Source organism: Syngnathus floridae, chromosome 13 (genome assembly GCF_059516105.1).
Source record: "Syngnathus floridae isolate MCC-2025c chromosome 13, RoL_Sflo_1.0, whole genome shotgun sequence".
Classification (NCBI taxonomy): Eukaryota; Metazoa; Chordata; class Actinopteri; order Syngnathiformes; family Syngnathidae; genus Syngnathus; species Syngnathus floridae.
Window position 1 is genome coordinate 6468533 of NC_142425.1, and position 123388 is coordinate 6591920.

At 39.8% G+C, this 123388-nt stretch overlaps 9 protein-coding genes across 12 annotated transcripts; 4 read left to right on the plus strand and 5 right to left on the minus strand.

Moving 5' to 3' along the window:
* Positions 1-29033: 29033 nt before the first annotated feature.
* On the minus strand, positions 29034-32236 carry hykk.2 (hydroxylysine kinase, tandem duplicate 2). Its single transcript, XM_088394683.1, has 5 exons — positions 31903-32236; positions 31115-31422; positions 30646-30788; positions 30069-30249; positions 29034-29957 (listed from the first exon to the last, which is right to left on the minus strand). The coding sequence occupies exons 2-5, from the start codon at positions 31416-31418 to the stop codon at positions 29515-29517; spliced, it is 1071 nt and encodes a 356-aa protein (XP_088250809.1). The 5' UTR covers positions 31419-31422; positions 31903-32236; the 3' UTR covers positions 29034-29514.
* A 559-nt stretch (positions 32237-32795) lies between these two features.
* Positions 32796-45716, minus strand: dynlt2b (dynein light chain Tctex-type 2B). 3 transcript variants are annotated; one of them, XM_088394688.1, is made up of 6 exons: positions 45549-45716; positions 45113-45246; positions 44879-44948; positions 44749-44812; positions 44597-44654; positions 32796-34891 (listed from the first exon to the last, which is right to left on the minus strand). In XM_088394688.1, the coding sequence occupies exons 1-5, from the start codon at positions 45593-45595 to the stop codon at positions 44607-44609; spliced, it is 363 nt and encodes a 120-aa protein (XP_088250814.1). In that variant the 5' UTR covers positions 45596-45716; the 3' UTR covers positions 32796-34891; positions 44597-44606. The 3 variants fall into 3 exon arrangements, with proteins under 3 accessions (XP_088250814.1, XP_088250812.1, XP_088250811.1); XM_088394686.1 differs by lacking the exon at positions 32796-34891 and adding an exon at positions 36472-43630; XM_088394685.1 differs by lacking the exon at positions 32796-34891 and having other exon boundaries at positions 44046-44654.
* nmur1a (neuromedin U receptor 1a) lies at positions 38301-41116 on the plus strand. The gene is made up of 2 exons (XM_088394682.1): positions 38301-39351; positions 40192-41116. The coding sequence occupies exons 1-2, from the start codon at positions 38514-38516 to the stop codon at positions 40584-40586; spliced, it is 1233 nt and encodes a 410-aa protein (XP_088250808.1). The 5' UTR covers positions 38301-38513; the 3' UTR covers positions 40587-41116.
* Positions 45717-47246: 1530 nt separating the features above from the next.
* On the plus strand, positions 47247-54281 carry LOC148388330 (uncharacterized). The gene is made up of 19 exons (XM_088394827.1): positions 47247-47396; positions 47471-47541; positions 47704-47867; positions 47972-48016; positions 48101-48207; positions 48357-48526; positions 48748-48914; positions 48987-49197; positions 49864-50043; positions 50168-50352; positions 51225-51288; positions 51715-51878; positions 51972-52016; positions 52503-52609; positions 52738-52907; positions 53073-53236; positions 53406-53616; positions 53721-53927; positions 54001-54281. The coding sequence occupies exons 1-19, from the start codon at positions 47347-47349 to the stop codon at positions 54279-54281; spliced, it is 2763 nt and encodes a 920-aa protein (XP_088250953.1). The 5' UTR covers positions 47247-47346.
* Positions 54282-56710: 2429 nt separating this feature from the next.
* LOC148388331 (5-hydroxytryptamine receptor 3C-like) lies at positions 56711-57411 on the plus strand. The gene is made up of 3 exons (XM_088394828.1): positions 56711-56888; positions 56950-57110; positions 57196-57411. The coding sequence occupies exons 1-3, from the start codon at positions 56711-56713 to the stop codon at positions 57409-57411; spliced, it is 555 nt and encodes a 184-aa protein (XP_088250954.1).
* Positions 57412-58254: 843 nt separating this feature from the next.
* rubcn (rubicon autophagy regulator) lies at positions 58255-72789 on the minus strand. Of its 2 annotated transcripts, XM_088394473.1 has the most exons (21): positions 72353-72779; positions 70776-70929; positions 69597-69680; positions 69285-69444; positions 69083-69189; positions 68767-68977; positions 68076-68510; positions 66949-67044; positions 66520-66635; positions 66217-66415; positions 66010-66117; positions 65619-65693; positions 64602-64662; positions 64136-64268; positions 63913-64058; positions 63742-63806; positions 63411-63649; positions 63072-63133; positions 62821-62974; positions 62464-62557; positions 58255-59907 (listed from the first exon to the last, which is right to left on the minus strand). In XM_088394473.1, exons 1-21 carry the CDS (start codon positions 72388-72390, stop codon positions 59771-59773), a joined length of 2874 nt encoding a protein of 957 aa, XP_088250599.1. In that variant the 5' UTR covers positions 72391-72779; the 3' UTR covers positions 58255-59770. The 2 variants fall into 2 exon arrangements, with proteins under 2 accessions (XP_088250599.1, XP_088250598.1); XM_088394472.1 differs by lacking the exon at positions 58255-59907 and having other exon boundaries at positions 60214-62557; positions 72353-72789.
* Positions 72790-76813: 4024 nt separating this feature from the next.
* LOC148388333 (TSC22 domain family protein 2-like) lies at positions 76814-93689 on the minus strand. Its single transcript, XM_088394294.1, has 3 exons — positions 91570-93689; positions 79006-79057; positions 76814-78796 (listed from the first exon to the last, which is right to left on the minus strand). Exons 1-3 carry the CDS (start codon positions 93012-93014, stop codon positions 78515-78517), a joined length of 1779 nt encoding a protein of 592 aa, XP_088250420.1. The 5' UTR covers positions 93015-93689; the 3' UTR covers positions 76814-78514.
* Positions 93690-105769: 12080 nt separating this feature from the next.
* LOC148388334 (profilin-1-like) lies at positions 105770-111658 on the plus strand. The gene is made up of 3 exons (XM_088393821.1): positions 105770-106098; positions 108522-108714; positions 110270-111658. The coding sequence occupies exons 1-3, from the start codon at positions 105781-105783 to the stop codon at positions 110365-110367; spliced, it is 609 nt and encodes a 202-aa protein (XP_088249947.1). The 5' UTR covers positions 105770-105780; the 3' UTR covers positions 110368-111658.
* Positions 111659-112168: 510 nt separating this feature from the next.
* Positions 112169-120566, minus strand: LOC148388335 (E3 ubiquitin-protein ligase RNF13-like). Its single transcript, XM_088393820.1, has 7 exons — positions 120530-120566; positions 117853-117940; positions 116977-117067; positions 116795-116900; positions 116596-116689; positions 113081-113161; positions 112169-112789 (listed from the first exon to the last, which is right to left on the minus strand). Exons 2-7 carry the CDS (start codon positions 117866-117868, stop codon positions 112437-112439), a joined length of 741 nt encoding a protein of 246 aa, XP_088249946.1. The 5' UTR covers positions 117869-117940; positions 120530-120566; the 3' UTR covers positions 112169-112436.
* Between the last annotated feature and the right edge of the window lie 2822 nt (positions 120567-123388).

The window sequence follows — 123388 nt, forward strand, 5'->3', positions numbered from 1 at the left end:
TGGGTGGGTCTTGCCTCTGCTTTGATCAAAACAGAAGTATGTCTCGATGCAAGTAAACTGCTCTCAATGGGAAACAGGTGACCTGCAAAGTGGAAAGGTGCTTTCAAAAGGAGTCTACCACTTCTCACTTTACTTAAGCAGGACGTCTCAAGAAGGGCCACAGCATCTACGGGGTGCCTTATTTTGTTTGCACAACAAATAGCCCTATTTAGGGTGAGAGGTCAAAGCGATAATCACATATATAAACACAACTTTCTCTTAAGCAGCACTTTGAAAGGCCTGCTGCTTGACCTATCGCTGTCTGGCATGTAAATGTTAGCAATGCATACACAAAGACTACATCAACATTAAGATATTCTGTAATACATAAAAGTGCTTTTTTTTGGTTTGTAAACACCAAAATTGGAGTACATCATGCAACCAAATCTGTTGTTTTGGGTTTTACATCATCGGCTCTCTGTATAAACATCAATATGTATACACACACGCACACACACACAGTATACACAATATAAAACGCAGTATAAAAGTCAGACTACTTCTAGACAACTGCTATTTATCACAACTTCTCTGTTCAACAAAGAAATGCTGACATGCCACAATGCACTCTCACATGTGCAAGCATGAACACTTTTGTACAGAGAATTAAACACATACTCTCTAATTAAGAACTCCTCTGTCTTTTGAGTGTGCGAGGCAAATACACCATAATCCCTTGACACTTGGCTCAATGTAATCAGCGTGCAGAAAAGTCTGCCTTTGAAACATTAATTAGCATCAATGATTTTTTTTTCCCTCCCTCAGATTCTGACAGCAAATAGCCTCAAAACAAAGTTTCTTTTTCAATAGACCCTGACAATCATTATACAATATTTATTAGTAGATTTGTTCATGCATGAGTTGATGATTTGGATTTTATAAAACGCCTGTATTTAATTAAGTATGACAATGCTGCAGCATGCACAAAGAAATTAGCATATGGTGTTGATTTGTAATCATCAAACGTACTGTCACAAACCATATAAAATAGACTTAATTAAAAAGGCATTCAAATACATTTGCGTGTCAGCCATTAAAGCGCAACACAAAGCGCAACACAAAGTATCGCAAAGTAAAACGGACTGAAACGACTATGTTGACACAATTTAAGCACAAATTGAGTTATCACAAATTAAGTTATCCCTCTGGTGAGACAATTCAACAATTTTATCAATATTATATATAATATTAATATTATCTTATGTCATATTAATATTAGTTAATATATTATATTTCAATATTAAGCCGTTTTAATTAATTAAAACCTCAGCCTTTAAATAATTACGTCAGTTACCCCTTCTAAATTCTTAGGTATTTATTCATCTGTATATTAGCCCAGCATACTTAAATCATACACTCAAGTTCCACATTTTCGTGCAGTTGTCCAATTTTGAAATTGCACAATTTCAGAGATGTTCAACTTTGAGTTCCTAGTATACAGTACATCCAAACTATTCCACAGCAGGCTATTGTTGCCGCTAGCTTGAAATACGGTTCGCATTGGGCTAATTGCGTGTTTATTATGGTGCCCATGTCCTCATCATCTTTCTCTCTCACTTAGGAAGAGTGGGTTAAGAAACCATCATGGCTCGACTGAACCAAATCCTGCTACTGGCAAAGCGGCAAAGGGACGGAAGAACAAGGAATTAGGAAGATTTTCTGCCTTCCAAGTATACACTCCCCAAGCCAAATTATTCCTCTTTTTTCATTTTATGTTCCTCTGTTTTGCTTTCTTCCCCTTTACTCTGGCGCTTATAATTTTTCTCTCCTTTTCCCTCACAGAGCGTGATTGCATCCATATGGTCTCCCGGGATAGATGGGGTCAACACCCTACTTACTCACGCCACAGTGAGGCACTGACACTTGTGAGAAAGCCCGTACACAGTCACACACAAACACACACACATGGCCAGACAGACACATAACGCATTACCACTGTGATTGCCTCCATGCGGCAGGCCCTCACTGTGCAACCTCAGAGGATGGGCAATAGGATTATCATACCAATGGTTAAATAAATGCATCATGAACGCGTGCAGTATGTTCCTCTCCAGTAATCCACCTCCTTCATTTACTGTTGGCCCCTGAGAAGATCTGGCATCAATTAAGTAGCGCTCACAAGAACGGGTCTTGATGGGGGCCCTATGGAGCCTTCTGCCTTCAATCCACTCTTTTGTTCAGCGAGGCCCGGCGAGGTCATAAATTTGAACCTGAAGACAGCGCGCAAATTGCAGTCACACTTGTGAGTGAAGGGAATCAAGGCCAGGAGACAGCAGAGGAATTAGACTGCCCTCCACCATTGGTCCACATCCTTCACATTTTCCATCTTGCACGCAACACATAACACACGTACACAATAGTATATGCAACCACACAGTTGTGGCTGTTTGCCCTGCGCATGGAGCAAAAGACGAAATAAATGAGCCAACAACTGAACACGCAGAGGCACACAATCGAGCGCGGATGTTTTTTAACTACCAAGGAAACATCCTAACAGCCGCAGCAAACACAAACCAGCCTGGCCCTTCACAGTTCGCATATCACAGTCTTCATCTTTGTTCCTCTCGGCCAGCTCACCCACAGCCTGCGCTGTCACCAGAAACACACACACATTCACACAATATATATAATTGAAGGACATCGATAAAGTCTATACTATAATGAACTCCTCCCCAGGACCTTGCGAGTGACCTCTGGGCATCTGATTTCCACCGCCACATCTCTTATCACATCTCAACTGTCACTCATAAATTATAGCAATATAACAATAGGCAATGCATCTGCACAGACCTCTACTGCTTGTATGCTGCCTCCCAGTTATGTACTGTATATAGATGGCACATAACTCAACTAGCACACTGGCCCCCTCATGGAGGTCTTACCTTTAGCTCTGCTTGGCTAAGAGAAAGAGCACAGACATCAAAAGGCAACATGCTGATGCACTAACTATCCACATTAGGAACATTATACAAACAGATCAAGATATGTTCCAAGACGGGTGTCACAAAAGATATATTGTATTTCAAATTCAAACTACAAACTACTATTTTTTTCCCTTTTAATGTGGACCAGGCGAGGGCAGTGAGAAGAGTAGAACTGTAGCATGGCTGTATCACCACGCCTTGAGCATCTGACAGTTCCTCGCTAAGAAGTCATTGCCATGCTACAGGGTGGTTTTTTTTTTTAGGCTTAAGGGGGTCAGAGAAGGCTCGGATAACCCCCCTCCTCCTTTAACCTGTGAGCAAAAACAATTGGTGATCTGTTTAAGAGTCTTTAACATACATGTTTGCAAGCTGGACTACCTTCAGTAAACCAATCATTGCTAGGTATATTGATCTGCTAAGCGTCAATATGTCTTGCAATGAGCCTTAGGATAATGTATGTGAGGCTTTAGACTGGTACCACTGATTAATGAAGACTCAGCTACACTGTCCACAAGTAGGGAAAAACAGGAGTGGTTTGCACAAGGGGCCAGGAGGTTAAACTTCTTTTAACCAGCAGCAATTCCAGATCTCGCTACCTCAACTCTCCAACTATGGTCACAAGATCACAGGATGAGAGGTGGGGGGGCGTTACCACGCCATCTCTTTTGACCAATTATGCGGGACGTGTGAGAGAAAAAGCCCTTGACCTCGCTAAAATCCGTAGACTTAGCGGTAAACTTTGATTCGTCAACGATGACCACAAGAAAAGCAACCACAGGAGCTGCTGCCATCATCTTTCACGTGCCATGTGAGTCCTGTGACACTCGGATCACAGGGACTCCAGATTTTAACATTAACCACACAATTAGGCGTGACTACAGAGTTCAGATTCAGAAGCCTTAAAGAAAGGTTAGAAATGATAGAAGGCATGCTTAGCAAAATGTTTATCTTTTATCATTAATTGTAATAAAGTATGCTAATGACGTAGGTTTCCAAAGTGATTCTTATCAACAACATTCTTCAGATGTTCTGTTGTTAATCACTCAACACTAGATTAAAAGTAAGTGGTGAAATTAAATTATACATAATTTGGTCCGTGGCCTTCAGGACATATCGTTAAATCTCTCCTTCTGAACTGCTTTTAATAACATCAACACTATTAGGACACAAATTAGTTGTTTTTCGGAAATATTTGCCAACCTGCAGACATCTTTTTGGTTGACTTCTTTAAATGGCCAAAACTGGAATTATAAAAGCTGTTCTTAGTTGTAGACAAAAAAATAGATACTATTTTGTTCAGATGTTGGCCAAAAAACAATAGACACAAGTTTCTACAGCAACCACTTGCCAGGAGAATATAGATAACACATTTTGAAACATGTTAACATGCTTTACCAGCATAATTCTAATATTAAAGTACTGATAACTTTAACAATTAAGGAAGAGTTACGGAAAGTAAATGGTAAGGAAAGTCTTACGGTGCGAAATAAAATAGGGAAAGATTGGCATTTTATTGCATATTTATTTCCTTGTGGTGGGTAATACATGCTGCTTTTTGGTGTTTGGTACTTGGTTTGTCATAATGTGACATATTGAGGTGACAAACCGAACATGTTATGGAACATTTGCTGTTTCATCCAACAAATCAAATTATACTAAATCCCCTCATATACGGTAAGTAAGACCTTGTGTTTTAAATACAGATGTGGAAAAAGTTTGGCTGACTCCCTAAGAGGGATATACAGTTTTGAGGTTTGGCCAAAACATGAAACTGGAAGTACTGTCACTTTAAAAGCTACATGATAAATGGTGAAACTGTAATTTTCCCATATGCGAATTCCACACCATTTTATTTTGCAGTACGATGAGAGCGAAGGCTAAAGTGCCGGTCTGTTTATTGTTTCATCACAGTCTCGTGTTCTATTAGCAGTGACTTCAGCCTCCACTGTGTGACACTAAAAGTGGGGGATAGTTCAGATCCTAATCTTACTTTTTTCTCCACATCAAAAGCATCAAATAAAGGGAAGAGGATGGGTTAAATCTAACAAAACCCAGAGTCAAATTCTAAAAGAACGAAAGTGATATAGGTCAGTGGTTAGTACAGGGTAATAGAAAAAGGATGAAGTCATGTATTAAGTGTTATGAATATACAATGCGGCTGTGTTTATATGGGGTATTTGACTTACAACATTGCCTTCTCAAATTATACATCCAGCGGCCATCCACCCAGGTGCTAAACCACTTGTCCCGCACAGGGATGTGGGCGGGGCTGACACTTGACAAAAGGTGGGGTCCCTCCTAATAGATCACCAGTCAATCACAGGCCTGAGGCTTTAAAAGTAATGGGCTTTCCTTGTACAGTATACACTTTTACTCTTTAGAGGCATACGTACACACACACACACAGACACACACTCATGCCAGCAAGTGAATCTGATGAAAACCAAACCATGCCGTTGACGTTCTCAAGGGGAATGAGGAACGTCACACACCAATGCGAATCTGGTTACCCGGTAACCTAATCCACAAAATGTGGGGAGGCAGAGAGACTCCCACAGAGTGAGAGAGACAATATGTGCAATGACACACCATCATGCAGAACCGCATCGACCACTTTGTCTCCAAATAAGTGTCAATATTTATGTCAAACAGCAGATGCTACCAGATGGACACGATCGTTCTTGACCACTCTGCCGATGTCACATAATATCAGCTAAAATGAAGTTCAAGGAAATGCATTTAAATATGCATCAATTCATCATTATTATTGACATGTGCAGGCTCAAGAGGTAACTTGAGTAATGCTACTGATCAAAACTAATTAAATCAAGACTTGACATGTTGCAGTGAAATTAGTAGGATATAATAAATAGGCCACAATTGAACCTTCAGTCGACTAAATACTGGTGGTCTTTGGTTCACGGCAGTTTCTACGACAGCGACTTATTATTTATAATTTGCACCATGTTATAAATAAGTATGAATCCAAAATGTGGCTCTATATTTATTCTAATGCGGACATATGTAATTGAAATTCAAAACTGAAGTTTGCTCATACTTAAATGAAAACCTAAGGACAAGAAAAACATGACTTGACATGCTGTGAGATTGAAAAAAAATTTTTTTACAGGTTTCAAGAGGCACTCATCATCAGGGGAGCTATTTGCTAAAACAAGCCGGGAGCTGAATTAGAGCTTTACGGCACATCTTCCTTAAATGAGGCTAGTCTGAGAATGAGAGCCAGGAAGATAAAAAGAGAGATGTTAAGGATGTAGCAGATAAAATCTCCTTGAAAAAGTCATCATATTCATCTAGTCCCAAAGCAAGAAAAATCATCTTAATTTTTCTTTTTTATTGGTTATGTGGTTATATCATTTCACTGTGTTTGAAAAAAGGTGAATAAGACGGTTGGAGAAGACACACCGGAGATTGACTCGCTGCGTAATGATGATTGCCTGAGCCTGAGGACAAACAACACCATAAAATGGGAGCTCTCTACCCGTGAACCCGGCCCTTTGTTATCTTTCTCATGAAGTGACCTCATTTAACCTTCTCATAATATTTGATAAGGTGAGAAGAGGTCAAATACTATGCGGCAATTGAAACACACAGCGAAGGAATAAAATGTGTGCATTCTCACTTTGATAAATAGAAGTCTGTTTCACGCACTGAAGCAAGCAAAATATAATTAACATATACCAGTAAAAAGTCATAGAGCACTTGCCTGTTGATATAAAAACTATAATTGAGATCAAGTTCTCATGAAACAACAAATGCCTCAAGCACATGTGAAGTGGCCAAAGGAAGGTGTGAGTTGTTTCTGTAAGATCACAAACATTTAAACAACACCGCAGCCCAACAAAGCAAAACTAATCCCAGACACGCCATCTCCAACTCTGCAGCAGACTCCTGAGTTCTCCTGTGATGATGCTGCGCTCCTGTTTCTCCTCGCCTCTGAACGGGCTTCATCGATATGACATGCCTGTCACGGGTGCCAACACCGTGAAGGAAGCTGAGCAAATGCAGGACCAATGAGTCTCGAGGCATCCTTCAGGGAGCTCACTTGGGGTCTGGGATATTTTTTAACTCCCTGGACTCGGCTTTTGGAGCCTGAAAATGTTAACGAACAAAAGTATGCGGTTAATCCCTGACGGCATTCACAGACCTGGAAGGTGAGCACGAAAAAGTATTAAATGAATAATAATATATAAAGTTAGACGGTAAATGAACAGTGTAGATGCCTTCCTTACTTATTTTCAAATCTGAATAACCGCACAAATTTCAGTATTTCTTGGCAAAAACTCACCAACATTGTGAAATGTACCAAGCAAGCCTGATTTTAATATTATTATAATCAAGCCTGTATTCAAATGCACTGAACGCATGGCTTCACCTTTCTTTTGCAAAAATGCCAGAAGCAGACAAGCTTTGGCAAAGGACTTTTTTTTTCTTCTTCTCCCTTCTCCAACTTTCCACCTACTTCAGCAGTTCGTCTGCCCGATGTCTTCACTTTTTAAATGAAGAGGCAAATCAAAATGCAAATAGCGTAGGCAAAAATAAGAGTTTTAAATTGTTGTCGGTGGTCGCTAGGAGATAGTTACCCCCTGAGTTTAGTGGCCGTTAATGTAATCCTCCTAATTTTTGTGGGCGAGCAACATCCGTGTAATTACAATAATCTTGTGCTTCCCAAGGTTGGATGGAGATGTTGCGTCATGCCATTGGTCATGGAGAACAGCAGCAGGGAGGGGACTTATGGAGATAGTGCAGACAGAAAACACATGTTCTCCAAGTTGGAGTGAAATGTTTGTTGTTGTTTTTGTGAGCGAATGTTGGAAATTTATTTCGGTTAGAGTTTGTGATTGCAATCAGATCGGGATTGTTGCATCCATGTGTGCATCATTAAAGTTTTACGCGACCACACAAGCTCCCAAGAATTTACACCATGGCACAGACAAGCACAATACAAGACCTCATTGAGCATATGGCTAATGGCTGCAAGGATCTTACAGACTGAGAGAATACGTAGTATATATTCATAATAATCACTATGGTATATGTATGGCAAGTCACCACCATATAACAGAACTGTAATGGCATTTTAAAGTAGTGTAGTGTGGAATGTTTGAGTCTGAACACAATCCATTCTGGGCCACTGGTCTACCTCCAATTTGTTCGGATTTTCAATGCATCGTTTCCCGTGGAAAATAATAATATAAAAAACAGTCTCATCTTTAATTATTTGGGCAAAATCACTGCAACATTCTTAACTGTAAGTGACAGAGTAGTATCACGCATGCTTTTCTACAATTTAAAACAGCTGCCAGGTGTCTTTGGTATGGCTTTTATGAAAATACCCAAAGATTTTTTAATTTGATGTAACATTTCTTGCCAAAGTTATTTTAGTGGTGGATCTGCCTCATGCAGTGAGCCAGCTCTCATCCCCTATAAACTACTGTTGAGCCAATGGTAAGCTTGGTTTGTGGGCTGAATCTTGCCATTGCATTATGCCTGACGAATGGCCATGTCCCCTTCCGCCTCGCCAAGAGTGTTTTCACTGGCCAGTTGCTTGGGGAAGCAAAGGTCAAAGCCTGTGAAACAAGCTAACACCAAAGACATTGAAAGAAATGTGCATTGTCACATAGCCAAACAAACAAACACACCACACTGAGCAATCAAGTAAGTGCCATTTAACTAATTTGTAAAGCCCAGAAACTCCGTGCATCTCTGAAGCAACCACCGGCTAATTTAATTGTATACACAACACACACACTCTCTCTCAACGTGAGCAGGGAAGCAACATTTAGTCAGCAAGGACGAAAATACACTTTTCAATTACTGTAGTGGCATTACAAAGTAAAAGACAAATAAATGCACTGTGTGAAATTTGTCCTTTGTACAGAATGTGCTCTAGAAATGGCTAGCAACTGGTTCAAGTTGTAAAAAGCCTCACCCAAAGTCAGCTGCAACTCACCTACAAGTGGTACAACAAATGGATGGATTACCGTAATTTTCGGACTATAAATCGCGGTTTTTTTCATAGTTTGGGTGGGGGGGCGACTTATAATAAGGAGAGGCCTGTGGAATATTTTGAAATGCAAGCGCCGTCAGCGGCGTGCACCCATTATTGACAAAGGACGATCGATGGATTTAATGAATTGGTGTCACACAGATGGTTTTATAAACGTGTTATTTATGTAATATTTTTTTTTAATAACTCTGAATGTTACGTCAGGCCCGTTCTCAGCTAGCATACCTATCGTTTAGCCTGTTGTTGCTCGTTCATGTCTGTTCTCGGTGTTGGATTTTGTCAAATAGATTTCCCCCCAAAATGCGACTTATGCTCCGGAGCGACTTATATATGCTTTTTTTCACGTTGTTGTGCATTTTATGGCTAATGCAACCTATATTCCAGAGCAACTTTTAGTCCAAAAAATACGGTATTTATCACCACAGTGAGGGACACCAATTGCACAATGTCAACACAGAGTAATAAGTAAGCATTTTGCATTTGAAGATGTCATGATTACCGTATTTTCCGCACTATAAAGCGGACCTGAAAACCTCCAATTTTCTCAAAAGCCGACAGTGCACCTTATAATCCGGTGCGCTTTATATATGGACCAATATGGATTCGTGGATGAGGACTAATTTATTAAAGTAAGCTTTACGTGTTTATTTTGTGTGTTGTGTGATATTAACGTTCAAGCAACGTTGAGTTATTGATATATTGTTATTGTTTTCACTATTTCAAGTGTTACTATATTGTGATTGCATTAACGTTTGAGCAACGTTGAGTTATTTATTCTGTGCGCCTTATATATGGACAAAGTTTTAAAATGGGCCATTCATTGAAGGCTTGATTTATAATCCGGTGCGCCTTATAGTGCGAAAAATACGGTAATACAATATATAGTGAGACAATGATGTCATAGCTTGTTGGTGAATGACCCACAGATATTGACTGGGTCTGACACCTAATTACGCTCCTCGATATAAAGAAGGCTACTTGGGACATGTATCACTCATTTACTGGGGGGGGGACCTTCTTGGCTCACAATGGCACTCAAGAACCAAATGCAATTAATTGATAAACGCCAAGACGTGATGTCCTGTCAGATAATATGGAAAGGCTGCATAGGAGTGCAGTGGGGCGTGAATCAAAGTCAGAAATATGAATTAAGAGAAAGTTGGTGAAATACCATTAACCTAGAAAAGCCCTCAGCTGATAGAAGGCAATACAGAGCGTTTTAGCCCTTGAGCTTAGGGCAAACTCTGCAAGTCTTCCGTGACAATTTAAAAAAGCAATTACGATCGCTTCTGACGGTGACTCTTGACATTCCAACTGTTAGATGTTGAATTTGAAAACTATCATTAGGGGTGCGGTACATGTGTTTTGACTGCATGATTACTGTATATACATGTCATGATTTATCCTCATGATGAAATTTTGGAGCCACTTTATCATACTTTTCTTGGGTTGGTCATATTGTAAATAATGTGTACATGCCAGCATGACACTATGTTTTTCCATAATGTTCAAATGTATTCATCCACGGGGCGCCATCAATGACCTGGCAAAGGCAAAGATCTCTCTATAAAAAGCAATGGGAGCATACAGTTTAGATAAAACCATTCACATCAACCCCCCCATGCACACACACTAAACCACTCACAAAGGGACACACACATCCAATGCCTCCTCCATCTTGCTGTACAGATTCCCCTGGTTTAGATTAATCTCCGCCGTCAAGGGGGGAAGTTCCTGTGTTTGGGTCCCGACAGGCAGGTTGCCCATTCCACATCTGGAAGCGTTAGCCCTGTCGGCCATCTCCAGACAAACACACACACACAAAAGCACACACACTCAAGCGCTCGCAGTCTCACAAGCACACACGCAAACTCTTACACACACCATATTATTTATCTTCAGCAGTTTTGCGACAACTTTGTTCTTAATTCTCGAAGCTTCTTCTCCAGGTTTTAATTGTACAATGCTAATCTGACTTTCTTTTACAATTACCTTTTTTGACTTCTTATACTAGTCGGCATCTACTATTTCGATATCCCTGTGACATAAAATCTGTCTACAATAAATGTGTTTTAACTAGACTTTGCTTAAGAAACTTTGTGAGGCTGTCACCAAAAAACTAAATTATACTAGGAAATGTCTCGTTTAACAGAGGAAAGAAATAAAATGGAAGCACAAGGTAATAGATCATTCACATAAGCCTTTTTTCCCACAAGAATTGAGCAGGAAGTAGCACAAAACTACAAGCACTGAATTATGCTCAAACTGGACGATTTCCCAACAAAATGAGTATCACAGGAAAATAATATAATTTGCCAACTATTTGAGACCTGTAGGTCACCGCTTATTACTGTACAGGATTACCAAAGCAGTCATTCGACAATAGCTTTAAGTAACCTACAGTAGTACCAGAAATAGTAGTAGTTGCAGTCGTGGTAGTAGTAGTAGTAATGGTATTGTTAGCGCTATGATACCCTTGGCACACTTATTAGTTAATTTCAGCCACACAGTCACCTGCGGGCTAGACCTCTGTGGGTGGGTGGCCAAGAGTATAGGAGTAGAAATCCTGAAGGAGGGGGTAAGACCTTCCGCAATCTCGCCGAAATGGCTTCACAGCTGTGTCTCGAGCTTTCTGACATCCATGAAATAATTCAACTGAGAATATACGGTCTTCTGATAGTTACTTCTTCTGGTAGTTAGTATTAGCACAGCGAACATTAAAGATAACCATGTAAAAGCTTTCAAAATTAAAATAAAATAAATATATAAATAAATGCCAGACATGTATACCTGATGTAGGAAATGGAGTTGCGCAAAGAAAATACTACTACAAAGTTTTTTTTTAAGAAACTGAATTGAATCAAACCTTTTTAGTCACGATAGAATCCAGGAAGGAAAGAAAAATGTGTGAATTTCGAAGAAACACCCCAATATTTTAATAAAGCCAAGATGAGTGCTGTTTGCTGCAAGTGTTATTTACAAACTCATTCCATAACTGAATCTATAAGTCATTGTATGCAGATCTCAGACAATAACTTCCACCAATGCAATGTCATCAATACAATAAATCGACTGCAGCTGAACTCCAACACAATACTGTATTTACAGGCAATCCCTTTAAGGAGTCTGACTGGACTCAATGTATACATAATGTGGGTCATGGAACATGCCCACTAAGGCAACTAACATACAGAATCATATAATGTACGCGCGTGTGTGTGTGTGTGTGTGTGTGTCTGTGTGTGTGTGTGTGCACTGCATTCTTTCCTTTCCTGCCCTGTAGATCATTCAGAGGAGCTGTGTAACTGCACTTAACACGCACATGTGGTTGTTTATATGACCAGAGGCGACCTGTGCCTCAACTTCAGCAATGAAGTAACACTGCCACTTAGTGGACAGACAACAGCTTGTACCCCTCACAAGGGCAAATTTAATTTACATTCTGCTTTATACTAAATATTGTATTGCGCAACGCACAAATTTTAACATACAATCAATTCATACGCATGCAGACACTTCAACCGTATCCAGGAAGCAAACTAGCATCTCTCTATCGGTATTCTGAATCTGAATTCAACAGCAGCCTTTTATACATTTTATCCATAACAGCAATAAGATGGCTGGATGGACAGATGGATGGATGGACGGATGACAATCACTGATGTAGTCACTTAGTAGTTAAGACGCCTCATTTCTGGGCAGCCAATGTGACTTCAGTTCCCGCTGAGTAACAATAAGAATGTTTTGTGGTTGTTTTTGTTTTTTCTGTATCTGCACGTGTCATTTTATTGACTGATGACCAGTTCAGGGTGTCGTTTGGGTTTTGTTCCGAGTTAGCTGGCATAGACTATAGCAACAGTGAATATGATAAGGTAGAAAACGGATGGATTACTTACATGGGTAGACTCAAATCAACACCATTAATAATAAAGCATCTGGTAGTAAAAGATGAAGAAAATGTCGCTGAATCTCAACACCCAAATTATCACTCTCACAAGTGCTGCTGTAATAATTTGAAATGAAAACATTGCAACACAGTCAGATGGTGGGCGTCTTAATTTAAACTGCCACTGAGAAGCGAACTTTGCTTTGAACTTGGAACACACATTTTATTGTGAAGTCACCCCAGATTGGTCTGGTCCTTGGGCCCTTTGGCTGGAAAAGGATTTAAAAGAGCGGACGGATTGTTGAACAATTGAAGGTGATGACACAGACAAGCGGAGGAAGTGGGAGAGACACAGTGGGGGAACAATGCAGTAAAAGCAGAGGACGATGTCGATAAAGTGAAATTGGAGATCAAGGAGGCAGCAGATGGAGGAGCAAAAGAATGTGACCTGCCAAGTTGCTTGTGGCACCACCCGCCTGGGTAAGACGGCTGTGTACAGTCAGGAGATAAAAAGAGCATGGCTGGCTGTGACAGATGTATCGTGGGGAAGAGCTAGCGAGATGAGAAAAAGAGAGGAAGTGAGACCAGAGGAAAATAGGAAATAAGTCGGCAATGAAGAAAAAAATTCAGTGGAATGAAAATTTTGAAGGAGTGACAGTGAGACCGTGTACGATTTAAGAGAGGAAGAGAGCGAGCACAAATCTAAAAAAAAAAAAAAAAAAAAAAGGGAAGCAGGGGAGCAAGGGAGAGGCCCCAGCTTGCCTTCCTTCGATTCAGCTGTGGAACAATCGTTGCCTATCAGTCTGTCAGCACCTACAGGCACAGAGGGAGTGCGAGGCCAGGAGTGACAGGGCACTGGCATCAATAAGCTATTGTCTGTGCATGCGTGTGCGCCATCTCATTAAAAAGTTCTTCTATGAGCAATAGCTGCTACCCGAGGAACCATTAAGTCTGTGCAAAAGGAATGCTCGTATGCATTGAATCTTTTGTCACTGTGATTGCAGCATGTCAAGGGTGCAGGCAACACACACGCTGAACACAAAAAACGTAAAAGTGCATGTACACTATACACAAATATATCATCTTCCTGCTCCACTCCAGTCCAATTTTCAATTAGCAAAGAATTGGAGGATTCGTATGAGAGACAAAATGTTGGGAGCACTTCTCTGAGGCAGGTCAGGCCTATACCGACACAAATAACAACTGCAATCATGAAAATACTGTCAAATGAATAAGAACTGACAATGTGGATAAAAATTGAGTATTGCCCTATTTCCTAAATCAGTGGGATGTACTCCAACAAATTTTGTGCCTCAATTAAATGTCCGTATTTACCTTTAAGATGACAGAGACATCCGTGTATTGCGCTAGATGTTACCGCAACACACGGAAAAGATCAAATTTAACTCGTGAGGTTCCATTTTATGATAGTATCTTTGAAAATGAAGAACTTTGGAAAGAGCTTTACATTTGGATCTCTTCACATTCTTCACATGTTTCTAATGATGTGTCTAGCTCTTGAAATGCTTACTGTGGCAAAAACATGATTCCACAAACTATGTTTTTGGTTGAAGAGTGTGTCTTCAAACACACACTGCACAAATATCCATACTAACAGTGAACTGGAAAATGTGGGCCGGTTGGTCCAAATAAGGATGGTGGTGTATCGGAAGTGTTGTGGAGGGCAACAACACAATAAATCCCAAAAGGATAACAAATGGTACAATGACTTAACAAAAACGTGACCTGCCAGTCTATGAAATCTGTCAACATGACTTTTAAAATCATAATCTTGTGCTTTAATAATGACATACTGTCAAATACCAACATTCTTTCATAGTTGCTTACTTTTTAGCAGTGTTGCGGGAAACGTGTTACAAAGTGAGCAGAATTGTCAGGTCTGCTAAAAGTAGCTAATAAACGAACATAAATTATCTAAGCTTAACTGTGTGAGCATTGGTTTGTAGCACTGCTAAGTGGTTCATTTGTTCTGGTGCTCACTATGCTCATGCTGACAGTCTCTTAGAACTTATGCAATCTAGTGTTGACTTTACTTCCCAATATGGGTGGATAGCTCTGTGGAGATCTGTGTTTGCACTCAAGAAGCATTCTGGCTGTACAAATGTGGTTGGGGTCACAGTCAAGGACATCCTAATCTGTCTTTGTAAACAGAAGGACCATTTGTCTTATTTGCATATAGAACTACAAAGGTAAAAAAGTAATGGGTATGAAAAGTATGCAATTCCATAGTTGCATTGGTGCAGATGACGCTGGAGATAGGGGGGAGACTTTATGCGCAGTTTCATTAGGACCATGATCCGAAAAAATCCCATCAAACAGGTTAGGGTTTTAAAGTATGGTTTCAAATTAGATTCATAAATGAGTACAATATGCACAAAATTAGGGTAGAACCCTCAAAATGGAAACTTCCATATCTTAATCAATAGATGAATTAACACACCTCAAGTAATTTTGACAGGTAAACTCAAAGCTTAATGGGCACTGTGGATTTATTCGACTTAAGACAACTGCATGAAAACATGGCTTTTCTATGACCTGTTAATACAGTACAGCTATTTGTCTGGCTTCACGGAGCCGCTCGGTTCATTTCTACACGGAGATCTCTCCCAATGCCGCCGTGTTCAAAGGCAAGGTCAATGTGGTTCTGGTTAGGGAGGGGGAACATCCACACAAAGAGGTAAGAGGAAGGGGAGCAGCCATGTAAATGTTCTCTTACATCAACATGTGAAAGCACACTTTCCCTGATGATGATTTAGACACAGAACTATAAACACTGTAAAATAAATACTTGCAAATGATAAAGAAGCACTTTGGGGCTTTATAAGCCCTGTACTTGGTATGTTAATGTGTACTTGTATTTGAAAAGAATGTATGCCTATGTCTGGAAGGGTGCAAGGGAAGTAATGTGTCATAATATATATATATATATAATATTTTTTTTTTTAAGAATTACATCCTTAAATATGCATAAAAGCCAACCATCTTATGCCCGTCCACTCTACCGGCACATTTTCCTCTTCAATGCCAGTAACCGCCTGCAATTTCATAGATGTTAAGTCCATGCAATCATTTTCTTTACTGCCCATCCCGTTCAGGGTCACTTGAGGCGCTTCCATCTGATTTTGGGGTAAAAGGCATATGACATACTGGACTAGTAGCCAGTCAATCACAAGGCACATATAAAAGCAGACAACCACTGAGTGGAAACTCGGCTCGTCGAAAGTCAGACGGACAAACTACTAAACCATCCGTGAATTATGTGTGAAGTCTCACAGGTAAATTGAAACTATGACGGGCACTCAAGGCAGTAGACTCACCATGATTCTTTGAATTGCCTGCCTTCCCTGAAGGAAAATATACGTTGCATTATCTTATTTGGTTTCATAGCGGTCATCGAAGCCACTGTTTATTCAAACAAGAAACCCTCAAATTAATTACTCAGCCATTTAAAGCCAGTTAAGTAGTCAGGTGAATCCTTGCACTATTGTCCATAGATTAATTGAATTGGAAGCAAAATAATTCAATATAAATAGATTGATAGATGATATCTCTGATTTCATGCTGTTTCGATAACAAATAATACAAAGATATAATTTAAGTCATGCAGAGCTATATAAGGACAATTCCTTTTTGGGTAGCTTTGTAAAAAATAAAAAAAATAAAAAAAATTAAATTGCACAGTAATTCCACATAGGTCAGTCATCTACACTGCGCTTGCCTTTTTGCCCTTTCCAGATCCATATTCTTCACCACTATCTGACCAAGAAGGGCGAAATGTGCATTCAAGAGCAACAGTGGTTTTCACGGCCACAAACCGCAGCACAGGAACCTGGTGGGAAGAGGACAAAGTTGAGTCTCCCGAAACAGGATCACCCAAGAAATGATGTGTTCCACAGACAATCCACTGTGACCACCCGCAGGTTTAAATCAAACTCCTCCTATTTTGCAACAGAGTATTGTTATAGAAAGAACTTGAACTGTAAAAGTCATAGGGGTCAAACCCAGTATGCCATAGTTTTCATTGAAGCATTCCTCTAATTTGGGGATACATGGCGAGGAGACAAGGACTACTGCTGGGATTACTTCCTAGGGAAAGCTTCTCCAGAGGAATATGGTTTCAAACCACATAAGTGTCGCCCTTCCATCTTGTGGACAGCCCTAGTCTGGTTAGTGTTGGTCATAATTACAGCTAGCAGCAATCACACTTAGCCAGGAACCTGAGGAAGATAACCTGGCATAGTTACAGCAATCGGAGAATCGGAGTTTTCATTCTGGAAATGTCAAGTGTATATCGGATTTCTGTTTGTCGAGATGTCTTGTAAACTAAACAGCACATATAGAAAACAGTGCAATCATTCAATGTGATTTATGGCTACTTTAAAGATGTGCTACATTTCTCTGCAGAATATGAGGTAAAATGAAATGTTTGAATTATCAGAGGTGCTAGAAGAGACCAATGGATATAAAACTGCATGCACCTTTTGTTAAATGTCACAAAAATCTGGCATTTGAATCGGGGTGTGTAGACTTTTTGTATCCACTGTAATTTCTCTACGTACCAGCGTAGCCACACACACGCACACACAAACATACGTACACGGTTAACTATAGTCTAGCGGGACTAATCCAAACAGCAGGACCTCTCACTTGGCTTTCTCAAGCGTTGCTGGTGTTAGTGGCCCGCTGCCCCAAGGGCGCCAACCAATCATTCTGCCTCTGGGGCCTAACTAGACCTCCGCCCTGAGGGCAGATGTTCCTCTTCACCATTCCCAGGCTTCAGCTACTCTCAGCTGCATTATTTATGAGCTGTTCTCGCCAGCACAGCTCTCTAACAGGCTACTGGTACATTCTCCTCTAACTGCAGCTGGGAGGAGTTGGATTGGCCCTGAAGATTTATAGCAATGGAGACTAAGTGCTGTATGTACATAAGGTGGCATGAGCGTATAGTATGTGCAAAAGTGGCAGTCGGAATAAAAATGCATGAGTGGCTTTTTGGCCACAGTGGGATTCCCAATGTGTAGTATGAAAAGCACACATAAGTAAAATATGCTGATATGTAATATGTTGGAAAAACTCAGACTTGAAGAAAACCCCAGCTCGGAGTGAAGCAGAAGGAATGCTACTGAGGGACATTTCAAATAAACAATGTTTTCTTCAATGGTCTCTCAGACGCGGAGGAAAGAGACGCATAATCTTCAAGGTACTGGTCTGGGAAAGGGAATGTCAAAATATTACAAGTAATGATCTTGTCTGAGAGACAACGACCTCCAAGGTAAAGAGACGACAACCTCCAAAACCTTCCCTGGCACGCATTCTATAAACCTTCTTCTCTAAAAATCATAAATCACGGGGCGTCAAGTCTACCTTTCAAATAAATTCTAACCTCAGGAGTTAGTGAGGAGATGATGGGAGTACAGGTTTGTATTCTGAGCATTCAAATAATGGAAAAGGTTTTTAATTTAGTAGTGTCCTGAGTTTGAGGTTGAAAATTCACCGAGCTGTCTGTTGTGTAAGTTCAACCCAACATGCAGTGAGATCCTTTTACTGAAGTTATTTTTAAAGTGCAGGGCAATAAAAAAAATGTTTAGCCTGCTGTTTTGTCAAATGACTACTTACAGCTGTTTAAATGATCATGTGAGTCGATGAGTGCTCTACTAGAAAAAAAATGACATTATGATCGAGGATAATCACACAATGGCCATCTTTTATTCATTTTTTCTTTGTTTAGTATCACATGTCATTCATTCATACCGTTCTCATCAAGGAAGCTTCCAGCTGCAAGAAAAGATAATGCAGGACTTAGCTTCTCCATGTGGTGACCAGACAGTTCTGCCTCTTCAGCGTGCAAGCCAATAAACTGACTTAACGCTTTCCAATTGTGCGCCGCGCATCTGCCAAAGTCAAATGTTGCATGCATGCAGTACATGCCGCAATGAGCGCAGAAAATGAGTAAAACAGATTTTTGTCTTTGTGTATTCACAACCTCCAAGTGGGGGCAAAAGGGTGTGGAGGTTGACGTTCCAAACCGACACCAGATTCCCATTTGCAATCATAGCATTTACATTAGCAAATGTGGGTTATGTTTCTTTCCAAACAATAATTACTGTTTTCAGAGTGAAAAGTGGAATATTTTAAACCAAGCAACAATCAAGTGGGTTTTTATTGCCAAACTTAGACCTGGGTCATAAGGTGTAATGTTGACACGTCCTAAAATATTGGAAGTTCTTGGTCCTTTGAGAATCAAGCATAGCATTTATTTTTTCCTTTTTTTTTCTAAGGTAAATATCAAAGAGGATCAGGCCAATAATGTTAAGGGATGTTGCATTGTTTTTGTTTTTTACATTTTAATTTGAAAACTGCAAAAGCAAAATTTTTAAGCATATTTTTTTAATGGCCAAGCCAGTAAAGACCGAATTGAAAGAAGATTCACAAACAAGCAGAAACTGACATAGCCTGCAGTGAAGGTCTCGCAAAGCATCTCCCGAGATAAACTTCAGACTGTTTACGCCAGGCAATTCTTGAATAAAACCCTGATGAAAGCAGTGTCACGGAGGGAGTGTTAATTTTTTGAAGTGATGAAATATCTGATGTAGATTGCATCCAATGCATTATGGGGATTGTTGCAAAAATACGCCTCATAACATTTCACCAGCAAAAATGACACTGAGACCTCCGAAACTGGGGAAAAACTCAACCAAGTGTAAAAAAAAAAAAAATACACTTTTGGCTAAGACTGGGGGGGCAAACACATTATTATACCATTATGCAAATTAGTGTTTTAGGGCATTTTAGCAGCTCTGTAGCTCCAGATATGTGAAAAAACAAAAAGAATTTTGGCGAATAAATGTTCCTTCAAGTTTCAAAAATGCTATACAATTATGTCAGTTGTCCAAATATTATTGAGCCACTGGTAATCAATATAAGCCACTGCGCCCATTACAGCATACATTTGTGAAACCACATGAGTAACATCTTGATTGCTTTCTTTCAAATCCATGTTGGTTAAAAAGCAAAATCAAAGTAATCATCTATTCAACTTTCACTGTCCAACTACAAATACTTTTGGACTTCACTGTATGTCATCCGTGGGAGAGAGATTGCATTTGGAGAGCCAGGATACATTTACATACTTCACTTAGCTCCAGGCAAGCTTGTCCAATGCTTCCTGCCTTTCAGGTTCCCGATTCTGCTTGTGGGAGTCTGGAAACTGGAACTATCAGTGCCGGCCCTGAGACATTACAGGGTCACTCCCATTCTCTTGCCCACCCACCATTTCACAAACCAAACCATGTCAAACTATCACACACGCACACAAGCTGTCTCATCCTACTCCAACATCTTGAAAAAAAAAAAGAAAATCTTTTGACAAATGCTTTTGATTGTAATGTCACAGGAAACTCCCCCATCCCACAAGAAATGCTAACAAACCTTGACACTGATTAGTCAAGTGGAGAATGATGTTCGAAGTTGTTTCCTATTAAGTGAGCAACAATGTTGGCAGTCATAGTGGTGAGATTTATGAAGGGAAAAGAGAAGCAAGATGGATATAAGGGCTTTCAGAGGATGGCTTGAGTTTCAAGTTTTTTATCCATGGGGTATTCCTTGCCTGGTTATCACTGAAGCGATCAGTTTTAGAGGGGTTATGGCGCTCGTAACGGTTTCATCGCCTTTTCCCCTAGATGTTTAAAATACAAATAAATCTTCTCACTTGTTACTTAGAGGTCCCTTTTCTGGTCAAGATTGGCTGCGAGACAAAGACTATGTGAACAAATTGTTTAAACCACAAAAAAGGTAGATCCGGATTTTACTGATTAATATCAATGTCTGTAAGAACATTTGTGGAGAGCTTCCACTCTCGTTGCTCAAATTTATTAATCAGGAAAACGTTTGCAGAAATTTTTTTAAAGCCATGGAAAAGAGTGGATGTGATTGGTTACTTGTGAACACAGGACAATCCTCAATTCTAAGAGGGCAGTGGTAGTTGGGAAAGTTAATTATCTACACAAACTAGGTCAAAGTTCAGTTCGCAAATTTTAAAATGAACTTGTTCAGTTCATAATTGAAATTTCATGAACTAAGTTCATCATTCCAAAAATGAAAAGTTCATAGTTCTTTCATAGGCTTTTTGTTTTGTGTTAAAAAAAAAAAAAGAAACTTTAAATAGGGTGTGCAAACTTATTCAACCACCTTTTCTCTTTTTGTTTTATTTGGTTATAGTTGCCTGTTATTTACATTTTATATTTACATTTAATGATCTTAAACTTTAAAAGAATTTGATGAAGGGGGGCGACAACTACGCCACTGTAGCACTGTAATCAATTTAACGTCCATACAACAGTTCACGCATAATTGGAACATAAGCGAGAAAAAGCTATTTCATGCTTATTTGGATTTTAAAATGATTCAACTGGAATGCCAACGAGGGGCGTTTTAAGTGAATGACAAGCAAGCAAGTTTGACCCATTAATCACTCTCACACATGCACACAAACACTATATGTATGGCGGTTTATAATCCCAAAAAGTTAATAACAAGCTCATGCTACTTTGTCACCCTCCAAGTGCTGGCGGCAAGAGGATTGATAGAATTAAACAATTAGCTTTCAACAATTAGCTGAATGAATTGCTGTGCGCTGAGGAGGAACATGAAATTGAATCTATTCCCCCCCCAGACGTGCCTCAAAAACTAGCAAATGGAGATTTTACGTACTTTAATCCAAAACAACAAATCACTTAGCATATAGCAGCCCACACGGGCAACACAGTAAAAATTATTTTTGAAGAAAATATAAACTCGGAACATGGAGGTACAAAAGATGATCTTGTACTTCTCTTAAACGACTCAACTTCACATATATATTTACAAATGATTCGCAGTGGTTGACTTTGTGATGTTTTGTGTGACCACATCCTCAGTTATGTATGGCAAATGAATACTTGAGAGATGCAGAGTGGTTTGGAAAGAACCAGATCATTAATGCACAAGAATCATCTTGGGTTTTTTTGCACAATTGAGGGTACTATTTCAAAAAGTGTGTCTAACAAATCGTGTTGGAAGAATCCTCTTAAAATATTTTCCTTACGCTGCTGCTTGGTTGGAAGTCATTGGTACAAGTTATCAAGTAACAACTACTACATTTTCCTAATTTTAACACGGACGAGGTCAACAAAACTGTTGTACTAAGGTCACATCTTTGGCCACGCTCTTCTAGGGCGTGACTGCGGTCATGGTGACATTCCTACAGTTTAATTATTTTCAGCATAATTGAATGCACATGGTAAAGGAGCTGCAAGATCAATCGTGTGGCCCAGGTCATGCCCATAGTGCGTTTAAGTGAGTCTAGTTAGTGTAGAATAACAATAACACACTCTTGACCAATCAAAGTGGAGCATTGGTATCATTGGATGTGATTCTTTGTTTTGTTTTGGTCACAAGAAGCGTAAAGTATAAAGCAAAACAAACTTGACCTTAAAACTGGAGCAAAAACGTCTTTTCACCTGCATTCTTTGGATTTACTTGTCAAGGGCAAGCACTGTCTGGAAAATAAATAAAAAAATAATCTCCTTTTCGCAATGAATCAATGCTTTGTCAGGCTCCTTTAAACTTCAATAGAGTATAAAAGACAGTAAAGGTCATTGATTCTGGTCCCAGCTCAAGTAAAATAAATGACCGCCAGGAAAGTGCTAATAGCAGAACACATTGAACGAATCGGTGAGGACTGAGGAGACACTAACAAACAACAGCAATAAAAGAAGGTAGACCGTTGGCACCTGCAAAGAGATGAAAAAACTTTGGACCAAAAGGAACCACAAAGAGAAACCAGAAACATTTCTCACATTTTTAATTTCTTTTCCCAAAAACATCTTGGCCTCGGCTATATGGCATTACGTCATTATGTTTGTTGTTTGTCCAGCCAAACACTACTGGGCCAAATCTACTTATAAATCTCAGCAAAGCTCTTCTTGTAGTATCTTAAACAGATTTGCATAATTTCGTTCGAGTCAGAAATCCAAATCCACATTCCTTGAACCAACCAGATGTGGTCATACAAACAGAGCCATAAAACATACACACGTCGCCAGACACGCACAACAAAAACATGGGCTCATTACACATGTAAAAGACAAACCAAGCTGAGATTTAAATTTTCCCAGAGGGAAGATTTAGCACACTTACGTAAATGTACAAACATCTTTAAACATACTCGTAATTTGAGTTTTTGGCCCTTTCTGATCCCACAGGCCGACCGACGCCTGTGTGTCTTTTTCTCAACTTAGATCCCCAGCGTCTGATTCATGAGCTCAGCATGTTGTAGCCCAAAAAAAACTTTGACTTCCTTCCCCACAATTTTCTCCTCTTCTGCCCAGCTATGTGAAAAATATTTTGTAGTGCCCCTCATGTTTTAACAGGAGGGGTAGATTGTTTTACCCCCACGTGGAACCTAACATTTCCGAAGATGTATGCATGTGTATGTTTGCTGCACAATTAAAAGACAAAACAAATAGCAATTTCCTGAAATATGGAACATTACTGCCACCTAGTGGAGATGATGGACGCACATTACAGTATTATTGGTTGCTATTGAGGAATGTCACTGAGGTGTGGCGCTTCTGTTTGTTACAATTTATAATTACAGGAGAAAGCTACTCACCTCTAGAAATGTTTCTTTCCAAAAATCTTGTCAAAATTGGTTGTGCGTATAGTAAACTATTTGAAAGTCAAAATTATTCTCTACCATGACACTGGTTGACCTTCCATTATCAAAAAAAAAAGATCCCCATTGGAAAAGGTGCAAATGTCAACATCATAACATGTCCGTTTTTTATTCCAACTTGGAATTTGACAGACGAAGTTAAGCATTCTCACAGAGATCCACTACATCTTTTTCTACCTACAAAGTCATCAAATTCCCAATTTTCCAGCTAAACTGTGGTTTTTTGAATTATGCTATAAGGTTGTACATGACAGCTTTCAAGACTTCTGACTTCCCATGAAGTTATATGGCAAATTACATGACCACAGAGCTTTAATAGTTTTTCTTTCACTCTTGTCTAAACCATGACGAAAATGTTCATGACTGAGCTTCCTTCACATGTTTTAAGTTTTTTCAAAACCTTAAAATACCCAAACAATGGTAAATCTTTGTACAGAAAGTAGAGACAAGGTTGCTTGACCTGGATACAGTTTGCGGGAGAGCTTTGTGAGCATGCAATATTTTGTGGCGTTGGCTAAAAAAAAAAAAAGAAAGTGAATGAGGCCAATAATGGGCCTATGGGGTTAGCTGTTGTAAAACGTGGGAGCGTCACGCCAACACCCTCAATCCCTTCCAACGATTCACAAAGGACACATCAGCATCGCCCACCCACTCACCTCATCTTTTCTTCATTTGTGATAGGCTCTTTTCCTCTTCAGTGACATTGGCTTGCAGTCTATTAACCTCATACGTGTGCACAATTACACATATATAAACACTTTAGCACTCTTATCAGAAACACATGTCCTCTAGTTCCTTAGATCTCAAAGAATGATGCAAATATTGACTGCTGTGGAGGAAGAGGAAGAAGAGTAACAAACAACAATGGCCAGAATTAGAAGCATCATAATTCTTTTTTTTTTTTTTTTTTTAATCCTGCTAATAGTGAGCAAATAAACGCCAACCCCAAGTCACCCCAATGTGTCCCTTCTGAGAGAAAGATGATTGGGCAGAATTACAGCAAATGACATACTGGCGTGTGTTTTATCTAATGACAGAGGGTCTGAAAGACACAAGATTACTTGGCAAAAAGCGTTTTGTTGACTTAACTTCTGCTGCCACCCCGCACAATGTTATATGACTTCTTGTTTTAGGAAAAAAAACTTCAGAGTTCTTGTTAATTTCTTGACTTTCTTTTCAAAGAATACAATTTGCTAAAATGGAGATTACAAACAGGGATTTAATCCTCCTTTGTCCTTCCCAGAGAGCAACATTTAGGGTTTTTCTATAGTGGAGATTTGTAAAGTAAAACAAAGTATAACAAATTATAAAACATGTTTTATAATGGCATGTGTCAAATAAAATAGCAATGCATTCAATGTTTTTTTTTTTTTTGCATAAGACAATGGCTGGGCAAATACACCTTAGATGTATGTTTGTTATGATAAATGTAGTATCTAATAAGAGCCTTTCTTGCTACTCAATAATTGTTCTATCTCTAGGCATCATCGTAAATGTCCTTTCTTGCGGTACATTTATTTAATACTACATGTCTATTGTTTTACAATGGACAATATGGGATTCAGTTTAGTTGGTAAAATAATTATATACCATTAGCCTAATTGTATAGTTGCTTAAGTCACATGTAATCATTTTGGGAAACCAAGAAAAACTAACATTTTTCCCCCAGCAAGTACATTGATAGTTTTATTTGATTTGGTAACAAAGTAAAAAATTAGTTTGGCAATTATGTTGTTAGGTTCACGATAGGAGACATTTTATTATGAATAAATAATATGCAATGATGAAACACTTTCATTATCTGGCATGTAGATCAAATGCCAAAGAAATAACTAGGGGCATGTTGTTATAAATACGCTTGGTTCTTTTCAGCTCTTTTCCTTAATTGAGATTAAGTGTTGGTGGTTTTTATTATGTACACAAGACCCTGACACCCGTGACACAGGCCAGATGCAGACCACTGTGTTTAATAATACAAAAAAAATTGCAAACGCGGTAAGGGGAAAATAAAATGTGCTATTCGAGGTGAAGGCTAGCAGCTGTTACAACAGTGCTCATAATATAAACTTTGCCAAGCTAAATTAATTTATCCAAGTAAAAACAAAAGTCCTCCATCCTCTTGTTACATGTAGTGTGTTATTAACATGAAGCACATTGTCAAACACTTAAAAGTTCTGTGCCATAACCTTGAGGAATGTATTCACTCATCAAATATAGTGGCAATCAACTGGATCTAATTTGTCTTATGAAAGGCCAACAGAATGGCTGTAAGTAAGTTGACCTCTTTGGAATCAACCAGACGTTTTCATTCTCTGTCTTGTGTCTTCACTGGTATCGCGCTTTGGATCATTGTTTGGACAAATTAGTTATGCTTGGAAAATGCTGCAGCCAAGCTTTTACAGGATACATTTGTCTGCACGTAATGCTGGTTATCATCTTCCAAAATTTAAGAAATGACCTTGACTAGGCTCTTTGTAATGAATATAATACATTGTAAATGTTAATACATGTAATTTTAACCATATTTAAATGGAAATTATTCTGGAAAATTGACTGCTTTGGGTCTCTGGAATGCCCGTACATCCATCAAGAGAGAAATAACATCACCAAGTAAATCTTTTACCACATGCTAATTTCCAAAAGTGTGTCGAATTGCTTCCCGCACAAGGTCAGGGGCAGCCCTGACAAGAGCCATTATTTTCAAACTAGACTACATAGAAACATGACTGTGTGAAAGGCAAAAAGTAAGAAGAATTGCGGTGCTATTATGTACTGATGGGTAAATGAAGCTTCAAATTCGCTTCATAATCACCTTGTATTTTTTTACTTCACTTGATGACACACATTGGACTAAAAGTAACTTGCCATTTCTTAAACCCTTTTGGTTAAACCAACAGTGCACACAGGAGTCAAAAATACAACTGGTTCATGAAGCAAATACGAAGCTTCATTTTCCTATCAACTTTCAAAAGGTATAAAGTTAACTACAAATAAGTTACACATCAACTACTTATGCATGTGGGATGTGTGAGTGGGCGTGTAACAGTTTGCGCTCTTGTGACTTAAGAAGTTTGGTCCCTTTATTTACTATGGCCAAAGAAATCAAAACACATATACATACACTATTTTATTTTATTTTCAAACAGTGGACTGTTGACTACAAATAAAAGTAACAAGGAAATCGATGCATGGACTGTATCCATGACTTTGGCTGCCGGGTATGAGGGGGTGTGAGAGAACATACTGTCAAGTGTCAGATATGAATTGTTTCTAAACTATGAGTTTATATACTTCATTTTTTTGTGGGTGTGGGTGGACTGAGATCATAACTGTCCTGTCAAAAAATAAAGTGGCGACTCTGCGTAACTCAGAAGATGTAAACTCAGGAGAAGTACATAAAAACTACAGTCTACAATACAAGATGCAATTAGCTGTCTTTTTTTGAATTCCTGTAAACAGCAGACATATTTTCAGTGGATTGTGAAAAATATAGAATAAAAAAAAATCTTTCATGCATACAGCATTCACTTTTAACCTGGGGAAAAAATGACCCAACTCGCGTTCACATTTTTTTGTCAATAAAATGTTTTATTGCCCAGTTCATATGGCTACCTCTGACGAATCAATTATCATACCTCTCTATACTATGCACATCCCTTCTGTAATAGATTAATGCATCTGTTGTATTTTCCATCTGCTAAGTGGTTGGTCCACTAGCAAAAGCTCAGACACCCACTGGAAAAGCAACACTTGACTATGTGTGACTCGTACTTAATTTATCATATATACGTATATAGATAGTATTATTCTAGTTGTTTCTCTTCTTTTGGGGTGTTTGTAGGTTTAAAGGACTAAATTCCTTAACTTGCCCAATGCCTGAGGTGTGGTTTTATGGATTACACAACTTGGGTTTTTTTTTCTAGCTCCAGAAAAAATAGGAATGGTACGCGACATCAGAAATCAATTTGGTAATGGCTGAGCATTAAGTTTTTGTTTACATGCAGAAAAGTCTTTGTTGGTGGTGTTGTGTTATTGATTTCCAGATTTCCGCTTCACTATGTTGCCTTTTGTTTGAGAAGTAAACAAATGGAAATAGAAAAAAACTGCAAGTAACAAAGGGAATTAAAATTAATTCAAAACAACCTATTAATGCCTAAAAGCTTTTTTTTTTTTGCAAATTACAGTCCTCTGCCGTATTTGAAACAGATGCAGTATGAAGAGCACTCGCTATTTCCAAATGCCAAGAGGATTAATGGTACTTTTGAGTGGGGTTTGGTATATTAAACTAGGTCCTCAGAGTTCCTATTTGTATTCCAGCCATCATTTATGGAGTGTGGCTTATAAAGGTGAGACAAGGCAGGTGAGAAGAGGCAGATAAGGCAGTGAAGAGATGTGCCTTCTGCAGCATCAAGAGTCAGATAAACGCCCTTGCAGAGCAACTCATTGTGTTTGGATTCTAGGGAATGATACAGTGCAGTAAAAATAGCACAAATTGTACTTTTACTTTATATCTGCAGAAATAAGACTGCAGGCCACGTTGGAATTGTAAAATAAGATTTCTGTACTTACACAAGTCAAATCAGGCATTTGAACAAAGTCAACACTATTAGCTCTCATGGAACAATGTCGCCATCTAGTGTTCAACCCAAATCATGGCTGCATTTCAAAATTCAAACTCAAGTCAGTCTTTGCTGTGCCTTCCAGACTCAGATAGATGATCATTGTCAACCTTTAATGCACATAGTTTGTGTTGAAATATACCACAGTTTAAAGACAAGCACATCCGATGCAACTACTCAAAATACATACACAAGAAGTGAAAATATGGAATGCACAGCGCTAGAATCTGCAGACTGATGCTAATGCTATGAAAACGAGGGTATCAAAGGCACGCAATAATATCAAATTTAAATAGTTTGTTTTTGTGTCATGTCAAGCTTACCGCTTTACTGCGTCCGTCATTTCCATAGATTGAAGGACCTGAACCCCCAATGAAACGAAGTGTTTCGGCAACTTCTTCTTCATACTGAAAAGAGATTTCTGAGACTTTTGTTTGTCCTTGAAGTGCTTCGCGCACACAAGCAGGACTTTGCCCACAGATATAATAAACGTTTAGGTTCTGATGCTGCGGGTGATGGTGTGATGAGTTGTGTAGATTAATGCATCCAGGAAAGGGGCATTCTGATCTCCCCACTTGCACCTGTTTGGACTAAAATTGACGGATTTAAAACCGTTTGGCCGCGCCCATTACCTGTTTGGCAGCGCCGCCCCAAAGGCTGTGACGTAATCGTTAAAAATACGTAATAGAGAATGGATCCAATTGAACGGAGTAAAAAATATCCACGAAAAATTTTATATTATCATCTCTGCAGCACCTGGAGGGATTATATTAAACATTTCTAAAATTCTAGAAACTCCAAATGCACAAGTCAAGTCAAGTTTATTTGTATAGCCCCAAATCACAAACAGTCTCAAAGGGCTTCACATAGACAAAAATTGACAATTATTCTCAAAGCATTCCCTGATCTTAAGCTCCCAAAAGGGCAAGGAAAAACTTAAAAAAAAACCTACCAGGGGAAAATGAGAAACCTTGAGAAGGGACCACAGATGGAAGGATCCTCCTTTCAGGATCACCAAGTTGTAATGGATGCAGAGAGGGCACAAGTAACACATAATATGAAAATCAATGAAAAGATGGATGTCGGAGGTGCCCTCGATTGTCCTGGCAGTGTCTTCAAGGAGGTTGAGCTGCAGTTTCACAAAAATCTATAAAAAAAAAATGGTGCCCCATGACAAGTATCTGGAAGAAGGTCAAACTTGATTAGATGACCAAACAAATCATTGAAAATCTTCCTTTTATACAGATATTGTTTTGATTGTACTTGAGAATATCTTGTCTGGCCTAGTTTCTGTCTTTGAACTGAGCAGCACTTTGGAACCACACTTTCTCCACTTGATCCTTTCCCATCTCAAAGAACTTGTGTAAAATTGGAATGCCTTTCTTGGATGAAATCATCAGATACTCTTCATTTTCAGGATGCAGAGTCACCGAATAACGAGCAATCACTAATGACTGGCAGAGGCGTGACAAGACCAACCAAAAGAGGCAGTCTCTCTCTGCTGCGTTGAGGGGGAAAACGCTTTCCCAGCCCGCTAGGATGGGTCCACCCACTTCAATGGGGTTGGGGTGTTCCAGCATCATGTACGTGATGGTGATAGCGAGCTCAAAAACATAATAACCAAAGCTCATATCCCCAAAATCAATTAGACCAGAAATCTTATGGCCATTGCTATCATCAGCTTGCACCAGCACATTGAGATCATTGAAGTCTCCATGAATGAGGCCTGAAAAAAAAAACATAAGCACACAAACAGGGATTTATTTATCTATTCAAGGCTGTATGCAATGTTTGCTAATAGTTCACAACCAACCATATGAGCCAGAGTAACACTTACATGTGCGAAAACTGGAAGATTGAGGGGCCACAACCGTTTTGTACTGATGGAGGACAGATTTCACAACCTCCAAGAGAGGGTCTCCCTCGAGTACATTTATGTATTTCACCAGAAGGGGAATATTTGACAAACTCCATATGAACCCATCCCTCTGCAGCGCACTAAGTTGAGGATGTTCCATCTAGAAGGGTAAGACAATTGAAATAGGATGATTGACACTCTTAACAGTTGGAAATAAATCACAATATTTTCTTTACTGTTAATTTATGCTTAAATGGGAAAACCATCTGAAGTACTTTGAGTGTGTTTAAACTTTAAGGGCCCTATTGTCATGCCCAGCGAAGTCTAGCGCAAAGCGCAGTCTTGACTGCATGGGTGGCATTTTCTATCATTTGGTATTTTCCTCGATTAGTGCAGGTAGAAGTGGGCGTTCCTTTTAAATGTACTGTGCTCGCACCAATCTGCTACATCAACATCCGCTGATGCAACTCATGTCAATTTCTACAGGGTGACTTTCAGCAAATATTTTCACCTCTTGAAAGAAACCAAAAATGTTTTACTTAAGAATTGTGTTCACCTTATTGAGGACATTGTCCATATTGGCTGCTGTCCGGCCTACTTCATATAATAGCTGTGGTGAGGAAGGGATGTTAGCAATAGGGATTCCTGGCAAATAAGTCAACAGACGCACCAGGTAGTTCTGTAAACCGTAGCCACAATCTGTCAAATAAAAGAATCCAATTAGTTTTATATATTTTGTCTACTGTTTTCGGTAAAATTGCATGGAAAATTAAAAGCATAAACTTGACATATGGTTGTAATTTGCACCGAGTCAGTTCCTGTTATCCTATTTGATGTTCCTTTTGACATGCATCTGTCCAAAGAAACTGGAGAAGCAGCTCATACTGTAAAAATAAATACATCTGAAAGTATGTAGGTGTGGTGTGATGCAACACTTGAATAATCAGCAAGGCAGGTAGACCATTAACTAGATTGTAAAGAGCGCAGTTTACAACACGAACAAATTTTTATATAGTGGACCCTACCGATAGGTTCAAGAAACATGACCTGTCCCATGGTTGTTTTCTGGGCTGTTTGGGTAGGAAGTCCATTTTCGTGTAGAAAGTTCATTGCATAAGTTTGAAGTTCTATCAAGGTGGGGTCCTTTGTGTGCACTAAGTTCATAATCTTCAGCACATACTCGCCACCTTCGACAGTCTCAATACAGAAGTTTTGGTCATCATAGCTGGGTAGGCTGCGCAGTTGAGAGGGTGTCAACTTGTAATGTTTCTTCACAATGTCTGCTGCCTGAGATTGGCTGAGGTTCGGCTTGCTATGGTCTACTGACATGTTCCTGTACACAACATAATGCAAACTTCAGTTATGTAGTGCAGTGTTAAAATGTTATACATTTACTGTTACCCCCTCCCCCCCCCCAGAATTGCTATTAAATCTACATTCTTTTAATGACAGCACGTGAAGCGAATTAATGTACTTATTTGTATATTTAAGGGCAATGTTAAAGTTTAATATCTGTTTTAATATTACATTTTGGACAACAATAATTCCAAGCATCTCATTGTGTAGTCGCAAGCAGTTTTAGTAATAGCTGATTTGTTCAGAGAATTTTATAAAAAAGGTTGTGAAATGGTTTTAAATGTGTATTCATGCAAATAAACCGTGGTCTGCATGGTGCAATTTCTACTTTTGTTTAGGGGAAGAAAACATATGCGAGAAAAGATCCCTTGCGCTAACAGAACCCCTGCCACAATGATAACGGAAAACGTCACAAGAAAAACGTGACTTTAGTGTTTAATAACACTTACAAACTTACCTCGTATGTTTCCCAACGTGCAGTTTACAGTACAATATTTATTTCGTATTTATCAGCAGAGCTGACCACTCTGTCCGACGTCTATGTTAAAAAAGAAAGGAAAAAAGATGCATATCCAGGATGAATTTTCAAAGTAAAATGTTTGCGTGGCGGTTAATATAGTGCATATAATCTCATTTATAACAAAAATGCTTTCTACAGGATAGTAAAGCAAATTGAAACCTAACAGATGATATATTTCACGCACTGTCCATTACAAATCTGTCAGGTTTGAAAAAAGGTTTTCTGCTTGTATGACTTCAAATTAAAAGCTTTAAACGGATGCTTAAATTTCAAGCAGTTGTCACAAAGTATGTTGCTAGAAAGTATCTCATTAGATCTGATTTTCCCCCCATGTTTTCAATTGCAATGCTGACCACAACATATGTTTATATACTGCCATAATCGCAAATATGTACTAGAATAAATCATAAAAGATTGGCCACAGGGTGGCGCCATCGATTTAATAATAGCCATTTTCCGACTAGACGAATTAATAATATTCATATTTATTGTAGTTTCACAAAACAATCAGTCTCACTGTTGGGCTTCATAAAGGTTACCAACACGGACAAAAAGGTGCATAGGTTTTGTGAAATATTCCGTAAAATTATGTCTTATTTATTTGCCACTTTGAATGTAATTTGAATAACACCATGGCTGATATATCTCAGAGTGCATACGCTTTATGAGTTCAGCAAAGGTGAACCAACTCGTGGATGTCTCATCACTCATGTGATAACCAAGGTAATGTGTAAATGACGTCATACCATAATAATACATTTTAATAATAATAATAATAATAATAATAATAATAATAAATGTATTATACCATCCACACGCAATAATGTTACATTTTCCATACATATCTGTTTTAAGGATGATGAGTGATGGTGAACAGGAGAGACGTGTTCTTTCTCATTACAATGTGAAGAAATAAAACAAATTGGTATCCTCCTTTTTGTTTTCATGTTCATGTTATGACATTTTGTTAGCTCACTTGTTGCCCTCATCTTTTAACTAAAGCAGTTTGCATCTAACGTGGCAGCTGTGAAACAGATGTTATTGAAAACGATCTTGGCTTGGCTTGGCTTGCATGAATATTTACCAAGTCAGAGGATCATGTTGCATGGCTGCCAGGGATATGAGTTGGAACTTCTGCTTCAAAAATTAACAAACATTTCATAAAAACTCTGTGTTATCCTTACCACTGCTCACATTTGTAAATGTGGCTTTCTAACCACAAAAATCCATGGAACTTATTGGACGCTAGAATTTTGGCAGATTAATTATAATAGTGATTATTTGTGAGCATGTGTTATATGTGTAGAGTGTTGTCCTGGTCATGCAGGATCCAAATGAAAACAACTAGTTTAGGCTGTAGATAACAAGTCTAGTGTCAAAAGCAATTGAATGTCACCCACACTAACTAGTGAAAAGGTATTCATAGGGTTAATTAATATGGATTAAAAATATTTTGTCTGAAAAATATGTTCGAACATACTTGCAAGTATGTATCATTTAAATATGTTAAGCCAAATGGTAAAAAAAATGTTATAAAAAAAAGGATGAATAGCGTAAATAACGTTGAATTTAGCCTAAAATTATATTCAAAAGTCGGTAGCTTTCTTTGTTTGAGTTTAATGGCAGTACCTTTGCACCATCCATGCAATTTCTTGACCAAGAATGACCCCAAAGTAACCTGGCAGTGTATATCGATAATAAAACCTGTTCTGAACAATTTCACATGAGCTTTCAATGCATAAGTAACCATTCAAACCAGAATTTCAAGGAGAATTGGTTATTTCAGCTCAGGAGGGATTAATTAGATTGGAAGAATAGAAGGTGGCTGTATCAAATGAAAAAGAAAAGACTTTCATATCAGTTTGATCCACACTATGGCCACCACAGTAATGCAAGGTGAACATAATTGTGCGCGTGGAACTGAACAATGACAACTGTGTAGTGTGCTAAATATGATACACTGACAATTATGCAAATGTACAGAGCATCCTTAAGCACTTAAATGTGTCAAGTAGAACAGATCAACAACAGTTATGCAAATATTGCAGCATGCCGAAGCAGCAATACTGATCTTGCTGATACAGTAGAGATGTGCAAAACGAGCAAAATGTCAGAGAAATGTTTTTTAGGAGGGGGGCTGATAAAAAGTTTCAAAAACACTGTTAATAAGCAGTCAAACTCTTTTTTTTTTTTTAATACATCAGAACAGAAAAATGGATATACTAAATGTCTTGCTAGCACAAATATCTTGAACAGTATAATTGCTTCACTTTTTCATCAGGCTGTCTGGACTGAAAAAGAAAAAAAAAGTCCTTTCAGTCATCAGGCCATCTGGGGTGGCTCGGTGTCGCACTGGTTAGCACATCCGATTCACAGTTAGGAGGGTGCGGGTTCGATTCCGAGTCCATGCACATTAATTATATTAATTACGTTGTATCCCAAATATTAGCGCCACATGTTGCGTTAGATGGCTTAATGATGGTTTATTCTAATGCACCTCACTCTGGTAACAAATAAATGTCTACTGGCATTCCAGTAGGCCTCATGATTTCAAAACATGGTCTGGAAAATAGTTTGAAACTTTTGACAATATTTCACTTTGACGGCTTAATACTTTACCCTCTAAAAACAAAGATAGAGCGTCACTAGGCCACAAAGCATCTGCTGATTATCGATCAAACTAAATTGTCAGAACGCTTCAATCTTCGCAGACAATATTCTCAGAAGGCAGTGTGTTGTTTCCAGCCGCCCATCATAATCTGATCAATGGTGATTTGCAGCAATTCTCAGCAGCCATATTTGACACGTAATAAATTATTTTTCCCCTGGAGTTGTGGGAGGTACAGGAAACGCAGAGATTTGCATATGAATCCAACTGTACAAAGAAGTTCCAAGATGATTTAGGACAGGTTGGCTTGATGGAATCCTGACGACAAATACAAAAATACATACAAGCTCTAATTGCCATATGACCGCAGGAATGTGGAATTGACTCCTACCACTAATATTAGAGATAATTGTAATCCCGCAATAGTTGATGCTGAGTTGCAAAAACAGGAGCATATGGTTGTCATGCAACTGCCCCCCCCCCCCCCCCCCCCACACACACACGTTCAGCTCCCACAATTAGCATTATAGTAATTATGTAATTACCTGGGCACAATTATGAATTTGAATGCTGGGGTGGTGTGCGTGTATAAGATGTGAAGCGGTGGAGGGTGACGACAATGGGTGGCATGAGGCGATGGCGAGGGAGGCTTAAGGAGGGAGCTACAGATCAGAAGCGAGAGACGAGAGAGCAGCTCATTGTTCACACTCCCTTTCAATCCACGAAGCTCTAACACACTCGGGACAAGGTAAGACACATCTTTGAACTTTTCTCTGCTCCGTTAACCTGTAATAATGGATTTGTTTTAGCTGGAATTCACCTGTTGATTCGGTAGGGCAAATAAAAAAAAAATAGGCATTATCTTGAATGTGCAATATTCTGCTGCAGTGATCAAGGCAATGTACGAACAGGAAGTAAAGAAATTAATGCTCACTGGTCACTCACAGTATAGATTGGTGGCAAGCTGCTGACTCAAGATTTGGTAAATTTCTAAGTATAGTTTTAACAGAGGAAAGAATGGAAATCATAAAACCTTCATCAACTGATCAGAAATCATTACAATAAAATTTTAACCATTTTGACGTGTTCATGTGTAAAACCATTATTATTGGCTGAAACATGAAAACAATAAAATACATTGTTGACTTAAGTGTGGGATAATGAACAGCTCAGATAGCCTCACATTGGGCTGGTTTCGCATGTTACAAGTTACATTCAGATTCTATGTTTATCATCATATTGTTGCACCTCCAATCCAGTTCACTGCTTTGCTCCTTGGTTTTTAAAAAGAAATGTAACGTGGCATTTCAGTGCACATGCACACCAGTTATGTGCACTCCTGCCATTATTTGTATCTTATTTTTTGGTACTTATAGTCAAACAACCCCAGCCTCAGCATAAGGAAATATAAAGCATCAATTATAAATGTAAAGCCATTCCTTACACTAATCCTATCTATTTACATTTTAAATTTTGTCAGGGAGTTCCGGAAAGAAAAAGATGGAACCAAAACATGATACTTGTAAAATCATTATCTGTGTTAAACGCCTGTTTCCAATACTACATACGTATATAAATATAATAAAAATAATATACATTATAAACTAGTCTGGCTTACCCTTTAGGCCACCGATCCCCAACCTTATTAGCACCACAGACAATTTTTTTCACGGACCAGTGTTTTACAAATCAAATCAAAATCAAATGTCAAAAGCATCAATAAATCAAATATTCACCGACTGCACATTGTTTTTAAAAGTTTTCTTTGCAAACATCGCATATATATATATATATCGCATATATATATATATATGTATATATATATATATATATACATATATATATATATATATATATATATATATATATATATATATATATATATATGCCCTTGGTGTGATAACAGGGCTCCATGCCGGGTTCTCTGCTAAGTGGTTCAAGGCAATTTCAGCAATATAGCTATTAAATGTACCTTTTGTTATCCCATACTGACAAGTGAGAAATCAATTGCTAAGTACATAGGATCATGATTTCTTTTGTAAGCGAGTAAATCACAGAAGTGGGGCGCCAAATAAAATCCCACTGACGATGCCACTTTGGGTCGGTGTAGTGTGTATAAAAATCAATCAAGTGTGAATATTATTATTAATATTAATATTACTTTCGGACTCAGACAGAGGCATTATGGAATTAATGACATGGTGAAAGTAAAACACCAAAACACAAAAATACCCAACGGGGGGCAAAAAAAAAACTGAAAAGGCAGTGAGTCCTTTGGGGAAAAAAATGGCATGTCTTTTTGGACTGAAAATGATATGATTGGATAGATGGCCACTTTACCAAAGTCATGAAGGGGCACAGCTCTTGCAGCAAATGCATTCACATATGAAATCTTGAAATTGAACCCTGGCTCAGCTCAAATCTCCAGCAGTGCATTCACGGGTGTCACTTTTCCCACACCAACTTCGCAAACCTACTAAAAATGGGTTATTCTTCCAAACACCTATTTAAATTAAGAATATATTAATCAACACCTTGTGAAGGGTGTGCTGTGACCATCATATGCATATTTAACACCACAAAATCATTTGAAATAATCTTCAGTTTAAAATGCTTGACAACGCATCTTCATGCAAACACGTGTCAAACTTCTTCCATCTTCTGAGCAGCAACACTGCATGGTTACATTCAAAAAGCACATGTCCGCATTAAAGGAAAAGTCATCTTGCTGCTTCATTGTGTATATAAAACTTCAAGCGTCACAATTCATGGCGGAATTATCAATGTGACTTTCATCTAATGTTGTTTCTAATGGACACTGGAATTCCCAGAACTACTAAACAATCTTTTTTGTGCTCCTTTCCAAGTTCCATATGGAGGCATAGTGAAAGGACAATGTTATTTAGAACTCGTTTACCGTCAAGATAAAGTAAAAGCTGCTTGTTTGAGTCAAAATAAATGCATAAAAAAACACAAGTAGAGTCACTGCTGACCTTGTGACTGCTGTTATTTAGTAATAACCCAATGCATGGTACAGAACAATAATATAATTAAAAAGCACTTTGCCAATATTTCTAATATTGCTTGGAGCAGTGTGCCCAAAGAGCCTAAGATACAATTAAATTGTCATTCATGGACCACTTTAACTTTAAATCTGAATTCATATGTTCAGGAAAACAAACTGAATCTCCCAAATGAAACAGGCGACATGATTAGACTGGCAATGAACATTTCCAGTCACATCATGAATGCAAGCTCGGAGAAAAACAGCCCAATTAGTGAGGATTTACGAATGGGAATTAGGAAAGCGAAGAGACTTTATTGTTGTTTTGGAGGCATTTGCTAATGCCTAAAAAAAATATCTCGTAAAATACTAATGTACAGAGCTCAGCAAAAATGACTGCACCTCAATATATTTATTTGAAAAATATTGGCATACTCGTCATTACATGCATACGTTAATCCAATAAAAAGTTAGCAGAATAGAGACAATGGGAAAATCTATGAGAATATTTTCAAGATTTTAGCACTATATTCAATGTAGAGCGAAGTGGTTGTCTTGTTGCCATCAAAAAAAAAAAAAAGTTGTGTATTGGGTAAAACCCCAATGAACATATACAGGTCACCTGACTTGAAGATCTTTTTACAATGGCAATTTAATCCTATTCATCAGTCTGCTCTACATTGTCACACTTGAGATACCATGTTCATTAAAAGTAACAGAATATTTAACAGGGAGTTTTGAAGATAGCTTGAAAAAGAATGGATGAAGACTATCATGTCATCACCAGGCTTGTATCTTTCTAGAAAATTATGAAAGAAAATAAAATGAGGTTGTTAAAGTCTGTCTTCTGTCTGTAATAATCGACTGTATTTCTGTGTAGATTAATTTATGGATGTTTATGTCATTTTTCACAGATAGTCTCACCATTTGAAGAAGATGACTCCTGACACAAATGGCAGTAACATGCAAGTGGAGAACACAAATGTGACATTGGTCGAGTTTCTGGAGAAACATCTGGGACCCCGTCGCTCACCCATGTTGCTTCCTATCTTCATCAATTACCTGATCATATTTTTGGTCGGCGTGTTTGGCAATGTGCTGACTTGCACAGTCATTGCACGCAACAAAGTCATGTGGACGCCAACCAACTACTACTTGTTCAGCCTGGCCGTGTCGGACTTGCTGGTGCTACTGCTGGGCATGCCGCTGGAGCTGTACGATCTGTGGCAGAACTACCCTTTTCTGTTTGGGAAGGGAGGCTGCTACTTTAAAATCTTCCTGTTCGAGACAGTCTGCTTGGCATCCATCCTCAATGTGACGGCGCTGAGCGTGGAACGCTACATTGCTGTGGTGCACCCACTACGTGCAAAATATGTCGTGACGCGCACCCATGCCAGGCGAGTCATCCTTACGGTGTGGGGTGTGTCCGTGATGTGTGCTCTTCCCAACACAAGTCTGCACGGGATTTCCTACCTGACCAGTAACTCAACCAGCCCTGACGGGGTTCACAGTGTGGAGATCCCTGACTCAGCCATGTGTACGCTAGTGAAGCCTCAGTGGATCTATAAACTTATCATCCAAGTCACCACCTTGCTATTTTTCTTCCTGCCCATGCTTACCATTAGTGTTTTATACACACTTATCGGGCTCCAGCTCAAACAGGAGAGGATACACCAAGTGATGGAATCAAAGTCAGGTGCCGGTCAAGAAAGCTTATGTAGCGTCCGCACTCAACAACAAAAGGCTAGACGACGACAGGTCACCAAAATGCTGTGTACGTTTCACCTGACTGGTTATATTTTCTAGTGAACGACTTGAACAGGCTGTTTTTTTTTTTATTGTTGTAAGATGTGATTAACTAATGTAACTTGCTCGTGCAAAAAGAGGCGCAAACATGAATGCTCATGTAAATCGATGTTGAATCGGATTAATTGGATGTCTCTAAAATTGCATCTGCCAAATTTGGTTTGCAAAATTGCTGCGCTGTTAATTTAGCTAACAGCGCCTGTCTACTGCCCAAATACCGGGTGGTAAACCGGACAAGGAAACTTGTATGTTTTGAAAAGCAAGACAAAAAAAAATATTGAGTCACATTGTTGACACAGCAACGCCATATGGCGACATTTAAAAAAATGCTGATAGATTGTTTTCATGTTCCCCACAAGGGGACGTGTAGAAATGTATTTAAAAAAATCGTAAAATACCTAAGTCAATTATCCGACTTAGCACCTTTGTGGGGGTCAAAAGCCTATTTCAGGGGGACCATGTCCCACGCAGCCCACCCTCTAGCTCCGCCACTGCGTGCATTGGCATTATCGTATCTGCGATTCATCAATATATTTTAGTTGAATTGTGCGTAATCTGTTGACAAATGTTGAATCTCTTCAGACCATGTGTACGTACAAAAAATTGTCATCTTTTGAAAAAACGTCACATTGCATCTTTTACCAATTACTATTACTAATTACTATTAATAAAAATCATAATGTTTTCGAAAAAGAATGATTCGATCATTTACAACCACTGAGTTTAGGTCATTCTGTGCGCCTCATCAATTGTCTCACATTCCATATAGAAATTTCTAATGCTTTCATCTTTACGTGCTTGTTTGCAGTTGTTTTAGTGGTGGTTTTCGGGATCTGCTGGGCCCCATTCCACACTGATCGCCTCGTATGGAGTTTCATCACCGAGTGGACCGACAGCCGCATGCAAGCCTTCGAGTATGTGCACATCCTCTCTGGAGTGTTCTTCTACCTCAGCTCGGCAGTCAACCCAATCCTCTACAACCTAATGTCCACACGTTTCCGAGAAATGTTCAAGGACGTCATGTGCCATCGGGCGCACAACTCCATTCCCAGAAATTATTCTTTAAGTGTCACTCGGGTGACACTCCGCAGTACCCTGAATGAAGCGCCCCTTAGCAGTGGAGCTAACATTGGGGAAGTGGAGGCGGAGGATGGAGAGCAGGTGGTGAAAGAAGAGATCAATTACACATGTAAAGCTTTGTGATTTTCTGTTTTCTGTCCAAGACTATCCATCCATTATCCATACCATTGTACAATTACTACAGCAGGCGAGGAAAGACAAATTATAAGAACAGAATTAAAGGGAAGAATGCATTTTATTCACTGTTGTTGTGCTGGTCTTATTCTTGTAGTTTTATATGGTCTATGTTAAAGAGTATTTGTATTTGTTCTTAATTTATCTGTCTGAAATCCACAAAAAGTACAGTGTGACACGGTATTTGTGACAAGTGGAAATGTAAATAGTGGATATACGCATAAAATAATATAGTGTGATATAGTGATGATGGCCTATATTATTAGTTTGGTGATAGTGAATCTCAAGAACGATAATGACACACTTATGCCATAATCACAGTTTGGCACCGGCAGATTCACAAATGCATTTTATTTATTTTTTTGTTTATATCTTTACTGCAAACGATTTCACAAGGTTTTGTATTGACCTGACCTGTTCTATACTGCTTACAGTAGCTTTAATGTGAACTCATTGAAACCGGAGCGAAATATCTTGTTTTTGTGCTGTTGTGGATGTAACCGTGACTATGTTACGAATATCAACTGTTCAAAAATTACAATATTGTGTGTTGCTAAAAACCAGCAAAAATAAAAAGGTGCTTTTCTGCCATGAAGGAAAATATGCTCACATAAGTTTGGCAATTGTTTTGATGATTATTAAAATGCTTTTGGGGAGTAATCCTCCCTCTCTGGCCCCATCTTGTGGCTTTATTTTAGTTTTTAATGATTATTTCTTAACTTTGCATGGTATGACTAAAAGGAGTTTATCAGAGACAGGAGAGACAAAAGGCATGACTCATACTCGTTAAACTATAATTGTTTCTTGTCCAGTTCTTTAACTTGGTTTAGCAGTAAAATTAAAAAATAATTGGAAAAGTCTCTATGCTTCATGTCAAGGGATATAAAGGTGTTTTTTTTTTTGAGGCATGGATAGCTGCATAGGGCTCCAGTGTTGTTGTGACAGTTCTCATCGGGTCATCGAGTAATTTGATCGCCTTTCATGTTTTGATTCATTGTACATTCCAAAAATAAATCATCAAACTGGTAAGATTTTGTTTTTTGGCAGTACTCCATCAACATGGTACATTGGTTTGAACTAACAAAATCAGGTAATGAAAAGTTGAATTTAAAACAAACCAAGACATAATACAAAAGTTTCATTGATAATAGCAAAGTCATGTCACAAGTTCTTACATCAATAGATGGCAGTCTCATATTTTTTTCCATGGCTGGGATATTTTAATTTTATGTTAATTTCAACATTTTACATTTAAATTTTAGTCATGACATTGTGTGAAAGCGAGCCCAATTGCAGCTTCAATTTCAGATACAAACGAATGGAACGCAATCTGAGTAGGGGACTGGTCATAAATGATGCATATAAACACACTGCTTATTGATAATGACAGTGAGAAGGGCTGATAATGGAAATTTAATACGTTAGCAGACGAGAGTTGGGTGATGACTGATGAGGGTTGAAAGTCATAGAGCAGATGTGGACGTTGAGAATGATGCCTCGGGGGGCTTCTCAGAGATAAGGCTGATATGAGAGGACGTACGTAAGGGGCATGTCAAAAGCGAAGTTTACGAGTTAGTGATGCTATTAATTGGATGTGGATGAAATATATATTAATGATTCATCATGACGAATAATGTGGATGGAATATACATTAATGATGATTAGTTGATGAAATATTATCAAATAATAAAGTCATTAGCGCAAAGCACTAAAATAGTTGATGAAATATTATCAAATAATACGGCGATTAGCTCAAGACACTAAAATAGTAGAATATTTCTAACTGTTTCACAAAATGCTAAATATACGTACTAAAATAGATTTTATTAGCTGAATGGCAGAATTAATAAAGACTGAATATTTCACTATGTTTACAATGTCCTTAAAATGTAATTTTCGATTTGTACTACTAAAACAAGTTTTCCATGATATTCTATTTAAGTGAGATCCAATTACGCCTCTTGCCTCAAAGTCAGCTGTGATAACTTTTGACAACTTATCACCTCCCATAGCGATTTTAAGTGTTCTGAATGAAAGTGATGAGTTATATGCGGACAGATCCTCGAAGCCCTTCAACCAAGTGACAAAAATATTTCAGCAATTCGGAAATTCTCGAGGCAGCTTGACATATGAAATGAGAACCACTCTGGGTAACAACTGCTGGTAATCAATGCATTGCTCTGATATAAGGAGCGGAAAATCTGTTCCCATCAATGCACAAGCACAACAGAGCCCGTTCGAGGAGAGGCTTCAGTCGGAGCCTTCTGGAAGAACTCGTGAATCTCTGAGATTAAAAGCATTAATCATCAGTTGCTTAACCAAGACTGATGCCCATCCATTTTTTTCCACCTATCTGGGATTAAGGATTTCAATTGCAACCTTATGACATTCTGGTGAACTCCATTGTCAAGAGGGTTCGGGCTATGCTGGAAAGGAATTGTGACCCCAAAAAAAATCAATTTAGGGCCCAATTTGGACATTTTATGTTGTATTCACTTTTAGTTGCTACATGCTCTGATATTTTGAGGGCACAGTAAACGTTTACTATTATAGAAGTGGTACACTTACTTATTGTCCAATAGAACTCTGTCAACAGGTCGCAATTTTGTAAATTTCTATTGCATCTTTCTGCATTGTACTGTTTAAAATGTTTTATTCATATGACGAACAGTGTTGGCAGCGCTATCAAAAGGCATTCCCACTTGCAAGAAAATGCTTACAAATGTGAACACATTTAGCTATGACTCCTTGATATAAATAAATGTTAAAATAATACATGAGGTATATTTGTACCTGATGTACTCAAAACAATTGTTTATGAAATCAGATTTATGTATAAGTCATTTCAGTAATTACTATACCTGAGCACTCAATTGTTTACTTCTGACTTGTTAGAAGTCATCAGTGGTGTAGCAGTTCACTGGCTAACTTGCAGGCGTCACCATTTTATCATAATTCCCAATTATTACTGCTGCTCTCATGTTTCCGTTTCACTGTAAATCAGATTTAAATAGCAAGTTTATTTCTTAGACAAAACTCTTATTTATTTAATAGGGCTGTTCCATAATTCGGTATCACTTTGTTATCTTACACGCGAGGCTGTTGAAAATATGAAACCTAACTTGTATTTCATAAAACTTAGCTCTTGACTTTTTGTGGCAAACATTTTAACCAACAAAACAAACAAGTGAAACTTTTTATAAATGTTCAATATAAGAGTCCTTGGTTACATTGCATAGCTATTTTTTATGTCAAGTCAATTGCTCTCCCATTGCCTCAAAATATGCAAACTAACACTGGCAGTTTATGGATTGCATTCAAAATGTCATCAATCAGTGAGTTTTATGGCACAATAACACTAGAGCATTTCTCGAGCTGAATGCGTACAAACACATGGGAAAATACATATACTAATAAAATGGATTTATTTACTTGGATGATACATGCTGAAACTGAGATGAGGTCCGTAAACAAGAGGCCAGTGGTCTACAAGACAATGTTGGCTTCCAAACAAAAGTCATGACCATTTCAAAAGACCTCTTCAACCAGAGACACTCGGAAAATAAATTGCTATTTCACACTCGAAATGACTTGTGACTTGATTTTGATGCAAGACGGTATCGACAACCTCACAAGTGCTGAAATACACACTCAACAGACACTTGAATCCAACAGCGCAATGGAATGAAATCCAATGAAGAGCTGGAGCAGAGGTAAGACTTCTCACTTTGGATTGATGTTGTTTGAGATGTATTCATGCACCAACATGGTTATTTAATGCAGGGGTCACCCACCTTTCGGAAACTAAGCACTACTTTTGGCGTACTGGTTAAAAACTTTCTTTACAGTATTCTATGCACCCGCATTAGTCTAATTATTATTGTGTTTGTGGAATGATGGTGAGTCATTTCTGTTGTATTTTTCACCTCAGCGGCTGACATTCTCCTTCAAACACTTACACTGGGCTTCTTAGTAGAAATAGCTTCCAAACACGACCACCGCACAGAATAAACTTTCCTGTGAAGACAAAAACATTCAGAAATAAACACGCACCGATACAAAGCCACCCCTTCCAAAAAAAAAGCAGACCATAACGAATACAAATTCTTACATTCATGAAAATATCTTCTGCGTAGTTGTCCGTATCAGCATCCCATAAACATCTTGATGACATCCTGTCAAATCCGACAAGTTTTATAGAACGTTTTCAAAATAATAATTTAAATCAATACGTCACTCACTTGACTCCTTGTCCACGCTGTTCTCCGATGGTCACCTGCACAACAAGTTTGTACCTGTCAAATCCTAAATCTGTGTTGGAAGACAGAAAAAACACACACAATGATTAGTAATGATGCAAACATTTAATGATACTGATTTTCATTATTGTAATGATTGATAAAGGATTCTTTCCACAACTGTTTGGTTTAGAAGCAAGCGTGTGTGTGTTTTTGTCGCAGACGTGCATCACTCACTCTTCACTTTATCCTTCACACAGTCAGCCACCGAGCGGGTAAGCTCTGCGACCTCATCTGGGTCAAATTGTACTTCAAACAGGCGTGCCTTCACTGTTTCACGAATGCACTCCTTCACAACTGCAGACTTGAATCTAGATTGTTGCAGAAAGGCCACAAAAGAATACAAATAATGGACTCAGTCTAATGCAACATACAATCAATCTCTCTAGGAGAGTAGTTCAAATGAAACTACTACTTTTGTGTCAACACTCTTTCAGTCTTAAGTTTCTACTGACAGGGCTTTAAGTATTTCAAAATGATCATAACCATTAGTATATTAAAAGCATGGAGGGGGGGGATTCTGGTTTACGGTCGCTAGGTAACACGAGCGTCGGCGAAGGTATAGTTGCAAGCTCACGTCACAAGATAGTGACTTAGCTTGAAAATAACTCACTTGTGCTGATAGTTGGGCCGTATGAGGTATGTATCCGAGCCTTCCATCACATATCAGTCATTTAATAAGTCAACAAGGAATTCCATAAAAGAAAATCATGCAATTCTTCACTCGTGCTATGCAGTGTTTGAGCTGCGACCTCCGGAAGTTATTTAGTAACAACTGAGTGACAGACTGGTATTTTCAAAATAAAAGAAATTCCTCTGTTTCCGGCGGAGCTCCGTTCCTCCTACGACGTCGTAACCTAAACGTGTCTGTAAATCGGAATGCCCCGCAATCCATCTCTCATCTACAATAACGCATTAGTAAAATATAAATGATTACGTTAAATATTTGGAAAATAAACACAACATTTATGTTAAACAAAAGAATACACACAAAACGAATCATAAGATTAATTCAAGGATGTGACTTAATTATGGTGACAGAAGCCGATAGAATTAAGGGGCAATCAATGTAAATCGCCACAGGTCAGAGGTCTCTTTCCAAATGCTTTAAAAATCTCTTCCCATACTGTAGAGTCTACAGTGTAGACAGTAACTGGAAGTCAGAAAAGATGAATGTCGTGTCCAAATGTTAGATGAGCGTGCAGACTGAAGGAGAATGTAAACGATGAACATTTGCTTCAAGGTTCATAGTTAGTAGATGGTAACCCCACTCCACCCTTCTCCAATCTTTTCAATCTTACCAAATGCACTATGAATCACAAATTGGTGTCTTGGAACCGTGGGACTTCAACCTTGAAAGGCTTTTGCAGATAGCTCAAACGATTAGGTACAATAAGAGAGTCTGTCGTAGACCTTTGAACTCTACCGCGCATCCAGTTTTTACATCATACACATAATTATTTTGTCAGTTAGAATACAGTTTTTCAATTTGGTCATCAGAATAGTTAAATATTTTTGGGCAAGATGACGATATGAATTAAAAATCGTGCAAGTGGTTAAACATAAGATATAATTAATTAATAGAAAGAACACTGGTGTAGCAATATACATAAAACAATCAAGATAAGTCCACTTTGGAGATACGATATGCTTTAGCTACATTCAGCACTATTAGAACTCTCTTATTAGACAAACGAAACAACGTTCATAATTCTTAATGTGCAATATTTGATTAAAGCGACTGGAGACTGAGCTTCTGAAAAATGTTGTGATAATCAAAACGCCCTGGGTGTAAACAATATGTTCAACGTTTCACTGTTGAATTGCTCATTATTTAAAACTGCAGGCCTACTGTATATCAGACACTCTAGTGTTGTGGTCATCATGGTCTTGAATATTTTATTCCATTTAGGCTGTTAAGTACTTGATTTATTTTTCAGAATAGAATGAAATAAAAAGAAATATTGAAGGACACATTGTTAAATGTCAATGCGGTGTCTGTACTGCAAGCAATCTTGTAGTGTATATACAGTAAACATTAACTGCTTTCCAAATTACAATTACTTTTTTTATGTATGTTGTTTTGTAATCGTTTCCATTTGTTACAGACTTATTTAAAAATAATGTGGTGAGAGGAAAAAAAAAAAAGCTTGGTGGTGATTTGTGACCATAGGAGAGCATGCCTCTCGTTCACCGGACATCAACACTTATTTGTTTGTGACCAGCAGGTGTGACGCTGATGTTACACACATATGGATATGAGCTCGTGCTGTGGTTTGTTTTGGTTTTTCATTTATGTATAAAGAAAGCGGCTGCCTTGTCACGCAGAATTTTTGCTTTAACCACCATTATTTGCATGTCTTCTAGCTTCTGTTGCTCGTGCCACTATATATATATATATACAGCGCTGTATGCATAAGCAGGCCGATAAGGAGCACTCAAGTCATCAAGGGACTGATAGGTACGTTATTTTTATCCTGCTAGAATTGACAGCTACGTATATATTAATAACATGATAATGGAATACTGTACTAGCAATTCTCAACAGGTACACATGGGAAAGACAGCGATGGCCATGCTGATTATGCTGCTGATTTTTATTCCAGGTATGTTTATTTGCAAGCACTGAAAAGAACAGCACAGATAAGGAAGATCTACAGTCGCAGTGGAACGCTAGTGAACATAAGTGATTGTCTGCGTGGTGTGCCGAATGCGAATTGAATTTCCCCGAAAACCAGAAAAAAGACCCGTTTGTTTGTGACCATCAGCTCAATGCATCGCCATCAAGGTCAACTGCTCGGAACCAAACCAACTGGCATTGCTGGAGGCCCTGAAGCCCATTTTTAAGATGGGCGCCATTCGGCCAGTCACAAACATGACAACCCCTACCAACGTCAGGTTACATTTCGTTCTCTATGCAATATTAGGAGTGGTAAGTTCAACTCGGTCGAAATCCAACTATCCAACTATTTCTACTTTAATGTCATTATTGTATATAAGAGTGACTGTTTTGAAAATATGAATTTTGTTCTTCAGAATGAGAAGGCTCAACTCCTGACGACCTTCCTTTGGCAAAAATTTGTAAGTAATGCATCATTTGTTGTTTTATGATGGAAATGCAATGACTTGATTGTTCCTTTTGCATTCATGTCCACGTTGCGTCAGTATTGGCACAATGAGTTTGTCACATGGGATCCAGACCAGTGTGGCACCGACAAGATTACTCTTCCCAGAGAAAAATTTTGGGTTCCAGATCTTGTCATCCGTGAATTGTGAGTTTCTAAACCTAATCTTGTGTTGTTCTTAGATTCACAGCCAGTTCTGTACATCAGTTGTTTTGAAATAAGTTATTTTGAATTTCCAAATCTAATTGTTTCTCAAACATAATTTTATACATCAAATGTGTATCTGTGTGTTGCAGTATGGATCAAGACAAAGCTCCAATTGTTCCTTATGTGCATCTGTACAGCGATGGAAAAATGCTCGACGCAAAACCAGCCAGAGTTGTCAGTTCGTGTAACCTCGACATCTACACTTTCCCCTTTGACATACAGAACTGCACTCTTACCTACGGGTCCTTCGTAAACTTAGGTAACGGATTTCGCTTGGGATAAAACTCCAAACAAGATTCACCTCTTTGTGTGTCTTGACATGTGAAGAAATTTACAATAAAGCAGACTTTGACTTTGACCTCTTATCGCTGACACCCTATTTATGATTACAGTTGATTGTTTGACACATGCATTTAAAAAAAAGTAATGTAATCATGTAATGCAATATGTTCACAACAAAATGTGTTTTCTTTGGTTCAGCAAGTATCATGAAGTTGTCCCTATCGATGCCTGACGATATCATCACAGCAATATCCAAGGAAGTGATGACCACTTTAGGAGAATGGGAGCTGCTGAACATCACTGCCGTAGAGCACGATCATCAAAACGATAGCGAGGGACCCTACTTGGATGAGCTTCGATTTTACGTATGTCCGACCAAATCTGAATAGAACAATACTTACAACATTCCAGTCCTCAGAAAGCATTTCTTTTGTTAGATCCAACTGCGACGCAGGTCCACGCAGTACGTGGTGACCCTGCTGATCCCAAGCGGTTTCCTTCTCACCGTGGACCTTTTTAGCTTCCTACTACCGCCGCAAAATGTAGACCGCTCTTCCTTCAAGATGACGCTTATCTTGGGCTACACAGTCTTCCTGCTCATCATGAATGATCTGTTGCCTATCACGGGAAACACCATCCCCCTCATCAGTAAGTGCCATACTCATGATTCTTTATGTATACAGTGAAGACCTATATAGTGGTTCATTGTGTCTGTCATATCTGGTGTACAATATGGGATTTGTCATTCTGTATTGATCATTATGTTTTTACACAACATGGTGCTTTTCATTATTAAAACAAGGTCCGGTCAAAGGTCTTTAGAATTACAATTTTTATTATTGCAAGCATTCCATGATGTAACGCACCTCTCACTCAATACCATCCAGTTCACCCGTGACCCTAATGAGGAAAAGTGGGTTGGCTAGATAAACGTCTGTCGTGGGTTGTAATTTCAAACTGGCCAAATTAATGCACGTTCACGTTCAGAGATCTCGCCGCCACAATTTCCAAATAGTCTGTGAGACTGCATCAGAAATAGCACACGCACGCAATGATTTTATAAACAAATTCCTGAGGTGCAGTAAGTGTGGCGAAGCGCTACATTGGCAGCATTGATCATTTGCATGATCCATAAACAGTGTGGGCAAACACGTACGGATTTTCATATTGTCAAAATTCAAATGGCAAGCAAGCATAGTTAACCACAAGAAACAATTTGTATAAGTTTCTTTAGTGGAGTTACAATTTTGTCTTTGATTCTTGAGCACCCAATCTAGAAGTGAATGTGTGTGTGATTTACCTCCTGTCTTCCAGATGTGTTCTTTTCGCTGTGTCTGGCTCTCATGGTGGCCAGTCTCCTGGAGACAATTCTCATCACCAACCTGCTGCTCAGCTCCAAAAATGTCACTCCCGTACCTCGCTGGATCCGCGTGCTTGTTCTACACTTACTGGGTCGTCTTGTTGGTCTACCTTGGGAAGAAGTCAAAGATTCAGGTATACAGACAACACGTTTTCCTCTTCAACATGAATGGATGACCTGGCCCTGATATCAATTTCTTTTATGACACCGATCCTGGAACTTTTCTGATGCATATATTGAATCTCTCTTAACAAACAGACACAAGAGGAAACCGTGTGTCCACACAACACGGATGTGGTGACCCCTCTCACGGGGAGAAAGGACAAGCAGTGCAGGACAGGGCCCTGCAGGAGCTCAGGAGCCTTGGTGGAGACCTGAAGGTCCTCCGCCTGCAGGTGGAGGAGCAGCTGGGGAGCAGCCAGAGCTCAAAGGAGTGGATCCAGGTGGGTTTTATCATTGACCGCCTGCTGTTTGGCATCTACCTCCTCTTCATATCTGTCAGCATCATCACCATCATGATCATCTGGGCTAGTCATTAGATGACAACTTTTTTTGTTTTAGTGTAATTGATTGATAGATCACTATGACATGCTTAATTTCTCAGTTGTACTACTTTGAAGAGTAATTGTTAATCATAACAATTCTCTGATTATCCCTCCTATACAATTAGCGCTGACTAGATGATATGTTAAAGTACATACTAAAAATAAAATGATACACTCAAATTCCTGATAGTTTTGGCTGATTCATTTCAATCTACTGTAGTTACTGTCTTACAATTGTTGATGTTCTCTAAAGCATTGTCTTTTAAACAAAAAGATGAGTAAAAACTAAGCCAAGGAAATATCATGAAGTGAATACTGTAGAAGTAACGGTAAAGACCAAATGTGTGTAAAAGAAGATTATCAACTGACTGCGTATTTCCAAATATCTTTACCAGCATTTTTCGTCGCTATGCGCCATAATGATCTAATGCAATATAAAACTATATCAATTGTTTGTCTATTATTCTGTATTATGCTTTGTTTTACGTTGTTGCCAGGTTTTTAGCAAAACAATCATTAAACAGAATTTTTTATTAAAAAGAAGACTATGTGCAATTTAAAGGGTTCATGTCCATTTAGTCATAATAGTTTTGCCCTGTAACAGAACTATTTAAACACTTTTTAACTGCCCCATGTATTCTCTCTAAATCCAAAACTGATATTTAAAATAAACAAAAACAATTGGGGTTGGCAGGTGTGGGAGTAATTCAGACAATCCCAAACCAGCACCAACCTAACAACCACTTTTGACCGACTGTTAATGTTTTTAGTGCTGCCCACAGAAAGTCAAGTCTTCTATGGTTCTCTTCATCTTCATCTCTCTCTTCACACACGGTAAGAACATGTGAATCACATTTATTTTTCAAACCTCCAGGTTGTTGCTGACGTTTTGCTACAGGCCTGTCATATCAGCAGACTGAAAGTGGCATTAAAAAGGGGGCAATTTGTTCATTATGTTTAATGTTTTAATTGGTAGAATAATTAGTTTTGCATGATTTTTATTATTTAATATTTTTTTTGTAGGTCATTACTTTTTTTTTAATAATTTTTTTTGTAGGTCTTACAAATTAGATTTACGTACCTGCCTTACCATTTGAGTACTTGGCATTACATTTAGTGGTTCTACTGCTATTAAGCCTTAATAGGCTTAATAATTAAGGGGAAAAAAGACAAAAAAAATAATTACACAAAATTATTTCATCTGTAATTTGTAGTAGTGAAGCAGCACACCTAATTGCCGATGTAATTCCCATTGTTAAGCATCGTGCAATGGCATCATGCCGAACTGCTCTCGCCCGGATGGCCCCGCCTTACTGGAGGCTCTCAAGCCCGTCTTTGACCTCCGCTCCATACGACCTGTCACAAACACTTCAACCACCACAACTGTCACGATTGGCTTCATCCTGCTTGGCATTCTTGGGGTGGTAAGGGACACTGACGTTCATTGCAAAAAAGCTCACAACCTCTATCACTTTAGATTATCCTCCACTCAAACAAAACATATTGACTTCTTTCAGGATGAAAAGGCTCAGATCCTGACAACATTTATCATGCAAATATTGGTGAGTCAATTTCTTTTGAAGCGAATGAGCTGCTGACAGGCAGCAAATTGGATTGTTAGATTGCATAACTGCCTCACAGTTCTGAGGTTTGAAAGTGCTCTGCAATTGTATATTGGGGGTACCTCACCCGTGACCAGAGAGAAGCTCAATAGAAACTGGACAAGACTGAATGAGCTTCCAGGTCAATGCAAAGGTTCAGAGTGTACTGAGCCGTGGCCCATAAAGTTTACTGAGAAAGATAATCAAGTATGCCATGGGGAAAATTTCAAATTTACGATAAACTTTGAATCTTTATCTACGCCAGGCTTGACAGGAAGAACAATGAAAAGCTCTACCACTAGATGGCAGATGCCTATTTTGTGAATAATTATATGGTTGTAAACTGTGATTTTTTTTCTGTTGTAAAATATGTGCTTTGAATCTTGGCACTGAATTTCATCTTGGATGCTATATTACATTGTGACAATCAGTGCGTTTGTGTTGCAGAGTTGGAATAATGAGTTCATAAAATGGGACCCAAACCAGTGCGGCGCCGATTGGATTACAGTTCCCAGAAAACTGCTGTGGCTCCCCGATGTGGTTATTAATGAGTTGTAAGTCGCTGTAGCGATATAATGGAGGAACAATTGTTAGTACCCTAAAAAAGTTCAAGTTCAACCAAAGTAGACATCAGGATGTTGCAATTCAATTCACGAATTTGAAAATGTTGTTTTTCCTGCAGTATGGAGAAGAATGTGGCCCAATTTACACCGTACACGTACGTGTACGCCACCGGCATTGTAGTCGATATTCGGCCTGTCAGAGTGGTGAGCTCCTGCAGGCTTGACATCTACACCTTTCCATTTGACATTCAGAACTGCACTTTGACCTTTAACTCCTACATCCACGTTTGTAAGTGTCAATTAAGTTTTCCAAACTCTATATATTTTTACATAAATACATGATGTGTATTTTTAAGGTTTGGCTTTAAATTTCTCTGTGCAATGAAAAATAAAATTCAGATTCTGAATTTGTCTGGATGTCAGATTAAAGTAACTAAAATGATTTTTCTTTCAGTACCTGCAGTGAAGATTGGTAGCATAGCGTCGGTGGAGACATTAATGGAATATTCCGAACAAATGATGGCAACTATGGGAGAATGGGAGCTCATTGGAATCAAAGCATTACATCAGAAGAAGCCAACTTCGAGTAACGGCACTTATGAAGAGCTTCGTTTCTTTGTAACTCAACATACTACCTTTAATTTATTTATTTTTTACATATTTAAAAAAGAAAAATTTTAAGTGTCTTTTGGACTTGATGGTAAATGAAAAGTCTGTGGTCGGACATCGTGGGATTCCTTTCATAAATATAAGTGACAAAATGTCATCATCAATATCTCACCAACAGATTTCAGTGCGGCGCAGATCCCTGTTGTATGTGGTCAACCTCCTGATCCCTTCTTGCTTTCTCATCACGGTGGACCTCTTCAGTTTCCTGCTGCCTCCTCAGAAGGTGGACCGCTCCTTGTTCAAGATGACGCTCATCTTGGGCTACACTGTCTTCCTGCTTCTCATGAACGACTTGCTGCCCATCACCGGAAACACCCTGCCGCTCATAAGTAGGTTTTCTTAAAAGCACCGATATGGCTGGCGTCAAATAAAAAATGAAATTGTCCAAGAATTGCCCAACACACATTATACACTTGCTCTGTTGTCATGCCAGATGTGTTCCTGTCCCTTTGCCTGGGTCTGATGGTAGTGAGTCTCCTGGAGACCATTCTCATCACCAACCTGTTGCACAGTTCCGCTCACTACCCAGAGGTTCCTCGCTGGATCCGACTGCTAGTCATCCACATGATGGGCCGCCTGGTTCTGATTCCTCCAAAGCCCAAACAAGTGCAACAGATCATCCAAAATCCTCTCGCACTAGGTATGGCACAATCTAAAGATACAAGAGAAGTAAAATGACAAAGATGGATTCTTACCTGCCTCCCCCACAACAGAAATGGACACTCAGAGAGGAGGTGACGGAGGAGCCCACGGACCAGAAGGGCCACTGGACAGGGACAAGGTGGTGGAGGAGCTTCGGAGCCTGGGAAGAGATCTCAGAGTCATCCGGCTGAAAGTGGAACAGGAGCTGAACGTTAGCCAGAGCACAGAGGAGTGGATCCAAGTGGCTTTCATCATAGACCGCCTGCTGTTCGCTATCTATATCCTTTTCTTATCTGCTAGCTTCATCCTCATCATCGTCATGTCGGTCAACTCATACAACGCCTCGATTTAGCACTTGGAAACTGTCATGTTGTACCTTAATTATGGATTCAAGTTCACATGTTTTAGTTGCCTTTGCTTGACATTTATTTTACTTTCTAGCAGAATCTTTTACAGATTATTAATGAGAACAGACGGATGGAACATCATCCTCCAAATGTTTTTTTTTGTATCATCTATTTTTTTTCAACTGTTTGTTCATCAACACAAAATTAAGAAGGTTTGCTGAAATGTACGGGGTACATTAAAAAGTTTAATACAGCGAGATTATGAGTGTCTTTTCTATCTCAACCACAACTAAAGCATGAGACCACAGTGTAACAACTAACTAACATGCATAAGTGCCGCGTTTAGCGTCTTGCAAGTCCCTCAGGTGAAGGTGTTAAAAAAATAAAATGCTTGAATGGTTACTGAAGGTGTTAAACAAACGAGTACAATCGGTTGTTGGAAGTGAATCCCTAGCACCATAACTACCGCTCTATAAAAGCTAAAGATGTAATATTTTTGTAGATACCTAAACTTTTAGGAGATTGCATTTTAGTAACACTACCGGTATTTGACTTTCAAGGTCTTTGGTGTTAGTAAGCTTATTATTTATGTGAGCACAATTATATGATAACGAAACTCTTAGACTTAACTTTTGCAACCAAAAGGAAAACTATATTTTCAGGTTAGAATGTGCCTTCCAGAAAGCATTATAGTAAATTAAAAAATGGTCATTTGGACATTAAATTCTTGCCGAAGAGTTGCAGTAATCTCCAGGGACTTTGTAATTATAAAAGTGTGTGCGGCTATTTGCTGGCAATCAGTGTCGCGCCGGCAGTCAACTCCGCTTCATGCTTGCAGCTTTATTTCAATTATAATATATTTGAGCAAGCAGATACATCAATCATGTGTTGGTTGCATTGGAAAATCAACGTCATTCCAACTCTTCTGTTAATTACAGGTAATAACAATTTTCTTTCACTTTTTGCTTATTTTGCCTGAAGCATTTGTATTATGTACTCTAAAGAGATCATTTGTCTTTTGCGTGAATGATAGCAATATTTGGTGTGAACTAATATACAGTGGAGTACTTTTGCCTTCTTAGCTGGTCTGAATATCATTTTAGCTTGCCTTGTCAAATTTTGTATCATCTATTCTTTTATACCACTTTAACCTGTTGAGAGTTGCAGTGAGCCGGAGTCCATCTCTCCTTGAGGCAAAATGAAACTTATAAATAATAGGCTTGTCCTCTCAACTTGTTTTCCACTCATGCATTGTAGTTTTAGCGTTACAGTGTCACAGCAAACTGTCATGTAAAGAAGGCGAGAGTGGTCCATCCCATGAGTCTATGCAAGCTGTTTTTGAACTACAAGCTTTCCGACCAGCGGTAAATCTCAGCAATCCCACCGTGACCAATATCTCTTTCACACTGTATGCGGTACTCGGGGTGGTGAGTTCACACAGCCAGGAAGACCATAACTGGCTTTTGCTACATTGTAATCATTTCCCATTTTACAATTTGAATCAGCCTTCAACAAAACTGAGGGAGATGTCGACATAATCACAGGATTTGTGTCTTATTGTTGTTGCTGTTTAAGAATGAGAAGACCCAGATTCTTACAACATTCCTGTGGCTGAGACTGGTATTTATTCTTCTTACTTCACCCAAATATTATTATTGAGTTATTCATTATTGTATTTTAGATTTAAAATCGTTCGCCCAAATCTTTGTTTAGTTTATTTATTTCTTCATATTTAAACATTTCATAATATGATATAATAATATAATAACTCAAAATGAAAAGAACTTAAGTTATATAATATTCAATATATATTATATAGTATTTATTTTGTTTGATTATTTAAGCCAATACTTAACACTTGTTGTTTTACAATAAAGATCTAAACCCAGAAATAGAATGGAAATCTGTTAAGTAAGAGATGACCGTAAAGTCATTCAATGCTAATTACTTTATTGCAGTTCTGGCATCACGAGTTTCTAGTTTGGGATCCTGACAAGTGTGATGGAGTGTCCAGGATTTCTCTCCCTGTCAACAGACTCTGGTCTCCCGATATCATCGTCTATGAGTTGTACGTCTTTGATTGCATGACTTCCGACAGTATAATGGTGTATCATAATCATATAAAACATTTTTTGTGTGATTCATTATAAATATAATTCAATAACACTGCTTGTAAAGTCAGCAACCACACCTTTGAATACACATGCACAATATGGTAAGATCCAGGAGCTGCATCAAAAACGATTACTCAATATTCATAAAGGTTGTTTGTTGTTGCTATTCATAAATATTACAAATATTTCAGGGCAGTTCTCAAGTCATATTTTAAAATGTTTACTTGACCTGAATGCATATGATCAGGTGCCGCTAAGTGTTTTGAAACTTAATCATATAAAAACATCAACTAAATGTTTTTCTTTCTACCAACCGACTGATGTCCAGTGTGGACGCTGACGTCTCCCAATCTTGTCCATACGTCTACGTCAACCACACGGGTCACATTCGCTGGGATAGGATGCTGCGTCTCGTCTCAGCCTGCAACTTGAAGATCTTCAGTTTTCCTTTTGATGTGCAGAATTGTACTTTTACCTTTGGCTCCTACATGCATACCAGTAAGAAAACACAGAATGTAGTTGTCGACGAGCAAACCATTTAGAATTGTTTGTTCTGCAGTACGCGACGTGAGGATAAGTCCGGCACTGACTTTCAAAGAGATGTCTGGGAACTCAAAGCGTTATCTGGAAGCCAGTGGAGAGTGGGAACTTGTGGACATACTGGGGAAGACTTCCATCCTACAGTTTGGGATTGATGAATGGGATGTCATTACTTTTTGGGTGAGTGAAACTGGTATTCCATCCTGGAAGGAATACATGCTTGGGCTCATTTTTACATTCATACCTCCTTTTCAATGTTGTCCAGGTGGTGATAAAGCGACGCCCAGTCCTCTATGTGGTCAACCTGCTCATCCCCAGCTCGTTCCTCATGCTCATTGACATCCTGTCATTCTACCTGCCTCCCCACAGCGTGGACCGAGCCTCGTTCAAGATGACCCTCATCCTGGGCTACACAGTCTTCCTGCTTATCATGAATGATCTGCTGCCCAGCACTGCCAATGGAACACCCATCATAGGTTAGCATTGTATTACCATCATGAAAAATATTGAAATACTGTAGCAAAACTGGCCCAAGTATTATTTATTGCAATATATTGCCATTAGGCATTAAATAGAAAGAAAGAAAAAAAAAAACATGCACCAATCTTTTAAATTGTGTTCAATTGTATTGCTCAATTTAGGTATCTACTTCTCAGTGTGTCTTGCCCTAATGGTGATTAGTCTACTGGAGACCGTCGTCATTACGAATGTTCTCCATAACAACTCCATGAAATATCAAGAAGTCCCACGCTGGGTGAGGGTGATAGTCCTTAAACACATCGCCAAAATCATCTGTTACCATTGGCAAGAAGAACCACAGCTGCACTCTGTGACACAGGAAAAAAATTCAAAAGCGCCAGGTCCACTTACCCAATCAGAAAGCAGGACGTTGTCTGAAAATCCCATCAGCAATGAAGGTAAACAAACACGAGATGTTTTTTTTTTCCCCTGCCAAATTGGAGGTACATAATCAAACATCTACTTACCAGGCACTGCTGCAATGGCTGAGCTCCAGCAGATCTGTCACCACCTGAGCGAGCTCCGTGCTCACCTGAGTTCCGTGCAGAAGGAGAACGAGCTGCAAGACCAATGGTGCCACGTAGGATATGTCTTAGACTTCCTGCTCTTCCGAATCTATCTCCTGCTCATCTCTTGCTACGCCCTGGTCATTATCTCCATGTGGTGCATCTGGATCAGTCCAACTTAGCGGTTGAGGACCCTTGTGCTAAGCTTTTGGTCTGTGTTTGTTAGGAAACTGAACTTTAAAAATCAAAAGGCTGGCAGGCAAATATGGATGAGTGCAGCAAAAAAGCACTAATTCGCATTAACAGTCTGGCCATTCTTTTATTGTCAATAAAATTCTTTAACAATCATACAATAACACAATTATCATTGTAACAATTTCAATACTAGAAAATAATTTCATCTCTAGTAGACTTGGAATCACACACAGGAGTGCTGGGTGCTTAAACCTCCACTATAAGCAGAAAAGGCGATGTTGAAAATTCATGGACAGATTTCATTAAGGATGATTTTGGGCTTCTTCGAGCGGGCCTACATATAGGACCAAACAGATCAACATGACTGTTTGAATAAAGGACAAATAATATTTACCAATATTTTCTGTTGTTAATGTCCTGTGGGATAACCTTTTTTTTTTTTTTTTTTTTTTTAGAAAATAAAAATAAAATAAAGGGCCATTTAAGATTGGATTTGAATTCAGTTGACATTGCGTATTTGGGATGGAGCGCATTAATACTCTCGTTCACCCCAGTGATGGGAGAGTGAAGAATGATGTTCTGATGAACATCAGAAACTAATTCCACAAGTGACATGTCTATCCACCCTCCCCCACAAAAACGTCAGTGCAATAAAATGGAATTTCTCTAAGAATGCCAATTCAGTGGCATTTGAGGAAAAATGTAAGTGCTGTTTAGACTTGTGTAAATCATGCATAGAGTACAGCAGGTAGAATTGCACACTAATTCAAGTCAGTCTAATGAAGAAAAAAAAATACACAATGCAAAGTGGAATAAACGAATGATCGCATCTAGAATGTTTACATCCCCCTGAAATTTCACTGGACCAATTCAAGACAGTTAGCTTTAACTCTGCCCAGGTTTCTCAGTTTAAAATGCAGCAAAGTTCTGTCCCAAATTTTGAGCTTACAAACAAACTCTGCTGTGGTTGTACCTTTATTGTAGGTTCTTCCCCATCTTTGGAGGCTCCTAAGCTCAACGGTTAACAAGGCAAGATAGCCCTGCCAATTTTTTTGGTCTCGAGGCACAGGTGTCTATGGCTTAAAACACTTAAAAAAAGTATCATCCATTAAAACATAATAAAGGGAGGAATGTACATTGAAAATCAATCATAAAGGTTCTTTTTTTATATTTGATCATTTTCTTTTAAATCATTCACTGTTTTTAAATCAAAACTACTTGTCCAAAATATGACAGAAGCTCGTAAAAGCAACTGTTGGCAAGATCTTAAAAAAAAAAAAAAAAAACCCATAATAGACAAATATCAACCCTGGGTTATCAGCTGTGTGCGTGTTTTACTGCAGAGAAAAACAAATTAAGTGCCAATGAAACTGACAATTGTGTATCATAGCTTGCCTTTCTAGCGAGGGAACATCTCACCTGGTAGAGCAGCAAACACTCACTTCTCACAAAATTTCCTTTTTCACATTGGACGCGTTCTCCAGTGTTAAGTGCTACTAGAGTGAAAGTTTTTTTTGTGACAAACAGTAGTTAGTTGGACAAAAGCACATGATGAACGGGTGAAACGGAGGCATAAGAACATTGTGCTCCTCGTCAACTTCTCAGCTTTGCATTTTCCTACTAAGTTCCGCCGCCCTCATCCTCTTGCTGCTCCATGTTCCTGCGTGCCATCATCACGCGGCGCTGGGCCAGCCTCTGACAACGAGGGCAGTCCTTGGTGGCTCTGAAGCAGACTCTGTGGTAACAAGCGTGGCAGCCTGGTTGGAGAAATGATACAAAAACAAGTTAGTTGACGAAGAACATAACAGCGGCGTCAAACAAAGTAAACAATAACCAGTCCAACCAGTTTTGCCTTAGGGGAATTATGGCAGCCAATCAGAATGCAAGGCAGACTATAAAAAGGTGCAAAGGTGAGAAGCAGAGAGGCAGGAGGGAAGAGCAAGCAGGAACATGGCATTGTCGACCGCGCCTTTTACTAATTCAGACACATCCACTACACAGTAGAAACACAACTTCCACACTCACGACCAACTATGAGGGACTGACAAAAAAAAAAAACAAGATTCTAAGAAGTGTTTATTTCATGTTCATGTGGAATGAAGCTCAAACAGCATGGGAATGCAAAAATAGAAAAAACAATTTAAACTAAACATTCAAACTAAAATAAACATAAATCTTCATGATTGTGACACTACCAAGCAGTTATAGTGAATGAAAGTGCAACATGCTAGGAAATGTTCCAAGTGAAATGAAGAAGTAAATATTGGGCCCTTCCAAGCCGCCATTTTTCCATCTCTTTCGGTGTCACCATTCTGATCTTTAGACACCGTAAGCTATAACAGAGGGTGCTTGCTGTTTATGGGATTTTAATAGGTTTAACATCTGTCTCACTTTTCACGCCTTGTTAAGTTTTCAGCAAATGCTGCATTTCGACAAGTACTGCATGTCACACTACGCATCGCTAAAGTCATTATCTGACAGAGGGATTGAGCACACAATCGTGTAAATTAGCACTTTTGTTGGTTTTGTTAAAAAGTCGTGTCTGAAGAGCCTGCAATAGACTTCTAAGTGATTATCAAAAAATAAGACCTTGATTATACTTTCAAATGCCATTGACTTGTCAAGTACATATATTTCAATCATATTCAATCACTGTAGAAATGGTCATACTTATTTTGCATAGAATAGCAACAATATATTGAAGACTTTCTTTTGCCACGACTACAGGATGTTGACTACTCTTTAACATATTTGGAAATGTGCTCCAATGTTTGTTTTTAAGTCTTGGCTTCCTTAAAACACACAGCTACCCGGAAAAGGAAAAGCCTGAAGGCAAGGAAATGGAGGACACTGCAGCCTAAATGAGCACAACGCCACCTCAAGTAAAAAAAATGACCAAGAATATTGCCAGTCCACAACCTGCACATTCACTAGCCATGTGACCAAAATCTAAAAATCCTCCACCACCAAAGCGCTGAGAGTTGGAAAATGGGAAACTACCACATGACAGAAGAACTGAAATGACTACTTAATAGTGAATAAGGAAGCATCTAAAAGATGACAAGTTACCTTCACCTTAAAATTAAGATTTCAAACCATTTTTGTAAATCTGTGTGTTATTGCAACTTTGCCGTATTGAAAAATACCCAATTTAAAAAAAATCAACTTGCTTTATCTTTCAGAAAGTAATTTAAAAATATCTGGTCTAATGCTTCCCGCACAGAAAAAGCAGACACAATAAATAAGCGAGCCCTGAACTGTTTCATTGGTTTAAAAAAATGGAAAATAAAATTCATAAAAAATACAGTCACCAAATGAAATCAGTCACTCAAAATATGGCCAAGGTATGAATGATTCTGTTCTTTCTCATCCATGAACATCATTTTCAGCGGCCCCCGTCATCTTGTTATCGCTCTCGCTGCCCTCACAGGTCTGTCTGCTTCTCGTGACTCGGCGGGCTCTGCGAGTCTTTCGAGCTCGCCAGTTGGTTTGAATGGGGACTGAATCCACTTGTCTGTCATCCTTATTGCCGCTCTTTTTGTCTGTCACTTTCTCCACTTTTCCCATATTCGCCTCAGCTTCTCTAACGTCTGCCCCCTTTGCCATCTCCATACTGCCCCCTACTGGCTCAGATAATACTCGCTCAGGCTCTTCATGTTTTACTTCTTCTTTGGCTTCTGTTATGCCCTCACTTTTAGAGAAGGTCCGGCTTAGCCGTCCGAACCATCTGTCCTTCCTCCCTTGACCTGTTCCTAGTTCCTCTAAACTGTCCCGGCTGCTACACATCTCACTGTCACTGTTCTTTTTGTTGCTCTTTGAGAGACTCTGCTTCAGTCGCTCTAAGTGGAGAATTTTAAGTAAACTGATTTTTTTAACATGATCCTCTTCCCCTTCCTCACTCTTAGACCCGCCTTTGCTGAAAACGTCATCTCTCTCCTCGCCTCTATTGTCATGCTCTTTCCCACCCTCATTCTCAGACTCGCTCTCTTCTGTCACCTCCTGCTCATCTTCATGTCCGTGGTGCCGGGTAAAAGCTTTGATAAATTTCCCAGGAGAGAAATGATGAAATAATCCTGCTTTTTCCATTCTCTCTTCTATTTGGTCTGTCGATTCCTCTTGGTCCTCGCTGTCCGCACCCTCGGACAAATCCAAATTCTCCTCCCCTCCCTCGCCCTCCCTTCGATCCTTGTAGAGGGCCCTTGCCAGCCTACGAGGGTTGGAGATTTTCCAGTCTATCCAGATAGCGGGAGCTGAGCTCAGACGAGGGGGCACTCGTAGGCCGCCCAGGCTTGCTACCAGCAGAGAGGGCTCACCTTCGCAGCGTTGGCACTTGCTCAGTTGGAAGGGGAAGATGATGTCTTTCTCGTTGCCACAGAACTCACACACGAAGCCCTTTGCCTGGCACAACTGGAGAAGATCAAAACACAGGTGAGCACGAGCATTCATACTCAACACTGATGAACAAAATAAAGATATTCCGGTGTCAGGAGCAAATCATTTCTATTTCGATCATTATTCAATTTAATCACAAAGGTGTCTTTATGATCCCTGCAAGATTTGCTAATGGAGACTGGAGAGACATGGAGATTGAACAGGACCAAGTACATAAAACCATTAACGTCGGCTATAAATAAGTGACAACAAAACAGATAATTAAAATGTTTTCTTACCACGCAGCCTGCTACATGCACAGTGCCGAGTTTAAGTAACTCCTTCATTCGGGGGGCCAATTCTCCATTGCGCACAGACAGAAGGTCGTTCAGGGAAAAAAGGTGCAGGTCCTCCGTCAGGTGACACGGCAGACTGTCAAACTGCTCAAGAACCCTGAGGGATGAGAATCATACACAGATTGTTGATGTGATAACAAGAAGTGACATTGTAGCACAAATGATGTGTAGATGTCAAAACAACACAAGCTTACTCTTTTGAAAAGCGACATGTCTTGAAGAGAGTTTTCATATGAAACAGCTGCATTCTCAAAACCTAAAAAAGTAGAACAATAGGCGGAGTTTAAAAAATTGATTAACAGCGTAATGTATTTATGTGTTAAAGAATAAAGTTGTCGTATGCTGTATGTAGAACTTGGAGTAAATAATATGAAAAGTTTCATTCATTCTGCGTTCCCAACCTAGTAATCACTAGCCACACTGCTTCCATTACCCAATCAGGATCTTTCACACTCAGCAATCGTATTCAGCCAATGCTTACACAACGTTTTCAACTTGTTGCAAACCGTGTAAAGTTCATTATGATGGCTCACCCTAACAGACTCCAGAGATTTAACTTTCTTGTAAAGGTTGCTGTTGATGTCATTCGGATTGAAGAGTGGGTCTCCAGCAATCTTGCTCAGCAAGTCACGGGCAAAGTTGCTCACATGGTATTTGCTGAAGTCCCACTTGATCAGAATTCGACTGGGAACCACTACTTGCGCATTTTCATGGCAGCACTGGCAGAAGTAACGCCCGAGGTACTCGCAGTAACGTAGTCTCTTAATATAATCTGTGCCCAAAAAAATGAAAAGGTTGTTATAGAAATGTACCAGTGATGAAAACCAGAATCAGCATTAAAACAGCTGTAGTAGCATACTGTACCTGGGTCAATGCGAGTCCCACAACCAGCACAGCGGTAATTCTGTTTCGCCACAATGATCTTCCTCCTGACAGAACATTAAATGAGCTTATTTAATTTGTTTTAGCATAAAAGCAGTTTTCAATCAACAAACTGTAGGCAAACAAAACAAAACAAAAGTATTGCTGACGTACTTTGGTGGAGGGTGAATGTTGAAGATAATTTGTGGTCGGGGCGGCGCCCACTCCAAGTTCCCTCGTACCCGAATCCTCAGCTTATAGATGTCTGCATGCTCACCGTCATCAGGAGAGATGGGAAGTGAGTCTGGGATGGGCAACAGCTGAGAAACATCCCACAAGTGGAGTTATGACTCTAGTAGAAGTGTCGTCAATGTTGCACATGTGAGTAGGAACATACTTTCTGTGGGGCATCGTGTTCTGGAACCAGCCAGTCAAGCTCGGAAGCGGCCGGAAGCTGCATGCCCTCAAACTGTCGGAGCAAACCCATGGCAACCGACTCGGCTGAGTTGGATTGAAGGAATGAGGTGGAACTGGAGGAGGATGGATGCAGGAACAAAAAGAAAGAAATACTTTTACGTACACTAATAATAATAATAATAATAAATGTACTTTATTTGTGACACACTTTACATTTCATAGGAATCTCAAAGTGCTACAGAACAGAAGCTAGGCATACCTATACTGATAAAACTTGTTGCAATGTCGCAATACTACATCACCTGTGTCACCTTTAAATATGCCTTTTGCAGTCAATAATGCAATTTTTCGCACTGTTAATTTGGAGTTGTTAGTTTATGGATTTTATAAAATTGTGCAGGTGCACCTAAATGTCTGGTGAGCTCCAAGAATGTATTTTCACTTACATGGAATCTGAGCTCAGAAAAGACTTGTTGCTGGTGCTTACGCTGCGCTTTATGTCTGCTTCTGGAACACAAGACAATATTAAAAATGACAACGAAACCGATCAGGACAAATCATGTTAGGAGGACATACTATACTAATACCATATAACAATACATTATATATCTGCAAGCACTTAGTAAATATTTTACCACAGATATAACACATTTGGCAAAGCAGATCATCAACATAAATTATAATATAGTAATGATGTAATGCTATATCAACTAAGACTTAATTTACAGATCCATCCATCCAGTTATTAGAATTTAGATATACAGAACAAGAGGTCCTCAGTGCAGGCTTAAAAGTAAGAGTACATAGTCATGTGGAAAGAAATTTCATTTACAGCCGTACTTAATATTTTCGATTAGATTTTCTATTTATAGCGTGTTCACTGCAATCACAACTTCACTAACGTGTTAGTGTAATTTGGTGAAAGACCATGGAACATTCGGATTTGCGTTCAAAGTTTGCGTCACATGAACAGAACCCGCAAACCGAGGAGCCCTTGTACTAGTTAGTTTTCCTGAGATTATACTAAAAGGGTGACTGAAATAGGCATTTCACTGGATAACTTAAAACAAAAAGCAGTCAGAATTGAAATGGATAAAAAAGCAAGGAATGATCATGTGCGTGACAGCTACTAGGCCCCCAATCGGCCTGTGAAAGGCTTGCAAAGCAAACAAGGACACACAAAGCGAATGGATGGCAGCTATACAGATGATCTAACTAACCCGTCGCCTCACAAGCATCCACACCCTCCAAAAACACCAAAGTACCTGCACAAAAACTTGCCAGCTTGACTCCAAAATGAAAATAAACATTTTCTCTCATTCTTTTGTGTGTGTTTTTTTTTTTTTTTAAATCAGTCAATTGTCATCTTTGAAGTAAGCCTATGAAACAGATCTTCTCAGTTTGGAGTCAAGAAGCACGTTTCCGTTCCCGAGGAACCCCGCCCCTCAACAGCCAGCAGATACCTGAGAAGAGGGAGGCAAGTGACAAGGAGAGGCCATTCTGAGACACCGCCAGCAGGGACTGACCCTCACAGCCATCTGAGGGACAAAAACTAACACACTCAGCACCACCATCACCACACCACATCCACATTAAAAACACAAACAAATCAATGTTGCTTGAGTTCCATGAAATACACACACGCACACAAAACACACACTGTCACCAAGCCCCAAAGACACAACAAACTCTTTAACCCAGTTATTCTCCAACCTTAACATTCATCATGTAGGGTAAATAATTAACGGTGACATGGTTAGTTAGCAGTATGACGACAATGTGATGATTGGGTTATGAATGTGGGCCTATAGCTTCCTCATCAATGATTGAATTCAACTGCATCCATCTTCGTACCCCGTAATTCACACTCCTCCACCTCCTCGGCAGAGTCGGAGTCGGATAGGCCTTGATGGGAGTCCTGGGAGCTCCTCCTTGAACCGCTGCTATCAGTTGAATGAAACACTACAAAGCAATATGATGAATTGTTTTTCATTTGTTGGCAGTTTATCACTATTTATTAGAAAAATGGACTTAGTCACTGTATATACAACTGCAGCTTACAGTGGTGGGGCGTTGTGCAGGGGGGCAGGCGGCTGCGACGGATCTGCTGCCTTCGCAAGCGGATCTTCTGCTTGAGCTGCTGAATCTCAGAGTCGCTGTCTCCTTCCTCGTCACCCTCCTCCTGCTGACGCCGCAGGTTGTACTTCATCAGCTCGATGGCTGCAATAAGGGACTCGGAGATGCTGAAGTGAGCGTTCTCCTTCATGATGAAAAAGGAAACAGAAGCTCGTTTTAGAAGGTAGCCATTTTTGTCATGGGGTATGTAAACGCAATATTCTGAGTTCAGCATCAAGCGCTATTAACCTTTTCAAGGTCAGCACAGCTGCCAAAGTCCTGCTCTGACAAGTAGCTAATGAGGCTCTGGCCTTTTGATGGCTTCCTGAACAAACCATCTGCTGTCTTGCTGTACTGGGACGGATCTGAAGCAACCAGAAAAATAAAAGTACTCAAAAACAGAATGCCATCAAATCATTCAATATACCAATCAACCATTATATGAGTTCAATATACATACATAAGACTATAAACTGTGGCTTATAATTGCATAAAATAGCTGAGGCAAGAACTGCAATATTGTGACGGAACACTAATTCCAATGACTTGATTAGTTTGCCTGTCAGCAAAAGTTCAACATTGGCAGTAGCGCTATTAAAAACACTCAAAATGTCATAACATCCTATTTCTTTTATACAAGCTGAGCAAGATACGCTGCGTCAGGACATTTAAACTCACGAGATTCCATGTAAAGGGAAGTGGGCGTGCTGATGTCACTGCACGGAGGTGAGAAAGGGTTGAACTCCTTAATGCAGCAGTCTTCACTCCTCGTTTCTGAGGGATAAAGTATCCATATTTAGTGCTGCAGACTTTCACCATCATTTAATCCTCAACATTTATGAAGTTTGAAAAATAAACAGGTGATTTTGGTTTTTTACCAAATGAAAGTTTTTTGTTTGCATGCAGACACAAAATCATGGCTGCCGAGATTTGATTGGAACTTTGTTTAAAAACATTGTTGTGCAGATTATCAAGAGCTGAAATAACTGAAGTCTAACTCAATGACTCATGAGCATATAAGAATCACTGCAGGAATGCACAAAAGAAAATAAGATGAATATGATGTCCTCAAAATGAACAATCTCAAAACACAAATGGAATTATATGCAAGGGATGAGGAATGTTCGTCCACATAAGAAGGAAAAAAAAAGAAGGATGGAAGGGTTCAAGTGACGGAGAACAGTGCAACTGCGCTGACAACCTGCTACCGGATCCTCAATTATTACGGTGATTTTCCGGTGGGCCCCTTCTTCTTGCAAACAGTAGGAAAAAAGAGGTAGAGCAGAAAGACAGTATGTTACCAAGAAGGGGAAACCAGTGGGAGCAAAGAAAATACTGTATAGATGTTTTAGGTTTGAGAAAAGATTAGTCTACAAGTCATCGCTTAAACAAATTTGCTGAATTTGATGTTGTTTCTAAGCAGAGTCAAATATAAATCATACCATGTCATAATATTCCATAGTGTACCATTTGGATCATAATTGATGCTTTCTTGAAACGAAACAGAGTGCACTGCTGGGATGCAACCAGCAGGGGGTTTGTTGGGAAGTTAAGCTACAACTTCTCCATGCTGTATTATTTTGGTAACAAAGCAGAAGTTCAGAACTTTGAAAAAAGGACTCTTACATCCCATGATGTAATTAATGTATAATGTATTTTGACTATTGATTCAGCTAATAATCAGAACACTGACTGCAACTTAAATACTATCTACCTGATTGTGCCATCATAAAACATTCCACAAAGCGAGGTCGTATGATCAAACAATCAAGAATCACTCCTGTTTAATATTCAGATGTATTTACCTGTCCTGAGTTTTTGAGTGATCCCCGTATCAGAAAATGAGCGGGCGTGTCCTCGAACCCCTCTGCCGAGCTCTCGCTGGCCCTCTGAGAAAGACGAGCGCCTGAGTGGAGGTAGAGCCAGAGAACTTGGCTGCAGGGACCGGTCCTTGTTCTCGCTGGGCTCACTGTGCGTGGAGCTGTGTGTAGAGCTTTGGGTGTCGCGGCGACTTCGTTGGCCCAGGTTACCGATGGCCAGGTACTCTGGACCGTCGTCGTATTCGCCATCACCTGAATCTCCCGTGTCAGGCTGTGGGGAGGAGGGCGAGGGAGATTCTGAAAGTGAGATGGAGGGTATGGACGCATGTCCTTGAGGAGGCGTCACACCCCGCTCACTCTCTTCCGGCCTGGTCAGACACACCCAGGGAGGACCTAGGCTGCTGGATTGTGAGGTAGTATCTACAACAGAACAAACCGGATACAGAAATAAATCACAAGGCCAGCCATAGATGACAAAACAAACCCAAAAAACATATCCCATAACATTCCATTCATTAGCATTTTCTACACCACATTAGCACGCAAGTGAGCTGCAGCCTCTTGCTTTGAGCACGAGGCGGAGTTTACCTTGGACATGTCACTAGTCAAATGCAGGGAACCAAGACTAGTAACCATTCACTCTCACATTCATACAAAATTAGCAATATTTCCTCACTCGAGCTGTTTCCAACCCCTATCATGTTGTCGTTGGTGTTCGTGGCAGCCACATCTCTAAGTGAGCAGTTGGATGCTGTGAGCCTCCGGTTTAGAGGCTCTTTTATGGGTGTCGATTCGGCACTTCTCCAGGGCTCGCCAATGCCGGGCAAAACACACAGGCTCTGGCTCTTCAAGAGGCCGAGGCACGGCGGAATCTTGAGCGGGGACAGCTGCGAGACGGAAATATGAACAGGTTAGATCTGGGATCAATGAAAGGTACATTATAAAACCATTACAAACCACCACCACTCCTAATCCATCAAAATCAAACTCACCCCCACTGTATCTATTTGGGCCAGCAGTTTGGGGTTATTTTGTTCCACAGCTTCTAGACACTGGAACATGGCGGTGACATGTGGCTCACTGAGCAAGAAGGCATCTTCTAAAAAATATACATAAATACAAAAGAAAAAGTTAAACAATTGATTACAGAGTGAGAGAGGAAATTGGACACAATTTCACAAAGGAATATCTCACCATTGTAGTATTTTTTTGTATGTCCCTGATGCCTGAGCAGAGGTTTGAGCTGAGCCGAGAGCATGTGGACCTGCAAGCTGTAAAGCAACCAGCGCTCTGCCTTGTAGCTTTCACCAGCACTCTGCACCCTGCTGCTCAGTACCGGCTCCAGCTGACTGAACTGTGGACAGATGACAGGGCCAGCAAGATAACAATTTTTAAAGGTTAAGTACAGTGTTGAAATTTACATTGAAAATCATAACATTATGTACAGGGTACCTGAAATGAACATATAAAAATTTGATGAGTGTATACGTATGTATCACAGCATACCTGTTCGACGTGTGAGGCAAGCTGAGGGCTTATTTGACGTACACACCAGACAAACGGCCAGTAGTCTCTCTGCTTGTAATACACCTGCGAGCCCCCCCAACACACACGTAAAGCTTAAATTTAAAGTAATTTGTGCATAAATGTATTTGACAATGTTGTCAACGGTCAACCTAAATTAAAAAAAAATAATAATATGCACTGAAAACAGGACAGTTTGCCATCACAAAAGACCATGTCATTTTCATCACTGCGTATTTGGTTTGCACTTGAGAGGCTTCTTTAAAGCCTCACACACTGTTACAATGTTACTGGTTGAACTGGCTTTAATGTCAAATATTGATATAATTATTACAGTTTGGAATCGGCAGTACTCTACTGCTCTTACGCAACTGCTATTTCTCGAGAAACAGGGAGTGAATTGTCAAGAAATGTCAAAACCCTTTAGGCTGATTAAGACATTTTCCTTGTCCTTTTTTGTGACACATGGAAACGTTGCAGTGATGGTAAAAAGGAAAAATACTGCACAATAATCAAAAAATTAACTGCAATGATACTAAAAGAATGGCATGTGCACCACAGAGTTTTTCATCTTATTAGGAAAAAACTTGTTGCCAGGAAAAACGAGTTTATCTCTACACTTATTTATGACAGTTTGAAAATTCCCTGCTCCTCACTTACTGTAAAGTGCTGTCACATATGTCATCCAAAGGTGAGCAATTTTAAAGTAACAAACCTAATATACTGTATCCTTACAATTTCAATTAAACATATGACTTAAATTGCAGCCTGTGTATTCAATAAATTACCTGTGATTACTCTGAAACAGACTATTAAAATAGCTCTGATAAAGATTAGACTAGTTTCACAGAATTTTTTGTTGAAAATGAGAATCCATCCGTAAAAAGATGAACTTTTGGACATATATTTTTTCCAAACCACAAATATTCTTAGCATTCATAAAATAATTACCTGCATGACCACGCACAGCGGATGCATAAAGCGAAGCACTAATTGTATTGTCAATAGCTAACATTATCCAGTAAACCAGTCTCACTTGGATGCATTTCAAGCTAAAATGAAACTTTTGTCAAGTTGTTTATTAAATAAATAAATAAATTTAATTTAAAAAAAGAAAAAAAAAGGGGGGGGCGTCACATTGACCTGGTTTGTGTGTCTAACCTGCTCATTCTTCAGTCCATGACTGAGAATATTGTTCATGTCCTTGTGCAGGCGCTGTAGGCCGCCATAGCGGGACCAAACATTGGGGTTGTTTGTAGACAGGAGGCCCTCCACTGTGGTCTTCAGGCTGGACAACAACTTCCAGAGCTCCCGCCTGAGTGTAACAACACGAGGAGAGGAAGTGCAGGAATGAGGAAGGACTTAGAAAAAGTGCTGGCATTTGTAGCATTGTGACTGAATTCATTACTCAAGACATTTCCAGGGAAATCAGAGTCAAAGTGCTGACAACTACTAAAATCATCCTGTTTTAACATGACAGCTAAAACCCTTTAACCCTTTAAACAGTATCCTCAAAAATACAGTTTTTACCTAAAATTCATTCCCAAAAAAGTTGTAAAATAAACTACACGTTGCTGAAAGCATAAAGCGATAGTTTTGCTTTATTTTAGTTTTGTTAGACAGCCGTAAACCCTTATCTGTAGTGACAGACAACTGATAGAGAATTCTTTAATAAACACTAGTCATATAGTCATGTGATGTGTTCTTTAACAGTCAGTCATGAAATATGCTACAGGGTAGGGACAGATATGCACAAACAATAACTCCTTGGCTGTGTGACTGAACTCTGCAGTAATAAATGGAATCATGTCTTAAAGACGCTGTTAACTTGTAAAAAGAAAAAACCTCTAAAGGCTATGGATGGTGCATACAAAGAAACACAGCAAGGTTTCTATCTGAGAAACACTTTATTAGATCACATGATCCATCTATTCAAAAAAGGATGTATTGTACACTCCTATATATAATTTGAGTGTATAAGTGGGCACGGGTTGCACACAAAGGAGGGAAATTCCAGAACCAAGACTGTTATGGTTAAGAAGTAACAGTATATTTATTGTGTGCGTGCATATGTATGTGGTGTAGCAGTCCCAAGCACTACCATTGAAAGACAACAATGGCATAAAATAAAAATCAACAATAATAATTACAGTAAAAACCTGCATGTTTGCAGCTCTGCATTGGTAAATTTGCAAATTTACAGTTTTTTTGAATACCAATCAGAGCTGAACAGTTCCCCCAAATTGCAACGCTTGCAGTTTGATAATAACATTCGATTGTAATGTAAAAGCAATTCAGACCAAAGCAACAGCACCAGAAAAGTGTAGTGACTGACTGACCTGCGTGTTTGTGTTGGCACTCACCCACCAGGCCTGACTAGTTAAATTCCAAAACTGTTTTAATATACACAACCGTTTCTAATGAAATAAGGTAAAAGTGATCGCTTCCAATGCATACACGGCCCTACCACACACAAGCGTATGCGAATAAAACAAATTGATCTCGTTTCTGTATGTCAACTTGAGAACTGTCAAAATTACTGACAGCTAGTTAGCCTAGCTGCTGAGCTAGGTGTTAGCTGTAAAATTATAGCCAGCTGACAGGCGCCAGTGTAAATGCATAATAATGGAAATCGTTGTCACGTCGTCAATCGTGAATAATATTTTATGAACTGTGCGTTTTGAATGTCAGCCGTCAACTAGTTCAGCATGCCCAATACATTCACTGCTGTCACTCACCTGCGTTCCGCCGCATCTCCGTCGGACGTTACCTCCATGTCGTGTTTGGAATCAAGCGCAGAGAAATCACTGGAATCGCTGAAAATTACATCAGCCGCATGATTGTTTCTCAAAAAACACAGGTTTACAATTGTCCGCCATCTCAACCCCGCCTGCCCGAGCCCTGAATCCAAATAGTGGAGGAGGCCACATGACAAGCATAAACCAGGGGGCGGGGGCGTTTGTGTCTTTATAACGCTGCGCTACACCCTTTGACCATAATCTTATTTTTACCCATTCATTCATATATTATCTGAACCGCTTATCCTCACAGGGGTCACAAGCTGTGCGTAAATTTATGTCATCACCTTTTGCAGCTTTTGTGCCTGCTAAGTTGTACTATCCTTGTTCTATGGAGTCTAAAATAAACTAGCGGTGAGAATGTTCTAGGTTAGTGCGCTGTTGCTTGTTTTGCATCGGTCAAAAGCGCCCTCTGCTGGTTTTTCCTGATAGTGCACTCTAAATATCTGTCCAAGATGGCCGCTGAAATGCGCATGCGTGGTTGGATAATTTTCCACCAGGGGAAAAAAAACAACAATGCAAAAATGCAATTGTTGACCACAGGATGGCGCTATTTACTCTCTGTTGTGTTGTGAAGCGCGCGCTTACTTCACCTACTCATTAAAAAATAGATCTTTCATATCCTAAAAGAGAATACATGTTTCTATTAATGCAATAACTGCGTGGTTGTTCTTTGGGTTTTCCAGTTTTCTTTAGCATTTTCAAAATATGCAAGTTTTTCTAATTGAAAGTTCTAAATTGTCCAAAAATGTAAATGTGAGTGTGGATGGCAGCCAACTGATTTTGACAGTCGAAATCAGATGCGATCAATTCAAGATGGTTCATTCATTTTTGCTCATTCAGTGTTGACTCAATCCCATATTAATAGAAAAGCCCTGCAAACATTTTTTTCGTTTCTAGTTTGGTTTGTACGTACCTCCTTCAATTTATGAAACAATTGATCCACTATTTCAATTACAGTAAACATATTATTTGCATATTAGTTTAACTTTCTCCACGCCAAGCTGTTTCTACATCGTGAAAGACTTTTCAAGTCGTCACCCGTCACGAACTGTGACAGTAAAGTCGCAGTAGTTGTGAGGTGTGGTTTCAAATGACTGAACGGTGAGTAATCATTTCATAACACGCGGGTAGCCCAACAAAAAGTATTGAATGGGAAAATGGATTGCACAAGATCTCGTTTGTGTGGTGTCATGTAATGTTGGGATACTTCACATTCTGTACGATTTGTTTGTGATTTTTTTGCCACTGCTGTGTTGTGCAATAAGCGGGCGGAAATTTGATTATATCGGCTGACCGGCATAAAGTGACGCAAATCGATTGTTTTCAGACAGGAGCTATGACATAAATTGGCTAAATCCAGCGTTTCAAGTGATACACAAACAGTCCGACTTTTTTTTTAGTGCAAGTTTGCAGCTGGTGTCAAGACACATTTACGATCATATCCGTTTGAGTCACGATGGGCAATCTAAAGTCTTTAATTAACATAAGAGACATGTTTTTGGAATGTGGGAGGAAAACAGTTTCAGGAAAAACCTCATGCAAGAACAGGGAAAATTCCACACAGAGAATTTCTAATAGAGATTGTAATCCAGATTTCTGAGCGATTAAAAAAAAAAACTCCATATCCAAGTAAAACATGGTGGAAGATCCACAGCTATGTTTGGCTAGTTTCTGAAAATTCATTAAGTTGAAGGCGGAACAGTTTTGTTTTCACTCACTGCCACTGTTACGTGGTACAATAAAATGATGGAAATAATCGGAAATGAATGAACGAAGGGTTCAGATCATGATTTATCAATTAGGAAATTTGTGAGGTGTGTCAATCCTTTCCTCCACTGATCAGCTGACTTCAAGTTACATGTCTGTTTTTTCCATTACAGGAGTGTGACAAGTCTGAAATACGTGTTAAGGAGTCAGGGACAAGTTTGAGCAAGTTGATGACAAAGTTGCTGGTGAGGCAAATGTTGCACCAAGGCTAGTGTGACTCACCACTGCAAATGGTGGAGCCGTGTCTAAACGCATCAACATATGAGATCTGTCGCAGTCATGCAAATTTGCTCAGAAGTGAGTGCATCATGAGGCAAGGTCACGGTTAAAGGGACCTTTTTTACCCCCTTTCATTTTGTCTGCTGAAAAATAAAATCAGGGAAAAAATTTTCTGCATTCTGTAGATTAGGTTCTGTTATCATGCAGTCTTTGAAGGGAATGTAAAATGGATATTGCCTTTTTTTGTTAGTATACAAATATTCAGGTGTCTGGGGTACCCACCTTCAACCAATTGAAGCAACCAATTAAATCTTTTATTATCTGCCTATTTCTGAAAATGTGTCCTTGAGTGAGCCCTTCTAAACTTTTGCCACACTGTTATGTAAGAGTGTCGCTAATTTACACAAAAATGCCTTCCACCAAGATCAAACTATTTTACAAAACAACGTTTAACAACCATGTTATTAAAGTACCTGGAAACTGTTTTAAATTTTGAAGTAAAAGCCTTCTTTAAAACATCAGCAGAGTGTCTGGGTCACTGTATTATGCAACGCTGTTATGTTCTCAGACGGAAAAACAAAACTTATACGGTCACTTGACCTCATCACTTCAAATAAATAGAAAAAAAATGTCATCCAAATCCCATTAGAGATTTAGAACTAAGTGATTATAGATCAAATTACTTTAACTCAATTCTGCAAGACCTTAGAAAGGTAAAGTGGATTCACATGGGGGCACTTATGAATCCATATTCTTGGAAGATACTGTTTACCGGGCCACTCTATTTTGACATTCCCTTGACCTGTTTTGAGAGGTCACATCAGGTTGAATGCTCCAACAAACCTGTAAAGTGGATTCACGTGGGGGCGCTTGTGAATCCATTATCTTGCAAGATACTGTTTATTGGGACACTCTATTTTGACCTTCCCTTGACCAGTTTTGAGAGTTCACACCAGGTAGAATGCTCCAACAAACCTGTGGAGGAAGTATCTTTGTTAAACAGGTTCTGAATTGGCATCCAAATCCCAGGCTTTGACAGATTTAGAGTTTTGGTGTAGAATTCCCCACCCTTCGTAAATGTGTCACGTCATCGGCAATCAACCACAATGTTGAATGATTTTGCTTTTTGTTATTTGGTTGTTATGGTTCATTGTAATAAAAATTGTGAAATTTAAATTTGATTTTTAATTTTGATTGTAAAGTGAATGAGTTTAAAACGTATCTCTAATCTGGACTTTTTAGTTACGTAAGAATAGAATGTGAAACATTTGTCACATGATCTAAGAGGGATCAAATTAGCATCAAAAAGACTGCTGGCTGCCAGTATGAGTCAAAGTGGTAGGTAGCATGTAGTGACGTTGTTATTGGTGTCTGAATGACAGCTGAACGACAAGAAGCGAGACTTCATGACTTCATTCTGGATTTTACACATGCCTCTGCCACAGCTGTCTTTCCTTTCTGCCGTGTTGGACCGATACCATCCACGTACTTCACCGCACTCTACATTACGTCTCAAATTCCTGACTGAAAACAATATGACGAAATATAAAAGAGGGGGTGGTTATAAATAATCTTTTTGATCTGTTTGAAATCCACACACATTGCTCAACATAATTTTTTTTAAGTTAACTTTTTTGTCAACTTTTCAGTGAACAATATAAAAAAAATGCTGAATTTTGACAATGGTCAGTTGAATTCTTTGGACTTTCAAAATATTTTGCTTTCTGCAACAATTTTTGCCATATTGAAAGAATTGACTGGACACGTATGATTTTGCAGTACAGTATGTCATACACAATATTTTTGAACAAATCTGTTGGGTCATCTCTTGTCGTTAGACTACATAACTGAGAAAAAACAGATGGGAGATTTACAGTTAAATTATGCTGACAGTCATCATAGATGCGACACTGTTTTTGTGATTTGCAACTCATTGAATAACCTGCAATCCAATTTGAGGCTGTATAATAGAAAACAACAGTTTTGAGTTATGTCGCAGTAAACTGGAAATGTGAATGTTTGACCAAATGTGTCCTGTGATAAACAGTACTCAGTCAAAGTTGGAGCTCACTTCACCTGTGATCCTCAACAAAGTATTAAAAAATAAATAATAATAATGATGTAAAAATAGGCCTCACATGTAAAAACATTCCAGACTCACATGTTCTCTGTGAAATCGAAGGGCTAGCAAGTTCAGGGCAACACATAAAAATACTAAAAGCAACTTCAGGGCAAAAACAAAGACAATCAGACATTCAGTCAGAGTGGTGATCCGGTATTACGTAATACTTTTTGTGGGTGGCCCAATGCCATTTGGTGTTTTTATTCTTCCATGGGAAAATCGTCAATATGCTGTGTGTTAAGAGGTTTTTATGCTCGGTAAAGAGCTCGGTCAATAAATACATACACAGGTTCTTAATAAAACAGTCATTTATTATAGTCTGAAAATTAAAATGTCTGAACAGCACATTACAAGGGCATCGTTAAGATTTTTCTCCAAGGCTCAGTGATCACTTCCGTACAGTACACTTGGCATGTACGCGGCATCTCCTTCAAATTAAACACAAGGAAAACAAAGAGAGGAATAAATGCATTTGTGGTTTAAAAAAGAAAAAAAAAAAGGAGTACATCTTGTACTAAGATAACTCGTATAATCTCCAAGTATTTTGGTTTGGTTCTAAGCCACATAGACCGCATCTGTATCACCTGACGATAGCAGGTGGCGCAATGAACATCCCAAAATGTCACTGCTGACTGGGTTCCAGCTTCAAGTTAAGAAATGTTTCATAGTTTCCTTATGGTCTGTGAATTATGTAATTATGGAAGTTTTTTGTTATTTTAAGGGCATGTCGGTATGCTACAATCAAAATTTAAATGCTAACTTCGTTAAATACATTAAAACCTGTAATGTAACATAAAATGGCTCATTTTCTCTCTTCTCCGTCAATTCCGCTGCATTTGTTCCCTTTCATCACAACTATAGCCACAGACAGACGCGCTGACAGAGAACACAAATTGAGTGCTGAAATTAAAAACATGACTTTAAAAAAGTGGTTTGCGTATAGGGCATGCAGGTCATGCAAAAGAGCCAAAAAATAAAGGGGGAAAGTGTGCCTTTTAAAAAAAAAAATAATAATAAAGGGGTGAAAACAGAAAAAGACTTACACAGCGTTGCGTCTTTGGTTATAAAATAGGTCCAACAATTTCACAGCTTTTCATCCCCCCAACCAAGCCCCTAATCTTTTGTTTGTTTCTACCCATTTAGACAAAGAAGAATTAATAGTTCGCTTTATCAAAACCCTGCCAGCACATATTTCATTTCTTGGCAGATTTTCCTCTCCTGTACTGTACATACCGTGTTCACTCTGAATACGTTACAAAATATACATTCAACCTGGATTTCAACTCATGCGAGTTCTGCTTTAGTGTTTCTTTCCTCCCCTCCGCTTCACTCACTGACACTTTGCTTGTTTGCGAGAGACTACCAAAACGTCCAGACGAGATTCTAAAAAGAGACAAGAGACTTTTTTGTCTTTTGTGACATTGTTCGTGACATTATGAAAATAGCAGCCCTGAAATAAATAAATGCAATTACTAAACGTGAACTAATAATGAAAATGTTACATGTCAAAGGATGGTGGCTCTGAGGAAACAACAACTAAAGTAAGCTTTATGTTGCAGCATATCTTGAAGGAGGCAATGGACTTGCTCCGCCGGACGCCTCTGCTGATGATGACTCATCCCTTGGTCACTTCCGGCCCCCGTGAATGATGTGGCGTGTGGACGCTGACATTGCAGAAGCTTCACTCGCCACTGGGGCCATCCCACATGTCTTGCACTGCCCTTTTGGACCACTTGTTGCTCCACCGCCACCGCTGTGCTCCTGCTCCCTTGTGCCACCATCTCACTTCAGCTTGTCGCTTTCAATAAGACTTTGCAAGGAGTGACGATGGCTCTCTTTCAAGATGATGTCCCTATTTTCCTCAAGTGGAGCACAACGAACGCAGCGCAGCGTTGTAGGGACGGTATGCTTTTGTCTATGCTCGACAGAGGTGTGGAATTGAGCGTATGGAACGGTGGATGCGTTTGGGTGCGAGCCGGGTAGGGAGGGGATCACGCCGAGGTGATGTTGGGCTGGTGGGGGATGCTCTGAGCCCCCTCAAGGTGTGTCAAGGGGGTGTTGTTGTTTGTAATGGCTGCATGTTGCTGCTGCTGCGGGGGCGACGTGCTGCTGTGGCTGGAGAGATGGTTGAGCTGATCCGAGTTGGCCAACGACTTAAGCACGGCGTTCTCGCGCTCCAGCATGGAGTTGCGCTCGTACAGCTCCTTGATCTGCTCCTTCAGCACCTCCACCTCCTCGCGGACGGCGTACATTAGATGGCTCTTAACCAGATCCTGCGGAAACAAACATTGTTATCATCAGGATTATAAATAAATTATAATCAAATTTGGGCCAACGGGCTATTTGATTAAATTTGGTACTACAACCGACATCTGGTTTGTGACAATCACCGAAGATATTGCTGTACTTCTCGTAAGCACACGCGTGGTAATGTGTTATATATTGAAATAAGCACAACTCGCTCACACTGGGAAAAACTCACCATGGCCTGTTCAATCTTGTTGTCGATGGCAACTACGCTGGCACCGGATGCACTGTGGAGGGGGAAAAAAAAAAAAAACACATAAGAACCACACATCACACCACATGCTTCACATCGACACACCACGCAATTCACAATCATATCACTTCCGTTAAGCAGCTCGTGGCAACCAAAGAGTGACACAAATTTCTTCACTATAATTTCCTGGAGTTGTTTTACATGCTGTCTGGTTTTTTGTCAAGGTAACCCAGCGGCCACCAAGCAGCTGAAAACTAAAACATCAAGCCAGGCCATGTGGTGTGTCATAATCACCAAATACCGAGCCGATCGCAGCTAAATCCATATAGACCCATATTTAATCACATTTACATTGACAATTAACTAGTGTTGTGCTGTTGGAGTTGTTGTCTATCCGTGCTTAGCCTCAATAAAGAGAATATTTGCTTTGAGTAAACTATAGAAAAGCGCATTATAAATTCAATGCGTTTTTATTATTATTTATTTGCCCACTAGGGGAAGCTGTAATGGTGGTGATGGTTTAAACAACTAATGTAACACCACCTTTTGGGGAAACAAAAAACTAATTTAAATGAGTGGCCGTGATCATCGTTTAACAACAACAACAACAACAACACGCGGCGTGCAAGCGCTCACGTCCAACACGTTGGACGACCACCGCACGTAACGCACGTAGACGACCCTCGCGCAAACACAGAAAGATTCGGGTTACATGACGCGCGGTACAAATCGGGCGAAGAGAAGAGTCACACACTTAAATCCAAAAAAGTTTCAAAAGTCACGTTTCTTTTTACCTGCCGCATCTCGCTCTGTAAGGCATCAAGCGCCCGGAATATGTGGGAGAAGACCCCGGCGAACACGAAAGACTGTAGCTCATTGTGCAGCGCATCTTAGCAACTCTCCACACAAAAAAATAAGTCAAGTGTCCAGGTAATTTTCAGCTATTACGGTTTCTACTTGGCCGTCCCGTCGCTATGTATCCAACAGGAGAAAACAAGACAAGGACTGTCTTAAAAGGCAGCTCGCGTGGTCACATGGGAAGCAATCACAGGGGAGGAGTTGAGCAAGCAAGCCGCCTACTTGTACAGCGAAGCAGATTTCTTTGCAGGTTATATTTTTAATCAGGAGCCTGACAGAAATAGTCCATTGTGACTCTCGAGACCAAGAGTGATTTTTTTTTTTTCCATTTCAAATGACTGCTTTATTTTTCTTATTTCCATAATACAAACAACGTTGTAGGTGAACAATTAGATCCTTCACTTTACGTTTAATTTCAGTTGACATCGTTCACAACAAATCTTCTGAACCCCATTCAAACTTTGTGACCCATTTAAGTCTCCTAAATGCCACTGTCGTCCAAACAACCCTCTAAAATCACATTCTACTGAATTCATACACTATACTTGCATTAAATACAGGTCAAATATTTTTTTACATTTTCAAATGATGAAAATGGAAAAAAATCTAATCAATCGCCTGATCATGAATTACAAGTGGTGTTTCATCTCACCTGAGTTTTTTTTATTCAGAGTCCATGAATGCCGAGAACAATTTGAATTTGTGGCATTCCACAGTAGCTGTGTGATTTGAGGCCCTGATAAATAAGGTGAACACATTCCACCCTTAAAAAGACGAACTGTTCACAATGGGAGAGAAAACGTTTCAAATCCAACTTTGCTTTAAATGTGTTTTTGTTTTGTAACACCAGCGAGAGACAAGGCCGGCTGGATTCAAATTAGTTTACTGACTGAGCTTCTTCTTGCGCAAAGGCAGACAAAATCCCCTCATCTAATTTGTTTTCATTCCGTTTCCAACAAAAACAAAACACCCGGTACATCTTATTCAAGAAGAAAGACACGTGGTGGTTTATATAAGGACCTCTTGCTGCGCTAACCTCCACATGGGCCTGCCCCTACAGATTGCAACGACGTCCACACGCGCATCCTCCAACGGGACCTTCAGCACATTCCATCCGCGGACACCTCCGGCCTCGAGGCCAGTTTTTCCCGAGCCAAACATCTGTGTCAGAGCCAACATCATGCTGTGACACGACACAGCAAGAACGGTAGGGTGTCCAGGCAATTTGTTTCTACAAGCTTTTGGGTTGAGTACCAACTTTTCTGTGGAACATCTATTCATGGGGGGGGGGTCCTACAGGCACACTCCAAGTTCACCACTGTAAATAGACTTCACATAAAGACGGCATGAGACAACAAGCACATGTCACCACATCACATGACTCACCATGGCGTCACATAAATCAATGAGCCCGCCACTCGCACACAGATGGACCGGCACACGTCCCTGTCCCAAATCATACAAATACTCCCAGTGGGGTGTGGGGGGCAGCTGGACAAATGAGACCTGAGTGGATTTCAAAACAATAGTTGGGAGGGAGAGGACTACAACAGAGGAGCACGCTCACCGATGACTTACTGTTGCTCGACAAGTTCTGTTTTCTTCAAGGTGCAGTTTGGCGACATCACCAGATGGTGTCAGCAGAGTTTCCAATTTCACAATTCAAAGTAATACGTTAAAGTCGTGGAAAAACATGCAAAGTTTCCACCAATTTTTATTTATTTTTTTTTAAGAAGAGGGTTTTGTGGTGTGATCTAACTATGCTTAAAAACTATGTTTTTTAATTGTGCATAAAAAAACAAATTGTTTTTGCAAACAAAATAGAATCGTCAATTGTTATTTGAAATGGCTTCTCGTGTTTTCAATCATGACTGACAATTTCTTCTCAATTGGCAGAAAATAGCACATGAAAGCCAAATTTCAGTTTATTTGATTTAAAATCAGATGTAAAATATGTTTGAGTCTTACAAAACACCATTAAGCGCATTTCAAATCCCCTGACCTTTGTTGAATAAATAACATGAACAAATAGTTGCTGTCCTCATTGTATCATGAGGTCAATGTTGACAATTGCAGGATGTCGGAATAATGTGAATATGTGCCCAGGAACAAAAAGATTGTAGGATGTGTTGTCTACCAATAGGGAGGCTCGCGTATAGACAACGAAGACTAAACAAAATCTGACTTGGATGAGGGACGCCTTGTCTGTGGATTGATGTTTTATTTTCCTAACATGAAACTAAGAGTCATTAATAGGTGTGTGTGTACAGCCCCCATAGCTTCCTCAAAAACATACAGAAGGAACTAGGCCTGATACTCATTATATAATCCCCAGACTCAGGATGGCGGAGGTCATGAGAAATAATCAAAGCCCTTAAGCAGTCCACGATTTGCTAAAAGTCAACATTTTTTAGCTTGAGCCACTCTGTTGATTGGGATATGAAAAGTCTTATTTTTAAAGCTCTTGCGTAGGGACAGCAATGTTTGCAGTTAGCACTCCACCACTTGGCTCCTGACGACATATGCGAGGTGTTGTGTGACAAGGCTCAATTTGCCAACACACCAGGAGTCCATGTTTATGGTTGTTCAGTTTAAAGTCATCCGAGTCAAAAGCAGCTCTTAGCATGTATCCATGCATCACTACACCACTCTGCTCCTCAAATCATTTGGGGGAATTTAAATATGCCCCACTTACTTGTTTTAATGTGATTAAGGCCCAACTGGAATGCAAGTTAAAGGTTGTATTGGCAAAATCCAGGGTTCATGGTGAGGGAGCATCTGTATTCCGCAGCATATGCATCACGAGATCAAGAAGGTTCTCTTTGAGTATTGAAGAAGATGCTTTGAATCCATCTAATATCATTAGACACGGCGCCTTTAAAAGCTTGTACTGACATGTCAGCTGGGATATTACTTAATCGGTCACATTTTGAAATGGAAATTATTTTGCTGCCGACTAATTGCCTACATCTATAGCTTTAGGGAATTTTTTGTTAATTTCTACTTGCCCAGTGACGGAGTTTGCTGAAAGCTGAATAGAAACATTGATGCTTGTGATAGGAAATTCCTGAGCATGACAAGCCTTTAACTGACCAAGTGTGAAGCAATGAAGCGATGCTGGTCAAGGGAGCCATGTGTGCTCAGTAAACGCTCGTGGTATTAATATAGGTCAAATGCCATCCAAGTTTCCAAAGATAAAGTTGACAATTTACAAATGTTACCTTTAGAATAGTAGAAACCTTAAGACCTGCTTGCAGTTACATAAGAGGGCCACGTTGGGGAGGAGTTTAAGATAGCGCCCCGTCAATTCCTCCGTCAAAAAAATGATGTACTCAAAGTCTTTGAAGAACGAAACAATTGAATTGGATTGGGTAAGGTACTTTATGCTCCACAGCCTATTGGTCAATGTGGTTTTAATTTTTGGTCAACAATGTGATTCCAATTGATTCTGTGCCAATGACAGTATTTTGGGAGGGAAAAAAATAAAGCTTCAAAGGGTGTTACGTAAACGGTTGGTACTGTTGGAAATATTTAATTGAATGTTAGTGACATCACTTATTCCAGTCACATTATTAGTAACACTATGTTTAAAGAGTGGTGACCTCAGCTCAAAACTCTAAAGGTACATTTTGCGACTTTCTTATTGAAGCACATTTTAAGCCCTTTTAGATAACATTCTCAAATCCCTAATTGAGTTTATGGGAATGAATTCATTTCATACAAAACATCAAAAAGTGTGAAAAGATTAAAAAAAAAGAGGTGACTGAGAACAAATGTCCCACTGCAACTCGCGTACTTTGAGGCATACATTAGGAACATTTGGTTCGACTCTGCTAAAGTGGACACAACTCAATCAACACTTCCAACTGACACAATGTGTTTCAAGTTTCCCAGAGGCGTCTCTCCATTCTGGTCCTTTTTAAAAAACACGTGCCCTGTCTATTTATGATAGCAGCCGTACCCGAGCAGAAAGTCAATCAAAGCAATGACCTATAGCAGAACTATGTAAACATCAAGGACTGGCAGCAGTCCAAAGTCAACTGATCAGCTTTTATTTTTCTTATTGACACAGCAGCAAATATTCGACTTATCCGTCATTCATAACACAACCTGAGTGTGTGCAACTATTCTGCCGGCTCCACCCTCAATAACCCTCACAGCTTCAGCTTCATTGTCTTTTATACAAAGCAAGGGAACCTCAGCATTGGTACAGGCTGCCTTACTCAACAGGCCAAGAATGCAAAATGAATACTAATCAGATTTGCGTCGACGAATGTAAATAACAGACTTCAGGGGGGATACATCATCTACCGCAGCCTGGTTGTGTTATTTGAGTATGATCTGCTCTGTGCGGTGCTAAAATCTCTTGACCCTCAGCTATCCCAACCACCAGTGGCTTGTGACTGACAAAACGTTATCACTGATGGCTTAAAAGCTGCCAGGACAGTTACCAATTGCATTGACATTTACGACAGCCTAGTGCTATTTATCTCCAAGCATTATAACAATTCAGTGACTGAAATACCCACAGTGACAAGTCATTTGATTTGGCAACTAGCCCTTCAAATAGACCTGAAAGTCTATTAGGGGAATTAAATGATTGCTCTGTTCCAAACAGTGGCTGAGTTCCGAAAATTATGAATGTGAGTTCTAAGAATAACTGTCCGTACATTCATCGGTTAACAAGAAAACACATGTATTTATGTGTTGTTGCTATTCACCAAAACTAGAGAACGACTGGCAGAACCCATGGGCATGTTGGTAGCCATTGCGCATTGTTAAAACTGTATTTGATTCCAGGTGAAAATGACGCAACTGTTGATATGTAGCGTGACACCCCCAGTTCAACAATTGCCAAGTGTCAACAAATTACATAACCAAGATTTATACTGATCTGTCCTCACGTCATCAAATAAACTCAACTACATGTTGGGAAATGACACCTTTGCATCACATAAATGTCAAAGTAATAAAAGAGTACTGATGGACTAATTTTAGTAGGTTACTTGAGTGCGTCGACTGGGTACTGAGGCAGCCACTCCAGGCCACACAAACAAACAAGCAAACACATCCGAGCTCATACCTATTCTTGCTAGGCTTTGACGCTTGTTATCCGCGAGGCCGGAAAGCCTGGTAGAAAGTAGTGGAAGGTTTTTTTTTTTTTTTTTTAGAAAGTGAAAAAAGAGAAGAAACATGAGGTAAAGCAACGGAACGAGATATTCTTTGAGTGGGAAAGCGAGGAAATGTCAATAAGTGAGGGTGCCAGAGGTCAGTGGGGTGATCATTCAACCAGAGCATGGGTAGTCAAAGAGGAACAAAAAACCAAAAGCAGGAATCGAGAGAGAACTGTTCTCGCTTTCTGAACTGCTGGTTGGTTTACAGTTAACTTTCCATATCAGAACCAATGCAAGCGTTATCTATGCCTGAACAATTGTACCGTGACCAGCCCTGGGACCTTGTCCTCACACATTGGTGAGGCATGTCAATGCTGTGAGTTTTAAGATCTCCCTAACTGCAACTGCTGTGAGCTCAGCCATATTAACAAGGCAAAACCTTGGTTTTATTGCTACAGTGGGGGAAGTTTGTAAGCACAATGACTTGTTTGCGAATGCATCAGTGGAATCTCAGTTGATGAACTTGCAATGTTCCAAGATGCTTTTCATACACTGAAGCAAGTTTTGCAATTAAAATGATTAACAAAAATGGAATGAATGCATCGCAGCCAAAGAATCAAGTCATCTTGCTGGGGCAGCCCCGATGAAAGACAAAGAGCAGACATGAATATGAAGTCTACTCTGCTAAACTGCAGAGTACCCTCGATGTACGACCCACCTCAAAAAAAGACAGCCGTGGGGATAGAGTGAGATACTACTTGGAATAAATCCGTCCAACAATATACTATGAATACAAGCTCAGTTACCATGGTGCAACAGGGTGTCAAGAATGGGCCTCCTATGAGATGCCAGAGGCTACATTGCACCCAACTGTCACATGTGAAGGACCGATCTATGGTCCTATGATGTGTGCTTTACAAGGGATTGAAATTAAAACGCCTGTCAATCAAAAATTCCATGTTTGTATTGCATAACAAACCTTTCCAAACAGGTTGCTAAGCAGAGCCTAAGGCACTGTGGGATTAGAAGCAATATGTAATTTGACATGATAATGGGGTTGTACAAAGTTTTAACATCAGGGGTGCTAATAATTGTGGCACACACGATTTTTTCCACTGAATAAAACAACTTGGATTAAAAATGGGCTTTTCTTCTTTCCTTCATATTATTTTGGGGGGGCAGGGATTTATTAGAAAGTCAAGACTACATCTTAACCAGGGGTGCCAATATTTATGGCAGGATATCAAAACATGGACATGATGCTATGTTTGGAGTTCTCATCCTGTTGTGATTTGAGTACATACCACGGGATGGGACTGAGAAACCCCCCCCCGCTCCATAATAAAACTAAAACAAAACAAAAAAACGGACGCGACCCTCTGCAAGGGTCCAAGCTTGCAGCCAGTACCTGATTAAGTCTAAGTCCTTGTTACAGAGCTAAGGATGGAAAAACTCAATCTTTCTCATTGTCCTAAATTGCACCATGACACAATGCTTCATAAAGTGGTGTTTTGTACATCATTTATAAATAAACAAATAAACAAAATTAGCTTGGGTTTGCAGGAAAAGTAGAGTGAAAAGAATGCACATGTAAATCTGAGCATTGTCATAAAAAAAAAAAAAAAAGGTTTACATTACAGCTTTCACATAATTGTTAATGTGACTAATGATGAATCAGTATATTACCATCAAGGGTGGATCATTTAGCAGAATGCCAGCCTGAGGCAGCAAAATCACCATGGTTGCTCAATTTCCCTAAACATGGTGAATATTATTGAATTATTTTCATTTGAAAAGATTCTAAATACTACACACAACAGCGACAATCTCATGTTTACAGAATAAGCAGTAACGGTGTAATGAAACGTGATTTGAATCGGAAAACAGCTTTTGATTGATTGATGCATCGGTACACAAACGAATTAAACTAGCTCGTGGCCCAATCAAAAATATCCAAATGTTGCGGATGATATGTTGCTCCTTTGAATTTCATTACCTTGAACAGTTTGAAATTTGACATGTTGGTACATGTTAACCACTGCTGAAGTGTGACGAATCTCTTTGAAGAAATTGCCACATTTACAATACGGAAAAGTTCATCACTATAGTGAGACGTTTACTTTCAACAACAAACTCATTGCATCATACCCTGTATAACTGAGCTGTACCATATCAAACAGAATTGTAATCGATATTCAAAACCACTTCCAAATTCCAAACTTGTAATGTCTAACGCCAGATCCTGGCTTTGGTGTAGTTTCTTGCAAACAAGCCGTCCTCTTACTGGTTGCCTGGGCATTCGTATATCTAGGTCAAGTCCAATACTAGCAACTTCCTGTGACAAATTGCAGCCAACTCCTTTGACACGGTGTGTGTCTTTTGGACATTGCATTCATGACCGAAAGTTACCTTGGCTTAAAATACGGCTTATTAAGCCTTTGTGACACTTTCCTTTCTTTTGCCAGAGTGATGTAGTGTATTTGGCAGCATCTCAAGGCCATAAAATAAAGAGTAATAATACTGAAACCTGATGCCCGCCAATAGAAGGTCATTCATGCTTTACGATTCTTTGATGAAACGTGCTCCTCGATAATAATGGTAAAAAGACAAACAACGTGCATTTTCAGACTTTCAACGTCAGTCGAAACCACATTGTAAATGACGGTGGCTGACAAGTTAGAAATAAACAGATGGTTTGGTTGGTGAGCAGTAAACGTACCATCTATTTGAGGTCACATTTATAGATATCAATCAAGTGTTAGTAGGTCATCTAGCCACAATGAGTCATCTCCACTTACTCATTCAAACTTACATTCTAAGAAAAAAGGAGCAAAAGTTGTGAAATGCTGATGACTGGAGATGGTTCGAGAAAAAGGGGAAGCGATTATTGTAAAAATCGGTTAACTTAAATATGTGTCTCTCGTAGGTAGAGAGAGCTTTTGACTTGCAACATGTCCTTAAACAAAAATGTCTTTGTGGAAAATCCCACACTATTCTACACCACGGGCAGTCATAGTGAATCAGAACAGTGGATGACACCCAATGAAAGGAAGCGAGCGAACAGAGAGAAGAATGAATGACTCAACTGCAGCTGGCTGCCATGCTTTCTTCACATCCTCATTAGTAACGATTCAGACATCTCGAAGGCACTGTAATGTCCTTGTTCCAGTCTCGAGTCCCACTCTCAATAGAATGCATGGTTACGACAACTACATATTTTAAAGAGAGATGGCTTAACCGCATTCTTCATTAGACCTAACGAGGTGAGGCCCAAGACCAGATCGGCGGGCATCCTTTAGAAGTCTTAAAAACCGCCATAAACATGCACAACAATGGGCTTAATATTTTTCAGTGTATCCTTAAAGAGTAGATGAAATCATTACTTTGACACAAAATCTACCATCTCGTTTTCAAACATCTAATAGCGCATGCGTCACAATGCTGCAGATGCATCAGGCACAACAGCAGCAGCCACATGGGAGTGACACCAAGGCAAAATGGCGGTGAGCTACGGGTGTGTTGGGTGCTAACAATTGATCACCCGACTGACTGTGACCATACCTTGGAGAAACTGTGACACGCACAAACACACGGGAACGTCACACATGGCTCAACATAGCAAGTACAGGCTGGTAACAAGCAGCTGTCAACAGGTTCTCTCTTTGGTCTAAGGACTGGCTTTGAAAAGAGCTGTGCATACTTAACATACTGTAACTCCTCAAAAGATGGGTCGAACCAGTTCGGCCTTCAGAGTATTTTGGAAAACCCAATAAACACCAGCAGTTTACGCACACTTCTCATTCCTGGAATAGATGCAACCTGCCACCAGATCTTATCCAACCACTACATAACCTGTTTGGAGTTTGACTGTGTACAGTAATTCCATACAGGGGACAAGCCTACCAAGCGCGTTTTTGGAATGTGGGAGGAAACCAGAGTACCCGGTGGAAACCCACGCAGGTATGGGGAGAACATGCAAACTCCACACAGGAAGGCCGAATCCGAAATTGAACCCACAATCCCTGCACTGTGAGACGTCCTAACATCAACACCTGAAAAATCTGTCAAAGTAAATATTTCATACCAGCTAATATGAAAAATTTACATTTTGACACGCTTTTTAGTTGTATGAGCCAGCCCTATTTTGCAACTTTGTAGTCCCATTCTTAACAGTTTAACCTCTATTATTTTGCTCTTCAACTTATTTTGAAAGAAGACAACAACTCATGGAGTCGATAGCTTTATTTTGCACTTTTGTTAATTAATTAGCAATTCTTCCTAAATGAGAGTGAACTGTTTTCTTTTGAAATCAAATTCTATACTGCTCAATGTGTGTTCAGCCTTTTGTTAGAAGTATAAAAGGGATTCCTTTGAAAGTATCTGTCATTGGTTCTACAGAAATTATATGTTTAAAAGTTTGAGTTACTTGGTATTTTGCATACTTGAGCGTTGTTATCGGTCTGGAAAAAAAGTGGTATTGAACATCCCTAATAAATATTGTACTAAGCACCAACTGGAGTTAAGTAGGGACTGGTGGTGGTGAGATAGTTCCATGAACAGCTAGTGGTCCAGTGGCCCAAAATGAAGCTGGCAGAGAGCCAGATGCTCAACATGACAATCCAAGCTATTCAAGGCTCCAAGAATTTCTCCCTTGGAAGTTAAGGCAGCCCAGCTATCAGTGGAAAATAAGCTATTCCCTTGTGTCCAGGCCATGGCAGCAACCCATTTGCCACCAGCAACACATGGCCATTGCAACTGAGACCCCCCCCCCCCCCCCCTTAGACTGTCAAACTGCCAAGAGGGAGACTGGAGGGAGGGGCACCGCGACACTATAAATACATAACACATGTGCACATCCTGATATCTCACCATTGTGGAAGTCTTTGTCTGATAAAATATGGTAAAATATTTTTTCGGGAGTTTACTGGGAGTCTTCTTCTAGCTTAGAAGATATCATCATAGAAAGAGGGTTCTTGGAGGTGGATTACAAGTGCTTACACTTTGAACTCAATCCAATCTTTTGAATTCAATTAAATCGTTAATTTGTCAAATGTGAACTGCTATAAAACATTTTAAATATTCACACAAATAATTAATAGTAGATATATGACAAGAATTAAAAAACAAATGAAAATCATTGGAGTGACACTGGATTCCTTGTGGCCATATTAGGTGGATGCTGCCTTAAATATAGCCATAATAAAAGATCCCAATGTTTTCTCCCTGATCATCATTCCAATTAATTTCCCGTTAAACTCACAATGGTGACAACCTGGCATCTGTGATGAAGCCCATCTTGCAAGATGACATTTGAAGGGCTCCTTATCAGACCGCAACTTTCCCTGACATCAAGCGCATGTGGGTGTGCAAGTTTTCCTGGTGACAACGCACGTCGACTATCACATACTATGTCTGGGCCCACTGACTTGTTTGCTTAAGAGGTGGTAGATTGCCAAAATAATCTCAATCATGTAAATGTTATTGTGCTGGTTATAAATTCCATCCCACCTTTTATTGAAAAGGGCTCCACACATATTGATAGCGCTTGATAAATAGCTGGCCAAACACGTGCTTGCTGGGACACTCCATGTTTGAACGAGTTTTTAATTACTAATATAACTAATATATTCAAAGTGTAAATAAATTGTAAAACTTTGACAAGACCGGCAAATTACGACGGCTAGACAATTTAAAAAAAAAAAAAAATTGAGTCAAGAAACAGGTCAACACCTAGCTACGCTGTCGTGTCAACAAAGACACTGAAGACTTCAGTGCCAGACCAGAACACACAGTCATCCTGCCATGTCATCCTACACACACGCGCACACGTGCACATACACACACACACACACACACACACACACACACACACACACACACACACATGCCTTAAAGCTCTCTGTGGTCCTCATAGGTGTGTGCATGTCTGTATGACTAATGCAAAAGTGACCTTCTTCATTCTACATCCATTAAATGTCCTGCCCTGCTGCCAACATCGTCATAGCAACACGGGCGTGCAAAGAAGTCAGTCCACTTTCCATCACTTTCGTTTCTGTCTTCCCAACTAAGAAAGAGGTACCGGCTGTTCCTTTTGTGATTATCTAGGACAACGCACGCACACGCACTGTTCCTTACTTGTGCACATTGTCAAGCCAATTGCAGTGCAGTTCAAGCAGTATGAGAGCCTGCTGACAAGCCCCTAAAAATCTCTGTTGTGTGTATGTGAAGGGGTACTCTAAGCAAGACTCAACATTCACATGGTTTTGGAGCTAAAAGAGGCAGAATGGTGTGTCTCATAGTCACACTCGGGGGGAAAAAAATAAAAATCAGGCTCTTACTTAACACCTTCCTAAAGGACACCCTTTCATGGCTGAAAAGACTTTTGTCAGGGGGCGGACAACATTTAAAAGGATATATTAACCCCAGGTTGCTTCAAACTACCCAAATAATGTAACTATCCATAAACTACATCTATTCACATTCACACCATCCTCGAATGGGAATTGAACTCACGCCGCCCACAACGGACAAAATCGCTCTTTAGAATAGTAGCGACTGCAAAACATCCTCTTACCTGTCCTCATCACCATCCATGGTTATATGGATGCCAAAGAGGCTGTTGACAGCAGGACTGGGAAGGCCAAAACCTTCTCTGATGAAAGGCTTCATACTGTCTTTCACTGGCATCACACTGCCACTGGGCTGAGGTAGGACTTCAGATTTGGGCCAACCATCTTCTGTCTGCTTACTGAATCCAGTGAGAAGGCCTGTGCTGATTCCTCCGATGCCAGGAATCAAACTCGTCCCACCTGTAGGGGTAGTGGTGGTCGTGGCCACTGTGACAGGCACATTCAGGCCACCGCTGGCGGCAGAGGAGGTGGCGGCAAGACGTAACCCACCCGAGGGCTGTGTAGGGTTGACCAGGTGCGGCTGTTGGGCACCTCCTGTTGCCATGTGGAGCAGGAGGCCCTGGGCGGAGGGTGCATCGACACCTAGCCCCTGGGGTACCGAACCAGCTAGCATGATAGGAGACAAGGGGCCCACAGAGTGAGGCGTTATAGGAAGAGTGCTTGAACCCAAGTGCTGGTAGTCTAGCTGGCTTGTGGGATGGTTCGAATAAAGAAAGTGCTGGACTTGTGTAACGGGCGGCACGATGGGAGACTTCTGCTGCAGGGAACTTTGGTGCACGCCCTTGAGGTTATTCGAGAGGAATTGGGGAGCAGCAGGTTGCATATTGACCTGAGCGTGTTGCGTTTGTTTTGATGCTGTTGAGTACCCTGTGGGCTGGAAGGCACTAGCTCCACTCCCAATCTGGGGGACCAAGCCAAAGCCTTGCTGCACAGTCTCTAAAGAAAGAGTGGCATGAATACCGTCGTCCACGGCATTCTCCAAAGCCTGTGAGGAGGAAGTGCTGGTGGAGACTACGGTGTTACTGGTGGTCCCTATTCCACTGTCCCGTTCTGTACTGTGATCGACGGTCACATTTGGCTTGATGCTATCCACAGTCCGATTACCATTGGAATCAGAGTCTTTGTCATGGAACTCAGTGCAAGTCCATCTTCCTCTTCTGAAAGGCTCACCCGTACCATGGTCGAGTTTAATGACCCTGAAGCGAGAGCTGCAAGTATTCGCAGGTGCAACAGTGGTAGAGACAGTGGCAGGCGGAACAATGGGCACACTTGTTACCGAATGCTGTGGGGTCGCACGACCGCCGCATGCATTTTTATTATTGGCGAGAACCCCATTGACAGGAGCTGTCAAAGCAGCCTGACCATCCAGCGTGGGAGACACGTTGTTTAAGATTTCCTCGGACGAGCTCCTATCGCACACAGCAAGGTCAGCTCGTGACATATCTTCTGTTCGGGACTCGTCCGGGTCGTCCAGACTCTCTGTGTCGTCTGCGGTGTTGTTGGCCGCCACCTGAGCCTGCGTAACACTCGTGATCTGGAAACAACTCTTCTTCTTCGCTGGCATTTTCGACATGTTGGCTTGCTCTGTCGAGTCAATGTATTCCCACATGAAACGAAGCGGCGCGCGTCCCGTCTTCTACTGATAAATTCACTGAAGGTGGACACAACATGGAGACGTACCACCACAGCACTTTTCCATACCATTTACCTCTCGCTCAGTCAACTCGGAGAAAAGTCACAAACACGGTCCAAGACTGTCCCAAACTCCTGTGACCTCACGCGGTGTCCAGTCACTGCACTCCTCCCCGGCCTCTCTGGCACCCAGTCAGCCGTCCTTGTGTCCCTGGGAGCCCCGCAACAAGCAGGCCCTTGTCCGAGATGTTCAGCAGCTGTCCCCGGGACTTCAGCCGGAGGCAGGCCCGGCCCGGTTTGTGAGCCCACTTCTCTCTCTTTTTCGATTTGCCGACTAGCCGAGTTAGCTCAAGTGAGCTAGTTTCGCCAACAGGTGTGGAATCATAATGTAAACATTCCTCCCGGACCCTTCCAGTAGAAAAGTATAGTCCAGCGGCGGAGAGAGGATAAGACGTCAGGAGTCGTTGAAGTTTGGCCTCTGAGTGTCGTAAGTTACTTGTGACTGTTAGCTGACAGATAGCCACAAGAGCACCGTAACTGGAAGCTCGGGTGCTGGCTGCCTGCTAGCTGAAGCTGCTGCTGCTGCGTGCCTGCTTGCTTGCTTGCTTGCTTGCTTGCTTGCCTCTCTTCCACCAGACAAGATGGCAAGTGCCAAGTGCATCCTGGGTAAAGAGGTCAAACACGTTACTCCAAGCGTAAGAAATATTTTTAAATAATCAAAATAAAAATTAATGTCGTACTTTTACTCTGAATAATTTCCTTTCGTAGGGATTTTGACAACAAAACGATTCAGCATTGCTCATACATTACTAATACGGGAAAGTATTTCAGAAGTCGTCACTTCCGTTTTGTTTAAAGCGTACTCCGGAGAACTTCATATTCCGGGATAATATGGAGTTGCCCTGTGATGTGTGTGTTCTTTTTTCTTCTTTTTCCGCTGGTATCGTGTATGCTTTATTTATTCATTTTATTTATTTATTTATTTATTTATTTATTTATTTATTTATTTATTTATTTATTGTCTGTCTGTCTGTCTGTCTGTCTGTCTGTCTGTCTGTCTGTCTGTCTGTCTGTCTGTCTGTCTGTCTGTAGTTGTTGATATGTGCAAAGGGATGTATGTTATATCTAATGTGTTTGTGTTGAATAAATGTTTAGTAAAATAAAATGACAACAACAAAAAACGTAATATTACAGTATTATGTGAAATAAAGTGTTTAAAAACGGACGGTGCTTTCAAAAAATGTGTAAGGGTCAATTCCGGCTATGGTTATTATTGCGTCCCCACATTATATTCTTACAATCAACGAATTGTTTATTGAGAAAATATTTTAACATTGATTGTCTTTCCTTTAACATGATCACAAAATGTCTGTAAAAAAAATTTTTTCATGAAGAAAATGTATATATTCCTTTAAAAGATGCCCCCAGGCAAATGTTCAAAGTTTTCGAGACACATGCAATTGTAAATCAATAAAAATCCAACTTTATTATTATGTATATCCGTTTTCGACATCACTTATTCTCCTGAGGGCCAAGGCTGAGCTGGATCCAAACCCCAATGATTATGGGCACATAAAGCCAGACAACCGTTCATACTTATGGACAATTTAAATTAGCCTTCAATGAACCTACCTACATACTTTTGAAAATGTCATCCATCCATTTATTCATCCATTTATCCATCCATCCATCCATCCATCCATTTTTTTTATTGCTTATCCTGTTCAGGATCATGGAGAGCTGGAGCCTAAGATGTTATATTGCATTTTTGTATAGAATTGTGATTGTTTGTTTAATTGTGAGATGGTAGAAGTTGATTAAGGTGCAAGTAAATCATCACTGAAGGCAGAGGTAAAAAACACACTCTACTAGATTTCCCTGTGTTTGAATTAGTTGGTAGGGTGATTGTTGCAATCTTGTTTGGCTGGTGGCCAGTGTTCATTCAGTCACATCCAGGAAATTCTTCATACATGGCTCATGATGACCCTTGAGAGGAAGGAGCAGAATGAAACACGCTGAGGTCTTGAGAAAAAAATATAATATGTGTTCCTGTATTTTTGCAGTATTTTATGAGTATACTTTTGTATTTATATGTTTTGTTGACAACAATGCTCCTTACTTACAGTCACATCGATTAAATTGAGGCTACACGGGAGCTAACAGTTTATTATTTTATCATTCAGCATATATTACAAAAGCCTCAAGTCATGACTCTCAATCCAAGACAAAAAAAAAAAGGCAGGAAGTGGAACATAGTCCTCTTATCGAGCGTCTGTAAGGTCACCATGTGGTGATTTCACAATCAATACTTACATTTGTGTGACCATACCATCATCACCATCATCTTTCACTATCACAACCGGTTTAGAACAGCACCGTATGACAGTGCTGGTATTTTGGCATATATACATATACTGTATATATAGTATTTTGATATAGACAACCGGCTGTTGACTGCTGCTAGTTTATTGTGTAACACTTGACCGCAGAACATTTATCACCTGATGGGGGCATGATATACTTAAAAAAAAGGAAAGGGTCATACTCTTGGATTCTGGTTGTGATCGTCATATGAATGAATTTGTTGTTTATCTCCACCACAAAGGTCATGTTTTCATTCCCCTGTCTCTTATTTCACAGGGTTCTGTTGGAAATACATTAAGGTTTTATATTTTACAGTTTTTTTTCCCCATGAATATCCATGATAACGATGATATTGTGAATATTTTTGGGCTATGAGGTGGATGTGGGGTTCAAATCTTACCGCCGTCCTTCCTGTCTGGATTTAGCATGTTCTCCCCTGTGCCTGCATTGGTTTTCACCGGATCCTCAGACTTCCTTCCACATCCCCATGAATGGATAGAGAGTGTTTTTTTTTAAGATTGTGCCAAATTATTAAAATATTCTGAGCAAAATTATCCAGAGTCCAATGAATGTTCATGTAAACACATCCCTCATGAATCTGAATTACTTCACTTCAGCCAGTTCAAGGTTCCAGAGGGCTCATTGTCATTTATCCATTTGACAAGCACCCACTCAAATATAGTAGCTATTATTCATTTTGCCAGTATGAGGCAATTAAATATATTCTAAAAGCTGGGGACTTTAGTTGGAGAAGAAATTGTTATTATTCCCCGACATGACTCACTAATCTTCAAATTACATGGTTACATAATGCCCGGGTGCCAACTCACAAGGTCTGTCTTGACAAAAAAAGAAATTCATGCAGTCCTTAGATGTGATATTGGAAACTGAAAACAACTATAGACATTTTGAAAGTCCATTGTAAGGAGATCTAAATAGGCATAAGCAAAAGAAAAACAAAGGAAAAAAACTTTACATGTAAGTATTTGTTCAAATGAGCTTTGGAAGACCTCACTGTATAACGTAATAACAATATATCATAAAAGCAATTGTTTTATGACCAAATCAGTGGCTTGCATGATCTCAATCCAATAAGAGCATGTTGTTCACTTAAGAGAGACAAAAATTGAAAAGTTAAAGTGGCGCTGATGAAGTCCTGTCCAAAAACTCCAGGGATGAAATTACAGTATTACTATTTTCATCTAAGTATTATGGTTGTATTTACAATTACTGTATATCAAGTATCCAACTACATGCTACCAACAAAAGCATAAAATATTCAAATAGAATACATCATCCTCCGAGTAATGCTGATTATTAAAAGTGTTAATTTGTGCAAATCATCAGAGGCATGTTTTGCCATTCAAAGTTGGCTGCAACCATTTCTGCTTCGCTTTTCTTCTTGACCAACCAATCAGAAGATGGAAAAATGCTGATATCATCAGCCAGCACTACTGATTCTGAAGGCCTTGGTCTGAATAGATGAATGTGGCAACACATGAAGACCAAAAAATAACAATCACAAACATGTACAGGAAGCAGTGAAGCCAAGAGAAATGCTATGAAATGAAGTGAATGGAAGTGAACCATTTTGCTTGCATTTAAAGATTATATATAAGCATCATCCAATTATCTTCACCCCAACTGTATACATATGAATAAATAGCTTGTAAGTGAACATGTAAAATGCCGGAAAAAGCAATATTGCAACATCATATCAGTCTGTCCATATATATTTAGGATCCCTGCTTGGCTTTGCCTTTCCATGCTCCAGACTTCATGTTTGTGTAGCTGCATGTGTTTATTTATCCTGTTCCGAGGCTGAAGACTACCAGGCTGTGTTGCACCGCGTTACAAGCCGAAATGCCGGCCACTTTCAGCACACCACTGAAGAAACAAGACAAACGTTGTCCTGTCTGTATTTTAGGGCCCAAGAGTCCGGGGCCAGTGGTCACTTTCAGCAGTCCCAACATGGAAGACCTATGGCTTTAAGGAAGGCAGTTGTTGGTGCTTGATAAATAAACAAAGTAACCAAACATTACTCAACACTTGCTAAAAAGGGAGAAAAGTACACACGTGCTCGGGTCAAGGTTTTCACCAGTTAAAACACTTAAAATGAGGGAAATGCATGTGAATGTTGAATGTGGTGTTATGGGCATGTTTTCCAGTGAATTGACCTGAATGATTCATTTCTCACTGTCTGACCACTATCAAGTAGGTAAACCTGAATTCACCAATGTGCATATGCGTCAAGGTGTGTCTCTGGTCGGATAAGCTCTGAATACAAATGATTCCCGAAACAGGCTTAGTTAAAGTCTGGTGTATTTTGGGAGATCATTGGGTGTATCATTTTTGTTCAACAGTGACGTGTTCCCTCAGATTTTTAAGAGCGTCATAAATTCTTTCACTTTCACAACAAGCGTCTGTTACATAAAACTGTGTGTGATAGTAATCATGGTATAATTTAGCATGAACTTTTAACTTTCAAGGCTTTACCCATTGATTTTCAATACACCCTGAAAATTGTGTGAAAACAACTCACAGTTGCCTAGCAGTAGTCATTCCATTCAAACATCAACATGGTCTACTGGTACCATGTGTGAAGTGCTTTTATTAAGTTCAATGAATCATAGCCAGCAAGGGCACCAGCTCGTCTGACCTGGGCCTGCACTGCTTGCAGTAAAGGACTGATGATTCAATTATATATAATTATTGTTATTATTACTATGATTATTATTACCTAGTAGTAGTAGTATCAAGACTATATCAATGTAAATGTATGATATTTGAATCCTACAAAAAATACAATAATAACAAAAAATAATAATCATGATAATAATAATGTCAGCTTCATTATAGGATAGATAATGGCAGGGTGAACATCTAACGTTAGCACGTCACTTAGCAACATGACTCCATAAGCAAGCTGACTCCATACTGATTAAAACAAATATATTTCATACTTTTGAAAGGTTTTTAATGAATTGATAAATCACTTTCACCGTGTGGCTATGATAAGCTCAACAACATACTACACATGTCATATGATGAAACTAAAATTTTAATATTTACACAGTTTCAGCCTGTATTGAAGAAAGACCAATCATGTCACTGAAAGAATCAGAGGGGCATACACAGATATTAAATATTCAGCCAGAATTATCATCAAATAGAATGTACAGAACATGAAGAAGATGACCCTTTTTAGTCAGTTTACTTGAAGTGGATAATAAAATAAAAATAAAATAGATTTAGTATCGTTTAAACACTTATTGAACCAACACTGTAGTTAGCAGAGCAGCACATCACATGAAAACATGTATGAAATGAAGAAAATACATTTTATTCATTGTACTGTGTCTGAGCAAAATGTTTGGTCACTTTTAATAACACCTCAAAGTTTCAATATTTATTCTGCTGCATTTTCATGATGTGTTTGTCTGCGTGTGTGTATTGTGTTGAAATGCACGATTTGTGTAGATAGGCATAGAAACAATGGGACTACACACCCACAATGTAATATTTCCACAGGAGTGTTCAAAGTTGTGGTGCAACAATATAAGACTAAATCTAGAAAAAACAGTTTGAGCTGTTTCCTCTTTGGATTGCTTTGATTTTAAGCTTCTGTGTGATGTAATTCCTCAGATCCGAGAGTCTAAACAGGTTTTAGCGGTCAGGAGGAGTGGAAAAATATGGACTTGCAAGAGAATCCCTTTGTTCAACCTGTTTTGACAGCAATGACTTAGTGAAGTATCTCTTGACCCCTTGCCTCAAACTGCCGTGTTGACATGATTTAACGAGGATTGTCTCCTGATCAATTAGCCTTTCAACACCATGAGGTTGAATTACTTAACACATTGCATTCCGCAGACATCTCAACTTGCTAAATAAGTAAGTCGTTCACAACCTCATTTAATGCTTTCTGTTTAGTGTTGCACTGCAAGATAGTATACCCCGAAATGTTTAGGGTTATATTTATTTGCTGAAAAGAAAAAAAACAAGCACAGCCTGAGGATGACAAGGATGTTTGTGAATGTCATAAATAGTTGTACAGAGAAGATGGCAAGGTTTCCTGGTAGTGGAGTAGCCATTTCGAAAGAGGTAAGATGGTAACCAAACATCCATCATCGGGTTTGTGGAAGATATTTTCTCACAGGCATTTTCAAAGACATTTTATTGCATTCCAGCATGCCATTCATTTCACCATCAAAACAGCACGTAAGTGCCATTTATCAAAGCGACTGAAAAGTCAAGCTCAAGCAATCAGATCCTTCTTAGTAGTTGGATAACAAGGAATTAGTCTATTGACTTAACTATTTTTTAAGTCAACTTAGCTACTAAAATGTCAATTTTGTCTGTCTTTGGGTCTCTCTTCGATTCAGTTTCCCTCATGTCGCATCTTTTTATCATTTATTCAGAGGACTTCCCAAATTGATTATTCAGTTTTTTTAATTGCTCTGCCTTGGTCAAATGAAGGAAGCATTTGTTACTTGCGGTGCCACCAGAGAACATTTTTGTTTTTGCCACACGGGAACAATGTATGATGTCATGCTAACTTGTCCTATATATTGTAATCAGCTTGCAAAAAAGCTTTTTTTTTTCATTTTTTTTTTTTTTAAATAACATTCAGAAAGACTTACATTTTCAATCTTTTCAGTGTTGTTTATTCAATGTATTGTGTAGTTTTACAGTTGTGGATCAGTTGGTTTTCAAGTACTTTACATCTAAATTATCCTCATTTTCATCAATAACATTTTATACATTTAAGTATTTCCAAATCTTTCGGACAAGCGGAATTGTCTTACAATTGTGTAGTTGGTGATTAATTCCCATTTATAAACTATTGTGGCGTTCGGTATGTTGCTGTTGGAAGAGGAATTATGAGCATTAGCTGAGGCCAAGGGTCAATTCTTCATATCCTGCTGAGGGTGAAATTAGAAGTTGCCCTTGGAGATAAATTTTGTATAATACTTTTTAAATTAAAAAAGAAGTTAAACAGAATTAATGTACTGGTATTCTCCTAGTTTGTAATCTAACTGCAGAAGCCATTCATTTATAGGTTCCAATTAAACATTATATAGATGAGTTTCTGTGAGACACAAACACCACATATGACATTCCGCCTGGACCAGTCCTTTTTACAATATGTCATTTTCCATGGATTCCAGTTGTAACAATAAAATCCTGTCAGGGTAATTTACTGCACCAAATGGGAACAAACCGAGTCTGTTGATTTATTTCTGAGAGAACTAGCTAAATGGTATGTCCCTTGAAGTATTAAATCATATGTGCCACTTTGAATACCGTCTTGCTGTCTTGCAAAATGACCCTGAGCTATGGGGATGCCAAATTCAAGAATTAGTCTCAATGGTATTTCCAGGTCAAAACAACAAACTTACCTAACCAAGTGGCTTACTGGTATAAGATTTTTCTGATGACTTTTTACTTTTACTCCTTATATTTGAACAAAGAAAACCAGAGCCGAAATTTGATTTTAACAGGCGGTGTCATATCTTTTATTTTGTAATAGCTGTTTCCTCTTCTTTCTGAATCTTTACTTCCTATCCTGGTGTCTCCTCTTTATTGTTACTGTCTCCACCATGTGGCTCATTTCCTCACATATACAACTGCAACTACCCCGTCTTGTCAAATTCCGAACCAGCAGTCCAAGCATTTGCATCTTGTACTTCCTGACTTTATTTTTTACCTCCAGTTTAGCTGAGATTATTTTAAATGGTAATTTTTCTGGTATTTTTTCCAAAGCTTTAGTAGGATTTTTTTTCCTTTTTGTTATTTAACTTGTCCTCATGACAACTGCTCCCCAGTTAATTGTAGTGCTGTTTATTGTCATATCGCCAGTCAAAGAAAAGTAGTTTATATGACATATGTACACTTGTATTTCATATTTCAATTTTATTAAGATTCAAGATTCAAGAGTTTTTATTCGCCACGTTTGAGCGTGCCAAACAAGGAATTTGACTTCGGTAAATCACAGCCTCTGTCCAACATTTAGGTGACTCACAACAACACTTAGGACATGTGAAAAATGGCAGATATTCTCAAACATCCCCTGATCTTAAACTCCCAAGAGGGCAAGGAAAAACTCAAAACTCCAGCTAGGGGAAATGAGAAACCTTGAGAAGAGACCACAGAGATAACTATAATCTCCTCACATGAGACAGATAAAAGGCTATTGTATTAAAATCGTAATAAAAGTTTGTGTCTTTGTGTATTTTCCCCCTTTTACTAAGTTTCCGTAGGACGTAGGAGTTTTTTTTCATGCAAAAAAAAAGAAGAAGAAGAAGAATTTAGACGCTGTAGAGAATTATGGCCGCAAGATGTCACCAGACGTTAAGCCACATAACAGCCCTGCAGCCAGTAAACAGTCATGATAAAGACGCTGGGAAGTAAATTTGTGTTCATGCACAATCAAAAAATATCTATCAGTAGCTATACATAGGTAAAGCCCCTTAAATAGTAGGAGGCGTATACACAAACTATTGTTTCCTGCAACGTAGAACCGAGTTGGATGTATATACAAATAACTTCAGAATAAAGCTGAAAGGCAGTATTTGAAGCACATCTGGTTTGTTTCATTTCATATCCCTTTTGGTGGTGTTTAGAGCCAAATGTATGAGAATTGTATCGATGTCCCATTGTTTATGGTCCTAACTGTGTGTCTTGTGTGACTCAAACAGTCTGGGTGTGGTGTTCCAAAGAACAAGCAAGTGCTGAATACTTGGACTTTTGGACACAAGGTCATCTCCAAAGCAAAAAAAAAAAACAAAAACAAGTGAATGACTCAGTAGGTGCCAAGGTGGCCACATGAATTACCTGAATTAATTGTCAATGAATCATCTAAGTCTAGAATCTATATATATCTGTTCTGTTACGATTTGTTGCTTTGTTTATTTATTTATTTTTAAAGAAAACATACAGTAACTTATCAGGGCCAGACTCAAGAGTTAGAAAAGGAGTGCTATCTAGTGGCAGGTAGTACAAAGTGCGGCAGACGTTTATTGACTGGAAGTCCGTACATTTTTTTCAAAACCTGAACCTCAGATTTCTGATGCTGTCGTGCTAGCCACTTGCATTACTGCCCAACTTTGTAAGTAAATATCACTCGACTGTACTCGTTTCCTTGACAGTAATAGTAATACGGCTTCCGCAAGTCCATATATTCGTCTCAAGCTGAAGAAAAAAAACTGCACAGAAAATGCTCTCTTGTACCTCATCCGCTAAAGAACCCAAAGCAGGCATGTGTCGGCCTAGTTTTTTGAAAGAACTTTATATGAGCAACGCCTTTGCAGGAAACTCAAAAAGGAAGCTATAAGCGAGAAATGAACCGCCAGTTTCCATGAAGCTGTGAAAGAGCACGATGAGAGAAGCATCATAAGAATGCCCCTCTAGAGAAGAACTCACTTCATCCTACTCTGTGAATCATGACTATTCATCATCCAGAAACACTGCGGCCTTTCTCTCCATCCTCAACATTATCATACAATGATGTCAGTGCGAGGTAAACTAGATGTGAAGTAGGACAACAACAATTAGCTTTGCTGCCAAATGAAGATGCCACTTACAAAAATGTCGACATGAGGCGGGAACATGATATTGTTGCATTTCCTGTTTCTCACAATCAAAAGGGCTCTGAACTCAAGAAGTAATAGGAAGTAGAAAGTTCTCGGATCAGTATCAGGCCTTGTATATGCAAAAAGACCAACTCACATTGTTTGTGTTGACTTACAGTCAAGAAGGAATAACGTGCTATTTACATAGAATTTCAGTGTGTGTGTGTTTGTGTGCGTGTGTGTGTGCGTGTGTGTGACATCCATGCATAATCAATGGAAGTGTTAATCAGTTCCACAGATGGACAGTGTAGGTTCAAAACTGGCCTGTGAAAAGACTTAATTGTGCATGCGGATGAGTGTGTGCGTGTGGAACACATGCATGCTGACACAGTGACATTCAGATGGGCCATCTTTGATCTCTACGGTTCCTCAGGCCGGTTGACTGTCACATGTTTTAGTCACAGCTTGCTATGCACTTTCCGATTGATTATGGACAAGCTCAGGGTGCAGTTCGCCTTTACCCAGTTGAAAAAAGGTGTCAAATTCTTTGCTTCATCGTAGATTTTCTATGTGTGTCTGAGTCACGGACCTTGTGAGACATTTGCTGAGAAAAAAAGAGGAACAACATGTTTCCGCTTCCCGTTTTGCTAGTTGATATTTTATGCATTCATTCTGAATTGTCACCTTCTTTACTTCTTCCTTAATAACAGTTTAAAAAGATTCAAACTTTTAACACGCGTCAATGGGCAATGATTTGAGCACCCCAGTCCAGAGAGGTGCCATGAAAAAAGATAACAGAGCACAAAGAAACACTTTCACTCATTAGATACACTACACTGCTCATCTAGAAAGAAATAAAGGCCATTTCAAGCACTCTTTGGAAATCAGCATGCAGAGTAGATGTATCAAAATTAATTGCTTAATCAACAAACTTGTTTCTTCTTTACTGGCTTTATGTCTGAATTGTAAACATTTAGATCTGTAGCGTTTCACCTTGAGTACAAAAAGTTTGAATTTGTTCTCCCTCAAGAATGTCTTTTACTTCACTGAACGAGCCTGAACACGAGATAAGAATGTATCAGCTGAACTCTTCACCGCCCAGTTGGGGATGTGAAGTATGTGTGGCCTTGTTTTCATGCTGTCACGGGCTGTTCAGGCTTGCCGTGCTGATTTCCTGCGGCTTTTTGATTAGTCCATGTATTAAACACCATAACATGACATGTGGCCCCACCACTTTGTCCAGTCCACAGGTCACACTTGATCCACAACAAAACCAAAGAATGAGGAAGTGGGAGGAGTTAAGAGAACTTATTGGTTCTCCAGATGGACACTAAGGCCTTAAATGTTAACTTTGGCATGCAGCGCAATGTACAGTTAGCTAGAGATTCACGATATGAACAAGAGGAGCTATAAAAATGTTATATTTTGCTTACAAACCTGTCTTGTACGCTTTCAAATGATACTGAGAACACACAGCCAAATGCTGCATTCCACTGAGAATGGGGCAAGCTCATACAAGGTGCTTAGGTGTGCCCCATCCATAAGATTTAAAGGGAAAGCTTGAGAAAATTTCCAAACTGCACAATTACATTTACAGATGTTTCACATGATAAGTCAGCATCATGGAAATATTTAGCATCACAGTTCTGTCTCTGAGGGTCCTAAGTAAGTAGTCCTAGGTAGTCAACTAAGTCAACTCATTTCGGGAAGTTAAAAAAACTTCAACAATCTGAAATTATTTTTGGGTGTCAGTTATTGCCAACACGCATCTTCACAAATTGGTACAAAAAATAACACCACTAGATGGATATTTTCTACATTTTCTACATTTTACATGATTTTTTTTTTCCAATGATTTTTCCTCGTTTCATGTAGAATTATGACAAAAGGGTAAGAAAACTGAAAAATGATCAAATTGGAATGGTATAGATGGATAATTTTCAAAGTTAAGAAACAAGCTATTTGTAGACTGGCACACATTCATCACAAATAATTTTTGCGGTCAACATAAAACAATTCTCCTAATAAGGCTGTGGATGGGGAATATCTGCCTTCTCCCAATCTATTTCATCAGAGTGCGTACTGGTTTACGCAAATTAATGATGATGCTGTCTCTAAATTCTGCCTAATTCTCCCATGATTTCGCTGTATATTTATGCTATTTATGTTTTTACGTTGTTGTCACAATGGAAGTTGAAAAAAGTAACGCAACTATTTTGACAAGGACAAAAACTTGCAGAGATGCTTTTAAATGTACATAATTTCATTTCAAATCCACGTTGGCAAACAATGCATAAACTAAAATCGTGAAATGATAACCATAACACAAACGTAAAACTTATCATGCTTACGTCTGCACATTGGTGGCAACGTAACCACACTGCTTTTTACCTCTATCAACGCGTTTAGTTTTGCCACGTAAGTCATCATCGACGCGACGTACATCGATAGAATTTCTGCGCTATTTCGTGCTTATGAAAGTATGACGGTCAAAAAGTCGACTGTAGTGTTCACTTGTACTTTTCACCGTGGGCTAGGGGTAGCTGTCGCCTGTTTCTGACTTGCGAATTCTGGAAAATTTGACATTTGCATACTCTTAAAGCAGTCACATATAGTGGTTTGGAAGTTCAAAGTGTTTTGAATACAAACGTAGACTTGATTGATTTTTATTCCAGAAATATCCCAGGTCGTTAGAAGTGTGCGCCGTATGTGAGAGCCACACGGTAAAGTAGGTCGTGTATCCATCCGCCGCATGCTATATTACGCAATGACGCAGCGGGCCAATCACCACCCTCGCGGAGTGATTTAATGAGGACTACACCCAAGCCCTTGTCTCGACACTGTGACTTCCCTTGGGTGGTGACTGGTGAGAGCGAAAGAAAGCAAGGGCACCGGAACGTCCAACTGCAGCTCAGCTCTCCCTTCCTTTTTCGCTCCAGAGACGTCTGTGCAAAGTTTCTTCACCCGGCATCTCTTATCTTCCACCAATTATCAGAAACCATGTCTTGGGAGGGATTCGTGAAAAATTTTATGGCTAATAACTGCCAGGATGCGGCCGTTATTGGGTACCCTGAGCACAGATTCGTCTGGGCAGCACATCCCGGCGGTACATTTGCCAATATCACGGTTAGTATGCTCAATCACACCTTTTCGGAGTTAAGGTTTGAGTTAATGTGAATGGAAAACATGTACAGTCGCACATGTGCTTCCCTTCTGAGCAGGCCTTGTCGGTCGGGGTAGTGTAGTGTAGTGTAGTTTAGTGTAGTAGTAACACATGGTGTCCAGTGCTTGGTGTTACCGTTTAAAAACCTGGCTTTGATATAATGTCTGACGTAAATTAGCCATGAACCAAGTTAACTGTAACAAGTGTTAACATGACTAACGCGATTCTCGAGGCGATTGCGGCGAGGCTAGCGAGCTAGCGGAGGCGTCATCTATTTAGCGTTCGGGACCGCGCACTTAAGACGGAAGCTCACAGGCGTGACTGGATTCCAGAATGTATCGAATCGTGGTGACTTTCAACTTGACTTTTTTTGGTGGACAATGTTTCGGTAGTTTGTAACTTGAAGTGAAAGCACAGATAGTCTAAACGTTTACTCAAAGTTGTCGAATGAACGTCTGCTTGCCTTCCTTCCGTCTTGTCGAACCGCTCCGGACGGCGCTTCTCCCGTGTAGTCATTTGGAGTGGAGGGGCAACTGAAATAGTTTTCACTCCTGACAGTTTTTACGTGTGTGGGAAAGTTTAAGTGACTATCCAGAGCCTCCAATTGATCAATTATTTGTTAGATTGATCAATGATGAAAATAACAACGCGTAATGATGTGGATTAGTTTTGCATTCCTATTTAACGCAGCAAATAATGTTTCTCCCGTTTTTATCATGCGTGTAGTCAATACTGGGATCATTGCATTCGTGCCTTTTTTTCAATGGCGTATTCTTCGTCTAAAATCGAAATGGCAGATTTGCACAGGCAGCTGTGAAGCAACCTTGCGTTAGTCGAAGCAACAGGGCACCCACCACCTCGAAGCTTGTTGCGAGGCTTGAACGTTGCGTTTCCGCTTCCTCAACGCACGAAGCATGTGCTGAGCGGTGCTGCTCGATGACTCTGCACTTCTGCAGATAGACTTGACCCGTATAACTCTTTTCTCACAAGGGTTGCGATGCACAATAACTATGGGTCATATACTTATTGGGCAGTAATGAGGTAAACTAATGACATCACAGCCATTGATATCAACAAAAATGGACTGATAAAGAAATGTGCATTAACATTGGTCTGGTTCAAAGAAATGTGCATTAACATTGGTCTTGTTCCTATCACTTTAAGAACATCACGAGCCAAGCCTCCGATTTATGACGTAGTACATCAACATGGCTCACCCTTCACCAGGGTGGACTTTTTAAACTTTTAAAACTGCAATTTGTTTTGAAGACTCAATTATTGTGATTGCAGCTGTGTTGGGATTAATTGGGTTCTCAAAATTTGGGTATCTAGTGGCTAACTTTGAGTGCTGTCTCAGTACTTTTTAAAAGTTGAACTGTAATCATGCTCCAGATCTTGCTGATGAGCTGATCATTTAAATTGTTGGAGGAAGGAGACATTTAAAACGGTGCAGGACAGCGGCCTTCAAGGACCAAAGCCAGAGAGACAATGACATTTGGTTTACAATGTCTTAGAATTCCCACATCGTTCACCTGAATTGTATGTACATGCCCTCAAATTAAAGTTCAAGGTCTGCACTTAAATCATCTCATGGTTATATTTGCAATATCTGTACATTTCCTAGAGGATTGAACATGGCCCAATAACCAGTTTTGATGGTTTGTAGTTCTAGGATGGTCGTAGTGCCTCTTGTGCATCTCGGGACTACCTGTTCAACATGGCAGTAAAGTCTCCATCTAGGGACGAAAGGTTTTTTTGAGGAATTTTTTTTTGTACCCCCCTGACACTTGCAATTTTGATTTGTGATTTTCTTGAAGTCAAGTTTCGGTGCACTATTCACAATGTGCAGTAACATTAATCTCACCATCATCTGTATGTCTAGAATAAACATTAATTGCAAATCACATTGTCTAAAATCACCCCCAAATGATAATTTGTTTAGCCTCAGCGCTATGCAAAGATATCTATGCCGGCAGATGTCTGCCTGAGTCGTACGTGTTTACTGTTTCTCAAGGATCAGCCTGCATTTGAAGCATTTTAAAACATTTTAGGAAGCTTGTTAACTGGTTGAATTGTTGGCCTGGTTCAACACGTGCCTTGATTTACTTTAGTCAAATCACTGAATAAGACTTGCAAGGTGCCATAAAAAAAATAAGTTCAATATTAAATTACGATTCTTTTGTTTTTGAAATTGGCAACAGTGTATCTTATGCCGCATGGTGACTTTCTTACTCGGCAGATGAGTTTACTACGTGCTGTTTGTAAACCGAAAATCTTGGTACCATCCTAAAATGAGAGCACCTCTAGTTCCGATTTTTTTTTAACCCAGCAATCTACATCCTCGCCCACCAATTTAGGCACTTATAATTTTGTATTTCTTTTGCAGACTGCTGAAATTGATGCACTCGTGTCAAAAGACCGTCAATCCTTCTTCATCACTGGGGTGACCCTAGGAAATGAAAAATGCTCTGTGATCAGAGACCGTTTGGAAATTGAAGAGGAATGGGGAATGGACCTCCGGACTAAGAGCTCTGATGGCGGCCCCACTTTCAACATTTCTGTAGGCAAATCTCACACAGGTACGTGCTTTCACTGTGTAATGCCCACGGTTTAGGTAACAAGCAATCGCAGCCCACCTCTTTTCTGAAACTAAGCAGCAATTGGCCGTTGCCTCAGCTCTGAGCAACTGTGATGTAATTTTCAGTCGACTGTGTGGCAAAATGGCCGTCCCTGAGATGGTTAAAAACAGGTGGACTTTTGCTGCTAAACATCCATCCATCCATCCATCCATCCATCCATCCATCCATCCATCCATCCATCCATCCATCCATTTTCTGTACTGCTTTGTCCCCACGGGGGTCGCGGGCGTACTGGAGCCTATCCCAGCCGTCATCGGGCAGTAGGCGGGGGACACCCTGAACCGGTTGCCAGCCAATCACAGGGCATATGTAACCATGCGCGGATGGTTGTTCGTCTCTGTGTGCCCTGCGATTGGCTGGCAACTGGTTCAGGGTGTCCCCCGCCTACTGCCTGATGACAGTTTGGATAGGCTCCAGCACGCCTGCAACCCCCGTGGGGACAAAGCAGTACAGAAGATGGATGGATGGATGGATGGATGGATGGATGGATCTTTTGCTGTCTGCAGATAGGTTGATATTGCAAATGAGAATCTGTTAATTGCACTACCAGAAAAGTTAGATTAAAATAATAATAAATTAAATACAAAAACTATTTTATGAAAGTTGAATGAATTTTTTTTAATGTATTAAGTTTGTTTTATTATTGTTATTGTTGTATTAATAAGAAGGGTGATATTGGTGTTTGTGACTGTAATAAACAGCCCAGGTTGCATTATGTCAGATTTTTAATCCAAATTAAATCCTTCTCCCTTTTCTTTTTTATTTCAAAGAAAAGTTAAAGATTAAAATAGTAATGAATTAAATACAAATGAACTATTTTATGAAAGTTTAATGGATTTTTTTATTAAATGTATTAAGTTTTTTATTATTGTTATTGTTGTATTAATAAGAAGGGTTATATTGGTGTTTGTGACTGCAGGAAACAGGCCAGGTTGCATTATGTCAGATTTTTAATCTAAATTAAATCCTTCTCCATTTCATCTTTTTTATTTCAACTTCATATGCAACAAATTATTTCATAATCACAAAATAATAATCTATAGTCTTTCTGTTGTTTACGATAACAGTCTTTTTGTTGTTTGCGATCACTGTGAGTGGGCGGTGCGGACGCGTAGTAGTGTGTAGAGCAGTGTTTCCCAACGAATGTGCTGCGTCACACCGGTGTGCCGTAAAGAAAGTTTAGCTGTGCCGCAGAAAAGTGTTTGAAAAAGAACGCATTGTAAACAAGATCGCCAAACCACTAGTCAGTTAGCGCAAAGCCTGGTAAGCCACTGGCTAATTGTACAAATCTTGATTTCATGTTCTGATTGTGCTGCATCAGTTTGTGCGCTGCTGTCAGCTTTTGATAAGAGCTGACGGCCGTGGTGCATTTACGGACATTTATAGAGCTAGTCTAAAACGGCAAACAGTTGAGTAATAGAGTACAAGCTTAACCTGTTGAATTGCTCTCTGTATTTATGATTTCATGTCTTTGTTTGTCGTTTGTGTGTTCCAGCAATTATTGTAATCAAGGGCAAAGAAGGTGTCCACGGAGGGTGCCTCAACAAATTGGCATTTGACACGGTTGAGTACCTGAGGAAAAGTGACTGTTAAAGCATACCGTACCAGGCCACCTAACCAGCTACCTTTCTATCTACCACCCTGTTGCATTTCACACTTCCTGTCCTTGTTGCTCCTTACTATCTTCTGCTCCTCCTCCCCAAACCGTCTCAGCCCTTACAGTTGATCCATAGCCAAGATGAGCGTGTGACTAAGGATGTCACTTGATTAAGACCAGCAGAATGATAGCCAATCACTTGTTGCGTCTTTGGTGCCCATTGACACGACAAGTTCCACAACGTAAGCGCTCCCCGAGAGTGGCCCTTACCTGTTTTATTTTTTAGATTGATTGGAGCACTGAAGCAGTAGCTCGTCCAGGTCTACCTCCTCCCCCAACAATTTCTTTGAGGATAGACTATGTGATCATCTGTCTGCTGTCTTCCATGTCCCTCCCTTCCTGATAATGAAATGCTTGACTCCCCCCTGCCCCCCACACACGCACATACGAGTCCTTGTCAAGGTGTCGTCGTTTGGCTCTGTTAATTGTCATCAAGCAGAGTTACTGTTCCTATACACACACACACACACCCCAAAAAAATCAATGGACATTCCACAGTTACTAGCTCAGGCACTTGTTACTGTCTTTCTTTTGCCAGTACCTGTAATTTGTTTTATGAAAGGCTGTCGTTTTGGACAGTAGATATTTCTCGCTCTCACCACCTGGAGATTGTTCTTTATTTTTTGCCCCCCCCCCCCCTTGTAGGACCAAGTGTAGTGAAAGCTCAGGTGTTGCAACAAAACACCAAACAGGTTAAGTGACAGGGCAGGTGAGCATGGATTTAGTCTTTATTTTTTTTCCCTTTTTCTTTTTTTGTCAACCCCTATCAGAAGCTACACTGAGTTTGAAAAAAAAAAAAAAAATCCTCATTTAAACTGTGGAATTAATTGCCTTTTGCCATCCATTGAGCACAGACCCTACAACTGTAATGTCTGTACACTCTTTGGGAGATGGGTTAGATGAAACCAACATGTACCGTTCATCACAACCCGTGTATCCTGTGCCATAATGTCAAGAGGTCTGTTGCTCACTCTTCCAAGATTAATTTTTCCTACGCATAACTTGTCCTTCATTTTCTTTTCTGTAGCTTCAGTGCCACTGTTTAGGCCTTGTATAATCATGAAATCTGTTTCCAAGTCCTCCTCGCTGATTTGTTCTCTAGTTTTCTGGTATCTGGGATAGTCTGTCAATGCATTGAATTTCATATGCATACAACCAAGAATGCCATATATTGATTTATCACCTTGTTTACAGACAGATCAAAATAAATTTATTCCAACCAGAGAAGTGTTTCCTGTTCGAATTTGTTCAAACGCGTGATGAGCCGCTAGCTGTAACAGGTGCCGCGTGTTTGGCGTTTTTAACCGATAAACAATTGACAACACCCTGGACAAATGAGCCATTTAACTTAACTCAGTATTACTTTTCCCCTATTGGCAAATTGTTATTTTGATATTATGGCATTTACAAATTGACTTTTATTGTTTTTGTATTGAATGCTTGTCTGCATCAAGGTTGTGGATGAGGTGGTACCTATTCCTGCAGACCTGAGGTGAGAGGCAGGGCATACCCCGGACTGATTGCCAGAAACATTTATTGGAACGAGGTACTACAAAATGACAACTTTCATGTATGATTAAAACTTTATTCTCAATAATGATTTCCCAACATGACATTTTCTTTACAATGAGAGCCTAAACTGCTGCGTATGCTTTTTTTATATATATATATATACATATGTATATATACACACACTTCAAAAAAGGCTGCATAGCAGTTGAAAGGTGCATCAGTGTGTATGTACAATAAAAAAAAAAAACGACTGACTGTGAACCAGTTTATATGTACGGTGATGGGTGTATTCACACAGTGCTCATCTGGATATTGTCTCATTCCTTAGGGAGTGTGTCTTGTTTTTGTAACTCGTACAGTCAATATGTGTAGTCCTACCACAGGTGCACAGCAGACCTCCTTCCATGCTTCATTTGCCAGCTTGCAATCAATGTACATATGTATATGTAGGGGGATGATATCAAGGTAAGCAGTAAAGTCCTTAATGACAAAATCAAGCTTGAAGCATGTTGTTGTTGCCTTCCGGGTTTGACTGCGGCATCTGGACAAACACCACGCTCTCCACGGTGACCTCCTCCTCCGTGTCGCTGCTTTCATACAGCGAGTCAGAGTCCGAAGACGACTCCTGGTCCCGATTGGCCTGAGACGCAGCAGACGTGGTGCCAAAAGAGTGGGCGCTGGTGGAGGCTAGTGAGCGCAGCAGCGGGGTGCTTTCGGACGCCTCATCGTCACCGCCGCCCTCCTCAGAGTCAGAGTCGTCCTGCGAGGGGACCACTTTCTGCTTGCACACGGGACACGTCTTCTTGGTTTTGGTCAGCCATGGGTCCACGCACTTGCTGTGGTAGGCTGTGGAGACAGCAGCTCATTATATGTGGTTCATAACGAGAGTATGGTACCATGGAACCTTGATTTTCCTATGCTCGGTTTTTGTTGGTGTTTTTCATACAAAACGTAGTTTGTGATTTGGGGGGACGGGTTGATTTACCAACGCACCTCTATCCCCCATGCATTTCCATGAGTATCAATTCTATGTGAATTTTTGCTATTTTTGGGCCAGATAACTCCAGGGGTCCACTGTAGTTGGTGCTAAAAGTGTTGAACCCGTTTCACTTGCGTGTCCATGCAAACCGGACTCACCATGAGAACATGGCAGGACCCGCAGTTTGTCTCCTTCTTCGTACTCATCCAGGCAAATGGCACACACGTCATAGATGTCTCCTGAGAAACAAATTTGTTTTTGATTGACTTCCTGGCTTCAATTAACACTTTTGTTTCTCAACACCAAACTCGCCAGGAAAAGTTTTCTTTAGGTCTTTCATACCAATAAAGATTGGTATTACCAATCTTTCCTAATTCAGCCTCCGATTAACAAAAGTATTAGAAAACCTTTGTGTTCAAGGTGCATACTGCCTCTCACTAACTCAATCACCAGGACAAGTGCTGCAGACAATGGAAATGAATGAAACATGTTATTAAATGTATTTGCGTGTTTTAACATTACTGTCAAAAAAATCGAAACTAATTCTGCCACTGACTCCACACCCTTCATCCATGTTTAACGTTCTCACAATCTTGGCATGACTTTTTCAAACAAGTCCTGCCAAAGAGGTCACTTGAGGAATTTACCAACGCACTCCTTTTTCAAATTCCACAGCGCCCCCCCTACCTCCTTTTTCTTCCAAGCCTGTGCTTGAGGGAGGGTGGACACTTGCGAGCTGCTGTGTTTACGTAAGCTCAGAGTGAGCATGTTTTCTTCTGATGTCTACGCCAGGGCTGCATGTGACCTTATAAGGACGCTCAGTCACATCCACCACTGCCCTTCTCATCCGCCTCCTGCCTTCCTCCTCTCTCACTGTCAGCAACTGAAACTTAAAGGCAAACTTTTCACTTCATCTTTTATTGTCAAATATTCAAGACCAAGTTTGGGTAACGTAAGAGATGCTTCAATACAATTACAGACAGACCAGCCACTAGACTGGATCGTGGCTGTACGTTAACGGACTTGTTTGTTTGCCATGTTTCAGTTTCATTTCCTCATGACAAACAAAAACGAGCGCAACTACATTGACACGTTCACTTCCTTTGTGGACCAACGGTTTATGAAGACAACCTGAATTCTTCATGTGATCAGTTATTTACTAAAGTTATTAGACATTTACTTACACGCATACTCGTACAATATTGACTATCACGACACATTTTCCCATCACAAATGGGTTCAAATTTACCCGAGACGGTTTAAGAGCTTCCATAGGGGCTGCTGTTTTGCTTAGCAACATTGTTCCCCTGAACTCAAGTCCTTAATGTTTTTACACGAACAATAGAATCCATGAACACAAATTCCCAAAAACTGTGGCGTCCACTCCAATGGATGCCAGGTCTCATTTAATCCCTTGTTACGTCATATGCTCGAAATAGGCACATTTATCCCTAAAGGACAAAAACAGGTGGTAACCTATATCTCATTCATAAGTGCTTTTGTTCATACACATACATTGAAGAGTTCGCTGTCACTGATGTTGATTTATTGAACGATACGTTAATTGCCTATATTCTATACTTATAGTATAATAACTATACTTATACTTTAATCCAAGTGGTGAAAAAAATGAATGGTAATTTTTTTGGGGTGTATAAATTTGTGGATTTAATTGCCAATACATGTCTTGTGCATTGCTTTTTGCCATCTGTAAACACAATCACCCAAAGACAAATACAGCAAGTAGACAGTCATGAAACCTGCCCAGGCTTTCTTAAGACTTGACAAACTGGTCCAGTGCCTTTTTTTTTTTTTTTTTTTTAAGATAGGGAAGGAATTATAAGATGTGTGCAAGAACACTCGTGCACGCCTCACTATCCTTGCATTCTCGCTTCTCGGAGGAGCCTCGTTGTCCCACTGAACTTGATGAGCACCGTGAAGTGTGTTAGCAAGGAGACTCAATGGAAATAGTGTGTGGTGAGTCGCTGAATTAGAGCGTTTCTCTGTGCCCAGTCCCGAAACACTGCAGCTGTTCTGTTCACTGTGTGTGTGTCAGCATTAAGTTATATATCAGCACTGACAAGGAGGGACCTCCAAATATGTGCCACAAGCTCTTGCCATAGACAGAAGGTGGTGATTGTGTTCCGACACTAAAGGTGAGCCAGGATGATGCAAGACTGTGCAATCACACTGGAACCGAAGATATTAAAATGGCAGCACGACGCTGACAGGCGTTGCAGCTGCTGTTACATAATCCTGTGTATTGACACAGATCCCATGTCTCACGCCGCTATTGTGCACCAATTACATGGGCACTGTAGATTTCACTGTACACAACTGGACACCAGCTTTGGAAATGTGACGTGTCCATTTTGCCGACTTAATGCAAGCACAGCATGCAAATCATATTCTTTTGTTGAGCATACAGAAGCGTTATACACTGGAAGGTCCAAATTCTTACTACTGGCATAAAAAGATGAACTGAGTTTCCTTCTTGGACTTTCTTGTGGTATTTTTGCCACACTTATTTTACACATGGTGGTTAAGACAATTACCTCGCAGTTGGGAGGTTCCGGGTTTCAATCGCAACTTCTGTATGTTTATTTGTTGTGCTTGTTGTTTGCATGTCAGCTAGCTCATTAAAATGTCATATAAATAATCAATTTACTGACTTAATTACATTGCCTAATCCCAAACAGTCAATACTTCAATTTAAGGACCCTCCACTGAATAATTATGGCTGTTTTATACTAGCTGGCTCCTTTAGCAGTTTTCTTCAAATAAGCAGTAACTGATGAATCCCATCACACTGCACACTTGTGCTCCCCCTACATACTCTTAAGTCATCATTCGGTTTGCTTCCGAGCAAGCCTGCCATAAATGTGATTAGATACACATTTGGTGCCTCCCTGTCACCCAATAGTATGACTCAGCTGGCAGGACCGCAAAGAAAGAAAGAAAAAAAGAAACTTCCCACTGCCCGGCAGTCTTGTTGGACCAGTGCAGGATAGTCCCTGAGCACATGTGATGTGCCATAACATCAAGCTAATACATTTGGTTTGCATGGGAAGGAACCATGGCAATTTGCAGATTTATGAGGGAGAGCCTTAAAATGCGTCGCATTTTTCTCAAACCTGTTGTGTGGAGTTCAGTCAACTTGTTTGCACTTAGCACTCCAGGTCGCTACACATTTTCTGGGTAGTGTCTGATTAAAAAAAAACCAAAAAAGCAAATGCAAAACTTTTAAAGACCACTAAGGCCACTTTGATTTTGACAGTGATTGAAGAAATTCGTCTTTCTTGTATTGTGAACATCAGATTCTGCCGCTCATTGCTTTGCTTGATTGGCAAATTACACGTTGTCTTTCTGCTATGTTTGCTGACACATCAAGCCTGATCGGTATTGACCTGAGCTGAATCGTAATGAACTGAAGAGTCCCACAAAGTAAAAGCTAACCATCATGTGTCCACTCAGAATACCTCTGATCACCCAGGGCGAGCTTGAAAAGAAAAAAAACATTTGAGACGATAATAATCCGATTCGCGCCAACATGGAAGAATGATATGTCAGAGTGCATCGGTGATGACGCTCATCTGGGTCGAATCGGGACAAAACCAATGCTGGATAGCAACCGACTTGACAATACAGGAAGAACAACAGGAGCGGTATTTACCTTTTTTGTACTTGTGGATCGGAAGTTTCTTCAACTGATCTTTACGGAGGCGGCTTCTTCGAGCCCTGTGGCGATCTTGGACAAACTTTGTGATCTAGGAACAATCAAAGTGTTCACGACTTCATCATTGTAACAGTACTCCAGTAGTGATCTATTAGCCGAGCTTTGTTCTAACTTGGACTCTGGACAAGACACCTACCATAAAGACAACAATGAGGATGAGGCAGATTCCAACTATGATGAGGAAGGGGATCAAGTAATACTCTAGCGGAAGGCTGAAGTCTGGCATGAGGAGCACACGACCCCTGAAACATCAGTTACAAATTCAAGGAGTGTGATCCACAATAATATGGCAATTACAATTAACTTTAAGTTACTTACCCTTTGTCAAACAGGTAGTCATCTTTCAGAGATTTGGCCGTTTTTTCACTCACAAACACGGAAGGAATGTCAATCTGCTTCATTATGTCCACTAGAAACCAAAAGAATAGAAATTCGAAGAAAAAAATAATAATCAAGACTTATAGATTTCTCTTCTTGATTGCTAAGTTTGGCTATGTGATATTATTACAAAGTGAAAACCCAACTCAAACCAAGGCGAGTGGAGCTGAGGATAGCCGAGTTGAGTTATGCGTTGCCAAGGTGGCTAAAGAGGATCTTCTTATTTAATACAATTAATGCTTGATTCAAATGTGAGTGTTGACCAATGTATTCCACCACCATCCGATGTAAGGTTGGTGTCATAGCTGTCGTAAATGCGTGTTTAATTGTCAAATACTACAAAGGTTGAACATAATTGAAATGAAAGTCAACCTGACTGCAGCAGTGCTTTCAAGAAAAGTGAACGCCAAGGGATGAGCTGTGAGCAGCTGTAATTGAGCTGCCATTCTTAGCTGACCAGCTATCAAGTGTGATTTTACAGCTATTACAGGAGCTTCACCATGGAAAAATATCAGGAGCTGAGCTGTCAGGCAGGTGTGAAAAGGAGAGATGGTTAAATGGGGCACGTCTCAACAAGAAGAAACACGCCCGGCAGGTCTGTAACCGAGCGTATGGCGAATTTGCACCTCGTGGATGATTTATCATGCTGCTCCCCTTCAAGTGAGGACAGGGAACAGATACTATCATGGTGACTAAAGCAGGCTGTGCTCAGCCGCCGTAGGGCATCGCAACATTCCGGGAAACATCTTGGGACTTGATAGGGATTCCTCAACTCTTCTCGGGCTTTGTAAGCAGGTAGCTGTTGAGGAAACTTACAATCGTTGGAGCCCATGCTGATCAAGTCATCGGAGTCCACATTGTGAACAATGGCTGCCTTGTACCCAGCTTTCTGTGCATTGAGGACCTGGGAGAAGACAACATTTGCATCCTGGTTAGCACAGATTTATCTGGAGTGCATCGAGAAAGCTGCCCTCATTTTGTTAAGCTCCAGCTGGAACCATCTAAATGTATTATCACATGTTGCAGAGAATGAAGTAGAATGGTGACATGGTGGTGCAAGCAGCCCATTCCCCAAGAGTCTTTACAAGAAACAACATGCTTGCTTCACACACCCCCAAGGCCCATAGCATTCCCTCGGATACGATAAACACACAACTTGCCCATGCAGGTTCATCTAAAACCCCAAGGTGACTTTCATTCAAGAACGACCACGGGTATTTCATACTGCAAGAAAAACAGGACTTCAACATGTGTGGTGGGTGGAGCTTGAAATACGAACATTAGCTGTGATCTCCCCACATCTAAATTTCATTTGAAGTAATTTTATGATTACTTCCTTTTATGACTGTGTTCTGTCATAAAGTGACGGTTTGGACTGTGTGTGGTCATAAAATAACGGTTTGGTGCTCTGCCCATGGCGTTCTCACAAAGGCGAACCAAATTTTGGGACTCCTCCTACGCCATCCAGTTGAACTGGCCAAGGTGAATAGTAAAGGACACTGAGTCAGGACTTTGTCATCTAGTCTGAGAGTCCACCACAAAGACCACGGAAATGATGGTGGACTTCAGAAATCCAAGACCTCATGTACCTTAGTGTAACCTATTAAGTAACTACAGTGGTGTGTGATTAAAAAAAAAAAAACATTTTATAAAGGATGTTTGGGGGTGCAGCATCTCAGCTCCCTATGTTTGCTGCATCATGGATGTGCAGGAAACGTAATGAATGACTGGGCTCCCATTCAGGACAGAAGCTGTGGTATCCTGTTTAGCTATTGTTATAATGGGCTCGCTGACAGCAGATGTTGAGAAGGAAATAGGATGTGACAAAATAATCTTGTAATAATAAATTTGTGTTCTCGCCTTGATAGACTTGGAACTAAGCAGTTAAACAACTGATGATTCACTGTCCTTTGAAACTTGTATTTATTGTCCACACCTCCCCCATTGACTTTCTAATGAAGATGAACAAAAAGAAGGAAGGACTATCAATTTGTTGGAATGAACTCAATGTTGACAACTTTTGTTTATTATCATGACAGATGAAAGTAGTGACACTCATGTTGACATGTATCTTCTCTTGACTTACATGGTGTGTGTATATATATATCTATATCATAGAATGACCAAGTTTATCATCTCAAATCTTCCGATTCTGATTCTAGGGAAAAAAAATAACCCTGCAATGCTTTGACACTGTAGCTGTCCACTGTAGCTCAAACCGGCTTCTCACCGTAAAATAACTCTGACACCATGCAAGACAATCCATTTAGATCTGTGACGAGCCAACTGTGCATGTGTGACGCTTAAGGCAGAACAGCCCTGTCTTTTGTCTGCGTCATGTCATTGTGATTCTATGAGCGTGCACGCTTATGTGAATCGGTGTGTATGGCAGTCGAACCGATGTGACTGCATGTGTTTGGCTATGAAGGTGTATTGTTTGGATGTATCAATAGCCACTATCTGGAGGAGGGACATGCATGGACAATTATTGGATTTGTGTGATAAGGAGAGCTGACTCGAGCACCCTAAGCATTGTATCAATTCATAGACTGCATAAAGATGAAAAAGTGACTGAGAATGTTCATTTGCATACCATTATTGTCTTTTTTCATTCGTTAGATTACAAAAGCACCGTTTGTGCGATCTGTCTGTGCAAGAGGAATTCAGCCATTGCAGAAATATGGACATTTGATACATTCCTGAGACTAAAAGGGGGAGGGCTCAAAAAGGAGAGCAGAAGTGAGAGAATAAGAAAAGAGAAGTGCAAGTTCTCAAAGGAGGGGAAAATAATGCATGTGGGACTAGAAACTGTCACGCATTTCTGCATTGCTCTTCCACTCATATAGTCGGTCGTGTTACATATCTTTAGCGTAAAGTTAGTAAACAATGTTTCTGAGAACCTGCAGCTGGGAAGACATGGAATCATTTACATTTCTAAACTCTGTCAAACTAGGACATACCTCGCTTGACAGACTAACCGGTTTCCCTAGCTTGGTTATTCATTACCACATCCGGGCTTGTGCTCCCCCCCCCCCCTCTATCTACTTTCATCTGCATTGGAGACAAGCTTACACAAAGATTGCACTTTTTACCATTAATGAATGAATTACACTGCTTTTAATGTAAAACGCTTTGATGACATTTTGTCAAAACATGCAATTTTACTTCAAAGAGCCCATTATTATGTGGACTACTTATATAAGCTTTTATGAAAGTTATTTACATTATGAAAAAAAAAGTCTAGCCAAAGGCACTAGTCTAACCCCTATTTCACCAAATGTGGACACATTGATACACCACTTGATTCTGCTGAACTCTACAGGACATTTATAAAACAGTTTGGAGGGCAGAACCACATTTAGGCTGACTGAATGTATCTTAAAAAAAAAAAACCCAACACTGATTAAACTGGAATACAACCTGCTGAACAGAACGCAATACATGTCAAAAAAATAGCAGATTTTCTCCCAATATCAACAATTACGTGCCCTACCAGAGAAGTACTGACAGGCCACTGCCTCGTCGTAGGCTTGTTATTATGAAAATAATTCTACTTTTAGCACATTCTTTGAACTTTAAAAAAAAAAAAAAAATCTCAAGTCACTCAAGTATTAAAGTGCACATGCTTGGGTGCACACATTTAAGTTCTTCAGGTTCTTCAAGTTTACAATATGCAAAGTGGCAATTATCCTCATTAACTGCTGGGAGAAACAATCATTCATTATTCTACAATTTATGAGTGAGAGATTACTCATACTCAAGGCCCAACTCTTCCATTTGTGTTTGAGTTAGGAAAGTGCTCAGGATAGACTTTGTATCAAAGTGCTCGCACGGGTGAAACAAGCATGCAATACAAGTTGCGCAATAAATGGGCCCTACGTGACACGAACAATTCTTTGGTCCCCTCCCACAAGAGCTCCTTTCAAGCGACACCGTATCCCACAAAAAACTAAGTAGAAATCAGGAAAGGTCTGCTTGCGGGACAGATGTGATTAGACTTGACCCAGATCAGATCCACTGGATATTTTGCATTTTTTGCACATTTTCCAGTCAGTCGTAATTTGCTGACATCACTGAAAACATTCCAGCTGCAGTGTTTCCCACAAATTCACCTGAATAGAATGAACAGCACTTTGTGTGTGTGTGTGTGTGTGTGTGTGTGTGTGTGTGTGTGTGTGTGTGTGTGTGTGTGTGTGTCAATAACCGCAGATTCCTCCACTCAAGATCTCTTTCTTCCCTGATGCATCACTGCAGCTAAAGCAGTTTGCCACATGTCCTGTTTTGTTATGCCATACTATCAAATCCCTCCCCTTCTCCTCATTCCACTCACATTCTCTCAATTCATCTTCCCTGTGTATTTTTTACCCTGATTGCACCATTTTGCTTGCTTAAAATATTAATTTGGTGATAGGTTTGTAAAGTTGGTACGTTTCTTAACCATAAGGCATTTCTCTCTTCTCTGACTAGTTTCAAGAATGCAAACAGGAGGGGAGTGACTGAAAGCGGATATAATAATAAATATCCACTCATCCTTTCTGACTACATCCTTACATCTGCCCAGCCACAACTCTGATGTCACTACACTCAAACCTTTCTTCCTTGCCTCCCGTCTAACCCCCCAGCCCCCTTTTTTTGCCATGCACTCACTTGGCTTCCTCCGAAGCACCCAACCCCCATTCCCCACCCTCTCCTTGGGTTTCAGAGGAATCTCACAAAAGGTTTCTAGCACCAAGGTCCAGACGGCTGATTAGATAAAGCGTTCAATAAACTTGCACTCTGCAGGGGAGGAGTCCAGCTCAATGATAATCCTGCACAGCTGCAAAGTTATTTTATTGTGTGCGAGATGATCATTTTGTTTGCTGTGTAACCATAGAGAGCTGTAACAGATTTGAATGAACCTGGCACCAGCAAGTTCTCTTTCTTTCACACTTGTCTTAGGGAGAGAAGCTATTGTGTTCATTATCATATCGAGTGCCCAAATAGATCATTCGCTTATCAGATTTGGCACGACACATTATCCTCAATACATAAGACAAAGGCTGACTTGCTTTAAGTACAAGGACGTATGTCTTATATATAAAAAACATGCTGTGGAAATTGGAAATATTTAGAGCAGGGGTGTCAAACTCATTTTTTTCGCGGGCCGCATTGTAGTCATAGCTTCTTTCGGAGGGCCATTATAACTGTCAACCCAAATAAATGCATGAGCACCTCATATTAGGAATTTGATGCACAATTTGTCTTCGCGGGCCACATAAAATGATGTGGCGGGCCGTATCTGGGCACCCGGGCCTTGAGTTTGACACCTGTGATTTAGAGAAACACTGTCCCCTTGACAGTCTGTGCTGTTTATTGCCACAACACACTGCAAGACAAATGGACAACTTGAAGAATCAGCACCCACAAACATTCAGCAGTCATACATTCAGTCAGCCGTAGTCATGAGACTGCGTGCGGAAAGCTAGCTCATCAAGTTAATAAAGCTAGCTCTGTACGTGTGGTGTTTGTTATTGTGCATAGCTCCAGGGCTGTGAGGTCAGTGAGGCACAAACAGAATTTGCCTACCAACCAGCACACACTGTAAGATGAGTTTTTTTCAAGATAAGAAATGGTTAACTCAAATGGTGACAAAACTAGTGCTGAAAAATTACCCTTGAAGGCCACACCTTAGTCAGCCAGTGTTTCAAACATGTTATTTCTGCTGGTAAAAAAAAAAAAAAAAAGATGCGGAAGTAACACCGCCACGCCCAAAGCAAAGATATGCCTAAGTACTCTGAGCCTGAACACGAGATAAGAATGTATCAGCTGAACTCTTCACCGCCCAGTTGGGGATGTGAAGTATGTGTGGCCTTGTTTTCATGCTGTCACGGGCTGTTCAGGCTTGCCGTGCTGATTTCCTGCGGCTTTTTGATTAGTCCATGTATTAAACACCATAACATGACATGTGGCCCCACCACTTTGTCCAGTCCACAGGTCACACTTGATCCACAACAAAACCAAAGAATGAGGAAGTGGGAGGAGTTAAGAGAACTTATTGGTTCTCCAGATGGACACTAAGGCCTTAAATGTTAACTTTGGCATGCAGCGCAATGTACAGTTAGCTAGAGATTCACGATATGAACAAGAGGAGCTATAAAAATGTTATATTTTGCTTACAAACCTGTCTTGTACGCTTTCAAATGATACTGAGAACACACAGCCAAATGCTGCATTCCACTGAGAATGGGGCAAGCTCATACAAGGTGCTTAGGTGTGCCCCATCCATAAGATTTAAAGGGAAAGCTTGAGAAAATTTCCAAACTGCACAATTACATTTACAGATGTTTCACATGATAAGTCAGCATCATGGAAA

Bases quoted from the DNA above. Each gene is read 5' to 3' on its own strand.
- hykk.2 (XM_088394683.1), bottom strand. From the start codon at position 31,418: ATGTCAGTAGACCATAGCAAGCCGAACCTCAGCCAATCTCAGGCAGCA. The intron at 30,250-30,645 runs GTGAACACAATT...TTACCCTTCTAG, and splicing joins TGGACAATGTCCTCAATAAG to ATGGAACATCCTCAACTTAG. The intron at 29,958-30,068 runs GTAAGTGTTACT...TTTTTTTTTCAG, and splicing joins ATCTTCCAGTTTTCGCACAT to GCCTCATTCATGGAGACTTC.
- nmur1a (XM_088394682.1), top strand. From the start codon at position 38,514: ATGACTCCTGACACAAATGGCAGTAACATGCAAGTGGAGAACACAAAT. The intron at 39,352-40,191 runs GTACGTTTCACC...GCTTGTTTGCAG, and splicing joins ACAGGTCACCAAAATGCTGT to TTGTTTTAGTGGTGGTTTTC.
- dynlt2b (XM_088394688.1), bottom strand. From the start codon at position 45,595: ATGGAAGGCTCGGATACATACCTCATACGGCCCAACTATCAGCACAA. The intron at 44,949-45,112 runs GTGAGTGATGCA...CTTCCAACACAG, and splicing joins TGTGAAGGATAAAGTGAAGA to ATTTAGGATTTGACAGGTAC. The intron at 44,813-44,878 runs GTGAGTGACGTA...CGGATTTGACAG, and splicing joins CAGCGTGGACAAGGAGTCAA to GATGTCATCAAGATGTTTAT.
- LOC148388330 (XM_088394827.1), top strand. From the start codon at position 47,347: ATGCATAAGCAGGCCGATAAGGAGCACTCAAGTCATCAAGGGACTGAT. The intron at 48,527-48,747 runs GTAACGGATTTC...TCTTTGGTTCAG, and splicing joins CGGGTCCTTCGTAAACTTAG to CAAGTATCATGAAGTTGTCC. The intron at 52,017-52,502 runs GTGAGTCAATTT...TTTGTGTTGCAG, and splicing joins CATTTATCATGCAAATATTG to AGTTGGAATAATGAGTTCAT.
- LOC148388331 (XM_088394828.1), top strand. From the start codon at position 56,711: ATGTCCAGTGTGGACGCTGACGTCTCCCAATCTTGTCCATACGTCTAC. The intron at 56,889-56,949 runs GTAAGAAAACAC...TTTGTTCTGCAG, and splicing joins TGGCTCCTACATGCATACCA to TACGCGACGTGAGGATAAGT. The intron at 57,111-57,195 runs GTGAGTGAAACT...AATGTTGTCCAG, and splicing joins GGGATGTCATTACTTTTTGG to GTGGTGATAAAGCGACGCCC.
- rubcn (XM_088394472.1), bottom strand. From the start codon at position 72,390: ATGGAGGTAACGTCCGACGGAGATGCGGCGGAACGCAG. The intron at 66,416-66,519 runs GTTAATAGCGCT...TTCATCATGAAG, and splicing joins GCTGTGCTGACCTTGAAAAG to GAGAACGCTCACTTCAGCAT. The intron at 63,807-63,912 runs GTACGTCAGCAA...ATGTTCTGTCAG, and splicing joins AACATTCACCCTCCACCAAA to GAGGAAGATCATTGTGGCGA.
- LOC148388333 (XM_088394294.1), bottom strand. From the start codon at position 93,014: ATGTGGGAATACATTGACTCGACAGAGCAAGCCAACATGTCGAAAATG. The intron at 79,058-91,569 runs GTAAGAGGATGT...CCCCCTCCACAG, and splicing joins ATGGATGGTGATGAGGACAG to TGCATCCGGTGCCAGCGTAG. The intron at 78,797-79,005 runs GTGAGTTTTTCC...TTGTTTCCGCAG, and splicing joins ACAAGATTGAACAGGCCATG to GATCTGGTTAAGAGCCATCT.
- LOC148388334 (XM_088393821.1), top strand. From the start codon at position 105,781: ATGAGGACTACACCCAAGCCCTTGTCTCGACACTGTGACTTCCCTTGG. The intron at 106,099-108,521 runs GTTAGTATGCTC...TTTCTTTTGCAG, and splicing joins GTACATTTGCCAATATCACG to ACTGCTGAAATTGATGCACT. The intron at 108,715-110,269 runs GTACGTGCTTTC...TGTGTGTTCCAG, and splicing joins TGTAGGCAAATCTCACACAG to CAATTATTGTAATCAAGGGC.
- LOC148388335 (XM_088393820.1), bottom strand. The intron at 116,690-116,794 runs GTAGGTGTCTTG...GATTGTTCCTAG, and splicing joins TCCTCATTGTTGTCTTTATG to ATCACAAAGTTTGTCCAAGA. The intron at 112,790-113,080 runs GTGAGTCCGGTT...CTGTCTCCACAG, and splicing joins GGTCCTGCCATGTTCTCATG to CCTACCACAGCAAGTGCGTG.